Source organism: Camellia sinensis, chromosome 2, assembly GCF_055761805.1.
Source record: "Camellia sinensis isolate YWXY chromosome 2, ASM5576180v1, whole genome shotgun sequence".
NCBI lineage: Eukaryota > Viridiplantae > Streptophyta > Magnoliopsida > Ericales > Theaceae > Camellia > Camellia sinensis.
In genome coordinates this window covers 53,757,956-53,860,049 of record NC_138962.1, presented here as the reverse complement: position 1 = coordinate 53,860,049, position 102,094 = coordinate 53,757,956, and the positions used below count along the sequence as shown (strand labels likewise).

The following is a 102,094-nucleotide window of genomic DNA, read 5'->3' as shown; positions in this document are numbered from 1 at the left end:
AGGGTGGCCGAGGGGAGAGACCGACCGTAAGGAGGGCTGACCGCGAAGGGTGACCAAGGAGAGGGACCAACCGTGAGGAGGGCCGACCGCGAAGGATAAGTGGCGGCGCACAGGGCTCAAAGGACAGCGGGGCACGTGGTGAGGTGAAGTGGAATAGACAAGGAAGGGGAAAGGGGCAGTGGATCGTGGTCATACACGTGGCAGAATCCCGTGATGGGGAAGGTTAGGCGTTGAGCAAGAGATGAAACGATAGGTCAATATAGGGTGTTTGAAAAGGCGGTTTTGAAAAAATTTTGAAAATTTTCAAATTGGCAAAGTTTGACCTTGACCCTTGGAATACATACAAGCCTTGGGTGCTTGGTTTTATCCGCTTTACCTTTCTTTTTGCAAAAAACCAAATCGTTCCAGAAGTAACCTCTTTTGTGTCGAGTGATACACCTTTGCAACATTTTGTGAACTATCTTGTACCAATGTCTGAAGCTATACGCAGGCATACCAGAGAGATGGCTCAAGAGGATGCACCCACCATGAGACTAGATGCGTTGGGGGACGATGACGCGGTGGACCTAGCAGAGCAATATTATATGGAGCGAATGGAGGGGGAAGTAGTGCGTCAGGCAGTGCGGGCTCGCCCTAGGACAATGATTGCAGCCGCGAGACCTATTAGTCAAGTGGAGCCGGACCACTGGCACACCAAACCGGACAGATCCATACTTACGGCTGAGGAGTTGGAGGGAATAACGATGAAGTACCAAATTTCCTCGGAAATAGGGCTAAGGCTGCCCACATCTAGGGAGAGGGCGTCGGATGTGCAGTCGGACGAATTCAGTCTCTACGAGGAAGCATTGCGAGGAGGTTTGAGGCTACCTCTTCCTCAAGTAGTGGTGGACGTGCTAAATAAGCTAGAAGTGGCGCCAGGGCAGTTGATGTCAAACGCCTATAAAATACCGATGGCCTGTGCAAGTTTGTGACAACCCTCACCTCTGATTACTGTTAAACTGTGACTAAATATGATAAGTAACTGGTTAGGAGGAAATCCTAAACTGATTGCATGAGTGTATTGTCTGTAAATGTATTTCTATCTGTTTGACTACTAAATGATCTATTCGTGTTTTAACTTCGAATTGCGAATTGAAGGCCTTATCGGCGGCCGAATCTGAAATTGATTGATGTTTTATGTTAATTAGAATTTATGTGATATTATGGTAGATTTAATTTAAATTTGATTTGGTGTGATTAAATTATATTAAATAAAGCTAAATCACATTAGTTCAAGTTATTTACGAAATTGTCGTTGAGTGGATTGACTCAAAAACCCACCCTTATTATGCCTTATACATTTTTGATGCATCATCTTCATTTCCTCTAGAGACCAAAAGCGTGAGAAAGAGCTAAAGAGTTGGTAGAAATTGAGTTCGCCTAGATTGGCTTGGAAAACTAGAAGACTTGAAGAGCATTTGCAAAATTGAGCTTCTATACCTTGAATTCAAGACCTAAGGTAGAAATTTCACCCTCTCATTTGTGAATTTGAGTTGTATCTTGCATGGTCCATGGTAATTTAGAGTTGGTTTGAGGAGTTGAGGTTGAGGGTGAATTCATGCATGCATGTATATATTCTAGCAATCTGAGGTTGTTCTTCATGAATTTCCACATACATGTCCATTTTCTAGTTGTAGTCCATGAATTCATCATGTTCTTGAGCTAAAACTTGCATTTGGTCATGTGTTAGTAGCTTTGAATTCAATTGAACACATGCATGTTAAATGTACATCTTGTTCTTGAAGTTTATTTGAAATTGGTGTTCAATTAGTTTACCTTTGGGCTTGATTTTACAAAATTAATCTTTGAAACATGTTGTATTATGGGTTACCAAGTGTTTTCCAAAGTTTTGGCCCAGAAAAATGAGTTTTGGATGGTTGAATGTTGAATTTCATATTTGGAGGTCAATCTGGATTTTCCAGAAATTTGACCCACGCTCGAGCGGGGACTTTCACGCTCGAGCGTGAACCCTGAGTACATGCATTCCGCTCGAGCGGCGAGAGTTACGCTCGAGCGTGAAATACGTATACCCAAAAGTTTGTGTGTTTTGCAGTACGCTCGAGCGAGAAAGTTCACACTCGAGCGAGGACTTGAGTCTCACGCTCGAGTGGAGGTCGAGCATGAATTGCACGCATCCAGTACTTTTCATGGAGGTTACAGTCCGCTCGAGCGAAGGATGTCACGCTCGAGCGGAGCTCCTTTGTCTGCATGCCCACTCGAGCGGGACCCCTGTTTTTTGAAAATTTTGAAAAGTGTTTTAAAGTACATCTTTGTATCCTCATTTCATCCTAGGCATTCCTAAGCCTAGTTTAAGGCATCTTAATGAGGTTATTGATGTAGAACCACACCGAGTCAAGATAGGGATTAAGTTGTTGATTTCCAACTGTGTAACTTAGTGTGTGTTCGTTCTGTAACTGTGTAGGGTTGGCATCCGAGGACGCTCATTAGCTGTCTATAGCCTAGTGCTCTGTGAGTAACAATGTTGCAAAGATATGTTCAATCACGAATATTTTCTGAATGACCTACTGTACTGCTTTCTAAAATGATATTTCTTACTGAATGAATGTTTGTCCTATTTGTGCACTGAATTCGTGGCATCCTTAGCAATCTACTGTTACTGTACTGTTACTGCTACTGTTATAGAGATCTCTGTCGGTTCCCATGTTTGAAACCATTACTGTTTACTATTATGATGGCCATCAACTGATTGTTCGGTCTGTTAAGACCTACTGTATTGTTTTGCTATTGCATGTACCACAAATAACTGTTATGGTTTCTAAATGACTGATATGACTGTTTAATAACTGAAAGGACATTCATTCTTAACCTCTTTACACAGTTGTTATTCACTGGGCTTTAGCTTACTGCTTATATTTATATGTAGGTGTTCAGGCACCGGATCGATGCTAGGAGCGTCAGGGCAACTCCCTTTTTGTCAAGCCAACCATTGTGCCTCACCTCGAGGTTCCAAGTCTGACCGAGCTAAGGCTATTTTAGGGTGTCTTAGTTTCACCCTTTCATTTCTGTTTTGTAATATTGTTTAAGACTTGTTTGTACTCTGAATGTTTGTACAGATGGTGTATATATGTTTTGCTTATGAATGTGAATATGTTCGAAAAAGACTTTTTGCATACAGACTATCACAGCTCATTGGACATCTTTTATTACTATTTTGGCTTCCACCAACCCCTATACTCTGTATTACTGTCTTTACTGTCAAGCAAGCCTTCGGTAATCACGGATTACTGGCCGGTTACGGTGCTAAACCCATAAGGGTGGGTTTGGGTCGTGACAGAGTTCCTGGCAGCAAACAACTAGAGGAGTGGCCATGACTGTGGAGGAATTTTTCTCCTGTTACAAGGCCTCCAGTCAACAAGAGACGTAGGTGACGCTGCAGGCAGTAGCAGGACGAAGTGTAGTGGCGGGGCTGCCGTCTTCGATGAAGGGATGGAGGCCGAGATGGTTTTTTGTGTCGGTGAACGGTGGAAGGGGAGTTCGGACAACGCAGAAGTTCCCCACCAAATCAGTTGAGCCCAAATTGGACGGGTCGACCGAAGATCGAGTGAAGAAGGTGAGAGAATGGAGGGAAGAGAAGGGAGTGAGGTGGGATGAGCTGGTCCTTCCTTCAACGTTGTTTGCCCTGAACTTGGGACCGTAACCATTGGGAAAGGATCCGGCAAAGGAGAAGCTGGAGGTGCAGAGGAAGGCAGAGAAGGAGGAGGAAAGGAGATTGTTCGCCAGAGCGGACAAATATAAAGAGGCAAAGTTGGGGCCTGCTCCGAAACCGACCGCGAGGGAACGAGTCCGACCGCGCCCCAAGCCGTTGGGGGAGAAGGATCTAAGCGGTTTTGAGCCACGACCACCTCCAGTGGATCCTCTGAAGGAGAAGAGCAAAAAGGAGATGGAGGCTGTGTTGAAGAAGAAGAAAAGAGTAAGGGAGAGGGAGAAAGGGCCAGCCTTGAAGATGATGAAGGAGGTGATGGTAGAGGAGACCCCCGAAGTGGGATTGGAGGGAGTAGCGAAGGAGATGGAGAGTGAGGCGACTGGCCTTGAAAAACAAGTGGAAGGCGAGGCAACTAGCCCTGAGGAGGGGGCAGAGCAACAGCCCAAGGGGGGTCCTGCGCCCCAAGGAGAATGAGAGAGGGCCAGGTTGAAAACAGCCATTTACCATGCTCCAACAGTGTTCGGGCGACTGGAAGGAGAAGGAAGTGAAGCCAGGACTGCTGCGGATCACCTATTGGGAGTAGTGGAGGACGCGACCGTGCATTCAATGGCAAGTTTCACTGAGGCCGAGCTGCTAAGGGGGCTATGCTCTGCCCAGATATAGATGACTGCCTTAGCGGGAGCCCTACTGAACAAAGCGGCGCGCGCGAAAGGCGAAGTTCAGCCACTGAAGGCAAATCTAGAGAAGGTGAAGGCCTAGATTGAAAGTTTAAGGAGGGAGACCGGGGGCTGGAGAAAGGCCGTGCGGAGCGCGTGTGCAAGGGGGCTGGAGTATGCCCAAAGTACCAAGAAGGTGGAGGTGTTGGCGATGGTACAGGGCTATTCAGCCGACCGTGCCAATGCTAAGCTACTCGCGACCAAGTTAGAGCTGGAGACGGAACGCCGCAAGGTGGTGTCGCTCGAGTTCTAATTGGCTGGTGAGCAGAAGAAGCTGGAAGAGGCCCAGAAAGCCTGCACAGTCGCCAACGAAAGGTGGGATGAAGCCATGGTCTGCAATGAAGACCTACACGTTCAGTCGATCAAAGAAAAAGAAGAAGCAGATCAGAAGATCGCTCAGCTGGAGAGGGCACTGGCGGACGAGCAGGCCAAGTCAGTGGCTGAGAAGGCAGGGTTGGAGAAGGAAAGGGCAAGCTGGCATCTGAGAGGGTAGCGTACCCCGACCTATGTGTGGCGGCGGAAAAGCAGTTCAAGGGGTTCGCCGACTTCCAGATGGCCATTGATGCCGCTATCGCCAACAACCTAGCGAGAGAGGGAAATAGGAAGGCTGGCCCGTCGGGAGCGACCGCTGGAAGGAGGAGTGAAGAGGAAGTGATCCAGAGCTTCCAGCGGTCAGAATTCTACAAGCATGAGATGGCTGAGTTCTGGGACAGCAGCTGGAAGACTTTTAAGCGTAAAGCAGAAGAGTTGTTCCCAGACTTGGACTTCAACACTGTGAGGATAAATGAAGACGCTGTGGCCCAGACCCCCCTAGACGAAGGTGTTGACGAAGAAGACCTTGCTTCGAGCGAGGATGAATGATTGATGCAAATAAGATGTGTAAATAAATTTTTTGTTGTTTTTGTTTGTTTTGTTTTTTCTTTTTCTTTTTTTGTTGGGCGTTTAATTTCTGTACTGAATTTATGTATAAGTTTGTGAATAAAATTATGAATTGTACTTTTCATACTGTTGTCTTTATTTCTTGTAGATCTGTGAGAAAACTATGACGCAAAGAATGTTAACAATAAAAACGTTGAAATGTAAAGGCCTTAAAATGTGAGAGTGTTGAGAAAATGTGAGAGTGTAAAGGTCTTAAAATGTGAGAGTCTTGAAATGTTAAATCATGCGGTCATAGTGTTGAGAAATGAAGGATTGGGTTAGGAAATAAAAGTTAAAAAATGTAAAGAATGTTAAGAGACGTAATTAACTCAATCTGGCTTAGGCTTCAAGCAACTCAGTCTGGCTGGGTCCTTCACGCTCAGTCTGGCTGAGGCTTTAAGTAACTCAGTCTGGCTAAGCCCTTTGTGCTCAGTCTGGCTGAGACTTTAAGTAAGGTGTTATTGAAATTCCATGCAGATAATTGAGATATAAGATTGTTGTCATTTAAAGCGTAGCCCATTGATCACAAATTTACACCATGTGAGAAAATGACAAAAACATCCAAGTGTGTAGATTGTCAAAAAGAAAATACAGTAATGGATCAATACAAAAATAGGGTTTTTATTGAAAATAACGCTTCAAGTGCTCGGCATTCCATGGATGGGGGAGGTCTCGGCCTTCCATGTCCTGAAGTTGGTAAGTACCCGGACGAGGTCTGGCCTTAACAACGTAAGGTCCCTCCCACTTAGCTGTCAGCTTGCCCTCAGCCAGATTTTTGATGGCAAGAGTTGCTTCGCACAAAACAAGGTCCCCCGCGGCGAACTCCCTCGGTCGGACTTTGCGGTTGTAGTGTGTTCTCATTTTCTGTTGGTATGAGCCCGCCTGACAGCAGTGGTCTCTCAGAGCTCGTCAATCAGGTCTAGGTCTGCCCGACGCAGCTCTTCAGTTAGTTCTGGATTCGGGTGCAGAACCCTTGGGGTGGACAGACCGATTTCCACTCAGATGACCGCCTCAGCACCGTATGTTAAACCGAAAGGGGTCTCCCCAGCGGGGGTTCGGGTGGTAGTGCGGTAGGCCCAGAGTACGTTTAGTAATTCCTCAGCCCAAAGTCCCTTAGCAGCTTCCAACTTAGTTTGATGATCTTCAGAAGAGAACGGTTGGTAACCTCAACTTGGCCATTGGCTTGGGGATGACCTGGGGAAGAGAAGCAGGGCTAGATTTGAAGCTCTGCACAGAATTTCCTGAACTTGGCATTGTCGAATTATTTGCCGTTGTCAGAGACAATGGCTTGAGGGATGCCAAATTGGCACACGATCGACTGCCAGATGAATCTGGTTGTGTTCCGTTCGGTGATTGTGGCGAGGGGTTCCACCTCCACCCATTTAGTGAAGTAATCAATGGCGACGATTGTGAATTTGGTTTGGCCTCGACCGGTGGGCAATGGGCCAACTAAGTCGATCCCCCATTTGGTGAATAGGTAAAGACTGCAGAGTGTGATCAGTTCTGTAGAAGGAGCATGAGGGATGTTGGCAAAGCATTGGCACTTATCACATTTAAGCATGAATTTAGTGGCATCTTGATTGAGAGTAGGCCAGAAGTAACCGGTGCGAAGTATTTTGTGGGCTAGTGACCTGGCACCCGAATGATTACCACATATACCCTCATGGACTTCTCTCATCACGTAGGTCACTTGAGCAGGATTGAGGCATCGCAGGTATGGGCGTGAAAAGCCATGTTTGTACAAGAGGCCGCTGATAAGAATGTAGTTGGATGATCGGGCCCTGACTTTGGCGGCCTGCTATTTGTCGTCTGGCAGTTCCCCCTTTGTCAAAAATAAAAAGATATTGGCCGCCCATGGAATAGGTTCGTTTTGGAGGAAGTGGACTTGCTGCTGGTTTGGGGAAATGGCAGGGTGGGCCAGGCACTCGAGGCGGACACCATGGCTGAGGTCTGACTGGTCTGCAGAAGCTAATTGAGCCATCTCATCTACCTTGGAGTTTTCCGTCCGAGAGATGTGTTTGATATGGAAAGTGTTGAAGAGGCGAGCAAGGGGGAGTGCAATATCTCTGTAAGCCCGTATTGTGTCTTCCTTGGTATCGAATTCCCCCGTAATTTGTCCGACAATGAGCTGGGAATCGCTGAACACTTGGATATGGCTGACACCAATATCTCTGGCGAGGCGGAGACTTGCGATCAATGCCTCATATTCAGCCTCAGTATTGCTTACATCGAACAAGAAGCGGAGAGCACACTTGAAATAACCACCCTCGGGGGCGATGATGATGAGACTAGCCCCACTGCCTTCTTTGCGGGATGATCCATTGATGTTGAGGGTCCAAGAGTGGGGGTCTTCTGCCTCAGTGTGGGGTTGCGGGGCGGGGGCCGTGGTTGGAGTGGGATTAGTGAATTCCAAGATAAAATCGACAACAGCCTGCCCTTTGATCACCGTTTGAGGTCGGTAGGAGATGTCAAATTGGCTGAGCTCGATCGACCATTGCATAAGTCTGCTAGACAGCACTGGTTGTTGCATTATCTTCTTCAAGGGTTGGTTAGTTATGACCACTATGGAATGGGCTTGGAAGTAAGGATGGAGTCATCTTGAGGCGGTGACCAAGGCCAAGGACATTTTTTCTAGCAATGAGTAGTTCTGTTCTGCGCCTCTGAGAGCCCGGCCAATGTAATAAACCGGGCGCTGTACTGAACCGTCCTCCCTGATGAGGGCCGCACTAACTGCGGTGCTGGAGACGGCTAAATAAAGGAGCTCACCCAAGAGCGCCTGGGAGAGTAAGGGGGGTTGGCCATGCACTGTTTCAATTATTGGAAAGCCTCTTCAAATTCGATCGTCCACTCGAAAGTTTGCCGAAAAACTTTGAAGAAGGGGAGGCACTTGTCCTTTGCGTGGGAAATAAAGCGGTTGAGGGCGGCGACTCTGCCAGTAAGCCTCTGAACCTTCTTAACCGTTATGGGCGACTGCAATTCTATCAAGGCCTTGATCTTTTCGGGGTTAGCTTCGATGCCCCGCTGACTGACCATGAAACCCAAGAATTTCCCAGATCCTACGCCGAAGGCGCATTTCTTCGGATTGAGCTTCATTTGATACTTTCGTAAGGTGCCGAAGGTCTCTCGCAGGTCGGCCAGATGATCAATGAAGAGTTTTCTCTTGACTAGTATGTCATCGACATATACTTCCATGTTCCGGCCTATCTGATGATGAAAGACGGCGTTGACCAACCGTTGGTAAGTGGCCCCGGCATTTTTCAACCCAAATGGCATGACACAATAATGGTAGGTTCCCCGATCGGTGATGAAGGAGGTGTTCCCGGTCAAACAGGTGCATCAGAATTTGGTTGTACCTAGAGAAGGCATCCATGAAGCTGAGCATTTGATAACCGGCTGTGGCACCAACAAGCAAATCGATGCGAAGAAGGAGATAACTGTCTTTAGGGCAAGCTCGGTTAAGGTCGGAGTAGTCGACACAGAGTCGCCATTTACTGTAGTTTTTACGGACCAGGACCACATTTGACAGCCATCTGAGGCAGTCCACGTTTTTGATAAACTGCACCTCAAAGAGCTTATCTACTTCAGAAACGATAAAAGTATTGCGCTCCGAGTGAAAGATGCGTTGCTTCTGGCGGAAGGGTCAAAAATGGGGCTCAATGCTAAGACGATGGGTGATGAAGGAGGGGTCAATACCTGGCATATCGGAGTGGGTCCAGGCAAATACGTCGTTGTGCTCAATCAAGAGGGCAGTGAGGTCGGCCTTGGCCTGAGAGGATAGTTGGTTACCGATCTTGGCAGTTTTTATCGGGTTGATGGGATCGATGAGGACCTCGACAAGCTCTTTCACTAGTTCCCCTCTGACCAGCTCATCCTCGTCTCTGACGTCGAGCTCTTCAATGATCATAGCCTCCTTTAGCTTGACCTCTTTAAATGAAGCGACGTAACATTCTCTGGCCACGATCTGCTCTCCTCTCACCGTGCCGACCCCAAGGTTGGTGGGGAATTTGACGGCAAGATAGAAAGTGAATGTGATAGCTTGGAAAGCATTTAGGGCGGTGTGGCCGAGGATGATGTTGTAAGCAGAGGGATAGTCAACGACGAGGAAGGTGAGCAACTTTGTGGTCTACCGCAGGTATTCTCTGATTGTGATGGAAAGATCGATGGAGCCGATAGAGGTCACCCAATCTCCAGTAAAACCGACCAATGGGGTTTGGAGAGGGGACAGACTTTCTTCCCTGACCTTGAGCTGGCGAAAGGCATTTAGGAAGATGATGTTTGAAGAACTGCTATCGTCGATGAGAACCCGTCTACCTTTGTAATTGGAGAGGAGAGCAGAGATGACGAGGGGGTCGTCAAGGGGATAAGGGATGCCTGTGCAATCGGCCTCCATAAAGGTGATGGGCTCCATCCACTGCTTGGGTTGTTTGGAAGGGCGGTCCAATGTGGCAACTTCTTTGTCTAAGCCCTGCCTTATTTTTCTGAGTTTTGCCCACTGAGCCGAGCGGGATGGTCCTCCACAAGCAAGCCCGCCAGCAATAACTTTGATCTCTCCAACAGGAAGGGCGGGGTTACCTTGTGCCCGGGGTTGCTGTGGAGGGCAATCATGACCTTGGTTAGGTTGTGCGAGTTGTCGAGGAGGGGTGCGCCGGCGGTTGTTTCTAATGGGTTCAGTCCTTTGCCTCTGCTGAGAGTGGGCTTCCGTGAACCAACTGAGACATCCCTGACGTATCAAGCCCTAGACCTAGTCTTTGAGGTTAATACACTCCTCCATATTATGGCCGTGGTCCTAATGAAAACGGCAGTATTTGGACTGGTCTCGCCGGTTGGAAGGAGACTGTGACGGTTGGGGCCATTTTAGGGGATAATCTTGTTGAATCTAGTTCAAGACTTGTTCCATGGGTGAGTTGGGGGGGTGTACCGTTCGAACCGGTCGAGCGGTCGGGTTGACGCCGACCGGTCGGCTCGGGGAGGTCGGTCGGTATACTGAGGTGTTTGGTGAGTGTACTGGGTGTTTCTGGTTTCTGAGTCCTTTTTCTTCTCTCTGGGGGTCGGGTTTTTGGCTGTAGGTTCTTGTTGGGCGGCTAGGGAATCTTCGGCGTTCATGTATTTTTGGGCTTTGGAAAGTAAGGTTGCCATAGAGGTCGGGGGGTTTTTTGAGAGGGAAAAAAGGAAATCAGATGATCGTAGACCGGCCATGAAACCGTGAGAACGACCTTGTTATCATTTTCTGCCACCTGCAAGGCCTCGGTGTTGAAGCGGGTGACGAAGCTGTGCAGCGACTCTCTCTGTGTCTGGCGGATGTTAAGGAGTTGAGTTGCCAGACGCCATTGGCGCTGGGCACCAATGAAGTGGTTGAGGAAGGAGTCACTCAGGTGCTGAAAGATAGAGACAGAGTCCGTCGGTAGCTAACTAAACCACAGTCAGGCTAACCCCTTAAGGGTTACGGGGAAAACCCGACATATGATTTCATCAGGGAATGCATGGAGGATCATAAGGGTCTTGTAGCTCTCCAAGTGATCGACTGGGTCCGTTGTACCGTCGAAAGAGTCAATAGAGGGCATTTTAAACTTAGGAGGTAGAGGTTTGTCCCTAATGGAGGCAATGAATGGTGAGTTGGCTGTGGTAGATGGTTTATGTTGTATGTTCTGCATGATTCCTTGAAGCTGGTGCTTCATGGCTCGGAGTTCCGCGTCCCAGAGTGGAACGTTGTCACCACCGGAATGCAGCGGGGGCTGGACATTACTGGCCTCTCCCTCGGGTGTGGGTTCTTGGACCGATGGAGGTGGGACCCGGGGTGGCGGGTTTATATATGGGGGAAGAGGTCGCAAGCCTTCCAAGTTGGGTGGATGGGACTGCCAGATAGTATAGCTCGGGGCTCGTTCTTGGTTGGGTGGGATATCTGGAGGTGGCGGAGGAGGCATAGGAAGGTTTCTTTGGAGTAGAGCATTAATCAGGGCTTGGTTTTGCTCAGTTAGGCGGTTAATGCTGTTGGTGACCTCAATGAAATACTGCGGCGGGTTGTTTGGATTGGGAGGGTCAGCTTGGTGGTCGGCAGCATTGTGGTGAGAAGCCATGAATCTAGTTGTGACCATCTACCTTGGTGGGTGATGGGAAAGGGTTATTGGGAAAGGGTCTCCGGCGACAATGAGCATAACTGGCGCACGAAGCAAAAGGATTCCCACAGACGGCACCAACTGATGATACAGCATGTTCCAGATGGAACGGATCGGACTGATCCACGCTTCCCAAACCAGTGTTTGAGGTACCAAGCCCACAGAGAAACCTGCACAAGAGTTTAACGGGGAACACGGAGTCCCCCAGCGAGTCCTCCGACGAGCAAGTTAGAAAGAGAGATGGAATGTAGAGCTAGATTAGAGATAGAAAGCTTAATCTTCTTCTTGTCTTCGATGCTTGCTTATATCATCTGGTAATCATTTCGTTATCCCTCCCGACCTGTCATTTTGGCCGAAAGTCTATGCTCTAGCTTGCCTTGTTCATGGTGAGGTCGTTCTGTCTCAACGGAGAGGGGTTATCGCAATAAATGCTGTAAGGGACTTCATTAATGGCTGATGTCTAGTGTAATAACTTTGCAAGATCTTTGTCTGCTTATGTGGCTTGTCCTTCTCTTGCCACGTGTTTAGATATCATTAGTTCTTAATGCCATGTTGAGCTCCAGCAACGTTGGGCTTTAGTATTTGAATTATTTATTAGGCCCTAAGTGGTAGGCTATACCTTTTATGGGCTTACTCGTGTCAAATACTATTATACTAATACACACTATATTAATAATTTCATCACTCAATATCGTCATACTCCGAATCCTAGTCAAATGAATCTAAAAAATAAGCATGGGTTAAAAACTCTACAAATACCCTCTTCTGGAAGAGCAAAAATCATACGGTTTTATAATTGATGAAATCAAAATCTACAAATTTATAGATAAGAAAATAAAAAGAAATTCTCTAATAGTTGATGGGATTTTCTTATATTTTTCCTTTATATTTTTCTTATATTTTTTCCGATATTTTTCCTTAATGTCGGATTTTTACAAGTTGAATCACCCATTGTTTAGAAGTATATTCTATATAAGGTCAACATGAATTTCAAGAAATAACAGAAATTAACTTTTGATTCTCAGTTTTATTTTTGTGTCTGCTCAAGTGCTCACATGCATACATGTGCAATGCACAAACAGAGCTTTTTGTGATGACACCAATTCAAAAGGGTGAGTTTGTCTGTTGAGCGAGTTTTGAGCAAAGCAACTATCACTGTTTAAAAGGCAAGATATTGATCAAACAAGTGATTGTCGGAATTAAATCACAATTCAGTGGATCACAATTTCACAAAACTTACATATAAGAGCATTTTAATTTTTTTAGTCAAATTAAAGCTATTTCATTATTTTAGCTATTCACTTTTTAACACCTACTGCATCAAACTCTTTATTTTAACTTATTCTTATTAAATATTGTTTTCTTATTGTGTTTGTTAGTCTTTCTTTTTTTATTAAATTGATAAGTTACCAACCAAATAATTCTTCAAAAAAAAAAAATGTCGTTGACCGGTTGACCGGACTTTCGTGCGGACATCCGGTAACACACAAATAATGATGAATAGTGTCGCACTTGTTATAACGAGTTATTGTAGCGTTCGTAAATGTTGACGAGCTGCAAGCGAGTTTGATGTGGTTGATTTTTTTAAAGTTTTTAGCTAAAAAACAAGTTTGAAAAGATTGATGCAGATGCTCTAGAGACCACATAACACACATACACATACATTTATATACATATACATACATGCATATATATATATATATAGAGAGAGGGAGAGAGAGATGGAAAAAGTATCACCTGGGAGAAATTGCATATTATTAGGATCCTAGAAAGGGTCGGCCCTAGGTATAGGCCCATCAGGCCATGGCTTAGAGCCCCTCAAAATAAATTAAAAAAAAGAACCCCTCTTATTATAATTTAGTGTAATATATTAGATATATTTTAAGTCAAAAAAAAAAATAAAAGAAGGCCTAAACTAATTTAAAACAAATTGACCCATTAAAAAAATTAAAAAGCTCATTCAAAATTAAAAGGACCAATTCTCTCTCCTTATCTAATTCCAAACACTAACTCTTAATTCAATTTTTTCAAAAATTTGAGAGAAACAGCACAACAGAGCATTAACGAATTTCTCAAGAATTTAGAGCAAGTATTATTGATTTATTTGCTTCTAAAAATGCAAGAAGAACGAAAATCAAGTGATACTTATTAGTTTGTAATGTAATGCTAAGTATTTTTTGTGATTTTGACACAAATCTTTTGTCTTTTATTTTAAAAAAAAAAAAATTGTTGAATGAAAAAAATATATATATGTGAAGGGCCCCAAATGATCTAGTGATATTTATGAGTTGATTATTGACTTTGGGCCATAGAAATCTCAGGGCCGGGCCTGATCCTAGGCATGCAATCATAGCAGCAGTTGAACAAATCATAAATGTTTTGTTGCTCAAATGATCCCCTGATTTTTTAAACAAAAATACCACAAAATCATAGTGAGAATAATAATGGCATTCAAGATTATGTATTACTGGAGTTATTAGATAATTCATGAGAAAGAAACCATACAGAATTATTAAGATCATACCAGAAAATAGAAGAGAGAAGCTTCGCACATCAGAAAATATGCTTACATCTGGCTAGCAAGGTTTCCCTAAAGAATGTCCTTTTCTATAACTTTCCGTTGATCACGAAAAACAATCCTAACATTTCTAAGGAATTTAGAATCCAATTTATATGTACAAAAGAAGACAATGAAAATCAAGCATCTTGCTCTTTTCTTTAAACCGACTGTAAGTAAGTATACATGTCAAAGATATCAAGACTTACTATTGCTCTGAATTGAGTGTGGCTTTGCAATGTCATTGATTTCTCGTGTTTGACTTAGCGTCCGTGTCTCGTCACCCTCATAAGGTAATACAACCACAGGGGCCGCAGGCACAGCATCCCAACGCTCCTTCAGCAGAGTCATGAACCTCATGACCATTTGTCTCCTGAACTCGAGCTCCCCGGTGAAGATATCAAAGACAAGGAAAGCAAGAATGAATTTGAAAGGGACAACGAGGAGAATCGCTGAACTCATTAACAGGACCAGAGCAACCTCAGTCGTTATCTGAAAAATATTTTTAAACAAAGGAAGAAGAAAGGAAAATTTTAAAATTTTCAATATTCAAAAGCATGACTAGAAATTCTACAAGTGGAAAACAAGTAACAATTACATAAAATAAAAGTAAACAATGAGTTTGTCCATCTTTACCAAGTAATAGAGAGGTTTGCCTAGATGCATATCCTTAAGAAGATATTTGGATAAGACATGTTGTTGCAAAACTGTTCTTTCTAACATGTGTCCTATTTTTGAATGATGTTTGGTTGAAAAAGATAGTCAATTACCCATTGGCTTCAAGGGGAATTTTCCAATAATATTAACAAAAAAGTACTTTTAGTTTAGTCCTTACCAAAAAATTGGCATAGTTTTCTACTCCCATAATCGAACCTACAATCTCAAGATTAGTAGGTCGAGTTTTAACCACTGAACCAATGGCCCCGTATGTTAACTTCAAATAAATAAAAGAAACACAGGCAAAACAGTGAATGGGCACATATTTATCTTTGAGAAAACACATTCTAAGAGTCCACAAAAAACAAAATAAGCACACTTGATTTGGAAGAGCAAAATCATATTAGAAGGCATTACCAAGCTTCTCACAAGTTCAGTTATGAGCCAACTTGCCTGAGGTTGGCCTGCAAGAAGAATTGTACGTATTTTTAGAAGCGAAACATTTAGATTCTGGAGATACTTTTCGACTTCACGCATGGCCTCTTTGACAGCCATGATCTTTTGAATCGTATTTGATTGCGGCTGATCATGTATTGTGACTCTTCCAAAATATCTTCCAAGGCGGCCTTGCTCCCTCAGCCCCTTTAGTAATAACATGCCAGCAGCCAACATCATCAATGTCATTGGGAATACAAATGACAGCAAGTTTCTGACAAAAACAGATATCAAAGCTTGTGAATATTGATGCTTTCACAGATCAAACATGTAAGCTCAAATAAGAAATGTGTGGAAAAGATTCCAATTATGAACAAATTATTTAAAATCTACAATAATACCAACTGCCTAATCTAATATAGAAAGCCAGTTGCTAAATAACATTGCACAAAATTAGACATCACTGAATAAGATTACAGAGCAAGGGAGCATCAGATATTGAAATTGGCGTATACTACTTATGAGTTGATCTAGTTGAAGCATATGTTAGAACAACATAGGTCAAAGCATTATCATCCTATGAATCTCTTATGTGATAACCAAGCAGCAGTTCACATCACCACCAATCCAGTGTTTCATGAGAAAACAAAACACAGAGGTTGATTGTTATTCGTTTAAGTCATGTAAAGCCAGTAGATCAGTTGACAGATTTATTCACCAAACTTTTGTGTGGTCCTCGAGTAAATACATTTGATATATATGCACCAGCTTGAGAGGGAGTGCTGAGGGTATTCATGTCATATGTAATGTAATACATTTTTAAAATAAATAGTTAGAGGAGCTAACCCTAAGGTTAAGCATTCTCATTCTTCTAAGCTTCCTCTTTTTCACCTTAACATACCTGAAAATAATAGCATATGAAAATGCAAGAAAAGCAGCAGTCAAGTGTGGCTCCTCCCAGCGCCTAAGTTTGTCAATACTTTTGGCAGTGATAGTCAAAGGAAGAACAAGTTCCTGAGTACAAACAACAAGCCAATATTAAGAGAGATTTAACGGGGAGAAATAACTTAAGGACTACAACCACCAGAAGCAAATCAGCTAAAACCAATTCAACAAAAACAATATATTGCTGCTTTTTCAAGATTTTATCAATTTCTGTGACCTGTATCAAAATCAAGCAATCCAGATCAATATCTTTTTCAACAGAGTGAAAAGTTGCAAGCACAGTAGCAAAATTCGGAACTGCTCAACAATGGCGTCAAAAAAATGAAATTTTAAATTATTAGATTGCTGTTTAACTTTGTTTCCCAACAGACTAGTGCTTGTCAGATGTAAGGGTGCATAAGAAGTTTCCGGTGCCAATGAGCAGATCAACTGAACTAACTACTTATTTATCATGACAAAGACAAAAATAATAATAATAATAATTAATAAAAACAAAGATAAGAAAGTACTGGCTTGAATACCCACCACCTAAGTAACAAAATCATGAATCCAAAATTTTGGTTGAACTTTAACAACTTATGGCATTGAAATCTAATCCAGATGTTTATGGAACAGTAGTAAAGTATGCATCAGATATTAACTGCAGTTATGTTACCTAAATGATCTTACTACAGTAGACATTTATAAAACATGAAAAACAAAATTGAAAAGTAAAGTGGAATGCAATATCCATGTATAAATGTAGGATATAGAAAGGAAGTCGGACAAAAGATGACAAAATAAATAAATAAAAGAAGTAATATATAGTCCAACCTTGAAAAGGTCAATGTTACTAGGAATCCCTTCGAGCATTGCAGCATAAATTGTGGCTTGTGTTTTTTCAACCTCACTGTGTTTTTCTCGGCATGTAATTGCTGCCTTTTCTACCAAAGTCATACCAGCCACAACAAGATTTTTACTCAACACTACTCCTCGTCTTACTGAAGCGTTCTTCCAGAAAGCAACCGATGCACTAGAAGCCCACGATGGAGATCTCATCCACTTCCGCAAGTATAAACTTCCATCTATGTCAAACACATGATTGCTACTTTCTGATACTTCATTGGAATTTACATACCCTCCCTCAGTAAATTTTGTAACCAATTGGCCACCCCAACAATTTACAGCTAGAGTTTGGCACACAACATCACCATAGGGTGCACTTTGCAAATATGAGAATTGAACAAGTTTAATGGGATCTTCCAAGGTCTTCCGCATAAACTGAAGAGCCTGAAGTCGTGCAATACTATTGATAGCATAAGTAGTAGCCCTCACCTTCCCTTTGTGAGAACCATATACATTATACACCGATTGATCACCATCCGCTGGTCCAAACTCCCTTATGAACTTGTATAAAGCAATAATCTCAGAAATAAATGCATACCACACATCGCGTCTCATTTCACCTCCCAAGTCAATAAATTCAAGTACCCAAGTTTTGGACCTGATGACAAATACAACGGAAATATGAATTTACTGAGCTTAACTGAGCTAGTAGAAGATGCAAAATTGTAAATAAAAAATAGAGCGTCATAAACCATGGAAACCCTTAACAAGACTCAAGTTGCATCATCATGACTTATGAGAAACTCTAAACCACAAGGGACAACAATATCTCACACTAAAAAGGAAAAAACATTCCCACTGCATTCAGAAGTTCCATATTGAGTTAAATATGAGCAAAATCCTGAGGTATTGTAGTAGGAATAATTGCATCTCTTGAAACTGTATTAATCACTCGCATGTAAGAAGATACCATGATACCCTTTGTCATTACAATTATTAATCTCTCTTCATGGCTCTCCTACGATATTGCAGCAGAACAACATCATTAACAGAATTAACTAGTATGAGAAGGAGAGGCATAACAGCTAGCTGCTAAATGTCTTATTTCACATAAATAGATACTTCTCTAATGCACCGTAAAATAAAAACTTAAAGACTCAAGTAATGCTGTAGAGACAGGTAAAGAAAAGCTTACTCACTCTGCACCAGCGGAAACAGAAACGGCAGAGTCAAAAAGATCAAATCCCAGAGGCCCAACCCTTGTTTTCTCTACCATTGTGCCATGTTTTGTAAGATCCAGTCTTACAGCACCTTTTTGCCCACCCAAGCCAACGCCCTAGCACAAGAATAAATAAATAAACCACTTCACGAAAAGATCACTGTAACCAAATATTTAAGATGAGATGAAGTAACAAAATTTCACCAGAACCTAATATTTATGAGGGAGGCATTCAATTATGTTCAGAGCTATAAGAGGATCCACACAGATATTCTCGTTTTGGACGACTAAAGGAGTCTAGATAATTTTTTTGGGCGAGACTTTGGTACTGGACAAAATTTATTCAAAACAATAAATAGATAAAGACACTTTTAAAATCTTTCTTGCTCTCCATAATTTGCAATCATATTTTCTCTTTGTTTGGTAGGGGCACATAATTGCTCAACCGGCTAGAGATAATAAATACCTCAAAGTAGAGTGCTTTATCAGTCAAAGTAAGTTTTCCTGGCCAAGCGTTGTTATTCTCCCATTTCAAGACAGGCCGCTTCCTGCTTGAACCAAGGCATAGGATTCTTTCACTAGAATGCTGGGGGCCTTCTTCAAACTCATATAATTTCCGTCCTTCATGCACTCTAAACCAAAGAAGGAAAGAAAGAAATAATAATAATAATAATAATAACGGTGCTCAAATCAGATTGTAGTTACTGGTATTTATAAAAGATTAGGTCACAAATATTATCCTCATGCACTATAACAAGCAGTTGAACTATGCTGGTAAAACACGTACATAATACATACGTAGAAGACATATACAATGTAAAGCATGACAGCCCCTGAACAGAGACAATTCTTGAATAAAATCTAAATAATTTTATCCATCAACAATGGTCAAAATGTACAAATCATTAAGTTCAACCATCATGCACATTTTAGTTGGAAATATGAAGTACCAGAAGAAGACTATAACCTTGCAAAAGAGATTAAAGGAAATGAAGAAACTCACTTGAGAAGTTCATCCATATATGTGGACCACGTGTTAAAGGAGATGCCCTGTTCATCACCAGCAAGAGCCTTGAAAAGGCTATGTGCTGTTGACCGATCAGCCACACCAGAAATAGCAGGAGCAATACGAACAAATGCCTTTTCCCGTACACGCCTCGTCTTCAGGGTCAATCAGAAAACATTATGCTTTTTTCAGTCATAATGCTCAATATTATACTGTGCAATGTCAAAAAAGAAGTAGAACTTCCTACTGAGCAATTGCACAAAAATAAGCAGGCATAAATTCTTTAAGTGATCATCGTTGCAACAATGACAATAAAAGAAACACTACCAAACAAATGCGTAATGAGATTAAATGATAGGCAACCTTCCAATATTAACAACACACAACTGCCTCTCTGTAGCAAGTCGTTGCAACTTCTCAAACAATAAACGCCTTGAATCTTTATCTTTGATTCTGTAGTGTGGGTTCTCAGATTAATATCTTCTATAGCTAATTTTCCTGCAGAGCTATTTCCGTGTCTCCATCCAACTCAAATATTGAACATGACATGATTTTACCCTTAGAGCACTACCCCTGACAATTAAAATTAGTGAAATATCCCTCACATGATTTTTGACTAAACTGCTACCATTAAGAATTCCGTCCAACTTGATAGAAATTGTGCTACGTGCGCATTTTTAGAGGTGATAAGAAAAAAATTCAAGTCAAAAGTCAAAAACTAATGCAAAAGGACAATATTGCCCTTGTCTTCATCTTCTTCTTTTTTTTTTTTTTTTTTTGATCGGCAAATGTTAGTTGTTAGTTGTTAGATTAGCGCCTATGGCAGAAAATCTCCTCATCCATGGCAAAGCACCTAAATGCTTGCACTCCCTTCGTTCAACCCCCCTAAGGTGAATTGAACCCATGACCTCATTGGGACTAAGCCCTAAGGAAGGCATGGTGGCCAATTAGGCTAGGCGTAGTTGGTTCCCTTGTCTTCATCTTCTGCATCTAACCCATGCGAAAACCATGACACTAACCCGCCTACCCCTTCCCACCACCCCCAGCCACCTCCCCAACCACCTTCCTTACCTCCCACCATTCCCAATCACGTCCTAGTAAGTTCATGGTGATTATGGTATTCTAAAGAGAACTTTGGTGCTGTACCCAGGAATAACATCCGACTTTTGCTTGAGATGGACATGTTAAGTTTCTCTTTGTTTTTGTCTATAAATAAGCCCAAAATTTGTGTGAAAAGTTCTAGACAATGCATCTCCAGTGACCTCCAACCTCATCCTTGCCTGCCTGAATATGATTGCCAACTCAAGAAACCCAAAGTTTTAGCTTCCTCAACTCTCCCGCCTACCCCTTCCCACCACCCCCAGTCACCTCCCCAGCCACCTTCCTCACCTCCCACCATTCCCAATCACCTCCTAGTAAGTTCATGGTGATTATGGTATTCTAAAGAGAACTTTGGTGCTATACCCAGGAATAACATCCAACTTTTGCTTGAGATGGACATGTTAAGTTTCTCTTTGTTTTTGTCTATAAATAAGCCCAAAATTTGTGTGAAAAGTTCTAGACAATGCATCTCCAGTGACATCCAACCTCATCCTTGCCTTCCTGAAGATGATTGCCAACTCAAGAAACCCAAAGTTTTAGCTTCCTCAACTCTCCCATGGCAAAGTATGAATTCAGCTTTGTCAGTATCCCTCTGTCAGGCTGGGTCTGAGAAGACAAAATGACTTACTCCTTTGTAGTACATGCAAAATTCTAAATACCAATCAGATCCAGATTTGCAAGTAAGTCAAAAGCCTGGCTATCTAAATCATGGGATTCTCCAACAATTTAGTTCCTGCTCCTTCAATGGCTAGCTAAATTAGAAATCAAGCTGTTAATGCAATAACTAATAGCCCGAATTGTGAGAATAAATTATGTATATATTGGCCCTGTTTGGTAGAGTTGTGGAAAAGTGCTTATAACTTATGCCTTAACAGCTTATAACTTATAATTATGAACATAAGTTGATTTCTGACTTATAAATTAAGCATCTTCAGCCCCACTCAAAGAATAAGCTGATTTCTGACTTACAAAAAGTTATAAGCTGCATTGTTAAGGTAAACCAAACACATCAAAATAGCTTAAATTAAGCTGAAAGTTGAAATAAGCAGCTTTTAAGCTGCACCAAACAGGCACATTGTATATTAGGAATTACGAAAGATTGTGGTGCAAGTAAACCTGGAATAGGGTTTAATTGTAATAAACTCAAACACTCAAGCAGAATCACAGAGAGAGAGAGACAAGAGTCGAAGTCGACACTGGACTGGAGCAGCCGACACAGAGCAAAAGTCGAAGTCAAAGCCAATCGAGAGGAACAAGGGCAGGCACCTCTTCGATCTCGCGAACCAAAGGGAGAGACAGAGAGATCACACTTGCGAATCTGAGAGAGAGAGGGAGGTCACAACCAAGCAAATCCAGAACGTGAAAGAAAACTAGGTCGCGATTTCGGCGAGAACAAAGGCTGATCACGGCAAGAACAAAGGCTGATCACGATGCTGGTACCCTCGTGACTTCGGAGAATAGAGATGTTGAACAGAGGAGATGGGTTATTCAAATCACAAACCAGACTCAGGTTTTGAACTGAGAAACGACAACCAACAAGACTAGGTTTCGCACACGGCCTCTGATACCATGTAAGAATTCTGAATGAATAATCTGTATATTCAATTGTGTAGAATTTACAAAGGGTTCATCAGTTTATATAACCCTAAACCTATGACTAAAAAAGGAAATACAGCCAATTCAAATATTTACACCATAATCTTTCCTAATTCCTAATATACAATATATACACAATATATTCTCACAATAATAACCAAGCAATGCTCTGTACTTCCATCTCGACAAAAATATAAAATCTTAGATATTACTTGAAAAGAAGCTTTTTCTGATGTAATAGCTCGAGGATCCTTTCTTTTGCTGTAAGGTTTCTCCCATGCAAGCATAGTTATGAAAATCAATCTCCGAAATGCAGGTTCCTAGCAACAGATGGTCCAGAAAAAATAAGAAAATTAGTTAGCTTACAAATCCTAAAACTCAAAAGCTCTTTAAAAAAATGTACAAGAAAGGACTAAAATTAAGATATTTTAACGCTCCGTTTATTTGGGTGGAAAACATTTTCTACGGAAAACTTTATCCAGGAATTTTTTTCTGGAGAAAATATATTTCTATGTTTGGTGGTGGTGGTGGTGAAACGAAGGTGGAGGTGGAGGTGGTGGCGGTGGCATGGTGGTGGGGCGGCGGTGATGGTGTCAGTAGCGGTGGTGATGGTGTGGTGGTTGAGGTGAGAGTGGTGGTTATAGTATGGTAACATTGTTAAGACTTGAGTCCGGAAAATGTTTTTCGTCTTTTAAAAGTGGAAATCATTTTCTGCCCATATAAGCTTATTTTTTGTTGACTATAAAAAATATTTTTCGTTGACTTGTGTTTTTCATTGTAATTGTACCAAACACCAGAAAATACAAAAACCATTTTCCGCCCAAACAAACAGAGCAATAGTGTGCCCAATTAACCCAGAATCTACGACCATTTTAAAGTTAATCCTTCTCGGAGCATATGACGAGATCAAGCATTGCAAATGAAGTACACTTTAAAAATGAAATTAAAGCCAAACATAAGCCCCTACTCCCAATAAAACTGAAAAGCAGCCTCTAGTTTGCAAAGGTTCAAGAAAGAGATCCTAGATGCCAGAAAAGGGATACTATCAAGATTTAGCAAACAATGGATCAACAACTTGACTTAGAATACTCAATTTCAAAATTTTATGGATGTGTCACTGACCAATTCAAGAAGTTCATCAAAATCTAAAAAGTTGAGCTCATCATTTTGACACTTAATTAGTTGGTTGACACAATTATTCGCTTCTTGTGTCCATTAAACACAATTGATTGAACAATCTGTAACTGAAGCATTACATTTCTAAGTTGTAATTGGAATATTGTTACAACGTCTGATTTCCTTGATGTAAAAACCTATCACCTTCACCCTAGCATGATCACATTAAACACTTGAGAGAAAACCTTCACAGCTTATGCAGATGACACTACTGAGCTATATGGCAGCAATTCCTTAAATTAGAATCCAGCCATTACCAACACAAGGCCTGAAAAGCTCACATAGGCTTTATTTGTCAAACAACATGTTTTCAATGAAAGAAGCATCAAAATTAAAATAAATAAATAATATTAACACGATTTCAGCACGCACCTCATCACTCTCATAGAAATTCTTGGATCAAACATTACCTAAATGCAAAACCAGCCAGCCACTAAGACCCACCAATTGAATAACTAACATAGATCATCCAACAATGTGCTACTTCACAACAATAAATTGATACCCCAAGGCACCAACAAATGTTTGTCAGTTAACATCTCTTTTGGCAGGAGGAAGGTTAAAATAGTATAAGGGCTCTCACATTCAGAACTACCCTTTCTTTGAATGCCTGTATACCTTTTAATACAACTATCCCTCCTTTGACTCAACTTAGAAACCATAACCAGTAATACATACATGCATCTAATGACATGAGATCCTTATAATGGTGATGTAGCACCAAGAAGAAGAATATCATATTGGTTTTGGAATTGTGATCCGGAATTTATCACAGTTGACCATCAAGAGAGAGAGACTACTATATCAATCCAAAAACAGAAAAGGCATGAAGCTAAAATATTATACCAAGTCACAAACCTTGAGGCATGGATGAATTTCAGAACCATCTCTCGACAAGAACCTAAAGCAGCAATACTCCACCAAATTACGGGCATCATTATATACAGCTTCGGGAACAAGTGCTTTAAATATCTTCTGCATTTTTAGCCCAGTCAATCCGTTCATCCTGCATATTATAAATCTTGAAAAGTCAATCTTGATTCCATTAATAGACTGAATAATAATTTCCTTGGACATAACAGTGACAACAACAATAGCCAATAGCATAGATCTTTTTTGGTTTTCCTTTTATATTTTTAAGGGCATTGCTTGGAATCCGAAGCTCGAGTATTGTCCATGCACCATTTTTCTTCTCCACCATGACAAATCAATTGATTTAATGTTGGCATGCTCTTTACTTTGTCCTCCTCCTGAATTTATCCCTCTCACTAGTAGGTTATTCCTAATATGAAGCACCCCTTTTCCATTCATAGAGATAGCCAATCATCAAAATCAATAAAAGGCCATCAAGCTCATGCTAGCACATGTGAAGATGTAGGTTTGAATCTGTAAGCAGACACTTTGTGCAAATAATAATGTATCAACTCTTACCCCTCCCAACATTCTCGATTAACAGGGACCAAAACTCGGTAATGTTGTTTTGACAGTATTTTTTTCCGCTAATATATGGTACAACTGGGCCACTCTTTCAATGACAAAACTCCAATTGGTTGACCTGGTTACCTCAGCCAAAGATGAAGTGGATTGCTAAAAGATCAATTTGAAGCCAAAAACACCAACTTTCTTAAAAGTTTGAAGAGTTAAGTTGGGTTACTTTGAGGGAACCTAAGTCCTCTGGTTTTGCACACTTAGATGTAGACACTAATCATATGCCTTTCTTATTCATTCAACTTCTTAAATAAAACCTCATACAATGGTAAAAGCCATGAAAATAGGAAGGATCCAACAAAATAGATACACATCCTCTAAGCTTTAGGAGGACTATAAAAAGACTCCAACTATCTATTGGCTGGATTAAGATACATGCCAAGGTGTCCAATACTAATAGGTGAGTGAAGGTGCTAGAAGGGGAAGGGCTATCATTGGCTCATTGCCAATAGAATGGGCCACTGTGGACGTTGATGGAAGACCATGGTGGTATGTTATGATCCCACATCAATTAGCAAAGGCCTTGGCCATGTGCATATAAGCCTCTTGAGTACCCCTCCCCTTGCAAGCTGATTTTCAAGGGTGAATTATGCCCAAGTGGTTCATATCATTTGGAATCAGACCAGGCCACCATGTCAGGTACAGGATCAGGTGCACCTATGCGAGCATGGGATCAGATGTGGTCATTTTTTAGGATTGAGTCGCGGAGGGGTGACCGATAGATTGGATTAAGATGCTTGCCAAGGTGTCGAATACTGATAAGTGAGTGAAGCTGCCAGAAGGAAAAGGGATATCATTGGGTCACTCAGTGTTGATAGAGTGGGTTGTCGTGGACGTTGGTTGTGCAACATGGTAGGATATTACGGTTCCACATCAGGGCACCCTCTCCTTGCAAGCCGGTTGTCAAGGGTGAGTTCTACCCAAGTGGTTTATATCAATATATCAAATTAACTTGGTTTATTTCAAAACCAATACACAGAGTTTGTTTTACAGTTAAAAATAGGAGCAATCACTTCTCTTTTTAAAATTAAAAAAAGAAGAAAAAAAAAAAACGGAATTACATAATATAATCAATTTCAGCAACTTCAAACCACAAATGACCACACCGCCTAATGTCCTCACCTGCTGAATTGCTCGATAGAAACAACAGCGGCCAAGGAAAGATTCCCATTTGGTGTTCTACTATCAATTGTTTGTTCTGCCATGAAGATGTCCTCTTTATCTTGAGTATCAAACATATTTCCAGGAGTAGGCTTTCTATCATGTACAGTTTTCACCAGAGGAGAAGTCACTTCACTCAAGAAGTCTTGAGTCTTTGATAGCCATTGGTTTAAAGTTTCTTGCACTGCAGCTGTCAAGGAAAAAAATATTTTACATAATCCAGATAAAAAACAATCAAAAAGCTCATATTCTTATTAATTATCTATGACAAGTGAGCAAATTTTGACATGATATGGTGCACTGTGCACTTTGATCTATGCACTTCAATATTTATGGTCTACATGTAATTCAGCCAGATCTGAACAAACTATATGTCCTCAACCAAATGAATATTTTAAAGTGAAACCACTTCATTCAATTAGGGTCTCCTTTTTCTTCTTAAAAGCATATATACAGATGTGAAGAAACATAACCTAAAGGCCACCAAAATTCATATAATAGGTGAAGCAAAGACCCCTAAGAACAAGAGTTAAAGAAAATTTATCAAAGTGTGCCTCAGAGACTCAATCCTCCCAAGGCTCTTTTTGACTAACATACCTCAAAACTGAAGAGTTTAATGTCTTAAAAAATAGAAAGTTGCATCAAAAGTCTTATTGACATAGTTATACAAAATCATCACTATTTTTTGGTAAGGAAGATATAAAATAAAAAAGGCAACAAAGATAAAATTCTGCACTTCGGTTTGAAAGGTGAGTCTTTTATCCCCTCAAATGAGCTCATCTTGCTACCCTTAAGTTGGAAATTTATTCGAAGAGATAGAGTGTGAATTTTTCTACATAATGCAAGGCATGTTTCCTCTGCAATGAGTTTTCATCTCCCCTCATGCAAAGATTGTTGCATGATTCTTGAGCTATTTTCACGGCTTTTTCTGGGCTTGTGGAGACATTACAAAGCATGAGAGTTTATTTGGGAGGGTTTTCACCAGTTCTTGTTAACAACTAAGCCCTCAAACCCCTCTCTTCTGATTTCTCTTATTGGTAGTGAATTCCCTCTTGCCAGCTTACACGGATGCCTAAGAACTGAACCATGCAAAATCCCACCTTGTGTTGTTGCTTTTTTACCTATGCTTTGCTATACAATTACACTGGCGTAGGACTTTTTGTTGATTATTAGTGTTTGCAATCATCAATCAGAGTTTACAGTTGCCAGCATCATTAGCATGAAAACACAGAAGTTGCATCACTTCTACAGAAGGTTTACCAAAATTTTGAAAAGGCTATTGTGCCCCCACCCCCAAGGGCAACACGGTACACGTGGGAGGTACAATTATGCACAAAGAAGGTGTGTGGGTGCTTATCCTAACTAGATGAACACATTTCACGCTGGAGAGGGGGCATGTGGCATAATCTCATTACTCAGCATCAAATAAGATGTCACACCACATGGGTCCCTATGATTGGCCACTACTCATAAAGGTTGTTAGAAGATTGTGTCTGGAACGAGGGGAAGGTATCGGCCCCACAGTCCTAGGCACAAAACCATGTGCATTGAAGGAGCACGTTGGAGGGCAAAGAAGATGTATATCAGTTGGATAGAGGAGAAGGAAGGTGGTTACACTCCAGGTGGTCTCACCCAAGTTGGTACTTTGTTACCAAGTACTCCAATTAGGGTTTCAGTAGTTGGAGAGCAAGCAACACCCAACAATATATATACCCCCTCCTATCCCAATTGAGAAAGGTATGTCGTATCTACTAAACTTAATTCACTCTCTCCCACGAATTCTCTCCACTGGCTCAATACCTACACTAACTTAGCCATTGAAGTGCCCTCCGGCCATCTAACAAACAGCTGGTAGGCAATAACAGTTTGCTCATCTTTCAGGTGCAGACTTGCAGTCAAGCACCACAGGCGTTCATCGAGCTCTTATCTCTATGGAGGATACAATATAAGTTGTCAATTCACAAGACAAACCCAGTAAGTCCTTTAATTTAATCCTATTTGTTCCATAGCAACCAAATATTATCAATAACTTACAAAAACATGATATCTATAGTCTATAGATGCTCTAAATTAGCAGGAAAACTCAAAGGCATAGAGATGGAGTGAAAATTGGGTGAAGAGAACTATCATCTTGACAATTAATAAAGAATCTAATAAATAGAAAGGAACCCAAAACATAACATCTGATAAAGCATTAAACCCATCAACATCTAGGAAATACACTAAGAAATAGCAGAGTATAAAGAGTTAGTTTTTTTTTTATATGTACTCACTGCCATCAATAGCATTGAGCTTCCATCTATTATCACCTCGGAACAGACCCACGATTCTGAACCGAAACTTGTGGTCTGAAGAAGAAGAATAAGATTGAGGAAAATTTCTAGAACAGCACTTAATCTCGGAAAAAATTTCATGGTGGTATGGGATTAAACGAAAGGTTGGCGATGATTTGAGGTGGGTTACTGATAATTTTGAGTGCATTTTTTTTTTTTTAAGCTTTTGATTTTTCAAGATTCAAGGATTGATTTCATAGCTTAATATATGAGGAAATAATTATATTCATGTTCACACACACATGACACACATGTATAAACACCAGAAATCAATGATGGTATGAGATGAAAGTGGATTTGGTAAAGACAATAGTTCCAGTAGCGTGTAATGGCGAAAGTGGTAATCTATTATTCATAACGTGTTTCGGCCTTTTCTGTTTCCTAGTTAAAAAAATCACGTGCAACCCACGTGCATCATCACCAGTCCCTGTTATTTTGTCTGGTTGGTGATGTATAGGGGTGTAATGGTGCCTGACCCGGCCGACCTAAGTCCGGATTCGGACTGACCCATGTCATGTCACACGAATTTCTATCAAAGTTCATATCGGGTTGGATAGCGGATCCAAAAAAAAAAGACTCATGCCCAATAGTATTCGGGTCTTTGGTGAATTGATAGGTTGGGCCAATAGTCCTTGATCTGGACTCGAATTTGCAGTAAGCTTGGTTCGGCCTAATCAGTTTTTAATTTTTGCCGTTGGAATTTTTTCTTCAATCAAAAATGACATCAGGCCTCGGACGGATCGGCCATTTAGTGGGCCTAAAGTGGATAGATAAGTCGAGTCACAAGCTGGGCCGAGCTCCAAAACACACCGTTCAAGCCCAAAGCCTAGGGCTGAACTCGGGCCTAAGCTAACTGGGTTACATACAAGTTTCGGGTGAGCCGCGTGCTCGTTGGCCAAATTTATACCCATTATGTAATTTATGTTATTTTGTCATAAAAATTACATCATAACATTTGTTTAAAATGTGATTTGTCCTTTATAATTTTGGAAATTATATTTCGCCTTTTAAAGATTTTAATTTTATAGCAAATTGTCTATTTTATTAATAAATTATCAAGTAACTTAACAGTTTCTAATAATGTCAAAATTTTATTTCAATTAATAATTCAAATAATTTTATCATTAAGAGAGTAGTTAAGAATTTTATTTTTTTATAGTTAATTTTGTTAAATAAAAAATTCTCACAATGGGATATTTGTAATTTTCCAAACCATAGGAGCAATTCGTATTTTAAATAAATTTCAAATAGTGTATTTGTAATTTACTTTAAAAATTATGAATGAAGAAATTTAGAGACAATTACTTCTTAGTAGGGGTGGGAATTTGACACATAACTCGTTAGCACGGCTGGAATCATACACGTAATTAGAGGGTTAGAGTTAATTTTTTTGCTCAAACCCAAATATGACACGATCCAAAAATACACGAATATTAAATGAGTCATTTTTGGTTAAACACACGAAACCTGAAATGAAGACGTTTGACCCACGTAAAAATTTATGTCGATACGTTAACATGAATCTACTATTGACTCGCATGTAACCCAAACACAACATGAATTTAATAACCATAAGATCTTGAGTAATTATTGTGAGGGAGATTTATAATCTGGCTTTAGGTCGTGGTAAAAGCTGGACGGATAGGACCGAGCATGTTGGGCCGAGCTAATTTGGGCCAATCCATAGTGAATTTTGCCTGGTTAAGGCTCGGGCCCCCTGTTTAGGCCGAGTTGACTGAGGCCTCCCTGGAGTTGATCTTGCTCAGTCGAGGCTTAGGCCCGAGGTCCAGGTCTAATGTTTGAACCGAGCTTACTTGGCCGAGATGACCGCCTGCTAACCCGGGTTCCATGGGTCGCACGCGTAGCTCGGCGGGAAATGTCTTCTGTTCACCGATCGACTTGTCTTGAACTCGGCTCTGCCGAAATGCTTCCGAGCTCGGCTGTTATGAAGCTTGGCGAACGGAGCACTCAGGCACATTACGCAGCACGGTCATGGGAAGCCGAGGTGATGCCACCGGGATGCCGAGCTCCCGCTAATGTAGTCTGGTGGTATGGTTAGGTGGTGATTGCTGGATTTGTGCTAACAGATGGGAAAGCAACTCCACGTGTCAAAAGACCAATGGGAGTAGATTTGAGCGCAGAAAGTATATAAACAAGACAGCGCCCCCCATGCTGAGGATGAAACATAATTTGGTGAGAAAAACCTAAACACTCAAGTCTCTCATCTCTCTCTCTATCCCTGAGTGTGTGTTAACTTGACCATTGGAGGGGTTTTCCGGCCACACACCGCCGGGTAGCTCACCGCCGTTGTGTTCGCAGGTCGATTGGACAGACGAGGAGCTTGGACAAAAGAAGTACGGGCACTGCGGAATATTTGCTTCCCGTACAATTGGCGCCGTCTATGGGAAGTTTGATAGACAAAACCTTGTCTTCCAAGCTCATCTGATCGCCTTCAATGGTGAACAACGACGAGATACCGTTGTCCGCCATCGATGGTGTTACCCTAGAGTCAACCAGAGGGAGAGACAGACTCCCCGCCGTTCCAAACATGGCGGGCCTGGAGACTTCCCCAGGAGGACATTCAAGAGACGCGCAGGATAAGCGCAGTAGAAGTTTTGGTAACTCTCGAAGCCCAGACGGGCACCGACGGCGAAGAGAATCACACGCTAGGCATCTGGAGCACAAGTTAAGGGACCAAGACGCCATCATCCGGAGAATGACGGCGGAGATGGAAGATCTCAAACGGCATGCCAAAGGGAAGGGTGTTGTTGGAGTTGGAGACCACAGTGAGCGCACCCAACCACGCCGTTCAGGCAGTCAGAGCCAGCGGCACACTCCCTCCCTTTCTATCACCAGAAGCTACAAGGTTGGAGAATCTGACACGCTTGTAGAGAAGTCTAGCGCATAAGAAGGTACCTATCAACCCTCACATCCAGCGACGACGTCGAGGTATTCCTATTCCGTTCGCTCAGAGGACTTGCGGGCAGTCTTGAAGGAGCGAGCTCACCGGCAAGAGACTCAAAGGGTGCCGGTGCTCCAGCGGCTATCTTACAGGGGCCGCGCCAGTGAAGAGGTCATAATGCCAGCACCCCGCCCAGCCGTGCCTCTCCTTCTAGACACAGATTTGGCAAGGCTGAACACCACCCCCTTCTCCCTTGAGATAGAAACCACTCCGCTCCCTGCGGGCTTTCACCAGCCCAAGTTTACGCTCTATGATGGAAAGAGCAATCCATACATGAATGTAAGCCACTTCCGGCAGGGCATGGTCGGACACAAGCGCAATGACGCTCTTATGTGCCTTATCTTTCTGTCGAGTTTGGGTGAGCTAGGCTTGAAATGGTTTGAGAGGCTGCCGGAGGGAAGTATCGAAAGGTGGCAGCAGTTGGTGAAAGCCTTTGTAACTCGTTTCAAGACCAACACTAAAACGCCGAAGGAGGTAGACCACATTCTCAGTGTCAAAATAGAGTCGAGCGACACACTCAAGGCATACAACTCCAGATATTGGGAAACCTTCAATGAGATTTTAGGTTGCCCGATCAACTTGGCAATCACCCAATATAAGCACGGTCTCCCGGTCGGACATAGGCTGCGGGACTCGCTTACCATGAACCAGCCGACATCCATGGGCCAACTAATGCAGCGCATCAATGAGCACATCCGAGTAAAGAATGATGCGGCGGCGTCCACCGCGAAGACAACTCCGGTGGTAACAGACAAGAGGTCGGCTGGCAAGGTGCACGCGGTCGGACAGGAGACTAACCGTCCAAATGACCGCGCCGAGGAATCTGACCGAGGGTCAAATCGTCGAAACCTAGGAAGGGGACGTCGGAATGACCGAGATGAATACCCCCGCGATGACGTAGCTGATGCCAACAGAAGGTTGAAAGCTCGAACGGGCATCACCATGGTCTTAAAGATTCCAATCTATTGCATACTTAGTGAAATCTGTAACGAGGATTACGTCCGATTTCCTACTAAGTTAGGTGACGCGCAAAAGGGCTTCAACCCGCGGTACCGCTGCACATATCACCGACAGCGAGGACACCGGACGGAGGACTGTTTGCCTCTGAAGGAACACTTGGAGGAGTTAGTCGCAGCCAGACACTTAGATTTTTACATCGATGGGGGTGTTAAGGCCACGCATCCCACCCCAGCTGATCCGTATGGACCGGCTGACTTGGAGGCACCCCCTCAAGGAGTGGTTAATGTGATTCACGGCATAGTGGAGCCGACGCGTGTATGTGAGCTCCGCGGGATGATCAAAAAGCAGAACACATAAGGGAAGTTTTGTCAGTCCAGCCTGCGATCAAAAGAGGGAAGACCGAGGAAAAAGATGTGATTAGTTTCTCCACAAGAGACCTAGAGCGCATTCAAACGCCACACAACGATGCCCTAGTGGTCACCCTCCGCGTCAAACAGTTCGATGTCAAGCGCATCTTGATTGACCAGGGAAGCTCGATTGAAATTATGTATTACGATGCGTTCAAACAACTCAAACTCTGAGATACAGACTTGGCTCCGGCTACTTCGCCACTGGTAGGTTTCAACTCGCAACCGGAGTGGCCTTTAGGGAAAATAATTTTACCAGTCAAGGCCGGATCCATGGTCAAGCAGGTGGAGTTCTGGGTATTGCAGGTGCCGTCTACATACAATCTGATCCTCGGTAGGGCCTGGCTTCATGCTATGCAGGTTGTAGCGTCGACCTACCACCAGGTTATGAGATTCCCCTCGGCTATGGGGAAATTAAGGAAATTTGGGGCGACCAAGTCATGTCGAAACAATGTTTCGTGGCAGTGAATGGGAGCCGAGCTGCCAAAGGCTTCGTGCAAATGATTGAAGGCCCAAAAGACCAGAGTGTCCTTGATGACGTGGGCACCAGGGCGGAGGACAAAGCTGTTGAAGAATTGATAGAAGTACGGCTCGATACGGAAAATCCAAACAAGTTCTTTTGGCTTGGATCAAGCCTAACCGCTCAAGAAAGGGCCGAGATGGTAGAGTTCTTAATGGGAAATATTGAAGTCTTCGTATGGTCGCCCTACGACATACCTAGCATCGACCCAAGTTTTATTCGCCACCAACTCAATGTTTTCCCTGATGCGCAGCCAGTCATTCAGAGAACAAGAAGATCAGCTCTTCATCATGCCGAGGTAGTCGCGGAAGAGGTAAGGAACTTGCTTGAAGCACGGGCTATTTAGGAAGTGCACTACCCTCGGTGGATTTCAAACACGGTCGTAGTACCCAAGAAGAATGGGAAGTGGCGAGTTTGCGTTGACTACAAGACCGTCAACCGAGCTTGCCCTAAAGACAGCTTTCCTCTGCCCATAATAGACCAGCTAATGGATTTAACGGCTGGATATGAAAGGCTCATCTTCTTGGATGCCTACCGCAGTTATCATTAGATTGCCATGCATGGCCCCGACCGTGAGATAACCTCTTTCACCACTTCAAGGGAACACTTCTGCTATCGAGTCATGCCTTTTGGTTTGAAGAACGCCGGGGCAACTTTCCAAAGGATAGTGACCAAAATGTTCGCCCCTCTGCTAGGCCGGACGATGAAGGCTTACATTGACGACATGGTGGTCAAAAGCAGGCATCAGGCAGACCACTTGTTCGGCGTAGCCGAGATGTTTGCCATTCTCAAACAGTGCAAGTTACGCTTGAATGTGTCCAAGTGTGCTTTCGGCGTGGGATCCAGGAAATTCCTAGGCTTCCTAGTCACAAACCGAGGCATCAAGGCAAACCCCACACAAATCAAACCTGTACAAGAATTAAAGCAGCCCAACTCGGCGAAGGACGTGCAGCATCTGGCCGGAATGGCCGCCGTGCTTAATCAATGCATAAGTCGGTCATCATATCGCTGCCACCCTTTCTTTTGAGCCCTAAAATCCAAGTTTTTGTGGGATGAGGAATGTGACAGGGCTTTGGCCGAGCTAAAGGCGTATCTGTCTTCTGCTCCATTATTGGTGACATCAAAGCCCGGCGAAGAACTCTACCTTTACCTGGCTGTTTCTCAGCATGCAGTTAGCGCAGTGCTTGTCCGGTCAGAAGGAATCTATCATTTCCCCATCTTCTATGTGAGCAAAACCTTGCTACCAGCAGAGTCGAGATACTTGTGGAGACGCGCCCCGAGGGCCTTATGCTACAGTTCGGACTCAAATTGTCACAGTTTTTAATCTGATCTCACAATGTGCAATGTGAGATTGATGAATCACCAAAGAGTCCAAATCCGGCAAATCGTTTTGGAAAACTGATTTTTAAGAAAGAAGTGGCAAGCATGGACTGTTTTTCCAGATACAAAGTCACCACCTAAATATTTCATTTTGGGAGAATTTAGGAAACCCTGACTTGTTGCCTAAGGCCACATGTCCGTCATCACCAAAGTTGCCTCGGCTCGGGAACCTGGGTACAATTGGGGAATGTCATCTATGAGCACCCCCGCTCGCCTGATCAAAGATCGGCCACTACTAAACATGATATTTTGTTTTTGAAGACACATGTGTTCTTATCCCGATTAATTAGCTAATCTTACTATGTGATGCGCACAGCAAACAAGTATAGACTAGATCGCCTAATTTGGAACAAAGCATTGCATATCCGTTTGTTTGGAAGTGGTTTGAAGTTTGCTACTCGTAAGTAGGCTAAAACATGGACTTCAATGAATCGTTCCAATTCAAGTAATCCAACCTTCACCCACAGGCATTCAGGCAGTTTATATCAACTAAGCAGTTAGCCTCATAGCAAGCATGCTTTCATGGCAACATTAACACACATGCAGTATGCTAAAGTGTAAAAGCTTACCTAGTATTCCAAGCCAAAACAGAAACTAGTTAGTAATCAATGCATGATCCTAGTTCATGTTAAGATGGCTGATGCAACACATGCAAAATGTAACTAGAAATAGGCTCGGTTATTCTGATATGGCATATGAGGTGCTACATTTGATACATGTATTCAACTTGGAATTGAAATACAATGCAGTTAGTATGATGCGCCAAGCCTGGTGCATGCAATATAGATAAACGATGCAAACATGCAAATATAAGTATGCTAATTGAAAATGACCCTAAACTAATCATCAAAAGCAGGTAAGTAAAAGGGAAAAAGACGTGAGGTTGGAAGACATGTACACACGCACGCACACTTATTACAAAATTCGCCCTCTCGACAGAGGGTCCGAATGAATAATACAAACCAACTAATTAACTAACTAACAAGCTAATTAATTATTACATAACTGAATGAATAACTAACCACAACTAATTATTACAAAACTTAATTAATTAACAAATTAACTAATTAAATTACAAAACCAAATGCTAACTAACACGTAAGCAATTAAACAATGTTGCCTCGGCAAGTTGAAGAAGGTGAACATGCATGCTCGGTTTCCGTCCCGGTAAGCTCTCCGGATGCTCTTTAGAGGCTCTGTTTGCAGGGTGTCTTCGAGGAATTCCTACTGAACCTTACCAAAAGCAATATGGGGAATACATCAGCGGCCTGCCGGCCATGGAGAGATGCTGCCGACCACCTACTGGCCAAGGGTGGGCACTGCCGGCCAAGAATGAGGGACTGCCAGCCATCTGTAAGGCACTGCCGACCACTGATGTGCTGGGACACCAAGCTGCAACAGAGCACAAAATAGAGAAAATAGAGGGTCTCCCAAGGGTATGTACGCACTATGTCACTCCATATCACCTCAAAACATTAAGGGAGAGACATAGTCGGATCCACGACCATCAATTACGCATCCCGATGCATGATGGCCAAAGATCCAACTTGTGCAAATCAGTATGAAATGAATGTACAAATAAACACGTAAGCCTAAAACTCTATCATGTATGATTAAGAGCGTTGGCGACCGAGAATTAAGACACATTTCATCACTTGAAGTATGAAACATCCCTCGTTTCTCGTGCTCGGATTAATACTTAATCCAAACAACAATGCAACACAAGCATGGCAAACATGCAATGCAACTATATGGCATACTCAATGCTCAATGCTAAGAACTAGATGGCATGCTCAAAGCAAGGCGATCATAAGGTTCTAAGTACAATGTAATGCATGCATGTACAATACAATGCAACAAGGGTAACAACATGGCATGCAACAAGTATGCAATTACGTACCAATGCATGCAACAACATGTGATATAAAAAGCATGCAACAACATGCAAAATGGATAAGCATGCAACAACATGCAAAATGGATAAGCATGTAACAACATGCAAACATGCAAGCATGCAACAAATACAAGGTAACAAGCATGCGACAACATGCAAAAGATGGACTTAAACCAAAGTGGGCAGACCTCATCCATGCCCAAATCAGTGGCCAAAATGATGAATTGATGACACAAAATGCAAGACAAACATGCATGCCAATTGGCCCAAGAATTAAGGTATAAAGAGGACAACTCTCAAGCACACTTAAAGAGTGACAAGCATGGAAGTATGACAATACTACATGCTCTGAAATGATGTTAGGAATGATGCCAAATCACACACAAAATACAAGCATGGCATGCATGAAGCTCATAAGCTAAAAATTACCAAAGGGGCATAAGCCATGGCCATACAAAGCAAGCCCCGAAGGGCCAAGGGGACCTAAAACAGTCCCAAGGCAGGTCTAAACAAGACTAAAAACAAGCTTGAAGCTAGCCAACACAAGCTAGAACACAAGTCCGAAAGGCATGAAGTATGCAAGGCTACAAAAGGGGTAATACACTACACCTATTAAAACCAAACATGGCATGACATGGACAACATGAAACAGAGTTACATCACGGTATAACAAGACCAAAAATGCACTGATATGATGAGCCAAAGGCTTAGGCTTAGTGGCATGCACAAAAGTTCATTCTTGAGGCATAAAGCACAAACTCTTCAAGGCATTCAAAGCATGTCAAATGCAAGTGTATGACCACATTTCGTGGATTGAAATAACATTTGAAATGATGGAAAAGCATGCAAACATCACATGAATGGCATGTTAGTGGGCCTCAAAACCTAAGGCTAGTCAAAGCATTTACACTATAGCTATACAAAACATGAGCGATATGGCCATGGCAGTCCAAAACAGTCCTAGGATAGCCCAAAATAAGAATAAAATCATGCTGGAGCAAAGCCAAAATATGCTAGGATGATGAGTCAAAACATCATGCACATAAAGCTAGTAAACAAAATTTGTTCTACAAGTATATGGAGCATGCAAAGGATGACCAAACCAACTATGGACAGAGTTATGTCATGGCAAAACATCACCAAAAACATGCTGGAATGGACTCAATATAAGCTAGGATGACATGCTAAAGCAAGAAGCATATAAAGCTAGTTTATGAGATTTACACTACAAGTGTATCATACATACATGGAGTGACAAAACCAATCCAAAACAGATCTAAGGCATGGTAAAACATCACCAAAAACCTACTGAAATGGAGCCAACACATGCAAGAAAGACATGCTACTTTGATGAGCTACAAATGGGATTACACTACACATGTAAGAAGCATGCAAAATATGACCAAACCAACCATGGACAGACTTAAGGCAGGTCCTAAAAGTCACAAAAAAAAGGCCTGAACCAAGCCTCAAAAATACAGAGAGGCATGGTCCTTTGGAAGGCCAAAAACTCAAGCAAACAAAAACAAGAAGAGAGGGGGCCACCCCCTCTGATTTGAGGCCTCAAAACCACATGCCTACCACTGAAAATCTACTGGATTTCAGTGGTTAAAAGGCCAAACCAAGGCTAGCTCAAATGCTTTAAGGCATAGCTCAAAACAAGGCCAAACAAGGCAAATAAGAGGGTTGAAGACCCTTAACAGCACAAAGACCTTAAACAACTACCAAAAGCACTTAAATACAAGACTTTTTCAGTTGAAAGCAGGGCCTAAAACAATATGTAAGAATGGCCAAAATGAGATACAAAAAAGTGCTAAAATGGGGAAAAAGCTCACCTTTGAAGTCCAACTTCGAAACCAACAACCTCAGGGGCCAAAAACCAACTTTCAGAGCTCAAGTAGCACTCCTAAAAACTTCAGCCCAAAAGTGGTGGTGTGTCTCTATGTGTTGTAGTGCAAAAGTGCAAGAAAAAGGCACAAAACTAACAACAATATAGAGAGAGAGAGTAAGAAATATAGAGAGAGAAAGCTATATCTCTTCTAAAATTGCTGAAGCTCTGCTAAGGAGAGAGGGCCTCTCCTTATATAGAGGGAAAACAATGCAAAGCTTCTTCAAGAAGCTTGGCAAGAGCTTCATCCCTCCATATATGTGTATAGAGGGGAGATGAAAGGATTCCAGCTGGCTCAAAAGATCTGGAGTGAAACCAGCTGAGACAGGGGTTCTGCCGGCTATCAGTGGTGGCCGGCAGTGGCTCGCTGATGGGCGACAGGCTTCACCAGTGGCCGGCAGCAACAAAGGCATGGCCGGCAGTGCTAGACCATGGTCGGCAGTGCACCAAGAAAAGCATTCTAAAAGGACCATGCCATGGTCCAAGAATGGGGCAGAAAGGATACAGGGTTCGGAAAGCGCAAACCTGTGACGTTCTGCCGCGAAAGTCGAATACCCGACGAGTAATCGAGCTAGTGGCTGGATGTACCTGCAAGCACAATCGAGTCTTGAGGATGGTAAAAAATGGGGTGTCTACAACTTACCACTAGAAAAACTTGCCTTGGCATTGGTGATGGCCTCCAGGAAATTGGCACACTATTTTCATGCTCACACAATCATCGTTTTGATTGAGTTCCCACTCAAAGCCTTGTTTGAGCAGGCGGATTTCTCCGGTCGAATCTTCAAGTGGGCGGTCGAATTAGGATAATTCGACGTCAAGTTCCAACCCCGAACTGCTATAAAAGCACAGCCATTGGGCAACTTTGTTGCTGAATTCTCACGTGGAATTCATCCAGTATGCCCGGTGGACCTTGCCGCGGCAGCCGAGGAGGTGAATGTTGGCTCGCTAGAAATTGCACAGCAGGGCGATGTTGGCGACCCGGAACTTGCGCGCCCCGCTATAGAACCTCCAGCTGGCATAGTACTTCAGCCCGGCGATGCGACTCCGGACTTGAGCATGGCAGTTCAACCTGTTGGGTCCGGTGCTGCATCGCCGAGGGGGGATGAAATAGAACCAAACGGCAGTGAACCAGAAACCGAACAGCCGAGCAACCGTGATACCATCAACCTTCAAGCCTCCCAGGACCCCTCAGAGTGTTGGAAGCTCTTTGTCGGAGAAATGTGGAAACTCTTTGTAGATGGAGCCTCAAATCGTCACGGTGCCGGGCTGGGCATAGTTTTGATCTCCCCAGATGGTTTGACTATCGAACACTCTATCACACTCGGATTCCCTGCATCAAATAACGAGGCTGAGTACGAGGCGCTGTTGACCGGCCTCAAGAGCGCCCTTCAGGTGCACGCATCCGAGCTAATGGTTTACAGTGATTCCCAACTCGTTGTCAACCAAGTGTCTGGGGTTTATGAAGCTAAAGATAACAGAATGGCAAAGTACCAAGCTCTAGTGAGAGAATACATCAAGCGATTCCAGGCAATCAGGGTCCAACAAATTGGCCGGGAAGACAACGGCCGTGCGGATGAGTTAGCCGGTTTAGCTTCCATGGCCGATAAAATATCTCCCAGCCCTCTATTGATTGAGTTTCTTCTTAGGCCTAACATCAAGGAAACTGAGCAGACAGAGGTACTTTGCACCGAGCTAGGTCTTTCTTGGATGGACCCTATTATCCTCTTCCTCAAGGAGCGGACCCTTCCGGCCGATAAAAAGGAAGCGCATAAAGTCTGGGTGAAGTCGGAGCGGTTTTGGCTCTCTTCATCTGGCGCTTTATACAAGAAGTCTTTCACCGGCCCTTATTTCAAGTGTGTACACCCAAACAGCATGGAAGCTTTCCTGTATGAAATTCATAAAGACATATGCGGCAATCACATCGGGGGCAGATCTTTGGCCTACCGAGCTATCTCACAAGGGTATTGGTGGCCGTGCATGCAAACGGACGCTCAGAAATATATTCGCAATTGTGAGAAGTTCTAGAAGTTCGCCCACCAAATTCACCAGCCGGCCAGAGAACTTCTTCCCCTCACAAGCCCTTGGCCTTTTGCAATGTGGGGGCTGAACATAATGGGACCACTCTCAACGACACCAGGCAACCGGAAGTTCTTCATCGCGGCTACGGACTACTTCACCAAATGGGTTGAAACTGAGCCCTTAGCTACTATCAAGGAGAAAGACGTCAAACGGTTTGTCTGGCAGAACATGGTAACGTGGTTTGGCATCCCTAAAATTTTGATCTCTGACAATGGCACCCAATTTGACGAGCACCTATTCAGAGGATCTTGTGAAGAATTGAAGATCGAATTCTACAACTCCACCCCTGCTTACCCGCAGTCCAACGGCCAAGCCGAAGCATCAAATAAGACCATTCTTGATGGGTTGAAGAAAAAACTTGAGAAAACCAAAGGAAAATGGGCCGAAGAACTCCCAAGTGTCCTTTGGGCATACAGGACGACCTTGAGGCGATCTACCGGGAAAACTCCTTTTGCCTTGGCATATGGCATGGAGGCGGTCATCCCATTGGAAGTTGACATGCCCACCCTCCGCAGTGAAAGTTTTGAGCCCGAGCTGAACTCTGAAGCCATCGCCCTGGAATTGGACCTAGTGGAAGAGTGCCGAGAAAAGGCTTTAATCTATGTGGTCGCATACCAACAAGAGCTTTCCAGAAAATACAACAAAACGGTGCACTCCAGACCGTTCAAAGTTGGGGATTGGGTTTTAAGAAAGGTGATGGGCAACACACTGGTGCCGGGGGAAGGCAAGCTAGGGGCAAACTGGGAAGGACCCTACAGGATAACCGGTCTGGCGGGCAAGGGGGCATACCACTTGAAAGATTTGGATGGCAAAGGCATACCCTGACCATGGAATGCAGCCAACCTCAAATTGTACTATTTTTAAGTTTTCCATAATTTTTGTGTTATTCTTTTGAGCAAGGACTTGTTTGCCTTACACTTCAGAATGTAATACCCTTTTCGTCAATATAATAGAAGTGACTTATTCTTGCTGAAGCATTCTGTTATTTTCGATGCTTATTTTGTGATTTCAACCGAGATGTTTTACTCCGGTTAAACGAGTTAATGATTTTACTTGACTTTGTGATTTCAACCGAGATGTTTTACTCCGGTTGAACGAGTTGATGATTTTACTCAACTTTGTGATTTCAACCGAGATGTTTTATTCCGGTTGAACGAGTTGATGATTTTGCTCGACTATGTGTTTTCAACCGAGAAGTTTTATTCCGGTTGAACGAGTTGATGATTTGCTCAACTCTGTGATCTTAACCGAGATGTTTTACTCCGGTTCAATGAGTTGACGATTTGCTCAACTCTGTGATCTCAACTGAGATGTTTTACTCTGGTTCAATGAGTTGGCGATTTGGTCAACTCTGTGATTTCAACCGAGATGTTTTATTCCGGTTGAATGAGTTGATGGTTTGCTCAACTCTGTGATCTCAACCGAGATGTTTTACTCCGGTTCAATGAGTTGACGATTTGCTCAACTTTGTGATTTCAACCGAGATGTTTTACTTCGGTTCAATGAGTTGGTGATTTGCTCAACTCTGTGATTTCAACTGAGATGTTTTATTCTGGTTGAACGAGTTGATGGTTTGCTCAACTCTGTGATCTCAACCGAGATGTTGTACTCCGATTCAATGAGTTGACGATTTGCTCAACTCTGTGATTTCAACCGAGATGTTTTACTCCAGTTCGATGAGTTTATGATATCTTCAGGATTTTTTCCGAGATGGTTTATCTCGGCTGTATGAGTTGATAATTTACTCAAGGACGAGTGGTTTCAACCGAAATAATTTGCTCAAGCCAAGGGGCTTTACCCCAGCTGAAGTTGTTTAGTTTAAACACAGTGCAACACTTAGCGAAATCAAAACATTTCATTGATGTAAAACAGAATTACATACGGAGGGGCTGGCAGCCCAGTTACATTCTTAAAAACAAAAAAGAAAAGACAGAAAACTATACTAAGGGGGACAGGTCGGTGAAGTCATCCTCGGTTGTGGTTGCCTCCAGATCGACCGTGGTTGTTTTGTCTTGGACGCCGGTCTCCACCTGGCCGGGCTGCTTCAGGTGATTTTCTCCCTCAACATTTTCCTCGGTATTGTCCACTGCTTCTTCCTCAGCCTCAGCCTGCAACGCGCTGAAGACATCATTGGCATAAGGCACCATGTACGCCGGCAGAAAGCCAATTGGGGGAGAGGCGAACACGTCAGTTCCAGATCCTTAGCTAAGTTGTTCGCAAGCAGCCTTCCAGCTGGTCTTGAAGAAAATGTCTTGGGTGGCATGGACTTGCTTCGTTTAGTTTTCCTCGGTTTCCTTGAAACCTTCGTTGTTCGCCTCATCCAGCTCATCCTTCCTTGATTATTTCAACGCCTCCAGCTCGGCCAGGAGAGTGTCCCTTTCTTGCTCTGCGGCTCCAAGCTGGCCGAGCAATCTGGAGTTGTCGGAGCTCGCGATCTCCAAAGAAGCTTTTAATCACCCCAGCTCGGTTTGAAGGTGCTCTACCTGGCTGGTAGCATCGGTTGCCTTCTGCCGGGGTCTATGAATCCGCTCCATGACCAGATGTTGTTTCTGGATGGCCTGCAAAGAAGAGTTTTGATTAAAGAAAGGAAACCGAGCAAACACTTAAAAAAATTTGAATAAAAAGTTTAAGATTCTTACCCGGGTCATAGACTTGATCGAGGACTTCACCAGCTGGGTGTCAGGCATGTGGTCGCTGCCGACCACATCGCTCGGTAGAAGCAAGGCTTTGGTTAGGTCAAAGGCGAGTAGATGCTCATTGTCCCCTTTGACCGATGCACTGGCCGGGATCTCTTTTCCCGGTGCTTCAGTTGGGGCTTCCATGGTGGTGTTGGGTCAGTTGTGACCGCCGGTTGCTCGGTGTTCAACTCCGCAACTAGCTCGATAGAGGGATCGGCAGTGCGAGACCTTTTCCTAACCCAACGGTTATCTTTGCTTGTCTGCACGGCAGCTGGTGACACTAGTGCAACCACGATCCCGCTCGATTGACCGGCAGCGGCTGTGCGGGAGGGGATGCTCGGTATCTCGGTGGATGTGGCAGTGATGAGATTTTTGATGCGGTTTCGTTTGGTCATCTCCTCTGCCTCGGTCAGTCGGATGAGGGGCACGTCGGGTAATGTGGGGTCAGGAGGTGGCAATGGCGCTCAAAGGAAGTCTGTCACTCTACTCCGGCGTGGAGCGGAGTATCGGCAGGTCGGTACGTAGCCAAGAAGTTCGTGACAATCTCGATTTCGGTACCACAGCACGGTTCTGATGGCTGCTTCATTAGGATAATGGTAGTTGGCTTGCAAAGCCTCAATTGCTGCAAAAGAAGAAAAGATATTAAGTACGGGATTTAGAAAGAAAGAAATTTGACCGAGCAGTTAGCACGGCTTACATGTTTCACCGAAGTTTTTTACTTATATACCAGCCCGGCACGTCGGCCGTTTCATAATTACCGGACACCCAGAAAAAGTCGTCGTCGTGCATGTCTTTGTCCGGGGTGTCGGTCACTATTTTCTCCTTGTTCGGTCTGATCTTTAAATAATAGGCAAGGCCGTCGCCCGTATGCCCAAGGGTATACTGGCGAAGTATTTCGGCTAATCCTAGGTTGGTTCCTAGTCGGTTGTTCAGTTCGCGGATCCCGTTAATTATCCCTGTAAGTGTTGGTTGAGACTTGGGTTGGTGCTAGCCCGGTGTGCCGCAAGAACTCGCACAATAGGGGGTTAACTGGGAAGCGGAGGCCACCTTCTATTGTGGAGAGCACGGTGAAAGGGCACTGGTCTAGTCTGCCCCAGAGGGTTGTTTCCTTGGCACCGAGCTCGAGATTTACGTCGGCTGGGATACCGTATTCTTCCCAGAACGCGGCTAGAGCGACCAATATGTCGACCAGGAAGCGGTAGCGCCCCATGTGTAGTCGGCTGGTTTTAGCATGGCTGTGTTGGTTTGGCACAAACTCTTGTTTAGCGGCTGCTTGGTCTTTGAGAGCCTCAGTGTTGGTGCGTAGTCCCCTTGGACTCTGCAAGAAAAAGGAGGGTAAGTGTAAGTGGGAGCGCGGTCGCGCAAAATGAGCTTGACTTTAGCTCGGTCAGGTGGAGTGCCAGACCACCCCGGTCATGAAGGTAAATCCAGAAGCTCGGCCGCTCAAGCGGTCAAACCCTCTACCTACCTTGGTTCCAACAAAAGTTTTTTACAAACTCGCAATTTGCTCGGTGTAGATGTTTTTTGGGATCAAAAGAAGACCTGGAGCCCGGTCCGCCCCAGATCTTCATGTGTTCATCACTGGAGCTGAAGAACAGCAAGGAGAACAAGGGGCATAGGAGGTTTTTGGGAGCTATATCCTAAAACCTATTACTTTTGTGCCTTAAGATGTGAAATACCAAAGGAAAAAGCAATAAAGGGGTTCGAAGAACTTACCAGAATGAGGGCGAGGAGTCTAATCTTCGAGCACGAACCCAGGCGAGAGCAGGAATGGTGTTTGAGTTGGGAGGTTGGCACTGCAGCTTTGGGACGACAGGAATGAAAGAGAGACAGTAGGAAGAAACTGAAGGGAGATGTGGCGTGTTTATAGGAGAAAAGAACCGCCTAAATTTGAATCTGAAGAGACGGTTGGGTTGGGTTGGCTTCTCGAGGCCAATAAATGGTCGACGCGCATCCCCATTGACGGCGGCGTCAGTATTGAAGAGACATATGGCGAGATGAGGAGTCAACCAAGCAAGCTTAGAAACCGAGCATTGGGATTAGCGCAGTTTACGTCTTGTGAACTAAGAATTGAGGTAGAATCTACCCCGGTCGGATCATTTAATTCCGGTCACGCTTGCGCGGACGGAATTAAGGGGCAATTGTGAGGGAGATTTGTAATCTGGCTTTGGGCCGTGGTAGAAGCTGGACGGATAGGACCGAGCATGTTGGGCCGAGCTAATTTAGGCCAGTCCAGAGTGGATTTTGCCCGATTGAGGCTCGGGCCCCCTGTTTAGGCGGAGCTGACTGAGGCCTCCCTGGAGTTGATCTTGCTTGGTCGTGGCTTAGGCCCGAGGTCCAGGTCCAATGTTTGAACCGAGCTTACTTGGCTGAGATGACCGCCTGCTAACCCGGGTTCCATGGGTCGCACGCGTAGCTCGGCGGGAAATGTCTTCTGTTCACCGGCCGACCTGTCTTGAACTTGGCTCTGCCGGAATGCTTCCGAGCTCAGCTGTTATGGAGCTCGGCGAGCGGAGCACTCAGGCACGTTGCGCAACACGGTCATGGGAAGCCGATGTGATGCCGCCGGGATGCCGAGCTCCCGTTAATGTAGTCTGGTGGTATGGTTAGGTGGTGATTGCTGGATTTGTGCCGACAGATGGGAACGCAGCTCCATGTGTCAAGAGACCAATGGGAGTAGATTTGAGCGCAGAAAGTATATAAGTAAGACTGCGTCCCCCATGTTGAGGATGAAACATATTTTGGTGAGAAAAACCTAAACACTCAAGTCTCTCATTTCTCTCTCTATCTCTGAGTGTGTGCTAACTTGACCATCGGAGGGGTTTTCCGGCCACACACCACCGAGTAGCTCACCGCCGTTGTGCTTGCAGGTCGATCGGACAGACGAGAAGCTTGGACGAAAGGAGTACGGGCACTGCGGAATATTTGCTCCCCGTACAATTATTATTATTACTTTGGGTATTAGTTTGATATTTGATGAAAACTTTACTTTACTTTTAATATTTTATTAGATATTTAAATATTAATAAGTAATAATAATTTAAATTGGATGAGTCAATGATTAGTGATGAATATTTTTAATTATTGTCATTGATATTGGCATATATAATCATTTTGTATCAATGTTCGATATGTTATTTTTATGCATATGACGTGAAGTAAGATTTTTATTTTTTATTTTTTAAATAGGCGATACAATTTTCTTATAATATGAAGAATAAATTACAAATACACCCTCATGAGGTTTGTTTAAAATACATATTGGCTCATGTAGTTTGGAAAATTATAAAAATCTCCTTATTAGAATTTTTTGTTTAACAAAATTAATTAAAAAAATAAAATTCATAATTACTCTCCTGTATAATAATAAAATTACATAAATTATTAATTAAAACACATTTCTAATATAATTAAAAACAATTAATTGACTTGGTAATTTATTAATAAAAGATGTAATTTATTATGAAATTAGAAATCTCAGGAGTGAAATATAGTTTTCAGAATTATAAGGAGCAATTAAGAGGTGTATTTGCAATTTACCCTAATATGAAACATAAATTTTTACTAATTGTATTAAGTGTGTCGTATTAGAATTAACACAATTATAAATAAGTCAAATCAGTATTAAGATAGTTAATATTACTTTAAATAAAAATTTAATATAATACAATACGAAATGACAGACGATTGATTCCGATCTCGGTTTCCTAGTGGTAACTGGGGTTTTTATTTATTGGCCAAAAATGATACAGAATTTCAATGTGAATGAGTGAGACACTCAAAATCAATTACGAAGGCATAGGAATTTATCCCCACTCATGCGCACCTCCATCTCCTATCTCTTCAATTTGCTCTCTCTCTCTCTCTCTCTCTCATTCTTATTCTCCAGAAATTATTTAGCCTCCGTTTAAAAAGATGGTTTATAAATTTTTTTTTTTTGACTATTTTACTCACAATAAATAAAATATCACATCTAATTTATAATTATTATATTTTTTTTCACAAAAAAAAATCAAAAAATCAAAAATCCTTTCTAAACCAAACTTTTTAATCCAAGATAAAATAATTAAAAAAGTCAAAAAGTCAAAAAATCAACCCACTTCATAAACGAATCCTTAGTAAAGTCAGTAATACGACGTGTTTAAGTGCCTGATTAATGAAATATTATACTTTATTCACCATCTCCTCGTCAAAATTAGGAATGGCAAGGGGGCGGGGCGGGGCCGGGGATCCCACTCCCCGTCCCCGATCCCCGATGCTCGAATTTTCCCCGGCCCCGGCCCCGATCCCCGACGGGGAATCTGTCACTACCCCCACCCCCGCCCCCAACGGGGATCAGGTTTCCCCGACCCCGAGCATTCCCCGGCTAAAAAAAAATTTCAGAAAATTTCATCATCAACAAGAAGTTCATCATCTAAAAAAAGTTTCAGAAAATACAACTCATCATCAACAACAACAACAACAAGAAGTTTATCATCTAAAAACAGATCTGAAAAAAAAAAATTCAAAAAAGTTTCAGAAATTTTCAAAAAATTTCATCATCAACAACAAGTAGTTCATCATTTGAAAAAAGTTTCAGAAAATACAACTCATCATCAACAACAACAACAAGTTCATCATCTAAAAATAAATCTGAAACAAAAAAAATTTCAGAAACGTTACAGAAATTTTCAGAAAATTTCATCATCAACAAGTTCATCATCTAAAATATATATATATATATATATATATAGAGAGAGAGCTTCACGGTTCACTCCATGAATCATGATCTAAGGGCTAATTCACGATCTGATTCCGAGAGTGATTCACGATCTGTTGGCGATCGATGATGTGGTGATTCAAGATCTGTTGGTGATTCACGGGCTGTGATCAAATCTGAGAGAGAAAGCGTGAGACCGAGAGGGACAGAGGAGAAAAGAGAAGAGAATGGCTCTTCGTGTTGAAGTTTCTAGGGTTTTGAACTGAGATCTGCTGGAGTTTTGAGAAGATGGCCACCATGGTGAGCTTGATCGGTTTGGTGAATCGCATCCAGAGGGCTTGTACTGCTCTTGGAGGGAGACCATGGTGGTGGCGATAGAGAGGGTTTTGTTTTAGGGTTTTGACTCAATGAGAGAGAGAAGAGATCGGCAGAGAGCGTCTTAGAGAGAGAGAGAGACGACAGAGTCGATGATGAGAGAAGTGGTGCTGCTGCTGTGTTGTGTTTAGGGAAAAGGGTTGATTTTTTTATATATATATATATAAGGGGATAAAATGGTAATTTTACTTCGGAAAAAATTCGGGGCCGAGGACGGGGACAGGGACGAGCCGGGGCTTGAACACTGATTCCCGTCCCCGGCCCGAAACTGAACGGAGATTTAATTTCGAATACCATCTCCGTCCCCGCGGGGTATTTTTTGGGGAAAAACCATTCAAATCGGGGTCGGGGGATCGAGTCCCCGTCGGGCCGGGTTCAAATTGCCATCCCTAGCCAAAATCATATATTCATTATTTATTATTATATATTCATTATTTATTATTACTTGCACACATAACTAATGTAAAATTTTGAAAACACAAAATAATTACTCCACTCCTCTTCTCAACTGTTCTTTTTTAAAACTATTTTTTTTTATTTTAATAAACTATCTATAACTTTTAATATATATATTTTTTATTTTTATAAAAATGATATGATTAAAAAGATACCGAAGATATCTTTAAAACAAGACTACTATTAAATATATAAATATTAAAATTTAAAAATAGTAATTTAAAATATATAAAAATATATATAAATATTAAATTTTAAAATTAGTAATTTAAATTAGATAAAAAAATTACATAGTTATAAAAATTTACATAAATAAAATGAGATATATGATTGAAATTGATATGAATAATAAAATTATATAAATAAAATATATTATTTAATTTTCAAGTAAAAATGTATAAATTCAACCAACACAATTGTATCTAGTACAAGTTACCAAAAAAAAAAAAAAAAAAAAAAAGCCTCATCATTTTTCATATGATTCCTTTATTTCTCTCTTCTTTTTTTTTTTGTCGAAATGAAATTAATTTTTAAATTTTTTTAAAAAATTATCTTTGATGTTAAAAAAATATCTCTACATGCTTCACAAATCCACTTCATGATCATATGGACACAGAGCAAGGCTTGCATGGAGAGCCAAATGTCTTCAATTATTATTTATTTTACAACGGTCGGTCTTCCTCTATCCACTTTTCCTCTCTACCTCCACTTATTTTGCTTTTCCTCACCCTTTTTTTTTACCGCTTCTGACCCTTTTACCACCTTCCCCTCTTCACTCCTCTATAAAAGCACATCCATTCCTTTCCAATCCTTTTTAACACTTATCTACCCAATAGATAGAAGAGTGTCGGGAAGGGTTTGAGATGAGTGAAGGACTTCCGATCTAGGGGTAAATAGTGGGTGGCCAAGGGATTGAAAGTGGTGGAGATGGCAAGGGAGGGTGAAAGAAGTAGAGGTAGAGAGGAAAATAAGATAGAAGAAGGCTGTTGCAAAATAAATAACAATAATATTATAAACTGGTTCTTATCAATTTTTAAAATTTTAAACATTTTTTTTTTATTTTTGGTGTGTTTGGTTTGATTTGAGATTTCTGTATTAAGTTTTTTAAAAATTGAGTTTTTTGATTTTCGTATTTTTTTATTTTTAGTGAATCTTTTTTAAATTTTAAACATTTTTTTAATAATTTTTTTAGATGCACCTTAGTTAAATTTATCTAAAAAGTAAAAAATTTGTGAACAAATATTTTAAAAAATTAATAAATACATAAAAATATAAAAAATGTACTGAATTTTTATATATATTTTTTATATTTTTGGTATTTCATGAAATTTTAAAAGATTTTTTTTTTATATTTTTTTTACTTTTTAGGTGTATTTATGTTAGGTGTGTCTAAAAAGTAAAAAATTTGCTTAAAATATTAAAAAAATTCAGTAAAAACAAAAAAACATGAAAAATAAGAAAGTAGAATTTTCTGAAAAATGAAAACAAGCAAACTGAATAATATTATAAACTCGTTCTTATCAATTCATAATTTACTCAAAAAAATAAAAATAAAAATTAATGGCTCAAATTCATTACATATATAAATCTCCTATTTTATCAATTTAATTTCCATCATACAAACATATTTAGGATAAATTTAGAGTCGGTAAAAGTGAGTTCCTAATATTTTTCAATAAATAATGCTTGAAGACGTTTTTTTTTTTTTTTTTTTCTTTCGATACATCGGAAATGGAAATACAAGCAAAACAGCAGCAGAAAAGAAAAAAAAAAAAACAGAGCTAGGAAAAACAGAGCCAATCCTAAATTCTTCGATAGGCAGTCTCGATCTTATCTGCCACAACTTGGCTCTGAACTCCAGTAGGAGGATCGTCAACTATCACCAAACGCTCCATTTGATCAGCCTCCTAATTAGCAAGGAAATCAGCACATTTGTTACCTTCACGCATGATATGGCGGATGGTGTAGTTACACCTACGGATCAAGTGTCGAGAACCCTCCACAATACTGTGAAAAGAGCAATTCTGGGGAGGACCTTCAGTAAGGAGAGCTTCAGCTGAAGTAGAGTCAATTTTCACGATGACTTCTTGCATTCCCTTTTCGAGCACAATCGTAAGCCCACGATAAATATCCCACATTTCAACTTCAAGACTTTGACAAGAGGCCAATTTTCCAAAAAATCCACAAAGCCAAACACCTGTTTCATCTCTTCTTACATGCTTGAAGACGTTTGATTCTCCACGTAATTGACTACTAATTCATTTTCTCAATAAATTATATTAAAAAAATCCTATAAATGTTAACACTTCTATTATAAAATATATAAGATATTAAATAAATAAATAATTGATTGTAAAAATATTTAAATATCTAATGAATATGTAGACTAACATATTTTTAATATAATTTTTTGTGGATATACATTGGTACATCTCATCATCCAACCCACCCCACAAAAGAACTTGTGAACTTCCAGAACCAACCAATAAAACACAACCAGTACTAAAGGCTAAAAACCAGACAACTCCAAACCCACCATTACCATGGCTTTATCTTCTCACTCCCACACAATCCTCACTACCACTCCCTCTTCCTCCTCACATTCACTCCCAAAACTCCTCCATCTTCCCCAGCACCATTCCCTCTCTTTCCCAATCAAACCAACCACCACTCAATACACCCAAAATCTTTCTACAACCACCACCTCCCCTGTCTCTGACAAGTGGAGAACCCATGTCTCTTTCTTTCCCGCTTTCTTGAACAAGACCAGGGATGCCAAACCCATCAAAGAAGAACTTCTCGAGGCCATTGCACCGCTCGATCGTGGTGCCGATGCCACTCCTGAAGATCAGCAAAGAATTGATCAGGTTGGGTTTTCTTGTCCCCTGTTTATTCAACTTCCATTTTGTTTTCTGGGCTTTTATTTTTTTTTCCTTTTCCTTAGTTTGAAGTGAATAAATGCTTTGGGTTTGAAATTGATAAACCCTTTTGGATTTGGTTGCAAAGAAAATTGAGAAAAAGAAAAGAAAAGAAAAGAAAGATCTAAATTACAAGTCTGATATATAGTTTTATGTTGTATTTAAATCCTGCAAAAAGGGAAAAAGACACCCAATTTGTTGAATTAGGCTTAGTTGAGTGGAGTTGCTGTTGTTCTTGTGGTATTTAACCCACTCATAGTGTTAAGAAACCAGTTAGTTGTATGAGGATTAATTGAATTGTGAATTGGTCAGCTTGGTTTTTCTTGTCTCCCGTTCACTTGTTCGACTTTAGTTTTGTTTTCTGTGTTTTTGTTTTCTTTGCTTTTCTCATTAGTTTGAAGTGAATGAATGCGTTGGTGTTGGAATTCATATAAACCCTTTGGTTGGTTGCAAAGAAAAACTGAGGAAAATAAAAGAAAACAAAGTTCTAAATTACAAGTCTGATGTATAGTTTTATGTTGCATTTTTTTTTTTTTGATAAATAGTTTTATGTTGCATTTGGTTCCTGGGAAAAGGGAAAAGACACCGAATGGTTGAATTAGGCTTGATTGAGTTGTGTTACTGCTTCTTATGCGTCATAGCACTCATAGTTTTTGTTTTTAAAGATGGGAACCCACTCATAGTGTTGAAGACCCAAATAGTAGGTTGAAGCTTAACGATGTGTTTCGTTGGGACATTTGGGAAGAAATTTGGAAAAGGAAAGGGAAAAGGTAGGTGAAATGTGAATAAAATACACCTACATTTCACCTAGTTTCATGTACTTTTTGCTTTCCCTTTTCAAATCATTTCCCAAATTCTCCAACCAAACACAGCGTAATTGAATTGAATTTTTTTTTTTTTGGTTTGCCAAGGAACTTAGTTTTTGATCAATAGTAGTCTAAATAGGGTAAAACAATAATCCCTTTAACAATATAGAGTTTTGCATTTTTCTGCTTTCCCATTTATTCCCAATATCACATCATTTCCCATTGTTGATGGCTATACAACTCCTTCAGTCTTGCCCCATATATGTACACACACACAAATACACATATACACACCACTAGATTACCATTTTGAGAAGACTCTTATTATTGAGAATGCAGAAGTTTGTATTAATGTTCCCCGAAGCTGTAAACTATACTGCAATGTGGTCCAAGAGGAGATGGAATGACCTGCATTCTTGAGGTTTTTAATGCATCTCATTGTTTGCTTCCTTGGAATTTGTTCTTGACTAGATTGCTCGCAAACTTGAAGCAGTCAATCCAACAAAGGAGCCACTCAAATCTGATTTGCTAAACGGAAAATGGGAACTTATATACACAACTTCAAAATCAATTTTGCAAACCCAGGTATGCTAATATATTTCTGTTATTTATTTTTTTAATTTTTCACTTGCATTGATGTCTCAACTCTTATAAGACAATTATTGTTCTGTAAAGAGATCATACTACTGTGTTTACGTAGATTGAGTGTGAGTAGATTGTTAAATATGTTGCCATTTTCTGAACCGTATCTTGCATCTTTCCTTTGAATGTTAGAAAATGATGGTGGAGTTGGTAAAAGATGATCAGTACAGTAATGTTGCAAAATATTGTCATTTATAAGCTTTATGGATTTTCCTTTATCATTAATTTAGCTTTCTTATTGTCAATATTACGAGCAAGATCTTCATTAAGAAGAGGAGTAAATAGAAAAACCTATTCCCTAGGAAATACAGATGTTAAAATACTGAGGTGAGGAAACTTAACCAAAAATCCTTTCAGCTTAAGTAGAAAATGTCTTGTGGTTACTCATTACTTAGAAGTTTGTCTTCGTTTTTGTTTTTTGTGTTTTCCTTTCTTTCTTTCTACTTGATTGATTTTTCTTCCCAATTTTATTGCAGACATTAAACTTGGTTGTGTTGTTTAGTTACATTTTTTAGTGTTAAGTAACCTAATCACATGATTGCTAGACAACAAAGTGAGTTCAGGCATGGTTTTCTCTTTTCCTCCGTGTTTATTTATTTATTTATCATGACATTAGTGACAAGGGGTATTATTTGATTTCTCTACATTCTTATTGAAGCTATTAAATAATTTTATAATTGCAATAAGACCTTTCTTCTCTTTTGTTGTTTCTATATTTTGAGATTACTTACCAAGCAACACCATGACAGAGACCCAAACTCCTAAGATCAAGGACAAACTACCAAGCAATCAATGTGGATACACTAAGAGCTCAAAATATGGAATCTTGGCCGTTCTTCAACCAGGTACTGTATTAATTCATGCATTTTGTTGTTTAACTTCTTCTTAAAAGATCCTTTTGCACTTTAAGGTAAGCATCAAGACTAAGTTTAAGGGTGGGTTTATTAGTTACTTTTCCTTAAATTATTAATACAATATAATGTTTTACTTTAGCTGCCCCCTACCTCCAAGCATTGCTTGAGTCTATTTTTTTTTTCAAAAAAAGGATGGGTTTTTTGATTACCTATTTTGTTTCTAGCTTTAGAACTTCCCTACGTCGACCTTCATGTTTTGCTTCTCTCATGCTAATGTTGAAAGCACGTATTGAAAGTTGTTTTTTACTGAGATAAGAAAACAAAGTTGTTTTATTTTCTGAGTTGTTGTTATGCCTATTCTTCAATGCTAATGTTTGTTTCCCCAATATCTTCCTGTTAATTCACTGCGTGGTTTTGTAGGTGACTGCAGATTTGACACCACTGAATGCAAGAAAGGTGGCTGTAAAATTTGATTTTTTCAAAATTGGAGGCGTGGTAAGTTTTCTCCTGCTTACGAAGTAATAGTATTGTGCAAGCTATTGTTTTTACGCTTCCAGTGTTCTTGCTTGAAAAAGAAAGAAAGAAGAAACGTGATAATAATGTGAATAGAAATAGGTTGTTACTGTTGCACCTTGGGTTCATTGTTAATAGATGTATATATATTCCCGTAAAGGGTTTTCTGCATTAATGCTCTATTAAACAGTTCATTGTGTGACTTCAAGAATAATTGATGTGTCATTAACTTATGACATGCATATAAATACCCTTTAATCAAAACTTAATATAGGTATATCGGCCCACTTGCCCATGTGGCTAGCCACACCAGTGCTATGGTACCATCATGCCATCATCTCCATGAGTTTGGTTTCCACGTGTCATCCTTGTGAGTCAACATCTGGACCAACAAGATACCACCACGTGTCAGGCTCATCCCTTCCATGGTTAAGATTGCAAACGAACTGAGCTGAGCCGAGCTTTGCTAAGCTCGAGCTCGACTCATTTACTTAGCGAGCTCATTTATTGAGCTTGAACTTGGCTCGATAAGGAACTGGGGTCGAGCTCGGCTTGGCTCGGCTCGGCTTGACTCGTTAATATTAATGAAACTTGAGTTCGGCTCGATAATTTTTTTTAAAATGTTGTTTATATTATTTAAATAAAAAATATGATTTTTATTATTTAATACATAAATAATGTATTTATACTATTATTTATACATATTCATATATTATTTTAATATATAAATAATATATTTATTATATAATTTAAATAAAGACAAACGAGCCGAGCTTGACCAGCTGAGCTTATGCAAGCTCAAGCTCGGCTCATTTACTAAACGAGCTGAGCCCTTAACGAGCTAAGGCGAGCTTGTTCATGAACAACTTGATTCATTTGCAGCCCTATCCATGGTCAAGCCATGTTGGCAGAGTTGACATACATAGAGCATTAACCTCAAGCTTGCTCGTTTGGGGGCAATATGTGAGAGCACTCCTATATGCTTGTTTGGTGTCTCCCATGTGCCTTCTTTCCTTGTTTCTAATGGCATCCAGATGTTTTCATACCAGCCTATTGAGAACAGGGCCTAAGGACCTCCTTTGAGTTGGTGTCACGGTCATAGGGCCCCTAGTGCTACCTTGTGACCCTCACATGTGGCTTGGTGGTTAGGATTAAGGATTTTTTAAGGTGCTCATCTCACCATATCTCGAAGGCGTTGCACATTGGCTGCCAGTCTTAGAGAGTTAAAAGAATGAAAAGAATTATTTGGCTTACCAATCAATGACATAGAGGTCATGTATATATAATATATTCATGATACAATTTAAGAAACAATATACATAAGGTAAGATAGATTCCTATAATCAAAATAATTCATGTTCTAATTCCTATTCTAATTTCCATATTCAAACATAATATTTTGATTTCTATATTCAACACTCCCCCTTAAAGTGGCTTGAAAATATTCAACAAATGCAGCTTGTCAATGGAAGACTGGAGCAAAGTCGGTCCCATAGATTTTGTGAACATATTTGCCAACTGTTGAGAAGAAGAGACGAAGGATGGACGCACAATGTCAATCCAAACATTTTCTCAAATGAAATGTATGTCAACCTCGATATGCTTGGTATGTTCATGAAGTACAGAATCAGATGATAACATAATGGCAAATTTGTTATCACAAAATAAAGAGGACAGAATAGTCTCCTCAAAACCCAACTCTGTCAGAATAGAGCGAATCCAAAGAATCTCACATATCCCATGTGCTATGGCCCCGATACTTAGCCTCTGCAGAAGACTTGGAAACGACTGCTTACTTCTTACTTTTCCATGAGATTAGATGATCACCATAGAAAGTACAGAAGTCAGAAGTGGAATGCTGATCAGTCCTAGATCCTATATAGTTTGCATCGGTGATACAGGGGAGCCCAGATTGGAGACCAGCGGTAAAGAACAATCCCAAGTTAGGAGAAATTTTTAAATACCTCAAAATATGATGAACCGCGTTAAGGTATGCTTTACGAGGTACATATATGAACTGACTCACAATACTAGCTGCAAATGTCAAATCAGGTCTAGTGTTGGTCAAATAAATGATGCGTGCAACAAGATGCTGATACATGTCTAGGTTATCCAACAGCTCACTAGACTTTGATGTGAGTTTGACATTAGGATCCATAGGAGTAGAAATAGGTTTACACCCTAACATACTAGTATCTTGAAGCAAGTCAAGGGTGTACTTTCTTTGAGATGAGGAGATCCCCTTGCTTAAGCGAGCCACCTCAATTCTCAAAAAATATTTGAGAATCTCAGATCCTTAATATCAAAAGTTTGGCCCAAGTCCTTTTTTACTTGTCTAATGCCGACAGAGTCATCACCTGTGAGAATAATATCATTCACATAAACTAATAAGATTATACACTGACCTGCAAAATTTCGGCGAATGAAACAACTGTGCTCGGAGTGGCACTGAACAAAGCCCATAGATATAATAACAGAACTGAAGCGATCAAACCATGCTCGTGGAGACTATTTTAGACCATACAAGGATTTGCGTAACCAGCACACTTTCTCCGAATACTCCCCCTCAGCCTGAAAATCGGGTGGAGGAGCCATATAAATCTTCTCAAGAAGATCTCCATGGAGAAATGCATTCTTGACATCAAGCTGATGAAGGGGTCAAGAATGAGATGCTGCAAGGAAGATAAGGAGACGTACAGAAGTAAGCTTGGTGACATGGGCAAAAGTGGCACCAAAATCCTTGCCAGGAATCTACGTGAAACCTTTGGCCATCAAGCCAAGCTTTGTAACAGTCAACTGAGGCATCAGCGAGGTACTGTATAGTGAACACCCATTTGCAACCAACTGTGCTTTCCCCAAGAGGTAAAGGTACAAGATCGTAAGTGTGATTCTGTTCTTAGGCCGCCATCTCAGTCTACATAGCTGCTACCCATTTGGGATTTTGAAAGGCCTCAGATACAGATCGAGGAATGGACTCCGACTCAAGCTTGCCAAGAAAAGAATGGTAAGAAGGGGAAATCCTGTCATAGGAAAGATACTAGGAAATAGGATGATAAGTAACTCAAATAACTCAAACGATTTGGAGGATGTCGATCCCGATGTGGGTTATGACGAGAAGGTGGAGGAGAAGCCAAATGAGTAGTTACCTGACCCAGAGATCGGAGAGGCGGTAGGGGGGGCTGAGTGCGTGGGTGACGGGAGTATACTTGCAATGGAGGAAGAGGCGAAGGTTGAGAAGGAGAAAGGGGGACAACCTCATTCTCAACCTCGTCTAAAATGGTCACCGGGCAAACAATGGAAACAACAGGAGGAGAAGCCTACAAAGAAAGGTTAGTACCAAATAAAGGAAAATTTTCACAAAACGTAACATCCAAAGTGTGGTGAAAGTGACGAGACATAGGTTCATAACACCTATACCCTTTGGATATGGAAGAGTACTCTAAGAAGATACAACGAATAGATTTGTTATCTAACTTTGTGTGAGTGGGACTCTGATTTTGAACAAAATAGGTAGACCCAAAGACACGAGGTAAGTGTGAAAACAGAGTGGTGGTCGGCATAAGGGTATGAAACTAAGTGAGGCTATGCAACATACGACTAGAGGTCCTATTAATGAGGTAAATAGCAATAAGGACAGCCCTATGCCAATAAGACTTGGGAACACCCATACTTTGAAGAAAACTCCGAACAATAGACATAATATGACGGTTTTTGCGTTCAGTAACATTATTTTGTTCAGGGGTCCGAGGACAAGTTGTTGAAGAATACCCGGTTTGATTAAGATGGGGAACGAAATGCATTAGAAATATATTCTCCACCATTATTAGAACAAATAGTCTTAACAACTGCATAAAACTGAGTTTTAACCATTTGTAAAAATTAGACAAAAATGGGAAAGACGTCAGGCTTGCGACGAATTAGATAAAGCCAAGTGCACCTACTGTGATCATCAATAAAAGTTACATAATATCTATGACATGAAAAAACAGTGACATGGGAAGGGTCCCAAACATTAGAACGTATAAGATTAAAAGTACTAGGAACACGAGTCATGTGAGGGATATAGCTAGTACGGGTATGCTTCGATAACTCACAAACACACAATGAAACTTAGAATCTTTGTAAGCTTTATTAAATGAAAGAAAAAGTTAACATAAATATTAAAAATTAACATGACCCATATGAGCGTGCTATAATTCTAAAGTTTGAATGTTAAAAACACAAGACATGTAAACATGCAAAATAGAGACTTGAAAACTAGCTAAGGAAGAAGAAGAAGGCTCGTCCGGTGGATCCCCAAAGTAGTACAGCCCATCACGCTCATAGCCTTTGCCAAAAATTCTCTTCGAACTCAGGTCCTGTAAAAGACAAGAGGAGGGTAAGAAGATGATATCACAAGAAGATGATATCACAATTAAATTATTTAGCAAGACGACTAACAGATAAGAGATTATATACAAAATTTGGAACATGTAAAACAGATGATAAAGTAAATGGTAGGGGATAAATACACTACACCCTTATGACGAACAGAGGATAACGAACCATCAGCAAGACACACAGATTGGGCAATAGTAGTAGGGACTGGTGAAGAAGGAAAGGAAAACTCACCCGTGATATGATCATTAGCCCTAGAATCCAAAACCCATGAGGGACTAGCAGATCTAACATGGAAAGCAGTAGAAATACTTATTGCAAGGGTGGCAACAATGCTAGACGATGGGCCAGGAGAACTGGCAGTAAGAGATCCAAGCTGAGCCTGAAGCTGACCAATCTGAGTCTGTAACTTCTGTAAATTATGGAGATGAGAAGACCTAGGAGCAGGAGTAGCGGAATCCACTAGAGTCGCAGTGCGAGGGGTGTCAGCACCACGAGGGCGAGAGGAACGTTGCCTCAACTCAGGATGAAGTTTGAAGCAACGAGCCTTACCATGAGTAGAAACGCCACAATGATGACAAGTAATTGGACCAGTAGAACACCGGAGAACCAGACTTTGCAGCAAGAGCCATCTGATCAGATGAAACTGGAGACAGTGGAGAAGGATTTGGCTGAACCAGACGCCTACGATGCTCATCACTATCAATGGTGGCAAAGGCCTCATAGGGAGAGGGCATATGTGATGTGTTTAAAATCTGAGTTCGAAGGGATTCAAACTCAGAGTTTGAACCTGTCAGAAACTGATAAGTATGCTGGCGAGCAAGGCATTTGGACACAAGAGAGGCACCATCTGCTTGTAACTCAGTCAAGGGCTCATATTGAGCCAATTCTTCCCAACGGGCTTGAAGGTATCCAAAGAATTCTGACATAGAAAGACCTAAGGCAGACTGGGAAGCACGAGCAATATCCTGATAGAGCTTAAAGAGGTGAGCATCGTTATGAGCATGAGCATACATCTGTGACAAGGCATGCCATAGACCGTGAACTGTGTCGCAATAGAGAAACATGTGATAAATACGATTTCATGGAGTTGAACATCCATCCCAAAATAGTATAGTTATCAATATCTCACTGTGCACGGGTAGGATTTGTTGCAGCAGGCTGGGTAGTGGAAGATAAAAGCCAATGAGCTTTTCCCTTGCCCCCTAAATAGAGTTTAAGGGAGCGGCTCCGAGCGATAAAATTTTTCTCGTTCAATACCACATTCGTAATACGATGAACATGAGTGTGATGAGAAAGAGAAAAATCAAAACTAATTGGAACAGGCTTGGTGGGTATATCAGCAACGGATGGATCAGTCATTGTGGAAGAAGAGGGGTTGAAAAACATAAAAAGATAGTAACATAATCCAAGAAAAAATAAGAAGCCGAAAAAAACTCAACGGCTTATCTAAATAGATACTATTGAATAAACCTGGAAGCCCTAAAGAATAAAAGGATAGACAAAGGGGCTTAATACATTAGTCCAATCACCCTAAGAAGGGGGGGGGGGGGGAAATAGCCACGGACCACCTAAAGAGGTATTTGAAGCACATAAAACCAAAACCAAGTTTGGTCGGCAGCAACCAGAGCCTCGGCAGGGATAAAGAAGGCCTACCGAGGTGAAGACAGGAAGGAGAGGGGCTGAGAAGGCTGGGTTGAGGCTGGGCTAAGGCTGTTGGAGGGAGAAAAAGAGTTGGAAAGGGCTGTTGGAGGCTAAAGAGAAGGAAAAAGGCAGTCGGTGGTGATGGGTGGTTGAGAGAGAGATGGTTAGGGAGGCTCTGATACCCAAAAAAAAAAAATGAAAAGAATTATTTGGTTTACCAATCAATGAGGTAGAGGCCATATATATATAACATATTTGTGATATAATTTAGGAAATAATATGCACAAGGTAAGATTCCTATAATCAAAATAATTCCTATTCTAATTTCTATATTCAAACATAATATTTTGATTTCTATAGTCAACAAGATCTCTATTAGAAGACAACTTCAGGGCAACAGAAGGCGTTAGGCTGGGCAGAGACTACTACCTGTCTCTTGTACCCATTTGGGCATGTGTTGAGCTGGTCTTTATGGCCTAGCCCCTCTATATATAGTAGTTCACCTCCTTTGTTTCAAAGCAAGCAAGCAAGCAACCACCTCCCTCAAACCCGTAGGCTTCATTTCTCCATTTCCAGACCTCTGGTGGTTCAACACCAGCTCAGAGCCAACCATACTTCCCGAATGGTTCCAACAATCAGTTTACACAATCTACCATCCACACCCTACTTCTGAAAATACCCTGACCTGAAAATCCAAACTCTAGAATCTAGACTGAGGTTGGTCTGAAAGCCATCCCAACTTTTTCTCATCTGGCCGCACTTGCTATTCATTTTGTAAATAAGTATAAGGAATTTGGGAAAGTGTTTTGTCTAACAAAAAGAAAAATGAAAGATAAGGAAAATAAATATAAAGGGAAAAGGGTTTTATAAATAAAAAGAAAAAAGGAGGAAATGGCTTGGCACAAAGTATGTACTATATAATTTGTCATACGATGCTTGATATGGCATATGATATTGGGGTATCTGTGAAAGGAAAAAGTAATGCCGTTGATGTCTTCTATGACAACCCTTATTTCTCATTAAAAATAGAGAAATAACATTGGAAATGATCTATTTTGGGCTGAAGAAAAAATATAATTTAAAAAAAAAATAGAGAAAAAAAGGTCTCAGTTTCATGTTTAGTTATTTTTCAAGGGAAATTTACACTCATAAAGCTTATATTATCCCAGAATGGTGTATCCTCACAAGAGCCACCAAATGTGCACATTTTCTAATTTTTAAGTAACTTACAAAACATGCATGATTGATGTCCTTGTGATATACAGATACCTATTAAAGCTCCTGGAAGAGCTCGAGGTGAACTGGAAATTACTTATTTGGATGAAGAATTGCGGTGAGTTGATGTACTGAAAGTGCTAGATAATTTCTGCTGCTGCTGTTTATTTATTTATTTATTGGTGTGTCTGGTGCAATTGGGATTTGGGTGTTATTTATTTTCAGTTGGACAACATTTCTTTGCTTACCATGAATTATGTTGTTCATTAAATTTTAAATTTTATATTTGTTTATATTTTTTGTGATTTTCCTTATTGCAGAGTATCAAGAGGTGACAAAGGGAACTTGTTCATCTTGAAAATGATTGATCCTTCTTACAGAGTCCCAGTTCCAGCCTGATGCACTCAAAAGTGCTGCCTTATGAGAATAGATGGTGTATTTCTTCCACATATACTCTTCCGCATAGTTGCTCCTACATTTCCTTGTATATTGTGTGTATGTCTCTTGTATAAGGGAAATCTGAAAACTTACATAGCTGCCTTTTTTTTTTTATTTTTTGTTTCCCTTTTCTTTTGTTCTTATTTAATCATATATAATTTTTTGTTGTTATATGTCTTTCGAGTTTTGTAACGACTATCCAATATATGAAACCAAAGGGGCTCAATGCAGCCTCTAGTTGATGATGATGATTCATTATATTAGGCCATCAATTCAAATATTAGTTTGTCATTTGGCTATGAATCCTCAGCTTAAGGCCCCGCAGACAAGTTTCTTTAGTTGTTTTTCACGCTAAAAAAAAAGTTGTATTTGAGTTTGTATTAGAGAAATGTTTGGGACTCTTTTTTTGGGAGGGTTTTATGACCTCCAATTTGATCTTAGCCCTTGATGTATGGGGTTTATTCATGTATGTATGGGCTTTACATTATGAGTGGTTGGGATGAGAGTGGGGATTGTAGAAGTCATGTATGTATGGAGATCTCTATCACAATTCTTTCTCCAAGTCGGTCAGGTGTTGGTTTTCTAAAATCAAAGTCGATGTGTGAAAAACAAAAAGTTGTGTACGAATGAGATATCCAGCAATAAGGAAAAGGAAAATGATTGAATGGTGGAAGTATTTAGTAAGGGTATCGTTTTCTTTCTATTAATTGAAGAATCAGAATATCACCTATTATTCATTTCTTTTTTGTTTTTTTTCCCCCTAGGACTGAAGAATCAAATTATTACATTTATTTTATTTTATTTTATTTTTACTTGAAATTGCAAAGATGTAAATAATTTATCTACCAATAAATAATAATCCCCCCCAAAACAAAGGGCATGTTTGGTTAAAAATTTTAGAAAAAAAATTTTAAAATCACTTTTCCGTCTACTACAAATCACTTTTTCTATCTATTTTTTCATTTTCAATCACTTTTTCTCCTATAGCCATCTATTAAATTACAAAAAAAATATTAAATCATCCTAAATTTCAAGATTCTAAAGCTATTTTCAAAATATACAACCAAACAAATTTTTAAATTTTCCAAACTCTTTCTAAAAAATTATTTTTGAAATAATATCTCAAAATACAAACCAAACATGAATTTGTCCAGAGCTCATCAATCCAAATCATCCAATTACTTCATGAGCCCATTTAACCCAGAACCTAAAAGGAATAGAGCTAGAATTGGTATCAGAAACCCAACCCAAAAGAACAAAAGCCCATGTATTGGGCCCCGAAAACGGGCTGAGAACCTAAAAAGCCCATTTAGCATTGGACTATAAAAAATTGGACTAGATTTGGTGGGCTGCGCCAGGCCGCGACTGTAGTGCAAAGCCAACGAGAGCAAGCTACTGTGGTGGGCCCTTTCCCTAAAAAAATTCATATATCAGATATTAAACTGATAAGAACAGATAGTCCACTTGGTCTTAGCCAAAAGGCCGAGAAAGGCATGCTTAATCTCTTCTTGGGCCACTCCTTTTATAATTACTTTCTCTCTCCTTTTTCTCCCTTCTTTGATGTGGGAATGAACCAAAAACAATTGTTTTGTTTGTTTTTTAGGAAAAAAAAAAAATTCAGAATTTTTAAAAAAATAAAAATTAATTTGATAAAAAAATATCAAAAATTTTAAAAAATTATTTATGGCCTCCCAAAAGATACAATTATGTAAAAATGATAAGTGTTTTTTTTAAAAAAAAAAAAATTTTCTTTCAACAAATTGATTTTTAGGCTTTTAGAAAAAATTTCTGAAATAAGTTTTTGAAAATCGAACCAAGGGTTGAACTGTTTTTATTTCAAAATTTTAATGGACTCATCAACAAAGATGGAAAATTTCTATAAATGTATGACCATATTATTACAAAAAACAGCCTTGAAATGTAACCTGAGTTGAGAAGCTAGTGATTTTGTTTCTGTTCTTATGGAAATCCTTTCTGTGAAGTGCTCTTAGTCAGAGAACCAATGTCAAACAGACTATAAAATATGAGACTCAGTGGTGAAATCTATGAATCTAATTGCGCCATAGACAGTATATAAGCCAAACATGTTCTTTGTATTTCTTAAAAAGATTATTAGAATAGCACATGATAGTGGGAAGAGTAGAGGATTCCGATGGGCTTATTATAGACCTATTTTGATAATATAAATTATTTATCTCGTAAATTCTGTTGAGCAGATTATTTATATAAAAAATTAATTAGATATGTTGAGTAGATTATCTATAAAAAGTTAATTATATATCCATAATCATATGAACAAATCATATTTATTTAAAAAAAAATATAAATTTTATGAATCGAATAGTTTAAAATATCGAATTAGGTCCGAGGTGGACCCACCAGAGTCTGAGTTAGACTTCTAATTCCTCCCTTATCCGGCTGTCAAACACGCATGCTAGAAACTTGAACTTTAATACCTTTTTTCGTAGTTTGAATCATTAGTTTTAACTTCAAACAAATTGCAGTGTTTCTCCGACATTCTTCTTTTTACAAAAGACAAACAATCTTATAATTGATGGTTGGTTGTCAAATGTGAATGTTTCTCATTAGGAAAAAAAAGACGTTGTCCAATCAAGTGGTTAAAAATTCTTGCTCAATTTGTTGATTTTTTTGTAATAATTTTTTTGATTAAAACTCCAACTTTCCAAACAAGGCATTTGTGGCTTGGCTCCCCTACCTACCCCACATTCTTTCCGATGGTGCTATATATACCAATTGGTATACCAATTAATATATCAACATATGTTATGATATTGTCACTTTAAAATTATGACTCCATCCATTATACAAACTATAAAGACCCAAAATCTCTAAAATTATGTCATATTATGTGTTAGTATACTAATTAGTATACTAATTGTTACATATAGCATTATTCTATTCTTAATAGTAGGCTAGACATATACATTGTATTTCACTCCTTAAAAAAAATGTATTGAAAAATTATTAAATACTCTTATAATATCATATGATATTGTCTATACGATATTTTAATAAATAAGGAATTTTTATATATATTAAGTGAGTTATTATTTGTCTCACAATTAAATATGAGTTAACATATCCTACTTATAAAATTTCACTGCAAGAAATTTGATTTTTAGTGGCGTTTCAAAAACGCCGCTATAGGCTTGAAAAACGCCACGATAGAATTTTGCGACGTTTAATATTTTCGTCGAAGATACGGCCGTCGCAATAGCTTAGCAGCGTTTCAAAAGCGTCGCTAAAAGATATGACGGCGTTTTTTAAAACGTCGCAAAAACTTTAACAGCCACTTACTTTTCCGTTAATGATGTAATGGTGACATCATTCAGCGACGTTTTTTAAAAAAACGCCATCTATTTTCATTTTTAATCCTTGCCACTGATGCGATGTCATGATGACATCATTTAGTGGGATTTTTTTTCAAAAAGAAGTCTTTTTTATTTTTTTAATTTTTTAAGAACACAGCCCAATTAATTGAGAATTTCACTAGGAATAGAAATTGAAAATTAACCGAGAATTTATATAAATTTAACTAGGAACAGAGATTGAGAATTAACTAATAATTAATATAAAAGAACATAGATTGGCTCAAATTTGAATTACAATGCCAAATTAAAGATCATAAAAATTCTAGTTCATCTCCTTGGAGATTTAACCCTACAACTTTCCAAATCTCAATCATATACAGTCAAACAGTTTGAATTTTCTTCAAATCAGCCCCCCATGGTTGCCATGTTGTTTAGTGCAAACCTAAGGTCAGAATCTCCATTTTCTCCATGAGAATACTGATCAAGTCTGCTTGTACCTACACCACATACAACCTTTATAAAATTAAACAAGGAAGAAATTGGTTACCAATAGGAACCATCTGAAATGAACAAGCAACACGCTTGAAATCCTCCAAGAAATACCCACAAGGCAACTTCCCCGTAGCATCTATATCACCCTTGATATATTCCGTTCTCAAAAATAGCGCACCACCTGCATTCATTAGAATTTTACATTATCTGCATCCTTACATAAAACAAGATGCTTGAATGCAATTCACATAAGAGAAATAGAATTTTATTCAAAACGGAAAATCAAAGGCAAAAGTTTGTCAATTATTACAAACATCCAGTAATTTTCCATGCAGGAAAATTGCTTAATAGATGACATAATTTCAGCAATCAGCAATCAGCTATAATGCCAAAATAGTAATAAATCAGATCCACAGACCTGTAATTTTGTCAAGTGAGACCGAAGGGTACTTAAGAATACATCACGATTCTACATCAGATCTTCAGCAACATTACCATCATTTGCAGATGTCAACTCCTTTTCAATTATTTGTGGATGTCCATTCTGTAAGTTTCCAAGTAGCATGATAAATATTCAAAAGATTACTTGACAATTTGGGAGAAAGCAATGTTCAGAAACAAAATGATTTTGCAAGTTCCTGGTTGATTTCCCTATTTACCTATTTGAATAACTGTCCAAAAAAACCTAGTTTACATATAGATACGACACACTTCTCTTTTATGAGAAGTAAGAAGAAAAAGGAAAGAAAATAAAAGAAGATAAATACAGTAAAAAAATGTGCACAGTGAAAAAAAAATGAATATTAGCAAGAAACAACAAACTTTTCAAGATTATTTACATAGGCTTAGCACTGAAATGTAAGAATTGATCAACCATCATCTAAGGTGAATTCAAATGTCAATTTTCTCTCTGCACTACAAATATGAACATGATGGGAAAAGAAAACCCATCCATCAAAGACAAACTTGAAAACAAAAAGGACAGACAAAAAAAGATAATGCATTCTGAAGCCACTTTGTGAAATCCTAGTGCTGATTCAATAGTGTCAACTCTATAATGGCTTCTATAAAAGACAAAGCCATTTAACCAAGCAAAATATCTTCTGATGTAATGTTGGCAACAGGGAAAGTCTTTTGACAGGGTAACAATACACAAACATAATTTACATGTATTCATTTATTTGAAATTAAAAAGCCTGTCACTAGGAATCATACATAGCACACAGGAGGCCGAAAGTTTAACGAGGGTCTATATCAATTATCATATTCCACTAAATATAAGCATAGTTCACTTGGCTATACACAAATTACCCAACCCCTGTACATAAGAGATAAATAAAAGCGACTGGTTCTATATTCGGTGGTTCAAACAATTCATTTATAAGTCATAATCAGATAACTGATAATTAAATAAATAGTTTGTCCAGCCTGTAGAAAAAAGCATTTATAATGCAAATGCATTCACTAGCTCTAGCAAATATGACCAGTCTTGCAAAATCATTGATATGTCGAGCAATACCTGTCCTCCAGGCATTAAACTGTCGACAATAGACTCCACTAAAGGCTTTTGCAAAACCCTTCTTTTATGATATTTTTTCTTGAAATGAGGGTCTGGACACTGCCAAAATAACATACCAACAATTATAAGTTTTAATTTAAACAACAACCATACAATCTAACCATTAAAGAAAATCCTTCCTACATGAAAATGTGAAAAGCATTTCTGATAGAATGTTCCGGTACAAGAAGGGGACTCACCGGGATGGAAACTAACATCAAGGGTCTTGGGTATGACTATAAATGAATTGTTTATACCATGCAATTATACATTAACTCAATCACATAAGAAATCTGCCACTACTTGGAATTTTTTATGTCATTAGTGCAATTCAAGAAACAAGTTTGCATACTTCTCAGTCCATAAATTAAATCTAACCTCAGAAAATGAGGATTAACAATAATTTGAGCATGAATTAGATGCTGGTCATCACATGTAATAATATAGACATCAAAAATATATTTTCTCAGCTGCAACACAAGAAAATAATCATTTGTATCTGTATACATTAATTATATGGTTTAACATTATCGAGAGAATTTAAGCCAACTCCTGAACTGACGAGAAGGTTGTTCTTAATTTCCTCTCCTCAAAGATGTCATTGTATTATATGGTTTAACATGACAAGCGATAGTAAAGGTTAGGTTAGTTACAACATCCATTGGCAAGATCATTGTTAGGTACACCCCAAGATATCATCCTCCCTTTAAATATCTACTACTGTTTGTACTCTTCTTTTGCCATTACTTCCCCATTTTGCAGACCCTAGGAGCATGCCATTGATCCGAATCAAACGAACTCTTCATATAACAATTGATTTAAAAAGATGAAGCAATAAAAGCAAGCTTGGCTCAGAAGCTCTCACAGAATATATGAAGGATTTAAAAATTTAGAGAAAGTAAATTGATAATTGTTAGTGGACAGGAAGGTCAAAGATTTAATATTCAAGACATACAAATTTATACTCTTTTTGGCAGAAAGGCAGGCCAACTTCAGGAGGTTGTGGTCATTTAGTTTATGAGTATTACTTCACTCCAAGTACAAGTAATCTACAACTCAACAAAGTCTTATTCTTATCTGTTATATCATTCTATCTATCGCAATGTTCAACACATTTTCATTGCATTCCCAATCACATTACACTACTATCATGATATTCATAGAACCTCTATTAAAGAAGTCAACTAGGAAAGAGGAATCATTTAGGTTAACTTGCAATCTTGACATTATATATAAAAAGTGTATTGATTGTAATGAGTGCACAACTTCTAGTAATTTCGCTGTAGATTGCAATATTTTATTTAAAGAATGCAGTTATCATTAAAATAATAACCCACCCACTAATGCAGCTACCCCTGGCATACTTTACTTTCTTTCACCAACAACCACCTTTTTTTTTTCCTTTTTCATGACTAGCAAAACTAGAACAAGATTTGAAAGTCTTGGTACCACTATTTTATAAACCCCAACAACTTTCATCTAAATAACCATCAAGAAGTGAGGAGGAGGTAAGCTCTTTGACTTCACACTCACTGAGATTTCTAAATGAATTCGATTCTATCAAACGTGTCTTTAAAAACTGTGTAGATAGCATTTGATAGCAAACCTACATTCATAACTTTAACTGAATTTGTCCCTTCAGTGCCATTGAGGGGCTCATTACTTGCAAATAATTGAAAAAAAATCAATATTTTGAGCAACAAATTATTATTATAATGACGTATATATGTAATCAAAAGCTCATAGGTTGTGTACCTATTGTTGAACTCATAGGATTTAACACAAGGAATGAGAAATCAAATTTAAAATGTATGTAGGGAACAATGTTTAAAATTCTATATCCTTTGACAAGGCTCAAATATAAATGGCATTGATCTGCCAAAAATTCAAAAATGGAAAATAGTAAGAGAATTCAAGAAATATTGGAATGACATGGAGTTTAAGAACATGTTGTTTCATTATATTAGTCTTTCTTTTGAAGAATTTCAAACTGGAAAGGAAATGAAGTTTTCAGAAAGCTTTTTGACAAACAAATTTCAAAAATTAATTTAGAAAGAAGTTTCATCAAGTAATCTCCCCCTTCTTTCTGAAAAAGGTAAACAACTTCCAGAAATAGAACCAATATGCTAAAATTATAAGCAAAGTTCCGATCTCAAAATATAGGTTTATTAACACAATTGGTAAAGAATCCCTAGATTTCATTTTCCAGAGGAAAATCTCACAAAGCAACAATGAAAATATAATGGAATGTGCAAAAAGTTTAGCTGAAGGTGCTATCAGTTTAGAACGGGTCAGCTTCCAATCTGATACTGGTTGATCAAGTTGATAGACAAAAAGGTCAAGTATGTCTCTGAAGTCAGCAAAGATCAATACCTAAACATAAGGGACTGAGGCAGAAATAAATCATACCGGAAAAGCACATGATGGAGGAATATTTCTTCGAGGAAGAAATTAAAACTAGATGCCCATAATTCCAAGGGCAGAAACACTTAATGTTAAAAATCTAATGAATGGAAAGATGCAAAAAATTTATGTAGAGATTTTTTTTTGTTTCTCTTTAAGTGTGGCCCCAAGGAATATAATACCATATTGAAGATTTATCACTATCATAAAGATACGGTAACATCAATGGACATGTAAGATATTGATATCGGTTCAGAACAATTAGAGACATTAATGTAAATTTATAAACACCAAACAGAAGATCCAGTCATTATGTTTACAACCTCTCAATCAACACCATATTGCCAATAGATGAATTCAAATAAATGAAAATGAAATCCAAATATAAAGACATTTTTGGCTAAACCCCAATTAGCAACTTCCATGTAAAAATAAATACTTACTGTCCACGTATATATTTTGTATTTCTTTAGTCTCGTAATCTGGAGACGAGCAGCGGAAATGTGAAGCATTCCTTTGACTCCCAACTTTTGCCAAAGAATTTTCCCAGAGATCACATTTCTGCTCAGAGTGGTTAAGTTGACCAAAAAAAAAAAAAAAATTAAGGCTATTTCATTTACCAAAACAAATCAAATGAGTTAAAAAGAACTAGATGAAAAAAGCTGCTGAATAAACCTGCAGTACATGGGGGATTTCAAGCGTGGAACTTTCAGATGATTCAGCAAGCAATAAACAAATGAGTTAAGACCAACATTACCTTAAAAAGAACTAGATGAAAAATTAAGGCTATTTCAAATGAGTTAAGACCAACAAATGCTGCTGAATAAACAAATCAAATGAGTTAAAAAGAACTAGATGAAAAATTAAGGCTATTTCATTTACCAGAGACACTCCGTTTATATATTAAGACCAACATTACCTTCAGCGTGGAACTTTCAGATGATTCAGCAAGCAATGCTTGCATCAACTCTTCCTTCTCCAATGCTAACTGCAAACACAAAGTCCAGAACTCGGTAATTCTAAAAGTATACTCAATAATATTACTTCAATTATTTCATCAGGAAATTAAAAATATCAAATATGAAAAAGGAAAAAATATAGATATCAGAACCTTACAAAAATGAAATAAAAAAGGTTCATCCTGCAATAAACAAGTGAACTGAAATCTATATAAAGATGGAGCACAAGCTACCTCGGAAATTAATGTGTTAATGTTTTGAATCGTTTTCATTTGATCAACTGGAATATTTAAAGATGAAACTTCAAGATTGAACTGTCTATTTTCAGGGAGCAACGAGGAACTGGAGGCTTTACTTCTGAGAAAAGGTGCAGTACTGTGCATTTCCTGGTTTGAGGTGTCCGATGTAGCATCCGCATCATCCTCATGGACCAAATTAACAATAAACACAACCAAAAGAGTGATCAAATTCATAGAATGAAAATGACTGTTAAAGCACGATCAATATCCAATAATCACTAGTAATGATACAAATCCATCCATGGCTCACATGGGAGGCAGAGCATGTACACTCAAGGGTATTCAATAGAATACCCTGATTTTTTTTTTTTTTTTTTTTTTTTTGAGGTTTCATATATGTTTATCAGTAATGAATCAAGATTTTGAATACCCAATTCTTAGATCTTGAACACCTAATTTGTTGATTTCAATTTTTGCACACCCAACTCACATTCCACTTGAGTAATATTCAAGATCAAAAAACAATCCTCAAACAAAAAAGAAAAAGCCTAATACTATAGAAACCAAACATAAACTTGAACACAAAAAATGTATGAATGGAAAAGATTTTTCAAAAGTGCACCAATCAATCTTGTAAAATCTCATCCATTCATACATTTTGTGTTCAGTTCTATGTTTGATATCTGTGTTCCTATTTATTTTTCAAATAAAATAAAGGTACCAAACAAATAGCTCTCTTAGTAAATGTAGCTTATGTCAAATTAGGACATAAAATTTGTAAAGAATTGATTGCGTAACGAAATGGGATATTAATGAAAAAATGATTGTTTAGTTACTTACATTGAAAATAATTTATTCAATAGTATTTTGCTTGTGATTTGAGAAGTTCAAATTGGAAGATTTATTAGTAGTGGGAAATAACCACTGATAAGTGTATTCTTTTTATACAAATTCTAATTTAAGTTCAAGTTTTTGAATACCCTAACCAAATTTTCTGGAGCCACCACAGATGGCTCATCTGTCCGTAATTGAATCTTATACTTAAAGAACTTAAAGAATAAAATAGTCCATTAACATCTAGCATGAAAGATATATAATCACAATGCCAACTGCAATCATCAAAAAATAATTCTTGGTTTCGAAACTATGCTGTAAGAGCATTGAAACAATCCTTGGTTTACAAACTCGCTTTGACACATGCGATTCTCTTGGCAGCAACATAAAAGTAGGTTCCACTTAAGCCTTAAGCTTCAATTATGCCACAATCTAATAAAATTTATACACCAACACTATGTATATATAAGGCTAACGAATAAAAATAAATAGATATACTCAAAATAACTCATGAACAGATTTATACTCCTAAATAACTCAAACTCCCAATTATTGCTGCCTTATCGATCTTCATCAATTCTCCCCACTAAGAAGAACTCCCATATGGAGTATGAAGAGAAAGATAGCACTCAAATTATTCAGAATTAAAGTATCAAAGATTGTCCTTAACAATCGGAGTGGCAACAGTGATGAAGCCAGAGCATATTATTCATATATTTCAAATCAATGATGAACCCAACACCATTCCAATTAGAAAAACTTCAATCACTTCCGATTCCTTTGAAACCAAAAATAAAAAAATAAACTAAAATAAAATAAACTTGAATAATAATTTGAAATTTTTTTTTTTAAAAAAAAAACGCCACTCAGAACACCCGAAACTCTTTGACATAAATTTACACCAAATTGAATTTTACTCCAATATTTACCAAATCAAGAAATTCTCAAATCTATATTCAAAATTAAATTCTAAACTAAGGTCTCAAATTTTCCACTCTGCCATTAGTTTTTGCAATACAGATTCAAATAGCTCCCTTTTTTTTTATGATTGAAAATAAAGAGCAAATCCCAAGTAATATTGCAATTCTAACAGCATATATATATAACTGTATACACAAAGAAGAGAGAGAGAGAGAGAGAGAGAGAGAGAGATCTAATAAAAACTTACAGATTTGAGAAGCCAAATCTCAAACAGGTTTCATGTAGATTAATCGACCAATGGATGAACGATGAGATCTAATAAAAACAGAAAATCAGAAGTGAGAAGCCAGATTTGAGTCAGAATGTAAAAAATCTATTAAAAATAAAAAACCTAAACAAATTGAAACTCACAAAATCGAAAGAGACAACTGCAAATTTGGAGAATCAACCTTCGAATCTTCAAGAATCAACCTTCGAATCTGATGAAGAGATGAGTACAGAGAGTGAGAGAGAGAATTCGAGCAAGAGCGAGAGTGAGACTGCGACAAAGAGAATTCGATTGAGAGCGAGAGTGAGAGAAACTGCAAATCTGGAGAATCAACTTTCGAATCTTCAAGAATCAACCTTCAAATCTTTAACAAACTTCATAGATCTGATGAAAAGATGAGTACAGAGAGTGAGAGTGAGACTGAGAGAGAGAGAATTCGAGCAAGAGCGACAGTGAGACTAAGACAGATAGAATGAGAGCGAGAGTGAGAGACAACTGCAAATCTGGAGAATCAACCTTCGAATCTTCAAGAATCAACCTTCGAATCTTCGACAAACGTCATAGATCTGATGAAGAGATGAGTACAGAGAGTGAGAATGAGACCGAGAGTGAGAGAGAATTTGAGCGAGAGCGAAAGTGAGACTGAGATTGAGAGAGACTTTGAGCGAGGGTGAGAGTGAGAATGAATTCGAGCAAGAGTGAGAGGGAGGGAGGGAGAGAGTGAGATAGGATATGTAACGGCGTCAGATATGCACCACAACAGCACTGTTTTGAAATTTAATTAACACAACACTGTAGTTTTTAATTTTTATTTGATCAATGATGGCGTTTTAATAAAAATGCCATAAAAAAAACGTTGCCATGGCTTGTTTTTGTTGTAGTGTTTTTCGCTACTTTATTAATTTGGAGTATCACATAACATTCTGAATTACCAAATGAGTATTGCTATTCATGCCAAAAAATTAGACTCGCTTTTTGACTCAAAATTTTTTTTTTTGATCGGCAAAATTTTTTTTATTGATCGAAGATGATGAAGAGAAAAGATACAATCAATAAAGAAGAGGAGCTGCAAGTAGCAAAAGAACACACAAACTAAGCAAAAGATGTGAGCTCCCATGGTTGATAAGGAACCAACCAAAGAAAAGAAGAAACAAACCAAAAACCAGTTGAAAGATCAAACCGTGCCCCTAATTTGTTTCCACTGGAAGACTAGATCATCCATTCTTAACTGATGCTTTGAGCCAAAGGGCAGTTCTAATTTTGATGAGTTCAAGCAAACCAAAAAAGTTGGGTTGAGCCTCGGAAAATACACAATCATTCTTATGCTTCCAATAATGTGATACTTTACTAAATATCGAAGTCAGTACTCTTTCTCTCTCATTTATTTTTTAATTATCAATTAATTATTTTACTAAATTTATGAATTATTGAATCTAAAAAGTGAATTTATATATATCATTTTCCTTACAAAATACATACCCAAGGAATCAGTGATAAACATTTATCATGGTTACACTAAGTTTTTACTCCTTTCACATTAGGAAACTAAAAAAAAAAATTGAACTCCTAGTTAATTACTTTGTTAAAAGGGGTTTGAACTGAGTATGACAGAGTTGACACTGTGATTAGAGAATTACAAAACTAAGTGGGAGACACTAACAGCCCATTTTGCCAACCCCTTTTTGCAGCAAGTCAAAAAGCATGTATGAAGTGCAATGGAATCACATGAGCCCCATGGTCAAACAAGAGTCGCTTTAGTTTACCTTACTTAAACCATGCTTTTCATGGTTGTACCTAAGGAACCATTAAAGTCTTTAAATGCAAAATGATAGGGCATTTAGTCCCAATGGTACAAGCTTAAAAAACAAAGATTCCAGCAATATTTGATTTCCTCCAATTGAATTTGAATATAAATGAGTGCCAAAGAAGAAAAATATGCGATATTCCTCGCAGGTCGTACAAACACCATGCACGCTCATGCACCCTCTTTCTACACAATGCCACTTTCAGAAGAAAGTCATTATATGACTCCAAAACCATCACACTCTCTCTCTCTCTCTCTCTCTCTAACCCATCTCTGATCTTTGTTCTCTCTCTTTCTAGGGTTTCTCATGAGACTTGTTGCAGAGTCAGTTTGGCATTCTGTCCACCTCCATCAAATGCGGTTATAGAATGAATTTTGACCTTTGGAGGTGGTTAGGATGCCAAATTAGCTCTGTAGAGTTCTTTATGAGAAATCCTCGTAAAGTAAATCATTTGGATTGCCGGAGGAATATATCAACCCTAAATATTTTTTTTCTCAGCAATAGTTATCTTGGATTTGGTTTTTCTCTTGTCATTAGGCGGTCGAGTATACATTGGTCCTCCTAGTGATTGGAGAACAAGTTATTTTGGTATGCAATGCTGATGGCTTTTATTTGCTTGGCAGGTTGGTTTATTTCAACACACTAAAGCCCCCCATGGTTGCACCCAATGATTTCAACATACACAAAACTCATGCTCAAAAGGGGCCAAGATATATACAAATTTACTGTGAGTTCAACAACAACTTGTCAATACATGATGATGCTCTTAAGTCTTGAGTCGTTAATTGTTTTGGATTTGCGACTATTAACCTGTTTTTGCTAGTACTTGAAGTGTCTGTTTTCATAAAACACCTTCTGGAAATTGAAAGGTCTATCTATTATAGTCTTTAGTATATTCTACTAATCTTTTGGCATTGCTTTGATGTAAGTCAAACCCGTTACATGAATATGAAAGCTGCAAAGTTGCATGCACTTCTCTCTTTTTTTTTGGTAAAGTTTGGAACTTTTTCCTTAGTTTACAATGATAGTGAGATTGTGACTTTACATGTTTAAAGCAATGTGATGATTGCAACGGACATGTGGCGCACTCTCATTGGCTTTGAGCACTTGGTGTTTGCAGTTGGGCATTGGATTCCTAGAAGCACTTTAGAGGTGCCACCATGGTTTGTTAGTGTGTGTTTTTTGTTTGTAAATTAAAGCAGCAAAATTTTGCTCCAATGAAAGTGTTAGCATAAATATTAAATAGTTTGAGTTTTAATGTCTTACTTCGTTTGATATGAGGTTACAACGAATGGTTATATATATTTCAAATTTGTATTTATGAGATTCATGACACTAGAGCATATAAGGGTTTTAAGGATTAAACTTTTTTTATTTCTAAAGGTGTAATTTTTTTATTGCAAAAAATATTAGGAGACGAAATTCAATCATGACAAAAACATGTCTCAAAAAGTTAAAAAGAGGACTTTCAATGACAATTTTGAGATTGTCACTACTAAATACACTTTTAAGATCAAAATAAATTTTTTTTTAAAACTTTTTGATGCAGAAATTTTGGTTTTAGAAAGATATTAATTTATTACTAAATGTTTAATTTTGTCTCTAAAAATATAATAATAAAATATGTCGCCCTTAAATTTTCATCTTTAAAATTATAATTTGTTCTTAGAATTCATTCTTCTTGATCATAAAAAAATATTGGGTAAATTATAAATACACCACTTGAGATTTATTTAAATTACAAATTACCCATTGTGGTTCTAGAAATTACATTATATCCCATAAGGTTTCTAATTTCATAATAAATAGATCATCAAGTTAATTAACAGTATTTAATAATATTAAAATTTTATTTCAATTAATAATTCAGATAATTTTATTATTATATAGGTGAACAATTAGAAATTTTATTTTTTTAATTAATTCTGTTAAATAAAAAATTCTGACAGGGATGTATTTGTAATTTTCCAAACCACAGGGGACAATTCGTATTTTAAACAAATCTCAGGGGACGTATTTATAATTTATCCAAAAATATTTGATTATGTACACAACACATGAAACAATCCACTGCACAAATTGCATGTATACCAACTTTATTCATTTATGTATGATCATCATTACATAAGAGCCATCAACACTGTGACTTTATTGCAAATCAAAAAAGCAAAACAATGTGATTTTTTAGCAAATTAACTATAGATTATATATATAGAAAACAAAGGTTTATAAATTTCATGGTGGTGCTGCTTAATTAATTGGCAGTAACAGCAATCTTCAATCCAGCTTTACAGTGAAATCCACATTAGGTCCCTTTTTAAGCTTTATGAAATCATGTCCACTTGAATATGTTCTGGCACCAAAGGGGACAAGGCAACTCTCATAATATTCCTTTCCCACAATCACCGCAGTCCGATTAAACCCTGCTCGATAGTTAACAAATCTCCTTTTTTTTTTTTTTTTGGTTGATAATTTGGTATTCGGTTCAATAGATTGATTAATTCGGTCCATTAGCGGGAGACTCATTTAAAGTTGAAACAAAGTCCCGTAACCCTAAAAAGTTATTTGCACCTATAAAATTTTGAACTTGAGATTGTAGAGGAAGTACACTCTCATACTAAGAAATTAATTGTTTGTACCTATACGGATGGCCCAATCAGCAAATCTCTTATTACTGAGTCTTGGGTGATGTTTGGTAAACATTTTGGACTAAAAAAATTACAAAAGGACAAAATAAGCCAAAAAGATAAAAAAAATATACTATTTCAAAGCCAAAAAGTCAAAAAAGCCAAACAAGAATACTAACGGCTAAAAAACGTCCCAAACTAAAAAAGTAAAAAAAATCAAAAAACTAACTAAAAAAATCATTGCCAAACGAGCACTTAATTGGTAGTTGTTGTGAATGTTGATTTAAGTATTAAATATTAATCCTTACTTGAATTTTGGAATAAGAGTGTTTTGTATTGGTTATATGTATATGTGATCGAGAGAAATAACTGTCATTATTTATTGCTTGTAACTCTTTCTTATCATAACATTAATACTGTATTTAGATTATGAATTTGAATAGAGATTTAAAAAGAAGGAGAAATGGAAAAATATTTTAATTTATATTTTACTCATATTGTTCTCACATTTTCTCTTTTTCTTTTTAAATTCTTATTTAAATTTATAATTCAAACGTAACTTTAAAATGGATGAAATGTGAATGATATAGAGTTATTTTTCATGCACATTTCTCTTTCCTTTTCTAAATTCTCACACAAATTCATTATCCAAACATAGTCTTACAGAATGATAATTCACTTACAATGGTGATTGATAATTCAATTTGTGGTGTATTTTTCATTATTCTTTTAATGAACTAGACGTAAGAATAGATATTCTGATAGAATGATAATTTCATTATATTTTCATTCCAATGAACCAAACCATACTATTGCGTGTCAAAAAATAAAAAATAATAAAAATCCGATTTCCAACTCCATTTGGTAAGTGAAGTTTTTAGACAAAAAGTCACTATAAGTTGTTACATCACTCTTTTTATTTTTTACATATTTTTTGATAAAAAATCAAATAATCAACTAAAATAGTCAATTCTTAAACAGAAAGTGCCACCAGCCTTAAAGGTGTTGCCCTTGGGCCAGTCCACCACATCAAAGCTCCAACCGTTAAAAACTCCGACTGCAAAGTTAGTAGCCTACGCCACCTCACAGCAGAGGATCACCACCATGCAAACCACCAATATGCTACAGCGGCTATACCTCTTTCCTAATGAGAATTAAGTTGATACTCGAGTGTTAAGGGTTACAACTTTTGCACATTCTACCAAATGAAGGTGGTCCATTTGTACTAGTTTTCGAACTATAGATAAGTTGGAAATTAAAAATGTGGGCCTACGTAAAAAAAATTATTTAGAGCTTATTTAACTTAATCATTAACCTTGAGACATTTGGCCAAAACTCCTCTTTTAGGTTCTCTTTTGGTGAAAAGGACAGTTCATAATTTTTTTTTCTTCATAAACTCCTTCACTTGAAGGCCTATACTTGATGGAGAATACAAAAACATATTTATATTTTTTTTGGGAACAATCTTGTCCTTCCATATATACGTGAGAGATATAAGTGAGAAGAGAACTTGAACATAGTTGTCAACGATTAAACCAAATGCTTGTTCTTAAAGAGATGTTTGCTCTTGTTGAACACGTTGTAGATTTTCAAGTCTTGCATCTATTGGGAGGGCACTGATCAAAACCATTGTAGGGGATGCACCTGTCACTCGTAATTGTGAAAAAAAGGGAAAAAGTTAAAGATATATCCACCGACTACGGATACGGTAGTTCAAAATCAATCAATAATCAACCATGAATTTGCCTTGTTCTTTCTTACTTGATTCATTGTTTTGGGCTTGACTTGGGTGGATTGATGGGATTGATTTGGGAAATGTAAGTTTAATTTATAAATATGAAAGTAAAATTTCATTTTTGATTGTTGTGGTTATTCTTTTAATATGTACTGTATTCTTTTTTATTTATTTATTATATATATCTCGTTCAAGAATAATTGATAGTGTATTATTGAGTTATTTCTTTTGTTATATAAATTTTACTGTGAAATAGAATAATATTTTATTGTGAATCAGAGTAAAACAGTAAAATGTTACTGTTTATGTCAATTTCGATGGTATTTTTAATTTTTTTTAAAATTTTTAAATTTCATAGTCAACTTCGACCTTATTTGATAGATCTTAATGAGAAACTTCTAAAAATATTAATTTTATTAAAAATTTATGTATAGATTAAAAGTTATATTATTTTAAAGTTTAAAATATTAAATATTAAATTAGCCACGAATGATATTTTAATAATAGTGGTATATACTAAACTTTTATTTATTTATTTTTTATTTATTTATTTTTTTGTCTTTGTCCTTAATACATTAAAATTTTATTATAATTTCTTTTTACAAAAATCTTATGAAGGGGGAAAAAATAATTTGAAAAGTGATTAAATACAGAGTAATTCATATTTAATTTTAGACTGATGACATCGTATTAAATTTAAATTTATATGATGCCTTATATTTTCTAAATCCCTTCTGATTTAATAACTTTTGGCTTCTAGTTATTCGCAGGGTTAAGTGAGAAATAATTGGCATTGCTGAATGTTTAACCATTTTCTCCCTCAACGTTTTTTATTGAATAGAGTAGTGCATGTGGAAAATTTTATTTAGGTGACGTGTTACTTTTCTTTTCAAGATTTTCACCCGGAGTCAAGATCCTCTCTACTTGAGCCTAATCATGGTTTTGAAAATTGGAAAAATTGTATAGATGAGTCACTGGTTTAGTTCTAACTGTATTTATAAATATTAATATATATTATTATAAACTCACCACCATATATTATAAATTTACCATCACAATCACAATCACAATCACAACCACAACCACAATGCTACCACCACTATCTCTATTGCTACTATTACCACCACCATGCCACCGCTACCACTACTACCACTACTACTATCACCTTCATCATCATTAACATTATTGTCATAAGAACTACTATCATTTTATTTTCACTATCATCGCTACAGCTATCCTCACCACTAGCAATGCTACCATCACTACCACCACCACCATCATACTATCACCACTACTACCACCACCATCATACTATCACCACCATTACAATATAAAAGTTGAAATACACAATTGAAAATAATAAATTTTAAATTTAATTTTACACATATTAAATAACTTATTTTTAGTTCAACATTTAAATTTTTATCAAATAACTTTTCAATTTAAAAAATTCAGTATTCAGTTTTCAATATTTAATTTTTAATTTTCAGTTTTTAGCTTTATCAAACACCACCTAAGGCGATGTTTGATAACATGATTTTAGTACTTAAAACTAAATGTAGTAAGTGATAATCAATTAAATCCATTTAATATCATAATTAATATCACTTAAAATTTTAAGTGTTTATTCAAATATAGGATAAAACTTAATAAAATTTTAAATTATATAAACTTAGTTAATTCGGACAAAATTTATAATACTAAATATAAGTATCGATATACCATATTATAAACTCATCATCACTACCATCATGCCACCGCCACCACCACTACTATTGCTACCGTTACCACCACCGCCGCTGCCACCACCACCATGCCTCTGCCACCGTTATCGTCACCATTATCACCACCACTATCACTACCGCTACCATCACCACCACGTGTAGACACCCCATTTTTGACCGACCTTAGGACTCAGACATCACCGATTGAGCGCTCGGTAATATTGCATATTGTGCTCGTCCTGAGGTTTTAGAGTCTCGGCTGCGAGTTTTGCCTCCGGACTTCGGGGCTCTTGTGTGCTTTGCCTCGGTTTGCGAACCAGGCTCTGCTTTCTCTGTTTTCTCTTCTCGAAGGGAGGGAGAGGTCTCGTAGATCATCTCTCAGTGGCCGTAGGCTACATTCTGTGGTCGTAGGCCATTTTGCCCGTTTGGAGCCCGATTTCCGATTTTTCGGAGCCATTGGCCGTGTGGCTCGGTTCGGGACCGCCTAACTATCTCCGATTGCTCCGATTTTTGGCATGCATCTTATTTACTCCCTTTTGAGGAACACTGAGGTCTGAGAGACCCACTTCGTGGTCGAATGCCACTTTCGGTGCTTAACAGGCAGTTTTCGGGACCCCGAACTGCGCGTTCTGGCCTCCCGAACATTCGTTTTGCATCGGTTTTCGTTCATTTTTTGCAGGTACCTCTGTTTCATCACTAGGAAGGCCGTAGAAGGGTGGGAGGCCAGCAATTGTTTCAGCAACTAGTTATATTCCTCCGGTGCCCTCCGACGCCCGTTTTTCTCACTTCTAAGCCAATGTTGACCACCCTAGGGTCACTTTCTTCAATCCTAACCCCCGTATTTGTGTTGTACACACATGGGAGGACACCAAAAGTTGGTGGCCGGCCAGTAATTCCACCTGGCCCTTTGAACCCTTCCTAAAAATGGCCTATTCTCTCTCCTGTTTTACAGTTGATAATTTTGAACCACAGGGTTGTGTTGAGGGCACCTGGGAGGACACTAATTTGTGGTGGCCGGCCAGAAAATCTTTTTGACCATTTTGACCCTTGGCCGGCCGGCCATGGGGGGTGGCCGGCCGGCCACCTGCAACTCTGAAAGTTGGCCGGCCATGATCCTTGCAATGTGTATATTCCAGCTGTATATCTGTTTTCCCCCAAAAAAAACCTGTATCCGGGGGACAACTTTTGGGGGGAAACTTGATCCATTTCCCCCCCACTTTTTCCCTCCATTTCTCCCCCATTTTTGTCTACATAACAGAGCCTCCAGCTCTGTCTTGAGGGTTGAAAAAATTTGCCTTAAGCCTTGTATACACATCGCCCTCCATCTCTTTCTTTCAAGCTCAAGCATCCAAGTTCCTTGCACCATTCCTTCATCACTACCTAGCATCACCACCACTACTCCATTTATAGCAGCTTGGGGAGCTTTCCAGCATCTAGGAGGCATCACTTCTCAAGCCAAGAAGCAACCAAGGGTTGGTCTTCAAGGGTAAATGTCAATTCCCTCTTTTTGAGCTTAATTTTGCAACATTTTTCTAGCTATTTTGCTTGCTGTTTTGAGCTCCGACCAAAACTGAAAGTACCCTTTATTTGAGCTCTATTTCATGATTCATTAAGGGAATTTTGTCATTTGAGGTCCCCATCTTGCACTTCCTTCTTTATCTCTCCTTTAGGCCCTAATCTTGCATGTTATTTTTGGCCTATGTGTAATCTGTTTTGGGGCATGTCATAAACTGTAAGTGTGCTTGTTTTGAGCCCTTATTCAACATTTAAGAAGGGCTCATCACTGTTTAGATACCCCATGTGCTACTTGCTTTGAAATCCATGTTTTTGCCTCATTTTGCATGTTTTTTCAGCCTATTTTTCTTCTGTTTTTGGACCTTGGTCCGAACTGAAAGTGGCCATATTTTGACCCCCTTGTCATGTTTCATTAAGGGTCTTTGGCTTTTTGATGAATTTTTTGTATACTTTGTGTTTTGACCTCTTTTGGGCCCTACCTTGCATGGCATTTTGAGCATACTTGTATATTGTTTTGGGGGTTGCCATAAACTGTAAGTAGTCATATTTTTGGTCCCTCTTCAGTGTTGTAGAAGAGTCTTTTTCTGTTTGGGCTTTGCATCTACCACTTGCTTCATTGCCTCCCTTGTGGAGCCATTTTTGTATGATAATTTAGTCCCACTTGTGCTTATTGTTTGGCCATGCTTTGAACTGTAAAAATGCTTATTTTGGGGCTGCCTTGCTTCTGTCTTTTTATTCCATGTATCAATTATGCATGCTTTGTATAGCTGTAAGCCATTTCATGTACCTAGTTTTGCATTTCGGGAGAAATTCCATGCATCAGGTGTCATTTCGCCTTGCTTCGGGGCTGTTTTTTCCCTCATTTTGCTACTGATTTTTGCATGTTTGCATATCATATTCCATGTCTTTGCCATGTCTCATTAGAGTGGCATTTCGGTGCCTGAGGGTCGGTCCTCGGTTTGCGTGCACGCGTGCACGCATTTCGAGTTGTCTTGTTTTCATCTGATGGCCTCCTATGTGAGTGTGGCTAAGGTCCACTTGTGTTAGTGTAAGTCCATTTGTGCATTGTGTATGCCATTTCATTTCATAGCATTGTGTATGCTAGGTTGTATGTTAGCGCATTGTGTATGCCATGTTACCTCGTGCATCGTGTATGCCATTTCATTTCATAGCATTGCGTATGCTAGGTTGTATCTTAGTTGCATTTCACGCATATCATGCATATTGCATCGTGCTTGGGATAGGAGTTAGCCCGAGCACGGGAAACGAGGTACGTTTCGTACTCCGAGTGACGGAATGTGTCTCAATTTCCCAGTTACCGACGCTCCGGATTATCCATGATGGAGTTAGGTTTTTGTTTTGTTTTCATGTGCATTCATTCTATATTAAGTAATGCAAATCGACTCCTCGGCCATCATGCATCGATATGCGTGATTGGTGGCACGAGGATCGAGGCATGCATACATTTGTGAAAATACATTGCTATGCCCCTTTCCTGCTCTCTGTTGCAGCAAATCAAGAATTAGCGACCTTCCGGAGCTTGGCGCGCTTTCCAAGAAAAATTACAAAACAGAGGCTAATCGGGGCATCCTAGTAGATTTCCGCGCAAGGCAACCCAGACATGCATCATCCATCATCTGAAGAAGAGTCAAGGCAGTCCCTGGCTTGCATGCCAGTTTATTATTTTTCTTAGTTAATTTGTAAATTAATTAGGAATTTGTATATATTTGGACTGTATTATTTGGACTGTACTATTTATTTGGACCCTCCGCGCGAGGGCAATGTTGTAATAAGTGTGCGTGTGTGTGATGTATGTCTTCCAACCTCACGTCTTTCTCCCTTTTATTTACCCGCTTATGATGGTTAGATTAGGGCATGTTTTAATTAGCATACAGTATGATAGCATGTTTACATTCATTCATCTGTTTTGCATGCACCGGGCTCGGCGCATCATACTAACTGCATCGTATTTTCAATTCCAAGTTAAATACATGTTAGCTGTAGCATTTCATATGCCATGTTTAGAATAGCCGAGCCTGCTATAGTTGCATTTTGCATGTGTTGCATTAGGCATTTCTGTATAATTAGGATCATGCATGGATTTCTAATTAGTTTCTGTTTTGGCTTGGAGTACACGGTAAGTTTTATGCTTTAGTATCCTTGCATGCGTGTGAGTGACTGCCATGAATAGCATGCTTACCATGAGGCTATTTGCTTATGTGATATAACTGCCTGAATGCCTGTGGGTGAAGGTTGGGTTATTTGGATTGGGACAAATCATCAACTGTGAGTTTTAAGCCCACTAGATAGTGGCAAAACCATCTTTTCTTAAGCTCACCTGAGGGTGGCAAAATCTGCATTTTAAGCCTACTTGCGAGTAGCAAACCATCTTTCAAAAAAACAAATATGAAATGTTTTGTCCCAATTCAGACGATCCAGTCTATACTTGTATGCTGTGCGCATCACATAGTAATCTAGGCTAATAACCAGAATAAGAACACACAATGTTTTCAAAACTTGATATCATGGTTAGTAGAGGCCGATCTTTGATCGGGCGAGCGGGGGTGCTCATGAAGTGACCTTCCCCAATCGTACCCAAGTTCCCGAGCCGAGGCAACTTTGGTGATGACGGACACGTGGCCTTAGGCAACAAGTCAGGGTTTCCTAAATTTTTCAAAATAAAATATTTAGGTGGCGACTCTGTATCTGGCAAAGCAGTCCATGTTTGCACTTCTTTCAAAAAATCTGTTTTCTCAAAACTATTTGCCGGATTTGGACTCTTTGGTTCAGATTACGAACCGTGACAATTTAAGAGTCCTGAGCTGTAGTGACCCCAAATGAACAGAACGGGAGCTCGTCGCTCCCGGGGCGTTCGGGGACGTCTACACCACGCCACGCCACGCCACGGCCACAGCTACTATACCACTACCTTCATCACCATTGTTATTATTTCTATAAGTACCACCATTATTTTATTACCACCGCTATCGCTACTGCTATCGCTATTGTTACGCCATGCTGCCGCTGCCACCATCTCAATTTAAAAATTAAAATATACAATCTGAAAATAACAAATTTCAAATTTGCCTTCGTATAAATCAAACAACTTATTTTTAGTTTATCATTTAAATTTTTATTAAATAATTTTTCAACTTAAAAAATTTAACGTTCAATTTTTAATATTTAATAGTTAATCTAATTTTTTCATTTAAAAAATAGCTAATCGTTACAATATACCAAACACATTAACTTTTTTAATTTTTTTTATAATAAAAACAAAATACTTAAAAAAGAAAAACCAATCTTAAACGGGGCTAAGTTATCCTAACCTAGTTTACCATATCTGTGAAGATTTCGTAATCTTACAAAAGTAATGACAACTCTAACATCAATTGGTAAGGTGATTATTCGACAGTTTTAGAGTACGGTCATGTAGTATTTTATGATAGTTTAATTAATAGAGAATGTGGAATATTGATTATTTGTGTTGACTGATTGAGGAATATGTGTAGACACCTCATTTTTTACTGTTGTTATGACTTAGGAGTCACCGCTTGCTCACTCAATGATGAATTTGTATATGCTTGTCAAGTACTCGAAGTCCTCAGCAGAATGCCACAGCTTTGAGCCTTCAAACTCTACACACCTTTTGCCTTGTTTTGAACCAAAACCACAGTTTTTCAAGCCTAAAAACTCTGGGACCTGCAGGCCCGCTAGTGTGGGCTTTCGGCCACCAATGTAGGCTGCTGGCCATTTGTGTGGCCTACCGGCCAACATTAGCCTGCCGGCCAATTGTGTGTTTTTGCAAATATTTATGCCAGCTGTGCCAGCTATTTCCACAGGTGCATGCATCTGCCCACACATGTAGGTATGGATATTTCTGAGGGAGTGTCACGTTTTTCTATAAATAGAAGACCCCCTTTATATTTTTGAGGGTTAGAAATTTTGAAGCAAAAATATTTTTCTCTCTTTACAACTCTCTCTCTCTCTTGCAAATTCTTAACCCTTTGCCTATACACTCTAAACCAAACCTTGTGGTATTTGAGTTGAGGTACTTTTGAGCTTACTTTGAGCTCTTGAGGGTGTGTAAGTGTTGGTTTGTCACTTAGAAAGAGTTCTTATTTTTAAGAGGTAGAAGTCTTGGCTTGTTTCTTGGATTTATTTGCTATTTTTCCTACTGTTTTTGGACTGTTTATATTCTATATTTTTTGGGCTGAAACTTATGGTTTAGGGCCATTAATGGTGGAGGGGTGGATCACCCATCCTTGCACCTAACTTCTTAAGCCTTTGCCCTTGTGTTTCCTACCTTTTTGTCAATCTTTTTTTGAGCTTTTTAATACTGAATCTAAGAGGTCTTTCAGAGGCTAAAACCATGTTTTGAAGTCCTAAAAATGGAGGGGGTAGCGTCCCCTCTTTGTGCTTGTTTACTAGCTTAACTTGCTCTATGTTATAGCTTACTCTTTTAGCTCTTTTGCTTTCAATTCCAGCACTGGTTTTAGGTGTTTTATGATTGTTTTAGTGTGCTTGTTCTATTTATGCCTTGTATTGCATGCTTGTAGTGTAATGGTGCTCATAGGTTTGGAGGTTTAGGCCTTAGTTACCAACCTATTTGAGTTGATAGTATTTATTTCTTACTTTCCATACTTGTGATTACCTCTAATCATTTCTGCAACCTTTCTCATTTCTTGGTTTTTTCTTTGTTTTGAAAGTTGTTTCAAACCAAGTGTTTGTTTAAGCATGAAATTGAGGTATTGTACTTAATGGTTTAATCCCTTTGGGGGTTCATTACCAACGACATGGTGTCTCTTTTATGCCCAAAACAACTCTTTGTTTGATATTTCTTTCCATTAGAGGGCTTAAAGATCACTATTGAGCTTAATGAACTAAGGAAGGGTTGGTAATTAAAATGAAGATAAAATTGGGACTAAAAAATGATGCAAGATAATAAGCAATTTGGTGTTCAATCGGCCGTTAATTGAACACACGAAAACTTGAGGCGTTTCATACTTGCTAGTGATGAAATGGTTCAAGTTTCCAAGGTCAACCATTTCCCTTGATCAATCCATAATAAGGAGGAGGTTTGAGAGTCTTTTATTGTGCATTTATTGAAATTGTACCCCCTTGCGAATCAAGCCTACCTTTCCTTTGAGCTGTTTGATGATAATGAGAGGTAGGGTGGACACACATACCTTGAGAATATCCTGTTTGTGCTCTATATGCTTTTTGTTACAGCAGGAGGAACCAGGCTTTAGTGGCCGGTAGATCACTTTTTTTGGATGGTAGACTACCTTTCGTGGCCTGTTGGCCACTTTTGTCAAATTGAGCAGCAACTTTTTGGAATAGAACAGAGTAGAGGCTGAGGTCAAAAGATGTTCTAACTGTGCAACAGAGGCATTCTAGCAGCATAATAGTGAACTTTGCGGGTGAAAATCCATGCATACATGAGCATTTCTCGCTTCCCGGGCCTGATTAGTTAGCTTAGTTACTTCTTTCATGTTGTATTCATGTTGTAATTAATTAGTTAATTCTAATTTGTAATCAGTCAATTAGTTAGTTCCATAGAATAGTTAATTAATTAATTGGTTTTGCAATAACTAGCTAGTATAGTTAGTTTATTCCCTTTGTAATAATTAGTTAATTCATTTTGTAATAGCTAGTTAATTAGCTTAGTTAGTTAGTTTATTTGGACCCTCCTGCGCGAGGGCACAATTGTAATAATGTGTATGCTTTCCAACTCCACGTCTTTATCCCTTTTATTTACTTGCTTATGATGGTTAGTTTAGGGCATCATGTTTCGTTTGGCATCTCTCATGCCATGCATCCATTATCTTGCATGCATTGAGCTCGGCGCATTATTCTAACCTACATTGTAGTTAAACATTCTTTGAATACATGCTTAGACCGCATGCTATCAAATTGATTCATATGCCATATTAGTAGCCGAGCCTAGTAATTGCATATCACATGTGTTGCATTAGTCACATTGTGTAGTTAGGATCATGTATTTTTCTAACTCTGTCATCTTTTTTGGCTTGCAGTACTAGGTAAACTTTTATTTGTTTTAGCATATCGCATCAGTGTGGTTGTTACCATGTTAAAGCATGTTCACCATGAGGCGAGGCTAAGTGCTTAAGTGATAAACTGTTTGAATGCATATGCATGAAGGCTAGTTGCTTAAATTGGGATAGTTTGATTAATGTACATTTGAGCCCACTTTTTCAAGTGGCACATTCACAAACGATTTTCAAACAAACATGAAATCAAATGTTCCAATTTTTGTAAATTAGTCTATACTTGTGTGCATCACAGAGTAAAAGTTAGCCTAATAAAATTGGAATAAGGGCATATAATGTAAATAAGAATCACATCATGATTAGTAGATGTCGATCTTTGATCAGGCGAGTGGGGGTGCTCAATTCATGGCCTTCTCTTCTCGTACCCAAGTTCCCGAGTTGAGATAATCTTGGTGATGACGGACACGTGGCCTATGGCGCAAGTCATGGGTTTTCTAAATTTTTTTAAAATATTTAGGTGGCGACTCTGTATCTGGAAAAATAGTACATTTTGACTTTTTTGATTTAAAATCGATTTTCCAAAAGATTTATCAGATTTGGACATTTTTGTGTTTTCTATTTCACAATGCACTTGTAGAATCAGATTAGAACCACGGGAGTCCGAACAGTAGGGCTTATCGTCTTTCGAAAGGAGTACGAAAAGTCGAGCTATAGTTTCTGGTGACTTTGCTGGAGATTTAGAGAACTTGACTCGAACTTCATGATATAAAATTTTATCTACAGTTATATGTTTTTTGCATCGCATTTGCATTAGTGCTCGTTGTGGACTCGCCTTTTTTGGCGCCCCGCCTTTCGGAAAGGGTTTGAAAAGAAAGCCTCACAGTTTGGACTCCCGCGGTTCTGAATCTAGTCTCACAAGTGCAACGTGAAACTAATAAACACCAAAGAGTCCAAATACGGTAAACCTTTTTGAAAAATCGATTTTAAATCAAATAATGCCAAAATTAGACTGCTTTTCCAGATACAGAGTTGCCATCGAAATATTTTATTTTTGGAAAAATTTAAGAAATCCTGAATCGTGCCAAAGGCCACCTGTCCGTCATTATCAAAGTTGCCTCGGCTCGGGAATTTAGGTATGAGAGGGGAAGGTCTTGAAATGAGCACTCCCGCTCACCCAATCAAAGATTGGCCTCTACTAATCATAATATGCGTTTTTATAAACATTATGTGTTCTTGTTTTGATTATTAAACTAGCTTTACTATGTGACGCGCACACGCAAATATAAACTAGTTTGCAAAACTTAGAACAATTCAACTCATGTTTGTTTGCGAAAATGATTTGAATTTGCCACCCTCAAGTGGACTTAAAAGATGCAGATTTGCCACCAAACATAGTGGGCTTAAAACATGCATTCGTTGAATCGTTCCAATTCAAACAACAAGCCTTCATACACAGGCATTCATGCAGTTTAGCATTTAAGCACATAGCCTCATGGCAAGCATGCTGAACATGGCAATATGGCAATCACACTCATGCAAGCATGCTAAAGCATAAAGACTCACCGAGTACTCCAAGTCAAAATAGAAACTAGTTAGAAAGATGCATGATCCTAACTATACAAGATTCTTAATGCAACATATGCAATAATGCAATTAATAGGCCTGGCTACTAATATGGCATATGAGTCGATTTGAATAACATGCGATTAAACACGTATTCAAAGAATTATTGAAATGACGATGCAGTTTGAATGATGCGCCGAGCCTCGGTGCATGCAATACGAATGAATAGATGTAAGTATACAAACATAAGGTATGCTAATTGAAAATGTCCCTAATCTAACCATCGAAAGCGATTAAATAAAAGGGAGAAAGACGTGGGGTTGGAAGACATACACACACGCACGCACGCACACTTATTACAACATTACGCCCTCGCGAAGGAGGGTCCGAATGAATAAGCTAACTAACTAGTTACGCTAATTAAGCTAACTAATTATTACAAACCGAATTAATTAACTACTCTAGTGAACTAAATATTACAAATCAAATTAATTAGCTAAACAAGCAATTAATTTAATTAATTACAACATGAATTAACTAGCTAATCTACTTGAATAATTACATCATTTGCATCAATTAGCTACAACTAACTAACTAAGCAAAGCAACTAAAAGGCCTCGGGAAGTGAGGGATGCATGCATGCTCGGTTTCTCCACCCGAAAAGCCACCGCCTTGCCATTGAACGCCTTTGTTTGCACATTCAAACACCAACAGTGCTGTTAACTTCCAGAATACCTCTGCTCCACCTTACCAACATACTGTGCAAATTTCATTGATGGCCGGTTGGCTACCAATGGTGGCCGTCGGCTACCATTGATGGTCGATCGACTACTGCTGGTGGCCATCGGCCACTGCTGACTTGAACTTCCTTTTGCTGCGACAGAGACCAAATAGAGGCAAAGCAGTATATTCTCAAGGGATGTTTGTACTATTACCCTCCTTATCATCAAACAAGTTCAAATGAGTGTAACTCTTGGCCCTCAAACCATCAATCAAGCAATTTCCATGCATGATGGCTAAGGAACCAAGCTTATACAAATTAATAAGTGCAAAACAAGACTCAAAAGGACCACCACCCTATCATGCATGATCAAGGGTAATGGTGACCAAGGAAAATGGCACATTTCATCACTTTTGAGTATGAAATGTCCCATTTTCCTTATGTTCGAATTAACGTCTGATTCGAACACATGCAATGCAATGCAATACAAAAGATGCTTATCTTGCATCTTTTACTTGTCCGATTTTGTTTACTCATTTTAATTGCCGAATCATCCTTTAATCAATTTAGTCCATTGGTGAGTATCCTCTAATGAAAAGATGGTTCAAATCTTAAGTAGCTTTGGGCATGAAAGAGGCATTACACTGTTGGTAATGAACCCCTTAAGGGATTAAACCATTAGGTGTAACACCTCCATTTCACACTTAGGCAAACAAGAGGTTTAAAACCACTTTCAAAGAAAAAAAGAGAGTGAAGAATGGAGAGAGATTACAGAGATTTTAAGTGTTGAAATGAAGTGCAAAACAACACTAAAACATGCTATCAACTCAAAACAATGGTGATTAAAGCATTAAAACACTAAACTAGTGAAGGAAAATTACACTACAACTATGCAATACAAGGCTCAAATGAATTAACCAGCCTAAAACAGAGCCAAAACAAGTCAAAACAGAGCTTAAAACATATCGGACTTGAGCCACTAAAAGCTAAAATAATATCCGGCTAACTAAGCATACAAACAAGATACAAGGAGGGGAGGCTAACTAAGCATACAAACAAGACACAAGGAGGGGAGGCTAACCCTCCAATTTTCGATTTCACAAGTTGATTTTTACCACTAAAAAACCTCTGAGATTTAGTGGTTAAAAGGTCAAAAAAAGTTGTTTTGAAAGTGGTGAATAATAGCATAAAAGCTTAACAAGCTAAGAAGCAAAAAGGGTGGACAACCCCTTAACTCAAAATAGCCTCAAACCACCATTTTTACGTCATAAAAATATAGGTTTTTACACTTCAAAACCAGCCTTAAAACAATTTAAAAGGATGGCAAAACAATTATATAAAGCAAGTAGAAACAAGGCAAATGCTATACCTTTGAAGCAAAGCACAAAATAGCCAATAATCCAAGCTCAAACCACCTTCTAGAGCTCAAAGAAGGTCCCAAGTTATCTCAGCCCAAATGTGAGAGTATTTGGTTAAGGGTTGGTATGCAAAACCTAAGAGAAACTAGGCAAATGTGTGAAAAATAACAAGAGAGAGAGAGAGAGAGAGAGAGAGAGAGAGACAGAATTCTAGAGAGAGGGAGGTATTTTTGTTCTAAAAATGCTAATCCTCCAAAATGGGGGAGGAACCCCCCTATATATAGAAAAACAAGTCTTGAGCTTGGGAACATCCTACCATACACGTGTATGGAGATGCAGCTCAGTGAACAACAGTTGGCACAACTGGCAACAAATATCTGGAAAAAGAGACCAATGGCCGTTGGCCACCACTAGTAGCTGACAAGCACAAGCCATGGCCGATAGCCTTTGGGGCTGGCCGAAAGGTCACCCACTCTTCCAGACTAGAGGCAACATGCTCTTGGTCCAAAAACATGCACAAAATAGATAAGGTTTAGAGGCTCAAAGACAAGGTGTTCCGCCGAGGACTTCGGGCGCTCAAAACGAACACAAACAAGCACAATCATCGAGTGCACAAATGATGACGTCCAAGCCTTAAGAACGGTAAAAAATGAGGTGTCTACAGTTTCTCCTCTTTGACAGAACTCAGAAGTCATGAAATGATGAGAGTGAATGTCAAAGTCTAGAGACGACCTATTTTTGACAAGGCCGAAGACTTGGACAAACAAACAAGCAGGACAAAGAACGGTTGCGCCCGCAAGCTGCCTACGTATCCCTTTGCAAGGAATCAAACCAGCTTAGTTTTGGAGCAAGATGTAAATGATATGCACGATGCAAGAACATAACTTATGATCATGCAATGAGGCTGTAATGAAACATGTAGATGTAAATGTTATGCAAAGAAATGCTACATTTAAATCAAAACAAGGTACAACAAACTCAAACATGAACAGAAGCAAGTAAACATAAACCAAATCACATTTCATGTAGAAAGGATGTAAGAAAATTATGCAAGCTTAACCACAGATCACGTAGGAAAGGAAAAGAACAACACAACTATCGAGCGCACCCGAGGCGTCAAACAAGATTCTAACGCGTTGCACATGTGAGGGGAAAGATGATATGAATACAGGGACACACCCGAATGTTTTAAACCGAAGCATCCTAACGCGCCGCATGCGAGAGGAAAAAGAGGGTGAACACCTGGATGCACCTGCGTATTCGAAACCAAAGCGTCCTAACGCATCGCACACGAGAGGAGAGAGAGGGTGAACACCGGGACGCACCTGCGTATTCGAAACCAAAGCGTCCTAATGCGTCGCACGTGAGAGGAGAAAGAGGTAACGAGAACGCCGGGACGTACCCAAATGTCTCTAACCGAAGCGTCCTAATGCATCGCACGCGAGAAGAGAAGAAGGTGGTGTGATATACACAGGGATGCACCTGCGTGTTCGAAACCGAAGCGTCCTAACGCGCCGCACGCGAGAGGAGAAAGAGGTGGTGAGAACACTGGGACACACCCACATGTCTCTAACCGAAGCATCCTAACGTGTAGCACGTGAGTGGAGAAATAGGTAACGAGAACACCGGGACGCGTCCAAATGTCTCTAATCAAAGCGTCCTAATGTGTCGCATGCAAGAGGAGAAGAAGGTGGTGTGATGAACATGGGGACACGCCCGCATGTTCGAAACTTAAGCATCCTAACGTGCCGCACGAGATAGGAGAAAGAAGTGGTGAGAACACCGGGAACCACCCAAATGTCTCTAACCGAAGTGTCCTAACGTGCCGCACGTGAGAGGAGAAAGAGGTGGTTAGAACACCGGGACGCACCCAAATGTCTCTAGCCGAAGCATCCGAACGCGTCGCACTCGAGAGAAGAAAGAGGTAACGAGAACACCGTGACGCACCCAAATGTCTCTAACCGAAGCGTCCTAATACGTCACCCTCGAGAGAAGAAAAGAGGTAATGAGAACACCGGGTCGCACCCAAATGTCTCTAAACCGAAAGGAGTGGTTCGATGGACAGGAATGATTTCACCTGGAACTCCTCTAAATGAACCGTACATACAATATCGTGCCTACATAACAGAGAGACTCAACAAGCATAACATAGTAAGAATGCATGTTCTATGCACAATTCAAAGCATGTTCCATGCAAATGTAGTGACAGTACGTTCTATGCCAGATGAATTGGAAGCATGTTCTATGCATGTTTTATGCATGAAAAAGTAGAAGCATGTTCTATGCAATAATAGAGAAGTGCACGCTCTATGCAGCAAATAGAGAAATGCATACTCTATGCAGTAGCAAAAGCGTACTTGATAAAACCAACTCAGCAACTCCCGATTTACCTCTCGGAAGAGTTGCAATATGTTCAAAAAGGATACACCTTGTTGATGTGGGTCAGCGATGAACCGTCGTGCGCCAAAGACACAGTTTGGAGCTTCCGTAGCGGCAATTTGAACTCAAAAGTGAACTTTTCTTGCACTTCGTGAAAAAAGAAGACACAAAACAGCACCAAGACCTAATTTAGGAGCACTGGGAACCTGTCAGCCACAATGAGAGGTCGTCGGCCACCCATCGGCCACACTTGAAGGTTATTGGCCACCAGTGGTGGCCGGTCGGCCACCGATGACAGTTTCGGGGACATTTTGGACATTTCACGTCGGGTCTTTAAATATACACACCCAAACTTCATTTCTTCACACCCCCTTGCCGAAAATCATCCCTTTCTCTCTCTAGACACTTTTTTTCTCTAGATCCACGCTTTATATGCGTTTTCTAATGCCCAACGAACATTTGATTTGCTAAAACCTTTTGATTTCCTTTATTTTGAACCGATTAAAATTTGATTTCGGTGCTTTTTCTTCATTTTCACCACTTGAGGCTTGTTTCCCTCGAGTTCTTCTTGGGTTCTGTGCCGTTTTCCAGGCTTTGACTTTTTCTTTCCTTTTTCTCTCTCCTAGGGTTGACTTTTGTTGACTTTTGGCATTTTCCACCCATTTTCCTCATTTTCGCCCACTTTCTCACCTCCTTTCCAGATGGCGGATGACATTTCACATGACGGATCTTCTTCGGGGATAGAGGTAGATCCTGAGCCTGTATCACTACTACCTAGGGTTTGACCCTTTGACCCAGAGACATATCATTCTGAGACACATGTGCTTTCACCCGATAGTATTCGTTATTTCAAAGGATTTGCACGAGGTGTGCCAGAGGACCTCTTGCTACGAGAGCTGGAGTCCCATTTATCCTATGGCGCTACCGAGGTATACACTGTATTCTTACATTTTCCTCAATGTACCCTGCATTTCTTGCATAAATCACATTCTTGCACTGTATTTCTGACACTACCTTTCATCTATTTGGGTCAAACACATTCTTGCACTGTATTTCTTATACTGCCTTTCATCTGTCCATTCTAATTACAAAAAGACTCACACTCTATTAGAGGATATAGAGCCATATCCACGAGGGAGTGGTAGACGGAGCTCCCTGTCGGCGTCCGCTAGATCATCAATGAGGCCGGCTTAGGCTTGTTCTGTATGGGGCTATCACGTCTCATAGCGAGCAGGCCCTCACTTAGCGCACTGGTAGAGAGGTGGTGGGATACCACCAACTCTTTCCACTTCTCTAGCGCAGGGGAGATGATGATGACTCCCTATGACTTCGCCATGCTCACTGGCATAGAGGTAGGGGGTCATCCGATCCCTTACGATACAGACATGGGCGAGTAGGAGGCCGCCTGGATCTACCTATTGGGGGCTCGTCCGCCTATCTTCCGGTCAGGGATGGTGCGATACACTTGGTTCTAAGAGCATTTTAGAGGAACGGACCCAGAGACCCCTGAGGAGATCGAGCAGTACGTCCGGGGCTTCTTGATGTTCTTTTTCGGTACCACTTTGTTCGCCGACAGGGCGAACACTGTAGGGCTGTATCTCTTGAGCGCCCTGGTAGACTTGTCTCAGGTCTGGCTTTATGACTGGGGTGGCGCTGGCTTGGCCACTTTGCATGGATATATGAGCTCGACATCCCACAGGAGTGGGAACAGAGTCGGCGGCTACTAGAGAGCCTGGGAGGTATGCTTTACTTTTTTGCTTTGCATTTCTTGCCGTGCTTTCTGCTTTGCACTTTCTCTACACTGCACACACATAGTCTGATCTTTTCTTTGCACTTGTACTTTTTGTACATTGTACTATACATTCTGCTTTCTGCACTCTCTCTGTATTCTGTATTCTCTGCACATTACACACATATTCTGCTTTCTGTATTACCTGTGTTTATCTGTTGTATACTCATTGTTGCCCTTTTTATTTTTTGTAGCTGTGGGTATATGCATATTTTCCCACCCTTGCCTCGGAGCTGAAGGTGGAGATGCCTCCTGTTGTACCCTATTCTCATCGGTACGACAACAGGTGCATAAGAAGGACCAGAGAGACCTTTCTGTTCTTCCGCCAGTACTTTGACACCGTGATCGCGGTAGAGGTAACTCAAAAAATCATAGTTATTACTACTTTACTTCAGCTCTGCCTCATATTGCATATCTAATAGCAACTAACAATCTATGCATTCTTTGTTTGCAGATCTCGTGGCAGCCCTGGGTGATGTTGCCTAAAGGTGTCAGAGACAGTTTGCTGGTGCTCGGAGGGCTTCTCGTTATCGACTTGTACTCAAGGGCCCGGTTTTCCAAGCCTGGTTCTTAGGTGAGCGCTTCATACGTCAGATGTTAGGTTTATTGCAGTAGGTAGTTCCCATGTTGCCTCCGCCATCCATGCGGGCTACAGAGGGCCTCTCCTCCAGGGAAGTGATCGACTTTACTTAGGGCCTGGATGCCGACTACTTTCTCGGAGAGGGGGACTATGCGACATTTATCCAGATGCATCTCATGCCTCTCTTGATGGGTACTCATGTTCATACAGGGAGGGCAGTAGACGTCCTTTCAACGAGCACGGCTCGAGCATCGAGGGGTAGGGCCAGAGGGGTGCCCCCTGCTAGACAGAGCTTTGGTTGGCCTGAGCTTCTGACCAAGTTGACATGTTGGCAGTACACCGGAGAGGCATACCAAATTCCGATTGAGCCTCTGGCGGCATGTCATAGATATGCCAGAGCTCCTGACTCACCTCCGGTATGTACTACAATTTTCATTTTTTCCTTTCTCTCTGATATTCATTCCTTCTGGACATTAATCATTCCCAATGCATTTGCAGGCACCTGCAGGGTACACTGAGGGATTACTCGAGCTGGTGACTTTATTCGAAGGGATGATATTGAAGAGAGAGGCATTGCTTAGTCTCCACGGTATTCAGGTATTCTCTTCAGTTTTATATTTCATGCATCAAATTTCCAATGACACACGGACACTGACATTTCAATTGAAAACTTCTCATATTTGCACTAATACACTGCATCTATAGATCACATCTGACACACTACACTCACACACTGTATTTGACTTCTGCATCGCATTTGATACATATGCTGTAACTGACATGAATTGCCATTTTTAGGTTCCACCTGTATCGATAGGACCAGTAGCACCAGCAGCACCTGTACCAGTAGTACCTCCTCCAACAGCAGGGAGGAGAGAGATGCAGGTTCTGACATGCGGCTGAGGGGGACGTCGTGGTTGAGATCAAAGGAGCCCTTCAGAGCCCACTCTAAGCGATGACGATGCTGAGACCAGCGAGGCCGAGGAGGCCGCGAGTCAGCACGCTGAGTCATTTGAGAGTGGAGACGATGACGCTGGCTCAGGTTCTGCTAGTGGAGATGATGCTAAGTCAGGCTCTGAGGTAGAGAGCGGTGATGACTCTGGTTCAGACTCCAGTTTGGAGGGAGGTGCAGACAGCGGCGCTGACGGAGACAGCTCTGAGACCCCGCCCAGGAAGAGAATGAAGAGGACCTCTTGAGCCTGAGATAGCTGGCGCTGATTTATGTTTTTTTTTGGCTTTATTTCTTGTTGTTAGTAGTTTTAGCACTTTATATAGCTATAGAAGGTTTTATTTTTCTTTAAAACTTGTACTCTTTTGTAAAAAGTGACCATGATCAGAATGAAAACAGCTTTTCGATGAAAAAGTGTTGTATTTTGCATTCTGAGCACCGCATAACATCACATTGCATAAAAACGAGATTGATCTTGATTGTAAATTGCACATTGTATTGGCACTTTCTTAATCAGGTAATGAACCGACCAACACTTAACAAACAAAGTAAGACAACTCGATAAACAACTAACAATAACAACTTGATAAACAACACAACAACTCGACAAGCAAAAGCAAAACAAATACAACTCGATAAGCAACATAACAACTTGATAAACAACACAAATACAACTCGATAAGCAAAACAAGACGAATACAACTCAAATGAACATGCTCAAGCCCAAAGGGACTGAAAATAAGACCTCGGAATGCGCAAAAAGCAGAACAAAGCAGAGATTCTCAGCACTCTCAACATACAGGTGGACCACAAGATAGACCAAGAGGCCATCAGCCACAAATGGAGATTGTCGGCCACCAGTGGTGGCCAATCGGCTACAAATGTGGCCTGTCGGCCATCACCACTGGCCGGTCGGCCATCAATGTGAGGGACCTCCAGATTGTTGCCACCTGTCTTCCACTCAGTGCCTTACCTTCTATAAAAGCTGGGACTTTGTAATTTCTTCATTTCAGCTCTGTTTTTACCACAAATGGAGCCATTCATTGCCGAAAAACTCTCAAATTGGATTGCAACTTTGGATGGCTCGAAAAAAGTAAATTTTCGGGGTTTCGGGATAAATGCACTATTCCCATTAAATTGTTCTCCGCTGTGTTTTCCATTCCTCCACGCCGAGGCTAGGTGTTGGAACTCGATCACACATGTTTTCATCTTTGTGGGACAAGGGATATGCCCTATAATTGATGAATTCCAAGTTTTGATAAAATCCCAGCATGACAAGGAAATCTTGCCTCAGTCCCGTTTTGGTCGCGTCCAAGCTCTAAGAAGAATGTGTGGGCTCACTTCACATGAGGCTCAATCCTTGGTTCACAACGGAGAGCTACATATCCCCAGTTTGATTCATTGATTTTTTGACGCCGGTGACCGAAGCAATCTTCTTTGGCGAGGTTTTTGACAACACCCCCTTTGTTTAAGCATGTTAGCACATTTTCTTCTTGCCTCTAGTTTTGGTGGGTCTAGCATTCGGCAAGTTGAAATGGCACTAGGCTTGAAAGAGGACAAGAATTGCATTGGCTAGGTATTGGCCGAGACTTTGATGGGCTTAGACGCCTTTCATCGGCGAGAGACAAACAAATTTGCAAGAAGTCCACTACTTCTTCAGGTAATATTTCCTACCCTTTCTAATATGTGTTTCTCACATCACTTGGCACTTATGCTCTGTTTTTCTCTCAAAGCCCTTTTCTCACTTTTTCTCTCAGCGCACATCTCTCTATTCTTTAATCTTTTTTTTCTTTCATCCCTCCCCATATATGGCGCATGGACAGATTGAAGGTAGTGGACTCTTGCCCTACATACTTAGCCTGGGGTTATTTCTTCCGCTAACGGCTAGTTGATTTCCTAAACGAAGGGTGGTGGTGCCATTAGATGTGCAACAGGTTTGCTGTTGACATTGCTTGGCGTTGCCCCTGGTTTGATCTGACTGAGATGAACTACAACATGGCTCGACAACCTGGCATTCAGCTGATGGGCTTGACACTCTGTGTATTCTACTTTCTGTTCCGGTTTAGGCGTCAGTTCGGACATGACCAGACTTGCCCAGAAGAGGGGGTAGAGTACCCGGCTTCATTCCCAATCCGAGATTCACAATTGGATAGATACTCCAATGCTTGGAGGATGAGAGAACTTCTGGCTCCTGCTCCCAATTTTAGCTGCACTTTTTCTAGCGAATGCTTGGCTTGGCTTGAAGAAGAAGCACAGACCGGGCCTATTTTAACATCGAAAGCTTCCACAAGCACATGGATGTGACGCATGAACACCTGACTCATCTATGCCCTAAGTTTATTGCTTTGATCTAACTTTTGAAGTCTTTAAGATGTAATAAAAGCAATTTTGATTTGTATAAAGAGTCAGAGAACTTTGTATTGAAATCAATGAAATTGAAGTTGTGAGCACTGGAAATTTTCTTTCTGGTCCAAAAATGGTCTAAGTTGTAAAAACATTAATTTGAACAAAAAATCAACTTTTATCAAAACTTTTCAAAACCATTTTTGATAAGGATCATAACTTGACACACATGGAATCTATCATTGAGATGTACAACCCCGAATCCAAAAATAGAAAATTGCCCCTAGACTGAATAGCATTGCTCAACACTATAGTTAGCTCTTCTCTCAGGGTAAGGATCACAACTGAACTTTCAAATAACGAAAATAAAAAGATGCCTTGATCAATCACATGGACACAGTTGATTTGGAGGTGTTTACGAGCGGACTTCAGAATGAAGTTGCCTACGTATCCCCAAGATGAGAATCAGGCCTTACGTAGTTTGGCTAGGGTTAGCTCAGGTATTAACGCTCTCCTTTTACGCTCTAACTTTTGCCAAGGCCGCCCTTTCTGGGTTTTCAACCTTGCAAGCTCAGTTTTTCTTATTTCAATTTTTTGTGCTCTAACTTTTGCTTAGGTCACCCTTTTGAGTTTTCGGCCTAGCGAGCCTCTCAAGGGTAATATTTCTTCAACTTGTCCATGTTGATTGGTTGGGAAAATTCTAGGCCATCTAGGTCTATAAGAATAACAGCTCCACCTGACCAGATAGATTTAATGATATTAAGACCAATCCAATTGGGTCTGAACTTGCCTCTAGGGTCATGGATAGGAGCTCAGTTGTCTTTCAGCATCAAATCCCCTTATTTCAGATTCCTAGACTTAACTTTCTTATTGAAAGCCTTGGCAATTCTGTGTTGATAACCTTGAATATGGTATAGTGCTTTCAGCATTCTCTTATCAAACAACATCAGCTTTTCGAACCTGCTCTGCTATCAGTCTGCCTTTGTTATCTGACATTCTGCCATAACTCGCAGTGATGACACTTCTATTTCAATCGGCAGAACAACCTCCATACCATAAACGAGAGAATAAGGGGTGGACCCTATAGAAGTTCGGATTGAAGTTCTATAACCCCAGAGTGCAAACGGCAATTTGTCTGGCCAGTCCCTGTAGGTTTCCACCATCTTCTATAGAATGTTCTTGATGTTGTTGTTGGCAGCCTCAACAACTCTATTGATTTGTGGCCGATAGATAGATGACTTGTGAAAAGACACGTTATATTTCTCCAACAAGTCGATCACTTCTTTCTTGAAGTGGGAACCATTATCTAAAATAATCTCGTTTGGGACCCTGTAGCCGCAAATGATGTTGTTTTTGATGAACTTGGCCAACATGCGATGCTTTCAGCATTGCATAGGACTGAGCTTCCATCCACTTTGTAAAATAGTCAATTGCCACCAGGATGTACTCATGCCTGTTCGACCCTTTTGGTATAACTGCCCCAATGACATTAATTCCCCAGACTAAAAATGGCCATGGTGAAGTTATGTTGTACAGCTTTGACGGCGGAATGTTCATGTGATTGGCATGAATCTGGCATTTGTGGCATCGCCGAACAAAACCGATACAATCCTCTTCCATGGTAGACTAGTAATAACCTTGCCGTAGAATATTCTGGGCTAACATTACCCCATTCATGTGTAATCCGTACTCCCCTCTGTGGATGGCCTCCATTAGGCACTTCGATTCTTCTGCATCGACACATAACTTATGCATTCCCAGATGGCCTCTTTTGTATAATTTACCTTGACAAATGATGAATTGAATGGCGATCCGCCATATTGCTCTCTTATCTTTGGCATTTGCCCCTGGTAGATAAACCTCATTTTCCAAGAAGTTTCAGATATCATAATACCACGGGTCCTGATCTTGTACTTCATCTATTGCGGCAATAGTCTTGTAGGCTGGCATATATCTCTGTTCAATGATGATCGGACACATCCGGACTCCCAGAGGGATGTCTATCATAGAAGATAGAGTTGATAAAACATCAGCAAACCTGTTGTTCTCTCTTAGAGGATGAGTGAGATGAGTGAATGTTAGCTTTTCAAACCTAGGAATCAGAACATCCAGGGTTTGGTGATAGATTTTTATCATTTCTTCCTTAATCTTCTAGTCTCCTTTTGCTTGAGACACAACCAGGTTCAAGTCCCCGATGACGTCCAACCTTTTTGCCCCTAGTTCTAGGGTGGCTTCTAATCTAGCGATACATGCTTCATATTCTGCCTTGTTATTGGATACTTTGAATCGGAGTATGAAGGCTAAGGGTATATGGGAATTGTCGGGTGCTATT

General features: G+C 39.6%; 3 protein-coding genes and 1 pseudogene across 11 annotated transcripts; 1 reads left to right on the top strand and 3 right to left on the bottom strand.

The window, feature by feature from the left end:
- Positions 1–13,883: 13,883 nt before the first annotated feature.
- On the bottom strand, positions 13,884–28,303 carry LOC114293118 (chromosome-partitioning protein, putative (DUF639)). 8 transcript variants are annotated; one of them, XR_014360956.1, is made up of 11 exons: positions 27,890–28,299; positions 25,578–25,806; positions 23,826–23,973; positions 22,004–22,111; positions 19,092–19,249; positions 18,555–18,720; positions 18,069–18,205; positions 16,858–17,527; positions 15,946–16,113; positions 15,082–15,373; positions 13,884–14,499 (listed from the first exon to the last, which is right to left on the bottom strand). XR_014360956.1 is itself a non-coding variant. In XM_028237155.2 (11 exons), the coding sequence occupies exons 1-11, from the start codon at positions 28,095–28,097 to the stop codon at positions 14,206–14,208; spliced, it is 2,487 nt and encodes an 828-aa protein (XP_028092956.1). In that variant the 5' UTR covers positions 28,098–28,303; the 3' UTR covers positions 13,884–14,205. The 8 variants fall into 8 exon arrangements, 5 of the variants coding, with proteins under 5 accessions (XP_028092956.1, XP_028092954.1, XP_028092955.1 ...); XR_014360957.1 differs by having other exon boundaries at positions 15,094–15,373; XR_014360955.1 differs by having other exon boundaries at positions 15,118–15,373.
- LOC114293119 (putative plastid-lipid-associated protein 4, chloroplastic) lies at positions 27,352–61,912 on the top strand. Its single transcript, XM_028237157.2, has 7 exons — positions 27,352–27,590; positions 50,724–51,114; positions 52,443–52,556; positions 53,363–53,458; positions 53,888–53,962; positions 61,267–61,334; positions 61,537–61,912. The coding sequence occupies exons 2-7, from the start codon at positions 50,791–50,793 to the stop codon at positions 61,613–61,615; spliced, it is 756 nt and encodes a 251-aa protein (XP_028092958.1). The 5' UTR covers positions 27,352–27,590; positions 50,724–50,790; the 3' UTR covers positions 61,616–61,912.
- Positions 61,913–62,981: 1,069 nt separating this feature from the next.
- On the bottom strand, positions 62,982–63,149 carry LOC114293121 (U2 spliceosomal RNA; annotated as a pseudogene).
- A 1,999-nt stretch (positions 63,150–65,148) lies between these two features.
- On the bottom strand, positions 65,149–73,366 carry LOC145820042 (protein BLISTER-like). Of its 2 annotated transcripts, XM_082914431.1 has the most exons (9): positions 73,154–73,366; positions 72,975–73,044; positions 72,804–72,871; positions 70,632–72,707; positions 70,359–70,427; positions 66,998–67,096; positions 65,897–66,022; positions 65,594–65,659; positions 65,149–65,483 (listed from the first exon to the last, which is right to left on the bottom strand). In XM_082914431.1, the coding sequence occupies exons 4-7, from the start codon at positions 70,869–70,871 to the stop codon at positions 65,948–65,950; spliced, it is 483 nt and encodes a 160-aa protein (XP_082770557.1). In that variant the 5' UTR covers positions 70,872–72,707; positions 72,804–72,871; positions 72,975–73,044; positions 73,154–73,366; the 3' UTR covers positions 65,149–65,483; positions 65,594–65,659; positions 65,897–65,947. The 2 variants fall into 2 exon arrangements, with proteins under 2 accessions (XP_082770557.1, XP_082770556.1); XM_082914430.1 differs by lacking the exon at positions 65,594–65,659 and having other exon boundaries at positions 72,804–73,366.
- Positions 73,367–102,094: the final 28,728 nt, after the last annotated feature.

Excerpts from the sequence above, each read along its gene's own strand:
- LOC114293118 (XM_028237153.2), bottom strand. The coding sequence starts at position 28,097 with ATGCACTCAAAATTATCAGTAACCCACCTCAAATCATCGCCAACCTTT. Across the intron at positions 25,807-27,889 it reads GCTCAATGCTATTGATGGCA|CTGCAGTGCAAGAAACTTTA; the intron begins GTGAGTACATAT and ends TTTCCTTGACAG. Across the intron at positions 16,114-16,857 it reads GTAACATTGACCTTTTCAAG|GAACTTGTTCTTCCTTTGAC; the intron begins GTTGGACTATAT and ends GTTTGTACTCAG.
- LOC114293119 (XM_028237157.2), top strand. The coding sequence starts at position 50,791 with ATGGCTTTATCTTCTCACTCCCACACAATCCTCACTACCACTCCCTCT. Across the intron at positions 51,115-52,442 it reads ATCAGCAAAGAATTGATCAG|ATTGCTCGCAAACTTGAAGC; the intron begins GTTGGGTTTTCT and ends GTTCTTGACTAG. Across the intron at positions 61,335-61,536 it reads TATTTGGATGAAGAATTGCG|AGTATCAAGAGGTGACAAAG; the intron begins GTGAGTTGATGT and ends TCCTTATTGCAG.
- LOC145820042 (XM_082914430.1), bottom strand. The coding sequence starts at position 70,871 with ATGAATTTGATCACTCTTTTGGTTGTGTTTATTGTTAATTTGGTCCAT. Across the intron at positions 67,097-70,358 it reads CTGAAAGTTCCACGCTGAAG|TGTCCAGACCCTCATTTCAA; the intron begins GTAATGTTGGTC and ends TTATTTTGGCAG. Across the intron at positions 66,023-66,997 it reads GTTTAATGCCTGGAGGACAG|AATGGACATCCACAAATAAT; the intron begins GTATTGCTCGAC and ends GGAAACTTACAG.